Source organism: Heloderma suspectum, chromosome 13 (assembly GCF_057233095.1).
Source record: "Heloderma suspectum isolate Gila_16-S chromosome 13, 16-S_ref, whole genome shotgun sequence".
Taxonomy (NCBI): Eukaryota; Metazoa; Chordata; class Lepidosauria; order Squamata; family Helodermatidae; genus Heloderma; species Heloderma suspectum.
The window spans coordinates 16,204,178-16,346,147 of NC_139470.1; the positions used below are offsets into that span (position 1 = coordinate 16,204,178).

Sequence of the window (141,970 nt, forward strand, 5' to 3'; positions counted from 1 at the left end):
ATAGCAGCTCTTTATAAATATTTACTGGGATGTAGTAAATTGGAGGCTGAGAATGTTAGGGCTGAATGGAATAAAGAATTAGAATGTCCTATACAGCCTAATAAATGGAAAGCTGCCTTAGCTTCAATATGTGCTACTTCCCTAAACTTAAAATTGAGATTGATTCAGCGAAAACGGATGTTTCGGATATTTCGAGCACTGCAGGATCTTGTGAAGAAATTGGCTAGCTCTGCTAAATGTTGGCGATGTGATGTGAAAAATGCCTTGTTGAGGGGTATGGTGTGGGCGTGTTCTATGGTGGCTTCTTTGTGGTCAGAAGTTAGCGTTTGTATTAATTCTGTCTTAGAAAAAATGTTGACATTTGTGGATCCCCATCCATAACACTGGAGAGGGCCCTTTCAGTGGTGGCTCCCCGATTATGAGCTCCCCACTGAGGCCCGCCTGGCACCAACACTGTCATCTTTTTGGCACGAGGTTCAGACTGTCTTTTACTCCCAGGCATTTGATAGCATATGATGGGGCATTTATGCCAGCTGTTTGAACAGATCTAGTATTTCATTGAAATTGTTTTTAGTTGTTTAAATTGTTTTTAAATTTTGTATATTTAAATTTTTCTGCTGTATTTTTATCTTGTGAATTGTTGTGAACCGCCCAGAGAGCTTCAGCTATTGGGTGGTATAGAAATGAAATTCATCATCATCATCTTTTCAGTTATATTCCAGTGGCATGGGGACTAACAGATGGACAGTGACAATGGATTCTGAGAGGCCTTATAGTTGCTAAGGGACTTATACTACAAGCTTGAAAGGATAAACACCCACCATCAATTATTCAATGGTCCAAGACTCTTCCTGCTCTCTCTCTATTTCAATGTATATTCTGTAGTTGTCAATCTCATTTGGATAACTATTCAGACTTATGGACTACTTATATTAATGTATTTAAGATATGAGTGTTGAATCTTTGTTAATGCCATTGTGGACTGACACTCTTTGTTGCAGGTCCCGCTTGTATGTTAGTAACGCAAGGGGACTTCAGTGATATCAGCTGTTTTGCCAACGGTGTCTATTCACTTGTTGTAAAACAGGCAGCAATTACTCACATGCGATACCAAGCCCTTGATCCATTTGTGTCATAGATCTTCAATTTACTCATGTTCATGCCAGAGGTGCTCATAAAAACGATATCCACGCTTCAAACCACTCAGGGGTGCCTTGCGAAGAGGGAGGGGACCCCCACACTTGCAAACGATATGGGTAGTACTTAGCGGACGCTCATGTTTCCCTTCATGCTTCTTCCAGTGGTTCCTTTATGCGTTCTGGTATGCTGCCAAACACCTGTGCAGTTAAGAGTGCAACGAATATGCTTGCTGTTTAATTTAGCTTTGCACAGAAAAGGCCGCATTAGGCCTGATGTAGGCCTAATCCCAAACCCTCTAAAGAGGTTTAAGGCACTCTAGTTTCACCTAATCCCGAAACCTAAACCAGAATCTTTGAAAACCTTCATGACACCACAGGAATGGGCAAATAAAGGGCCTTCCACTATTAAATTATTAAAAGGACACAGTGTGTCTTTTGGATTTCAGACTTAAAGCTTTCCCGAAAGAGCTTGGCCGTGTCCACAGTAAGAATGTTTATTTTGCAGACAATAGGTTGAAGGTCTCGCTGACGGTTTATTAGGCCGTGTCTGATTGCTGGCTAGGGGTAGAGTGGGGTGGGAGGAAAAGAAGAAAGAAACAGAAGTAATATCCCTCTGTAGAGGTTAAGCATGTAAGAAAAACGACGAAACAAATAACATGTCTAGACACTGCAAGCTTACCAAAAAACAAAACAAAACCCCAAGCTGGTTTCTTATTTTATAGAGTGTTCAAACCATCCACAATGCAACGCTGAAGCCTTTAAGCCTGATTCTTAATAACTCTAAATACCGAGGTTACTCAAGAAAACAGAATGGAACTCCTGGCAATGTGCCCTAAAACCAGAAGCACAATTAGGTTGGTAATTAGTTATATGCCGGCATTTTGCAGAATTACGAACTCTGTTGACAGGCAATTTAATGTGTTAAGCAAAACAAAACAAATATTGGGTTAGAACAGCGGCAGTGGCTGGTAGTCATTTTAATTTCCCAGAATGCCTTTGACATAGCATGGCTCTGGGGTATTGAGGGAAAATAAAATGAAGGGGCCTACTAAGCACTTTGCTGAGGGATCTGTCCCCCCGTCCCCCCCGGCGTTAAACTGGACATGTTTTTGTGCAGTGTGAACTTGCTCCCAGGTAGGTACATATATAGGATTGCAGCCTTAGGAACAGAGAAAGCTGCCTTAAGGCGCAATCCCATGCACGTTTAGACTGAAAAAAGATCTACAATTCCCAGCATTCCCCAGCCAGTTGGGGAACGCAGAACTTTTATTGGTCTAAACATGCATAGGATTGCACTCTTATACCAAGTCAAATTATTGGCTGATCTAGCTCAGTATTGTCTACACTGGGTCTCATGTTTTCAGACAGGACAGGAGTCTTTTCCAGCCCTACTTGGAGATGCCAGGTATCGAACCAAGGATCTTCTGCCCACAAAGCAGGTGCTGTACCCCTGAGCTACACCGCCACCGCATCTTGCCAGCACCTCTGTCAACAACCCTCCTCCTCTTCCAGCCTCACTCCCCCAATTTGCAACATTCCTCTAAGCCTTTCCCAGATGTTGGACTACGACTCCCATCATTCTCCAGAAAGCCTGGCCAGTGGCCAGGGATGATGGGGGTTGTAGTCTGACAACATCCAGCAGCCACGCCCCAGATGTTGTCGGGCTACACCTCCCATCATCCCTGACCACGGCTAGACTACATTGTACTGCTGCCTTCCCCAACGTGGAGTCCTTCGGGTGTTTTGGGCTACAACTCCCAGCATCCCCTGACCACGGGCCACGCTGTCTGTGGGAGATGATGGGAGTCGTAGTCCACGGCGCCTGAAGGGCACCGAGGCGGGGAAGACCGCGCGAGCGCGCTCCGCTCTAGCAAAGCCTGGCTAACAAGCCTGCGCATGCGCCGCTCCTTCGCCGTTCCAAGCGCCCTAGAAAAACAGAGAGAGAAAGTGAAGCCGCGGCTGTCACGTGACCGAACGCTCCCGCTTTCTATCGAGGGTCCTCGGCGCTCTGCGCGCTTGCCTAGTCGCCTGTATAAGTCTATGCTGCCAGACAGGCATCTCCGGTGGATCGCCGATCAATCGATCCAGCCCGTCTTTCCAGCCCCCTCTTCCCAAGGGAGGACTGGTGAGGATCTTACGCTGGCGCGGAGGGAGTCGGGGGCGGGGGAGAGAAGGGGGTTCTCTGTGCTTCATATGTGGGGAGGGGGGAGCTGCTGGGGAGGGGCCTTCAGTGTGTCCCCCCGCCCCATGGCTATGGCTTTTAACAGCTGCAGAGCAGGTAGAAATTCAACAGGAGGAGCCTTTCCTGTAGAGATGGGGGCTTTGCTTTATTATCTCAGCCTCAGCCCCCATCCCCCATTCCCCAGGTCTGGTGCCCTTTTGATGTTTTGGGCTATCATTACTAACATTCCTGACCATTACCCAAGCTGGCTAGGGCTGATGGGAGTTGCAGTCCAACACATCTGGAGGGCACCAGGTTGGTGGGATGGAGCTGAGGGCTTTATGGCGGTGCACATTATGGGTTGTTTACGGCTTTCTTCCACTTCACTCTCCCCCCCCCCGGCCCCCGCTCCTTGCTGTGATTTTAACAGCTGCACAAGAGGTAGAAATTCAACATATAACATTTCCTGTAGAAAAAGGAGGACTTTGTGGTATTCAGGAGGAGGACCTTTTTAGTGGTGGCCCCTTTATCTTGAGCACTTTCCCCGTGGAGGCTCACTTGGTGCCAGCTCTCTCTTTTAAAAACAACAACCCAAAACATTTTTTATTGAAACAAGGATTTCTTCATTTAAGAAAAATAACAAAAGAAGCTTGAAACCAATAAAGAAGTGACAATCTGCAACTGTATGCTTGACATTTTCCTGTCTTTATGGTGCCAAAGTCCTTCTTACTTTTCCCCACCCTGTTATGTAAATGTTGGATTAATAGTGGTTTTTATTTATTAATAGTGGCTGCATTTATTATTTTTCTGCTTTTCTTAAATAAGAAATTAAAGAGCCATCCTTTGACCTCTGACTTTGAGCTGAGCCTCTAACAGGAGCTGGATGGGCAGGAATCCAGCAGGTTTGGTCCTCCCTTGCAGAGACGAGGCCTTTATACCCCATCTAATGAGATAGGATTGTTTATTGTCCTTGCACGCACACATACCTTCTGTGCTTTACCAGCTGCAGGGAGAAATCTGACAGGTTTCCTTGGGGACATGCAGTGATTGGTGGGAGGAAAAGCTTCACATGCTAAACTTCAGTGGTTTAAAAAGGCACAGAAATGCTGCCAGAAAAATAAAATTGGCAGTCTTGTCAGGAGTGGGTCAATAGCTAATGGCTAACTTCCTTTGCTTTTAGATGCTGCATGTCTTTGCTTGTGTGTGTGTGTGTGTGTGTGTGTGTGAGAGAGAGAGAGAGAGAGAGAGAGAGAGAGCGAGAGAGAAAGGAGAATGCCTTTTCTAGAATAGTGTCTGCAACCTGTAGTTTGTGTAAGTATTTGTGTTAATTATTTTAAACAGTTTTTAATAAACCTGCTACTCATTTTATCGAGGAACCTTGTTCAGTTCAAGGGCCAAATTCCAATCTAAGAAAGGTCTTGTGTGTGTGTGTGTGTGTAGGTACATTCCATCTGTGGGTAGGGCTGAGCAGAGATGAGAGGGCCTTTTCCCTAGCAGCCCCACATTTCTGGAATACGTTGTCATCCAGAGTCTGCCAGGTCCTATCACTGCAAGCTTTTAGGAAGGCCGTGAAAATTTACTTTGGCCTTCCCCTGATTATGTTTTTTTTTAAAATCCGACTGGGTTGTTGCTACAGTTGTATGTTTATGCTGGTGTTTGTTGTTTTTAGAATGTTTGCTGCTGTTTTTATTGTTTTTATTACCACATCAGCTTTTATTATGTGAATCCTACTGTTGTATGCCACCTTGGGAGAGTTTCTGTCCTGCAAGGCAGCCAAGAAATATTATAAATAAATACATTTCCCTGCTGGGAGAGGGGCTAGGACCTGGGAAAGAAACTGGCGGGTCGGATGGAGATCCCCCACATGGGCTGGAGGTTCCCCATTGGCATGCTGGCTGGGGATGATAGGAGTTGTAGTCCCACACATGTGAAGGGCGCCTGCTTGGGAAAGGCTAGACTAAGGTGTCTTTAATTGTGTGAAAGGCGAGATATAAATGAAGCCTATCTTCGAAATGGCGTACTTAGAGTTTCCATCCAAGCACTGACCCAGGTTTGCTTAGCTTCAGCAACATTGCTGCATTATGTGCTTTCAGACCATGCCCTGGGACTTTCTGTCCTCACAATGGATGCAAAGTAAGTTCTGAAAAATAACTTTCATGACGCTTGTTTTCAGCCTGGTCGCCTAGAGGTGATTTCTTACTTGCTCCAAGTGAGTGGTTATTTTCAAGTCTACCAGTAGGGACGTGATAATGTTCCTGAGTATTTTCTTGTTCATCAGTTCTTAGAACAGGTGCTTTAAAAAAAAAAAAAAAAGGCAAATTGCCCAGGATTCAAAGCTTTTTTAGGTCAATCAGTTTGTTGAAGTTTAGTCTCCCACTTGTGCAAGTTTAATATCAGTTGGTATATCACTTGGTACATCCCGTTTTTGGCAGCAAGCCATGCTTGTAAGTGCATCCAAATTGTAATTTTGCATGGAGCAGCCTCTGGGGCACTCCGATCCTTTGCAAGTAGAAAGAAGGTTTTTGGAGAGCTGACCATAAAAGTCTGGATACACAAGAGATTAGCCAATTAAATCAGGAGTCTGTACCAAACTACATCAGAATAGGTACACACATATGTGATGAGGATCTTAGCTTCAGGACTGTAATCTTCAGTTGCAATCTTAAACACAGTTACTATGGAGAAAGTCCCACTGAACTCAGTGGGACTCACTTCTGAGTAAACATGCATAGGATTGGGCTGCTTTTAACTTCACTGTTTCCGAAAGTCTTCACAATGGGAAAGTTTGGACAAGCATATCTCGGCATAATAAACTGAGATATGAATGAGTCTTTTGCTCACTCGCATAGACGCTTTGCACCAGCACAATTAAATCAGGAAGCCTTTAATTAACAATAGTTCCCTGTTTTGTCTGAACCAGGAAACTACGGTTACGAGCTTCAGAACAAGCCAGGATATTAAGCCAAATTCAAACCATGGTTTAACATGCTGTTCTGTTCCAAAGCTGGTAGCCACAGTTTCCTGGTTTGGACAAAATGGGAAACGATGGTTAATGGAAGACTTCCTGGTTTATTTGCTTGTGTTGCAAAGGGGCTGCACGTGTGGGCTAAAGGCTGTGATATGATCGTCAGAACAGGACCATTCAGTTACACTGATACAGACTTTTGCCCTAAGGAAAAATAAGTGGGTTGGAGGGAAATAATACAGACAGGTATGACTTTTTTGTTTATATGATCGTGAATCCCAGTATTATGTCCATTTTAGTTGGGGTAGGTCCCACTGGGTTTGATGAGGCATACTCCCTGTAAGGGAACCTGTCAGCATATTTTACAGTTTCACTTTGTTTATGGCAGGGCTGCAGAACCTCTTTCAGCCTAAGGGCCAAATACCATTTTGGGGAACCTCTCGGGGGCTGCATTCCAGGGGTGGGCATGGCCAGCGGGAAAAGGGGCCTGGTCAAAATGCCAAAAAAACCAGCCTATTTTAGCTTCAAACTCTTACTGCCCAGTAACTCAGCCTTCAGAGAGGCGTTTCAACCTTTTAGAATGGAGGGAAAGGGGTTTGGGGGAAAGAGGGTGGGGCCAGGGAAAAAGGGCATGGCCTTCTGGGGACCTGAGGTTCTGCACCTTTGGTTTATGGGGTTTACTTCCTACCACATGTCCTTAGGTATTAGTTTAGCATCTTTGACAACAGGAAGTTTGTACTGAAAGTAGACGAAACGCTGATGGGTATGTAAAATCCATTTTTAATCCTGGTTAAGCAGCTGCTTTGAAACATTAGGAACACATCGTTTGGAGATGACTTGAACTGGCGTCTTTGGAGTGCCAGAGGGCAACTGGTTGTGCCAGCAGCTGGTGGTTGCGATCACTGTACCCCCTGAGATCCCATCAAACCACCTCCCAGATACTTAATCTCAAAGAGCACTAAATACCAAACAGATGACCTACGTCTTCCCAAGTTGAGCGGTTTGAATTCGGTGGCAGCTTTTCGGGTGATCTCTGTGTGTTTGTTTTAGGACTGGTTTTTAAAAGGATTCGTTTGGAAGGCTTTTGCAGTTCAGCTGGAACATGTTGTTGGCATTTCGGGCTTTTGGTTTTTTTCTTTAAGGGAACATTGAATGCAATTCACTGCCCCCCTTGTGCAAGGCCTTTTTGAAAAGGGTGGAGTTGTATGGCAGGGGTACTGGTCATGGAAGAGAAGCACTTTTAAGTCACACTGACTCTGATTTGAAAATTATGCACGGGCTTAAACACCTCCCTTTGAAATCAGTGAGACTTAAATGGGTATGGGCGCAAGACAGAAATAAGTCAGGATGCCGGGAATTGTAGGACTTATTTCTCTCTTAACAGGCATAGGATTACCGCTTAAGCTTGACTTGGTTCTTGCTGTGTGTCTACGTGGCAGATTGGTCAAATTACCACTTGGTCGGGAATGTGGTTAGAAGGAGATTGACCTGGAACGTTGCATCTGCTTACCGGCAGCATCTCCCTGAGGTTTCAGGCAGGGTTCTTTCTTCACCCTACCTGGAGATGCAGGGGATTGGACCTGGGACCTCCTGCATGCAAAGCATGTGCTCTGTCACACTGAGCTATGTCCCCTCCTATGGCTTCTTACTGTGCAACTAATTTGTTTGTGAGTTTGAACAGATTACAGGTTGTTTTCTTTTCCCTCTGCTTCCCTTCTATCAGATTATACCAGGGTGTCTGCCCACAACCACTGATCTACAATTCCTTTGGGTCAGCAGGTCAAAGATGAGTAAACAGACAAGGCTGTTGCATTGCCCAGTCTTCGCCAGCCTGGTGCCCTCCTGATGTGTTGGACTACGACTCCCACCACCCCCAGCCACACGACCAAGGGACACTTGGCTGGGAATGATGGGAGTTGTAGTGTAATACATCTGGAGGCTGTCAGCTTGGGCAAGGCTGGTGTAGCCTGTATTAGAGAACCTACCTCTTGCAGTTTAGAATACATTACTTATTTTAGGGAGTGATGGTATGACCTCTAGACAGCGTCTGAGGGGCCATAGGATAGTTCAGATTCCCAGCTCCGAGGTCGGAGATAGCGCTCCGACCTCAGAGGGGGGGGGATCAGAGAGCCAGCACAGAAAGAACTGCACAGCTGGCCTTTGAGGTGGGGAACTCGACCTCGGAGAGGGGGAAAGTGGGGATTTTGATGGGAGGGGAGGAGACTGGAGAGGCTAGGATGGACAGCTCGATGACAATGTCAACCCAGTGTCCAGCTGGTGTAAAAAAGGCAAACTCCATGTTAGGCATAGTTAGAAAAGGCATTGAGAATAAAACTGCCAATATCATATTGTTGTTGTTGTTCAGTCGTGTCCGACTCTTCGTGACCTCGTGGACCATAGTACGCCAGGCCTTCCTGTCCTGCGCTCTCTCCCGGAGTGTGCTCAAGTCCATATTCATTGCATCGGTGATGCTATCTAGCCATCTCATCCTCTGCTGTCCCCTTCTCCTTTTGCCTTCAATCTTTCCCAGCATCAGGGTCTTTTCCAGTGACTTTTCTCTTCGCATTAGGTGGCCAAAATATTTGAGCTTCAGCTTCAGTATCTGTCCTTCCAATGAGCAATCAGGGTTGATTTCCTTTAGGATTGACCAATTTGACCTCCTTGCAGTCCAGGGGATTCGTAAGAGTCTCCTCCAGCACCACAGTTCGAAAGCATCAATTCTTGCCTTTATACAAATCTATGGTGCAATCATACTTGGAATACTGTGTACAGTTCTACACTTGGAATACTATGTATGGTTCTGGTCACTGCACCTAAAAAAAGATATTGTAGAGCTGAAAAAAGTGCAGAAAAGGGCAACTAAAATGATCAAGGAGCTAGAGCATCTCCCCTATGAGGGAAGGTTACAACAGCTGGGATTGTTTAGCCTGGAAAAAAGGAGGGTAAAGGGGAGACATGATAGGGGTCCACAAAATTATGCATGGTGTGGAGAATGTGGATAGGGAGACATTTTTCTCAATCTCTCAAAATACCAGAACCTGGGGTCACCCCATGAAGCTGATTGGTGGGAGATTCAGGACAGATAAAAGGAAGTCCCCCTTTGCACAGCGCATAGTTAGACTATGGAATTCGCTACCACAGGGTGTATTGATGGCCACCAATTTGGATGGTTTTAAAAGGGAGCTGGATAGATTCCTGGAGGAAAAGGCTATCAATGGCTACTCGTCTTGATGCCTATGTGCCACCTCCAGTAGCAGAGGCAATGAGCCTATGTACACCAGTTGCTGGGGAACATGGGTGGGAGGGTGCTGTTGTGCTCATGCCCTGCTTTTGGGTTCCTGGTCGACAGCTGGTTGGCCACCATGTGAACATGATGCTGGACTTGATGTACCCTTGGTCTGTTCCAGCATGGCTGTTTTTATGTTCTCCTTCCCTCCTCCTCCGAAATGCCTTTGCTAGACAGGCAAAATGGCCTGTCTAGCAAAAAATGCTGTGCGGGAGGATGGGGAGGTGAAGATCAGCTCCACTGCTCCTCCCAGCCTGCATAGGATGACCGTAAGCCTCCGAGTTTGGGGGCTTCTGATCATCGAGGGTGTAATTAATAGGATTGCCCTCTTAAAGGGTTCTAACACAAATTACCCCTATTTTGTAACTTAATCTGGCTGCAGCATGCCTGTGTTTTGAAGAACTTGGAATGTCTGCCATGGAGAGGAATAAGACAGAGTTAGGTAAGCAGCAAGGGTGTACGCACCCAACATTGGGAAGAACATTTATGGAGAGGCATGGAAAAAAACCTCAAATTCATACATGTTGGCATCAAACGATTTCGTAGGGCTGTCTTTAAGTTGAGGGACATTGTACAATGCAATCCTGTGCACGTTCCCTCAGAAGTAAGTTCCATTGCATTTAATGGGGCTTACTCCTTAGTTAGTGTGTGCCCTCCTCTTGGCTGGCTGTAATCCACAGGCCTTGCCAGTCAGTTTTTGAGCTGTCTCATTTTCCATCTTGTTTAACATTTGTGGCTGAATGAAAAATTTGAAACATTTGCTTTCTGAAAATAATGAAAAACCACATAGCTTATTCTTGCTGTTAAATTAGATGAATAGGATGCTGATTAGATAGAGATGCTAGATAGGTTTAGTTGCTGTAAAATTAGTCTGCACAACACATCTGTAATATTTCAGGCCATTTTCTGACCATAGCATTCTCTCTCTCTCTCTCTCTCTCTCTCTGAAAGATAGAAAGACTAACAACAGAGTATTAAAATATATATTTTAAGGACGCAATCTTGTGCATGTTTAGACAGAGAAAAGGCCTACAACTCCCAGCATTCCCTAGCCCGCCTTGCTGGCTAGGGAATGCTGGGAGTTGTAGGCCTTTTCTCTACCTAAACATGAATAGGATTGCACCCTAAGCTAGACATTTTGGCTTCCGCCCTCATCAATAGCTGTGCTGTAAAAGGATATGTTTTTAACAGCACAGCTACCGATGAGGGAAGAAGCTGAAACATTTAGCTTAAAATATGTTTTTAATATTCTGCTGTTAGTCTTTCTTATACATTTTACCTTAAGACTGACGGCATCTGCAGTGGATCCGGAGCATTCTTGTCACTTTGCTATTGTGCCGCTTTACATCAACCTCTCCCTCTCGCTCTAATTTTGATGTAACAGCATTATTCAGTTGCTCTAACATTTTCATTTGCTTCATAACCTTTAATCATTACCCTTTACATGTTGTTAAGATTTCTAGCCAGCTGTTTCCCCAGTCTTTCTGTATAAACCACGAATTGCAGACACTGTTGCATTGGAGTTTTTTTTCGTGTCTTTTATATATTTTTTATTCCTCGGGGGGTACAGATTTTTCCATAAGCTTATCCATAAAAAACATGCAGATCTGTTCCATTGGCAGCATAAAAACTATGAACCAGTCAGCTGTAATGAGTTGGCTTTCGTCAATAAGAAGAAACCAATTCTCAGCATCCCTTGTTCCAAGCTGGATGGACAAGTTCTGTCCATATTCAAGGAGACTTAAGTCTTGAGCACTAAAACAGTCAACACTTAAACTTTTCCCCTTTACCACTTAAAAAAAAAAAATTACACTATCAAGTGGAAATTTGCATACATGTCGAATCTAACCCAAAGGGAGGGATGTTACTTTCATCCAGCAAACCCAGATAGATGGATTTATGGCTTCTTTAATATTAAAATGTTGCTGTACAAAAAATGTGGTTGGCAGGGCAAACCAAGGGTTTCAAATTAACACAGGTCAAAATCCGTGGTTAACTCTTGAGCTGTTTCAAAATTATGGGTCTCTGGAGGGCAGTTAAAGTGATCTCCTCAAAAATAAGAATAAAATGAAATTGTGAAAAAGTTGTTTGGCTGTTATTGCTGAGACTTCAGGACACGCTTCACTTGAGTGTACTCCCATGAAATAAAAAATGGACAAAACTTGTAGGGGCTTTGAATGTACAGAGACACAGATGTAGAAATACACAGAATGTAGAGATACACATTCTGTGCGCTTTGGATGTATGTTGTAGCGCCGCTATCAATGGCTGAATTTTGACACATCCTGGTTCTAATGAATGTACTGCAGCTCTTAGGGCAGACAATGTTGGGGGTAGGCATAGCTCTGCCACGTATCTCATGGTGAAGGGCCATAGCTTAGTGGTAGAGTGCACACTTTGCATGGAATGGTCTTGCGGGCAGGCAAGGCTGGGGCAGCCATAGCTCCACCATGTATCTCGCGGTGAAGGACCTTAGTGATAGAGTACACACTTTGCCTGCCCCGATAATATTCCATGCAATGTTGGGGCAGCCATATCTCCGCCATATACCTTATGGGGAAGGAGCATAGCTTAGTGGTGGAGTGCATGCTTCACATGAAACTGTCTTGGGGACAGGCAGGTTCAGGCAGCCATAGCTCCGCCGGATGGGGAAGCCTCATAGCTCTGTGGTAGAGCATACACTTTGCATGGAAAGGTCCCAGATCCAATCTTCAGGTAAAAGGATCCAGGTAGTAAAGCTGGGAAGACCCTTGCCAGAGATCCTAGAGAGGAGCTGTTGGTCAGAGTAGACAGGGGGCTAGATGGACACATTGGTCTGTCCTGGCAGTTCCATGTCTTCATGCACGTAACATGAATTGGATAAAATGATCTCAGACTAGATGCTGTTGATGGACTGTCAGTTGGTCCTCTCTCTCTCTCTCTCTCTCTCTCTCTCCTTCCTAAAGGAGGACAAATTACCCCAGCCCCTGCCGACACCTTTCCAGATGTTCCTGTCTGTGTTGTATGGAGGCCATATAGGCTGGAATCAGAAGAACAGCACAGCTAAAAGTGCTTTGGGCAGGTTCTTTTTGGACAATAGCACTCCCTGTTCCCACGAAGCAAGCTGCTTTGGAAACATACGAGTCTTTGTTCGCCATTTTTGAAGAAAAGGAGCCCAGAATTCCGCAAAAATTACCCAAGTCTAGTGCTGGCTCCAGGTTTTGAGGGCCCTTGGGCAAGACACCCGCAACGGGCTCCCTCCCTGAGCGAGTCCGCCTCCTCCTTGCCATTATCCCCAGCTGCCCTTGCTCCTCATCCTCTTTCTCATCATTGCTACCAGTTGCTTGCTTGACAGCAGAGAGCCAGGGAGCAGGCAGGCCGTGGCATCTCCTCTTCCTCCTTCTCACTACCACCTTTGTCTGGGCTAGAGCGAGAGACAATTGAACAAGTGCATTGCAGTGATTAAGGGAAGGAGCAGCTCAAGTGGGCTCTTGCCAGTGGGACCCTACTGGGGTGTGGACTCTTGGCAGGTGCCCAATCATGCCTACCCTTGATGTCAGCCCTTCCTGAGCCCTTAGAATAGAATGTGCCTTTCTCGTAAACAGGACACTCCCATTGGAACATCAACGTGTTCTCCAGTTAGTTGAAACACTTTCTTAGGCAAGAACCAACCCACCATTGATTTAATTGCTTAATGTGGCCCAGAATTGTTGGTGTTGGCACCAAGGACCTGTTTTACAGGCCGGTGTTATGCACTGGAAGTTTCCTCGCTTAGGTTTGTTTGTCTTGGGTTAGCTGAAGAAGATGGTGTCTCTCAGTCTTCACTCAGTACTGAGTCACATGCATTTTGCTTCAGGGGCCAGTTCAGCCTTCTCCTGCCTGGCGCCCACCAGGTGTTGTGGACTTCAACTCCCATGACATCAGGAATCCTGTGAGTTGTAGTCCCAAACATCTGGAGGGCACCAGGCGGGGGAAAGCTGAGCTAGTGATTTCCTATAGGAGTGCTCCCGGTTGTTTCCGACGTATATATGTATATTAAAAAGTAACATTGCTTCTAGCCTTGATGGCTGTACGCTACCTCCAATACCAGAGGTGGTATGCCTATGTACACCCGTTGATGGGGAACATGGGCAGGAGGGTGCTGTTGCACTCATGCCCTGCTCGTGGGCTTCCCGTGGGCAGCTGGTTGGCCACTGTGTGAACAGAATGCTGGACTAGATGGACCCCTAGTCTGATCCAGCAGGGCTCTTCTGATCTTCTTAACTTGAAAACACCCTTTAGATCAGGGGTGGGAAACTTGTGGCCCTCCAGATGTTTTGGCCTACAACTCCCATGATTCCTCCCTTGTTGGCTGTGCTGGCTATGGCTGATGGGAGTTGTAGGCCAAAAACATCTGGAAGACCACAGGTAGCCCATCCCTGCTTTAGATACAAGGGTGAGCAACCTGGTACCCTCTAGATGTTTTGGACTACCACTTCCACCAGGCCCAACCAACATGGTCAGAGATTATGGGAATTGTTAGCCAAAACATCTGGAGGACACCAGGTTGCCTACCCCTTTAAGAGAAAGTGATTGCCTCTGAAGATTAGGGCAGGCTTTCCAGACACAGACAGCTGGTGCAGTTTCCCCAGTGAAACAATCTGTTGGTAGAGGCTGATGGTAGAAAGACTGACTGGAGTATTAAGTGGAAGGCCAAACTTTGGTTCCGCGTTGATTAGAAAGCAAATCCTGGTTGTAAAAATAAATGAACTTGGTCCACTCTTTTCCTCATTCATTTTTTTGTTTCCTCCCCAGGAGAAAACACAGAACATAACCTGGGTCATAAATCTGCTTTATGGTTCACATGAGAAAGGGTGGAGAAACTCTTTTTATGTAATCTTCCCAGAAATGGAAAGGCGCATGAACCGGGATGCTCATCCAAAAATGCACAGGACAGATTAGGCCTTTCATTATGTCTTAGGCCAACAATATTTCACTTCATGTAGCCACTGGCTGACAAAGCCTTAGCTTCCTCCATCTCTTTCTCATCTCTCTCTCTGCCATCTTTGCAAGCCCCCCCCAAAGCTTGCAAAGATGGCAGCGACGATTGAGGGAGGAGAGAAGGGGAGAAAGACTGCAGAGCATGTGTTTCTTTAAGAGTAATTGACTTGCAACTACAGGCTGCTTCCTAAAGTTAGTTTTCACTCTCAGTTATCTACTACATTTCAGTAAAAGTGATTAGAACTACTTTTGTAATTACTTTTGAAGTAGTTAGGTAGTTTCAACTACATGGATGTCATACATTAAATTAAATGCCCGTTATGAGGCAGACACGGGTGGTGGGATTCAGGCTGCGTTAGTTGAACCTGGGTCCCGCTGAAATCAATGGAACATAAGTCCTGACTCTCTTGTCCCATTGATTTTTGATGGGACCTTTGTTCAACTAACTTAGGGAGCAATGTGGCCCCTAGACGGAGTCTGGGGGGCCATAGGATAGTTCAGATTTCTGGATCCGAGGTCGGAGTCAGCACTCCGACCTCAGAGCCAGTAATCCGAGCTCCCCTCCCCCTTGCAGCTGGCGCAGAGAGAATGATGTCAGCTGCTTCGCCAAGATCGCAAAGGCCACCTCGGAGAGGAGGGAAAGAAGGAGTGCCAGTGGGCAGGGAGGGGACTGAGGACGCCAGCTTACGCTGTATCTAGGGATGTACGAAACCCCCCTTACCTGGCTCCACCGGGTTCCGCTGGGGGGAGGAGGTCCTCCATCCCTCCCCCCGGAATCCTGGCCGGCCGGCTCCGCTCTACGGGGATTCCGCGGAGCCACTGGCCGGCTCTGCCAGCAGCCGGACATCCAGCCGCTGGCTAGCAGGGATGCAAATCATGTCTGGGTTAAAAACAAAAATGTGTACGCAAATGGCGGCGGCTACGGCTGCCGCCATTTGCATTCCCTATTTTTGGTTGTCTTAGTCTACATAAATATTTACGTAGACCAAGATGGCAAAACTAAGGGGGAATGCAAATAGCGTAGCGGACGCTATTTGCGTTCCCCCTTATTTTCACCGTCTTAGTCTACATAAATATATTGGAGTCCAGGTGATTATTATGATGGTCCCTATAGCCACACCCGCAAGGAGAGTCCAAAACTGCAGGCAGCTGTGCCGATCCATCTTTCTGTGAGTGTGTATTATATCTCTTGCAGGGCTTTCGTGAAACGAATCGGTCTCAATTACCCATTCATGTCCAGGCTGCCCCAAAATGCTTTGCATTGCAACAGGAGCAGCTCACAACAATGTGTCATTGCTGGGAAAATCCATTTCCCTCCCGCTGCTGTGGGGGTTGCAGGTAAATTCAAGGGGAAGATGGGGTGGTGGCGGCAGATGACATTCCCACCCCCGTTAATGAAAAAGCCCTGGTGCTTTGACCCTGTGAGCCCTGCCTGGTTTCACTACAACGTCGTAAGTCTGTTTCCAACTCAGGATTCCCAGTGTGGAGGACCAGGCCATCTGCAAGGGGGAATCGGTGAGCAGGAAGAGGGGTGACCTCTTGGATTTCCTTCGGGCCCATTTGAATCCTTTCTTTCTCCAGCTGGCTTGGAGAGCAGAAATAAGCTGGCTGGGGGGGGAAATCTTTCGAGGCTGGGGAGTATGCCTAGATGAGGTCTGAGAGGTACGGAAGTGCCCCCCACCTGCTAATTCTCCCCGACAAATACTCCACCGCCCGCAGGCGTGCTACCTTGGCAGAAGCAGGTTTCGGAACATATGTTGTCCCACCCTTGGAGCTTACAGCCAAAGGCTTATTATTATGTGCATATTTCTCAAGATCGTCCTTTAAGATACTTGAAGCAATTTATTTTTTTTATGAGTCAGAGGCGTGATGAAGAGGGATCCATCCGGTCTCTGTAATGTCGACCCTGTGCATAGAACAAATCTTCAGCCTTTTATATATCCTCCAAACTGTGGCAAATGCTGGATGCATTTTTTAAGCTGTTGGCTCTTCCTTTGAATTGTACGTTTTTCTGCCTAGGGAATTGAATAAAGGAAGGAAAATTGAAAACCCAGAAATGAAATTTTCAACCAAATGCAAATATTGATACTTTAGATAAGCACGTTGGAAATCTTAACCACCTTCCCGCTCTACACACCCAAGATATATGTTGGCTTTTGATGCTGTTCCATAGCGGGTGGAGGAATTAATTGTTCTTTAATTGCAGTGGTGTGATAGGGCTTGGCTGTTTATGAGTACACTGCCATATTATCCTACGGCAAGATTCTAAGGTGGTAGATACATTTTTTAATTTGTTATTGGTAAAGGCTGACTCTGTTATAAAGCCTCCTCCACAAACCAGTTAAGCTGGAGTGTTTGGATTTCTGACGAGAGACAGGGCTTTCTCGGTGGTAGCCCCACGCTTATGGAACCCGCTTTTGATTAACGTTCCCTTGGCCCCCTTCCGCACAGGCACTGAAGAGGCCCTTGAAAATGTATCTTTTTACTGCGGCATTTCCTTAAAGAGAATTGATGGCTGTGCAGACTAAAGCAGTTTTCTGAGACATACATCTTTGCTCTTGTCTGACATACGCTTACATGATCTGCTCAACATGCCATTGCTTCATTTATGTTGTGTATGCTGCTTTGTGAGGGCTCAGCCCTACGAAGCGGCTTATAAATACTTGGAATCAATAAACACAAGCTGATTCAGTCCGGCTGTCTCTAGTGGAGCTACGTCTACCTTGTGGGGTGGGGGGTGGAGAGCTATTTTAGCTTCAAGCTCTTTACTGTAACTAAGCCTCAGGAGAGGCATTGCAGCCTTTTAGAATGGGGAAAAACCTGCATAAAAGCCAGGAAACCACGAAATGAGTGTTGGATGGAGGAAAGGCAGTGGAGGCTGGTGGCTCCTATTTCAGTGGGGCTGTGATTCCATTCTGGGTTTCCTCCAGAACCATTTTGGGGATAGGGTTCAGCACCTTGGATAGCCCCTTTAGAGTTCTGGCTGGTTCTGATTAAAACCTGGAATGGAATCGCAGCCCCACCGAAATTGGAGGCACCGGTTTCCACTGCGGAAAGGGGTGGGGCCGTAGAAAGGGGTGTGGCCATTTGGAGAACCTCAGAAGGCCATATATGGCCCCCAAGCATGAGGTTAAATTCCCCTAGTGTAGGGCCAAATTTGTACTAGGCTCACTGAGTTTGTATTCTGTGCAGTCTGTTTTCAGGACCGGCACTCAAAACAAATAGGAACAGCCAAAGTTCCCATATACCGAATCGGGCTGTCCCTCTAGCCCAATGTTTTCTTCTCTCCCGGGTAGCGGCTTTCCAGGGTCTCGGGCGGAGAAGCGTCTTTTGCAACAACTGCTACCTGATCCTGTTTTTAACTGGAGATGCCAAGAACCAAACCTGGGATTTCCTGCACACACACCACACAGAGCAGCTGTGCACCGAGCCAAGAGTTCCCAGTTCTAGATCCGTGGGCTCCTGGCAGAAGTACACAAGCCTCTCCCATGTTTGTTCCCACCCGTGGAACCTTGATGGGTGTTACGGAGGCATCTCCTGCAAACCCAGGTGGATCTTGAGCACGTTTTGTCTTGCCATGGCCATACACCAACAGTAGGCAACCTGAGGCCTTCCATATGCTTGGGACTGCAACTCCCATCAGCCTCAGTCAGCATTTGGGGATGATCGGAGTTGTAGTCCCAAACATCTGGAAGGTCCCAGGTTGCCTACTGCTGCCATGTAACACACCTCCCAGGCTAACAAGTGTGGTGTAGTGGTTAGAGTGGGTCTCGGGAGATCTGAGTTCTAGTCCCCATTCAGGTCATGAAGGTCAGTTGGTGCTTTTGGGCCAGTCAGTGACTCTCGGCTTAATCTACCTCACAGGATTGTTGTTGTGAGGATAAAATGGAGAGGAGGAGGAGGACTATATAAGTTTCCTAGGGTTTCTTGCAAGAGGAAAAAAGACAGGATATAAATGTAATAATAATAATAAATAATTTATTTAACTCAGGGATAGGCAATGTGGTGCCCGCAGACTCCAACCTGCCCTGGGTCACCTGCCTTGGCCCTGCCAAGGTTTTCTAACTCTTCCACTTTTTTTTTTTTAAATTAACACATTTTCCTACGGCGGCTGGGATTGCTGTGAAATAGGTTTCTGTAGGTGCTGAAAACTGTGGGTTCAAGGGAGTTGTTAATGTGTTGGGCCTCAGACCTCACCTCTGCCTCATCCTCAGACTTTTGGGCAGGTTACTGGTCTTTTGCCATGCCTCCCATGGCAACCATTTTGTGGTGGCACCCATGACAGTTTCTCAAATTGCCAAATGTGCCCTTGGCTCAAAAAGGTTGCCTACCCCTGATTTAAATGATTGAAAGTCACTCTCTCTCTCTCTCTCTCTCTCTCTTTCTCTGTGTGTGTGTGTGTTTGTGTGTCTGCGCGTGCGCGCACGTGGAGAGAGAGAGAGAGACAGAGAATTGGAGGATTAGCATGTATAAGAAATGTGCAGATGAGTTTTTTCAAGGTCCTAGATTAACCGGATAACCAGAAGTGGCTAGTGGGGTCGGGATGTTATCTTGGTTTGCCTTCATCCTTCTGATATTCTCCCCCCGCTGCCCTGCTTTGCTTCTCATTTGTGGGTAGTATCCAATGATAGTCCTACTTAGAGTAGACCCATTGAAATGAATGGGACTTGAGCTAGTCAGAACTAAGTTTAGTCACATTCATTTCAATGGGTCTGCTTTAAGTAGAATACTGTCCTGGGACCCCTCCTCTCAGGTTCTCCTACTTGGCAGTGATTTCATGGATCTGGGCTCTCAAACTGCAAATGTCACGGGAGGCATTGTGGAATGCTTCAGGCCGACGGTGTGTTTCTTTTGTGTGTGTTTGTGGTGGTGGTGTGTGGGGGGTTTTAGCTGAAAGTGGACGAGCCGTGTCTCATTTTAACAATTGAAGGAGCTGGTGGCTTCCTTTTCCATTTACGTAAACAAACCTTCTTATAGTAAGCTTTTCCATCCCTTAAGCGGCTTCCTTGGGAGCAGCGCTCCGTCCTCTGCAAAAAGAAAGATCGGAATACATCTCCCACGTTTGCAATGGTTATGTTTACATATGTTTAGGTTATGTAATGGCTCTGTTTCTAGCTTGAAGATGTATCTGGTACCCTCCAGATGTGTTCGTGGATGCTGGGACTTGTCGTCCAACACATTTGGAGGGCACAGGTTGAGGAAGGCCGCTCATTGGGGACGGCTATTGCTTATTTCCCAGGAGTCTATATTTTTTTAAAATGAAAGAATTCGTCAAGATTTAATGAGGTTACATGTCGGAATGGGTAGACTTGTATAAACCCATGTGTTGTTTGGTTGATCTTTGAAAATCTGAGACTTATTAGAAGGGCGGATGTGGGTGAAAATGGATTTGGGTTTGTTTTTTTTTCCTTTTGTGTTACATCAGCCCTTTAAATTCACTGTAATTATCAATGATTAAAATTAGTTGATAATTTAATTAGGATTCTCCCCGTAGGGATGAACAGCTAGGAAGATCGTCTTGACACTTATGTGTGGGTTCAGCTAAAAGGCAGCATTTGAATGGTATAGATTGGAGGTTCTTCTCTTAGGTGTGACCCAGGGAAGCTCCAAGCGCTGTAAGGCAGAGGTGAGCAGATTTCAGACTTGCGGGATCTATTTTGCATTTTTTTACTAGAACACTGAGGCCTACCAACCAAAGCCAGACAGAAAATGGTTGCTTAGGGGAGCAGAACCCGTTACTTACTGCACCCCACAAACCATCTGCTGCCATATATATAAATCGACATGTGACTTAGCACAGATCAGGGATCCTAACCCGTCAGTCTAAAAGTGGCCCCCAGAGCTGAACAAAGACCTGGTCAAATGCAAGGGATGAGTACTTCCATTTCACAGATGGAGAACACTGGGGCTGAGAGATCAGCAATCATTACAAGGCCAACCATGCAGAGGTGGTGTTTTATCCCAGTCTTGCCCAATCCGGTGCCCTCCAGATGTGTTGGAGGGCTGGCTGAGGGATGCTGGGAGTTCTAGTCCACGATATCCGGAGGGCATCAGGTTGGGTAAGACTGCTTTATCCCTTTGCTCTCGTTTAAAGTCAGAAACCCTTGGAGATCTAGTTCAAGCCACCCAGAGATTGACCAGCAGATCCCAGTCTATTTTCTCCCTGTCCTTGACATGAATGCATGACACTGAGGAGTTGTGGTTTTCTTGGACCAGCTCTACACATGCAGCAGAATGAGGGGATATTATGGACTGTACCCTTGCAGTTGGGAGACAAAAGAAACAAGCCTGAAAGCTGGCATTCTCACAGCCTGGTGTTGATAGGATACCTGGATTTATGCACCATGGACATGACACAGAACTGGAGCGATATGCTCCGAAAAGCAGATGCTGGATAGCACTCTGGCGGCTGCATTTTGCGACGCTTCTGCACAGGGCCGGCCCAAGGCATTTTGCTGCCTCAGGCGAAGAACAAGATGGCACCCTTTCCCATTGCATGTCCAAAAGCTGGCTAGACTGTTTCTTCCATGCTAGAGATGGAAGAGCATCCTCCATTGAACCTGAAGACAGCAGGCTAGCTTAGGGAGCATAGGGCAGGCCGTGAGGCACAGAGCTCTTTCCTCCAACACTTTGCTCTCACTTCCCAGCATCCCACCTGAGGCGACTGCTTCAGCCTGCCTGATGGTAGGGCCAGCCTTACTTCTGCATGTGTATGCGCACTAAGGAAATTCTTTAAAAGACATCACCAACAGTAACACAGGAACAGGGATTTGCCATGGACGCCTGTGTATGTGTGTATTATATGTACTTGTGTGTTATATTTGTGTGGTGTTTTGTTTGTTTGTGTGTGTGTGTGTGTGTGTGTGTGTGTAATATATAGTCTCTTTCTCTCTCTCTCTCTATATATATATACACACACACACAGTGTAGTGTAGTGGTTACAGTTTTGGACTAGGACTCGGGAGATCCGGGTTCTAGTCCCCACTTGAAGCTCACTGGGTGACTCTGGGCCAGCCACTGACTCTCAGCCCAGCCCACCTCACAGGGTTGTCGTTGTGAGGATAAAATGGAGAGGAGGAGGATCATGTATACCAGCTTGGGCTCCTTGGAGGAAAAATGGAATATATATGTAACAAATAAAATCAGTAATAAAGTCTGACACTGGTAAATACGAAGGACGCACATGCATTGCTCTGCTTGCATAATGGAGACATCCCCATTCATTGCTGTATACCGCTGTCGGGAAGATCATTTAGGTAACATCCTGAATTGCAAATAGGAAAAAAAAGTGCGATGGAATCTTTCAATCTATCATTATAATTTAAGAATCCTTCCTCTCACTCCAGGTCTTGATCAGGATGTCAGATGTTTATGTCTTCACCTGTCAGCCAGGTGTTGAGTTGTTGCGCCATGTTGCTTTGAAGTGTAGATACCTCTGAAGGGGCGTTTCTCCTTGGCTAACGCTAGCGCTGGCATTGGTGTGGTCCCCCTTTCTCTCCACATGTGGCATTGTCATGTAGAGCTAGGCGCGGTGCCTTAACAATGTTGTTGGAGTGCAGTTTTCGGAAAGCGGAAGTAATCAGCCTAATCTCTGCTGTGCTGCAGCGCCACCCCTATAATGGTCAGAAACGGTACTGCCCAGCCGAATCAGGTGATTTGAGGGACCAATAGGGGCCTGGCTGGCTCTATATAACTGCTGCTCTGGGCTTAGTTCCTCAGTGTGAGCAACACACCTCACTGAATAGCCACACAGATGTGACTCATCCACTTTTTGTCTGTTAGATCACCAGCCTGCCTTTGATTACTTCATCGCTTTTGAGACCACTGGGTCCTCACTCTTGGGTCTGCATGGCCAGATATTTCCCCCCTCCTAGCCTTAAAAAAATAGGAGCAATTGCTTACCTCCTCTTTATAAATTGGCTAATCAAGCGAAAAGCATGTGCTTTTTCTCAGAACAAGACGGCGGCCGCATTCACAGAAAACACTAAGCCAGAATTCTTCGGAATACTGCGGTCGTCATCTGAGGCCCTCCTCACGTTTGGAGGATGGCAACAACAGAGACGGGCCTTTTTGGTGGCGGCCCCTCAATTGTGGAACACTCTCCCCAGTAAGGTCCGCCTGGTGCCAGTGTTGTCATCCTTTTGCACAGGTTAAAACTTTCCTCTACTCCCAGGCATTTGAGAGCATACAATAAGGTTTTAACTAGTCCTGGGATTTTGATTGTTTTTGTATATAGTGGTTTTTATATTGAGTTTTATATTGTATTTTTAGGGTTTCAATCTTCTGTAAACCACCCAAAGAGCTTGGCTATTGGGTGGTATAGAAATGTAAATAATAATAATAATAATTACCATTCATGAGCAAGTGTGCTACTGCACGCTGCCCAACCGCTTCTCCTTGGCTCTTCCCACTCTGGCGGCAGCTAACTTAATCAGGAACTTGCCTGTGTGGAAAATATTGTTATCTCCAAATCAGGACTCCTGATGTTGCTCCTGTAACACGCTAGAGTTTGAAGACAGGGATTGAGGTTGGCTTCAGGATCCTGGCTTGTGGGCGGAGCCACAGACCATAGTCGGGACATAACACAAAGCTTTCTCGCCTCAGTAAGTTCCTGGTTAGTTTAGCCACTCCCTCCTGCAGGAGGAGCCAAGCAGGAACCATCAAGCAGTGTGCCCTAGTATGCCTGCTCATAAACAATAAGCAAGATTCTGATGAATTCTGGCTTACCATTTTTCTGCGAATGTGGCCAAGATCAAGGCACACTTTTTAGCTTCCATGGTTAGAACTTTTCAGAGCGCTGTGCAGCCGCATGGCGCTCCAGTGCCGGTCTAGGCCCACAAAATATTTGATCTGGTTGTCACCAGCTGCTCTTGCTCCTCATCTGTCAGGAGCGCCCTAGCGGCCTCTTTCAGTACACTCCGATAGCCAACTCAAGACACAGACAAAAGGATTCTTTTCAAGGCTTTAATCCTTTTACAACTTAATGACTCTTTCAGATGCTAATCACCAGCGACTAAGCAATGAACAGCAGAGTAGCCTATGCTCCGGGTAGGCAGTTGGTCCCCATTTGAAGGAGAATTACTTGCAGACCCTGAACTTATGGGCTAGGGAGAGATCCTCCCTCTTTCCCTTGGGTCCACGGGAGGCGGCCGTTGCTTGCGCACCAAATGGGTGCTACGCCTCCTTCCTGCGCCCTCCATCGCTTATCGCTCCCTGCGTCTGCGTCAAGCATCTAGCAAGCCCCCCTCCCACACTCTCTCACTGCCAGGATCACTATCTCAGGAATGCCGGCAGGAGGAATCTCTGCCAGCTGCTGTGCCTGTGAGGGATGAGCTGGCTCCTCTCCCACGGATTGCTGATCCTCCTCAGAATCAGAACTGCTCTGGGGTTCTATCGGCTCAGTTTCCACCCTGACATCGTCCTCTTTCTCATCATTGCTACCTCTCACTTGCTTGACACTCAGTGAGCAAGTAGCCAGCGGCATCTCCTGCTCCTCCTCACTACCACCGTTGTCTGGGCCAGAGCAAGAGGCTGGTTAACAAGCAGGCTGCAATGGTAAAAAAGAAGAGCAACTCCAGGGGGCTCTTGTCAGTGGGCGCCGGCTGGAGTGTGGGCCCTTGGCAGGCGCCCGATCATGCCTACCCTTGACGCCGGCCCCGTTTTAGAGAGAATCTTGCTTCTCTTCGCTTTTAATGTGTCATCCAGTTGATCTTGCAGTTTTTTATGCTTTGGGGCCCTTTCTCTCCCTTACCACTTGTAGCACTTTGGGGAAGCGGTATTCTTTCCAAGAGGCTGCTGCTGATTATGCAAAGGAGTTGGCAGACAAGACACTTGATGTTGTGTGCCTGTTGCTGAAAAGGTTCTGGGTACCGTGCCTTACTGAATTACAGGGAACGTTTCATTTTTATGGTGTTTTTCTGTGCCAAAAGCCCTAACAAATCCAAAAGCCCTGAACACATCTAGGAGCAATAGCTCAGGCTTGGGGTTCAAGGAAGTCTTCAACGCTACTCAGTGGATATTTGTAATAAGATCATACAGTCGCATTCCATACCAGGGCCCTCCAGGGAATTGCAAATGTAGCAGAGCTAGCAAAATACCTAAAGAAAGAGTTCAGCCCGCAAAACCAAGCCAAGTTTCATAAAGGTGGTGGGTTGTTTTTTTTTACAATAGTGGTTTCTGTGAAGGCAATTAACTATAAACTATACATTTAATGTACAAAATATCCAATTTACTTTTAAAGAAAGGAGTTGCTTTGCCAAATCATAAATGCCTATACCGATAAGCAAACGGAGAGTCACATTTAGCCTTCCATAACCTATTGCCCTTCTGATGTGTTGGATTACAGTTCCCATCAGCCAGATTGGGGAGGACTGCTCTAAAACACAGAGGCCTATAGAAGAAGCTATAGGGCAGAAGTCCCTAACACAGGGACCTCCAAAGGTGCTAACAAAGTTCTCCCCTCCCTGCCCCCTTAAAACATTGTTTTAAGAAAAACCTTGGAAAATGATAGGGCAGCCTTCTTTCTCTCCCTTTTTAGCCTAGCTCTTTCTCTCCCCTCTACCCCTTTGCCTTGCTTTTTCTCCCTCCCAGCCTCTTAGCACTGCTGTTCCCCCCTCCTCTTTAGCTCACTGTTTCTCTCCCTCCTAGCCACAGGCCTTGCTCTTTCTCTGCCCCTTTGTCTTTTTGTTTCTCATCCCTACCAGCTTCTATCATCACTACCTTTCTCCCCACCCCTTTACCTTACAGTTTCTCCCTACTCCCAGGCTCTAGCCCTGCTGTTTCTCTGTCCTCTACCCCTTCGCCTTGCTATTTCCCCCTCCCTCCCAGCCTCTAGCCTCACTATTTCTCCCCCCCCCCAACACACCTTTTTAACTCACTTTTGTCTAGCCAGGCCCCCATGGCAGCCATTATGTGACTAGTCACATCCACTGCGGTAGCCATTTTGTGGTAATGCCACAACAGTTTCTCAAATTCCCAAATGTGCCCGCAGGTCCAAAAAGTCTGGGGACCCTGGCTTCAGGATAATTAGCACAAATGGTAGAGTGCTCAATTTGCATGTGTGAAGTAGTGGGATTGCTGCCTGCTGTCTCCAGTTCATGCTGGTCTTTGTGAGTTTTAGTAGAGAGAATATTCAAAAGGATGATTTTGAGAGCCAGCATGGTGTAGACAATGCATTGTAGAGTGTTGGATTAGAACTGGAGAGACCCGGGTTCAAATCCCCACTCCGCCATGAAGCTCGCTGGGTGACCTTGGGCCAGTCACCATCTCTTTTGTTTTTAAATAGTTCAGTTTTCTCTCCTGTAATTTTTGCCTGCACTTTTGTCCCGGAGTGATTAGGGAGAACATATGTAGGGCTGGATCCAGATAGGCAGAGAGAAATCCTAATCCCTCTCAGACAGCTGTCCGAGAGGGGTTAGGATGGGGTGGAGAAGGGGGTGGGGGTCCAGCCTGGAGGACCCATTTAGGCCTGCGGAAAGTTCCATGAGTGCAGATCTACCACCAGTGGGCTTCTTGCTGGCGGTTAGCAGCAGAAGCCTCCCAAACAGGGCATTCCAGGGGAGGGGGAAGATGGAATTGACCTTGGATTTGCTGGATCCAAAGCTCCTTGATCTTCTGGGGATACCCCCAGATGAGCCCCAGGAAGGCCCCCTCCCATCATCCTGGAGCTGGCATAACTAAATCAGCCCCCTATTTCAATCATTATGGGGGAAATTTAAAAAGCAACAGCACGGCAGAAAAAAGGGCTTCTCTGGCCAGCCCACCTTCCACCCTGGCCAGCCCAAGCCAAGAGGGCTTTGGAAGTGGCAAAAGATCTTTGCACACACACCCCACCTCATTTAGGATTGTACTGTAAGTTAGTTGGATTTACAGTGCGATCCTAGACAGGTCTACTCAGAAGTAAGCCCCACTGACTTCATTGGGTAAAACCCACCATAAGCCCTAATTAGAGTAGACCGATTGAAATGAATGGGACTTAGAATGGGAATGACTAACTTAAACTCCATTCATTTCAATGGGTCTACTCTAAGCAGGGCTTATGTTGGAGCTTACCCATTGAGTTTTACACTTGGGTGAGCGTAGACTGGACTGCAGCCTCCATTTTCCATTAAAAAAAAATCACTGGGACTTAAAAAGTCATTGCTAACTTTTCCCATTGATTTTCGTGGGTCCTGTGTGCAACCAGCTTGGACTGGATCCAACCCATTATCCAGGAAGAAAGAGCATTTTGCAAACATAAACGTTGTACGTTTATGTGAACAAACCTCCCTAACCTCATCCGCAAAGAATGTATTAAGACCTAATATATTTGGCATACAGTGCTACCATCAACCCTGCACATGAAAAATTTACACGTCCGTAAGATTTTGCAAGAGCCCTGTTACTCAGTATATAAATATCTCTCCAAGATTTTAATATTTTGCGAACACTGAAAAATAAGCAGTTTTTAAATTTTTAAATGGGCCCTTCCTATACAACATGTGAACAATATTATCTCATATGGTTCCATTTTTGCATGAGTAAGAATCCATTTATACACTGTGTTTGCTATACAGAAGTTATCACTGTGCTGAAAAATGCACAGATACCATAATATAGGAAGGGTGATATTGTTATGTGAAAGATCCTTGGGTTCATGGGCTTCTCTCTCCTCTTCTCTGGCTTGACTGCAAGGAAGAGATTGGAAGCTTTCACTTCTTCTTTTTTAACTAACTAGTTTAGTGCAATGTTCGAACCCAGATAAACTGTGGTTAGTCAACTCTTACCTACGGTTTTGGGAGGGGTGGGCAACTTGTGGCTCTCCAGAGGTTTTGGCCTACAACTCCCATGATCCCTCACCATTGGCTATGCTGGCTAGGGCTGATGGGAATTGTGGCGTTCCAGATTATTGGCCTATAAGTTGCCCATCCGTGGTTTATTCAAACTAGACAACTTTCATACCTTGGTTTATGAAGCTGGCTTGTTTCAATAAACTACAGTTACAATTAATCACAGTTTAGGGTTTAGACGTAACCTAACTTACTTTTAATCAGTAACAGGAATAAAAGCTTCCAATCTCCTCGTCACTGTGAGGGGAGGGGGGAGCACAGGAGCCCCCAAACACCCGTAATTTATTGTTACGTTCAAATGCAGCCAGTGTCTGATTAGTCCGTGGACACGCAGCAGAAAGAAAAACACACACAAAGCATTTGCCCATTGGAGCTTCCTAGATAAGAAGGCCTATTAAGGGTCTTCCTATTCGTTGCTCAGGCAAAGGCTCCACTTAATACGTGGTGTTTCTGGCTCTGTTGTGTTTGGGTGTGTTCTTCAGCTGTGACTCCTGGCTCCACCCGTTCTGACTCCTGGTTCCCGATTCCCATGGCACAAGTAGCTCCTGGCGCCCCTCCGGCTGTGATGCCTACAGCTCAGTTTTGGGGATCAAGGTGATGGGCAGGGCCTCCTGCCTAAGACCGGAGTGAGTGGCTGCCCGTCAGAATAGACAATACTGGGCCAGATGGGTAAATGGTCTGACTTTTATTATAAGGCAACTCTCTTGCTTGTTTGGAGCCAGACAGTGCCGCCAGGTTTACTCTGCCTGTTGCTCTTAAGAGGCTTCCTTGCTGGTCTAGCTTGTTCCTCTCCTTTGGCTAGAACTGAGCGGTGGCACACTGGGCATTTTTGCCCGTCTACCTGGGGTGAGGGAAGGAGGATGTGGAGGCCTTGGGATAGCCCTTATGCTGGCCTATCCAGTCCCCTCTCCCTCACCCACTGGAATGCCCCCTTTACCCCCTCTCCAAGGTCGAGTTCCCAGCCTCGGAGAGGCCGCTGGTGTAGTTCTTTCTGCCCCAGATGCAAGAAGGAGGGGTGTCAGAGTGCAGATTCCCCCTTCCGAGCTGTTTCTGATCTTGGATATAGGCATCTGAACTATCCTATCTCCCCCGACCCCAGATGCTGCCTAGGGGCCATAAGATTGTTCCCTCGTTCATGTATTCATTACATTTCTATACCACCTAATAGCCAAAGCTCACTGGGTGGTTTGCAAAGATTAAAAACCTTAAAAATATAATGTTGTACATAATATCACAACTATTTACATACAAATATATGAACAGACAACACACACCGCCGCACGTATATATACACACATACACACACGCGCGTGCGCATGATACAGATATTGATATGGTGGAAGCCAAAATGTTTAGCTCTAAATATATATTTAAATTAATCTGTTGTTAGTCTATCTTTCATTCATATATGTGTGTGTGTGTATATATATACACACACACACACACACACACACACACTTTTAACCATCAGTAAGAAATCCCAGGACCTGATTAAAATCTGTATCATATGCTGCCAAATGCCTGAGAGTAGATAGAAGGTCTTAACCTGGTGCTGAAAAGATAACCATGTTGGCACCAGGCGGCCTCATTGGGGAGATCAATCGGGGGGCCACCACCGAGAAGGCCCTCTCTCTTGTTGCCACCTTCCAAGCCTCCGTTGGAGGAGGGCCTTTTTGCTTTTAGTTTACTGATTTATTTACCCAGAGTTGACAAGGAGTTGTAATTCACTTTATTTTGTAGTACAGTGTTGGCTACAAACCAGCACAGTTAGGCTTAAGCCTACTGAGTTACATTAGTGGAAGCTTACCTAACCCTCTACTGAATTGTGGTCATTAGACTGTACTAATGTTTGGCGACAACATAAACAACCACCACAAACAGGAAGTCTAGAAGATGTTTTGATTAAGCATCCATCTTTCAGTAACAACCGTAAAGCTTCCTCTCAAGCATTTCAAAATATATATTTGCACCTTTGCCAGCTTCTAATCCGGGTTCTGATCATCACTTCCAGCACATCCATGTCTAATTTACAGGAGATGGGGAAATATTAAAGACAAAGCCTCTAAGGCAGACTTCCCCAACCTGGTGCCCTCCAGGTGTTTTGGATGACAAATCCCAGCATTCTTGACTGTAGGCCATGCTCTCTAGGGCTGATGGAAGTTGGAGCCCCAAACATCTTTAATGAGCTTCCTCCACACATTAAAAACGTGGTTGTTCAGGCAGGCATTTGGGATGGGTTAGGGTATTTTTAGAAATATCATGTTTTTAATGCAGAATTTTATTGTTTTAAACTGTTTTATTGTTGTACATCGCCCAGAGTGGCTGGGTGAGTAATAAAATCAATCAATCAAACAAACAAACAAACATCTGGAAGGCACCAAGTTGGAGAAGGCTGCTCTAAGGAGTAAGAACTACAAAGCTTTCTTTATACATGCTAAGCAAACACAACCCCATGCTGGATCAGACCAAAGGCCTATCAAGCCCACCATTCCGTTTCTCCAAATGACCAACCACGTTCCTTTGGGAAGCCCATAAGCAGGACATGAATGCAGTAGCACCCTCTTGCTCGTGTTCCCTGCAATGGAACATTTTTGTTCTGTATGGTTTTTTTAGTTTTTTAAGGGCGCAATCCTATGCATGTTTAGACAGAAAAAAGTCCTACAATGTCCACTGGACTTTCTTCTGTTTATACATGCATAGGATTGCACCCTAAAGGTGCAATTATGGCCACTAGACAGCAGCTAGACAGCCATAGGTTTGTTCATTTTTTGGGAACCAACCTCGGAGCCTACGCTCCGAGGTCGGTTCCTGGAAAACCGCCTCCCCACCCCCACCACCTTGTAGGTGGTGCGGATCATCCCCGGGCTCCGCACTCAGAAGAGCAGCGTGGAGCGGGGCAAAGGGGGACGTTACCGGGGGCGGGGAGCGCAGAAGTGCCGGTACGATGGTTCCTATGCGTTGTCTGGCCTCCCTCACCCCCCGCTCCAAAGTCCTGCGGCTAGACAACCAAAATTGGCTGTCTAACCGTGAATGCAGGGCAGCCGGAGTGCAGAGAAGACCTGCTCCGACCGCCCTGCATTGGATAGGCGGTCACCTCTGAGTTCAGAGGCAGCCGCCTATCCCCATAGAACTGCTCTCTAAATCTCTTAGCTCCACACTGTGGTTTTAAGATTCTCTCCTGCTCTTTGTATCTGCTGTTTGTGCCATTTTAAAGTTGTTCAATTGGTTTGAAAGTTCTAAAACTGGTTTAAAGTGGTTTAAATTTTGTTAAGAGCTTGAATTGTCGCAGGTTTTAACTGCAAGTCACTGGGGGGTGCGATTTGGGGCAAAATTAGTCGTAAATATATCAATATAAATAAATAAATAAATAAATAAATAAATAAATAAATAAATAAATATTGGTCTTCTGTGGCATACTTCCTCTGATCCTGGAGATGTTATATAGCCATCATGACTAGTAACCATTCATAGCCTGGTCCTGCATGAATTTTGCTGAATCCCCTTTTAGAGCCGTTCAAGTTGGTGGCCAGCACCACATCTTGTGGAAGCAAATTCCATAGTTTAACTGTCTGCTGTGTAAAGTAGTATTTCTTTTTAAGTGTCCTGAATCGCTCCCCCTTTCATCTTCATGGGATGACCCTGGAATCTGGTATTACGAGAGAGGGTGGAAAACATCTCCCTATTCACTTTTTGCACAACATGCATAATTTTGTACGCCTTTATCATGTCCTCCCCCCTTACTCAACTTTTTACTAAGCTCTAAGAAGCCCCGAACATTGTCACCTTTATTTATTTATTTATTGCATTTATATCCCGCCTTTTTTCCTCTTGCAAGGAACCCAAGGTGGCTTACATTATCCTCCTCCTCTCCATTTTATCCTCACAACAACAACCCTGTGAGGTAGGTTGGGCTGAGAGTGTGTGACTGGCCCAAAGTCACCCAGTGAGCTTCCATGGCCAAGTGGGGACTAGAACCCAGATCTCCCAGCTCCCACTCCAACACTCTTGCTGTGCCTGATCTAATCTGAGCAGGGTCAGCCCTGGTTAGTATTTGGATTGGAGACCGCTAGGGAATCAGGTTTCCTGCACTGAGCAGGGGGTTGGACTCGATGGTCTTCCAACCCTACGATTCTGTGATCTCTTCATCATTTTGTTTGCCCTTTTCTGAACAGACAGTGGTGCGTGTGTCCATGTGTAAGTGAGAGAGAGAGAGACTGACTTTTGGTAGTATGTGAGTGTACCATCATAAAAGGGTGAAACATTTTCTGGCCTTCAGATGGCTCCTGCCAGAGTTTCCTGCTGTGGGCTACTCCGATACAAGACTTGAAACCCACAAACAATTCTCTTCTGCAGAATAAGGTCTGTGCGTGTGTGTGTGTGCGCGCGCGCCTGTCTGGTCTGTTCCCTGCTAGCCGGAGAACAATGCAAAGGTCAATTGTGTTCCTTTGCTCTCCCGTCACATGGTGTGGGTGTGTACGTGAATGCGTCCCTGGAATTCCACCGTGGGATGTGCATCTTTTGAAGCTGATGCTAAAATTACTGCCTAGGTTCTTCCAAAGGTGGATACTGATAGAAGATTCAATGAAATCGAAGGTCGCCGGCTGGGGAGGCGTTGAAAGATACCTGGCTATGATACTATTTCTGATTTAATAATGCGAATGAGAGGCTAGCCCTTTGTAATAATTAGGACTAATTACAGAAGAGGTGTTGACAGATGGGCTAAGAGGAAACAAACTGCCTTTATCCAGTAGCTTAGAGTCGGATTACTAGGCTTGTGTTATCTGTTTCTCGGAAAGCAGACACTTCAATCATTCACTAAGTCTTCAAAGGCGAAAAGGGATCCTGACAATATACAGGATTCGGGACAAAGCTATGAAATAGGTCTTTGATTGGGGGGGGGGGGATGGCTAAATTAATCCCCTTTCCGTAAATTGTCATAGGTTTTAAAAGTTTGAATTACAGATGGAGAATCTGATTTGGAGGACTTGGAGCGAAATCAGCCGAGTATCAATGACTTGTCTTGGTGGCAGTGATGGCAGCTTGTGGACTGAGCAGTAGCTGTCTCTTTCCTGTCATGGTTACAATAGTCATTCTTTCCCCTTTCTAGTCCTCTTTGCTGTCCTCTTCAGAAAATGGTTTTGGGAACCTTGGGGCTCTTCCATAGCAGTTCTGCAAGTACGACGTGGTGCGCTGATGATGAGCAAAAGACAATAATTTGCATTGAAATAAAAGAAATACATCCCAAAAGAGTTGCCATGAAAGGACATGCTTACGGTGAGTGACTTAGAAGGGGGGAATGATACATATACAGCGAGAAACGCGAAAACAAACTCTAGCAAAATTAGCCAGCCTGGTTTTTCAAATCGAGGAACTTTCTAATTTATGGTGCAATGCTACACATGGTCACTGAGAAGTACATAGGAAGCTGCCTTATACTGAGCCAGACCAAATGAAACAATGCCAAAAAGCATGCAACTGAACAACAAATGAAAGAAATAATAGTAACAACAAAAAGGGGGTAAACAGACCAACACAGTATCCAGACGAATGTAATTAGTGGCGTTCACACTACATTTTAAGATAAACAGACCAAGGGTGAAACATACTGGTTACAAGGGCATAGGACAACACATATGAACGTTAAAGTACAAAACTGAAACTAGGATGTTTATATGATTTTAGGATGTGATTATCTAAGATGTGATTATCGACATTTATAAACATCCTAGTTTCAGTTTTGTGCTTTAGCGTTCATATGTCCTATGTGCTTTGTAACCAGCATGTTTCACTCCTGTCCAGTTTATCTTATGTAATTAGCGTAGTTCACACTACATTCGTTTGGATACTGTGTTGGTCTGTTCACCCTCTTTTTGGTGTTACTAATTATATCATGATTTCTTTCCGTTGTTGTTCAGTTGTATGCTTTTTAGCGTTGCTTCATTTGGTCTGCATTCAACTGCCCTAGGTTGTGGTTTTATATGGAGTCAGTCTGGCCCAGTGTGGTTAACACTGACTGGCAGCAGCTCTCCGGGGTTCCATTTCCGGGCCTACCTGGAGATGCCTGGGATTGAACCTGGGACCTTCTGCCTCCAAGGCGTGTGCGCTACCTCTGAGCCATGGCACCTCCCCACGTCCATCTTTGTTCACTGGGGTTTAACTCCTAGTAAGTGTGTTTTGGATTGTAGCCCACATTATTTCTGAGACATTCCAGTAAGCTACTCTGCCACATCAACTCAGTGCCTATATAACTATGGCCTGATTATGTAGAAAATAACTTGATAAGACACCTACAGGTTACCAAATCGCAGCAGGAATTTTTTAAAAAAATATGGCATGGCTTACTTGTGATGAATGACCTAACAACTAAAACAGCCCTGCAGGATTCAGTGTTGACCCTCTTAACAAATGCTGATTCTTACCCTCTAACCAATCTTGACCTGCAGAGAAATATGGTAGTGTGTTGGGATAACAGAGAAATAGATTTCAATAATTAATACGTTACAACAATGGAGGCATTTTAATTCATGTTTAAACATTTATAACGGTTTCATTGTGCGGTAAACGTGGTCCTACTTTGATCTAGAGTTTCTGGTTTGAGCTAATAGTGCTGGTAAAAGTCCTTAATAAATTTGGTTGGAACACGGACATGATCTGATTATCTGATGAAAGATTGACACTTCAGTTCCTGCCAGCTCGAGTGCAGAGCACAATAAGGAGGCTATTCAGAACGCATTCAAAGGCCGGTGGTTCAAGTTCAGGTACTGTGGGATGGTCTGAAATTCAGGCGATGACAAACCACTTTTAATTTCACTGTGCCTTTTTGTGTCGGGTGTAGACATAACATTTCCCCATCTCTTTACCGTGGTTAAGAAGACTTGGAGCCCTCTTGGGTTTCGGAACGCAGGAAGCTGCCTTATATGGAGTCAAACCATCAGTCCATCTAGCCCAGTATTGTCAACGCTGACTGGCAGCAGCTCTGCAGGGTTTTAGGCAGGAGTTTTACCTGCCCTACCTGCCAGGGATCGAACCTGGGACCTTCTGCATGCAAAGCGGGGGCTCTAACTGTGAGCTACGGTCCCTCCCTTAGTAAAGAACCTGCTTTATACTTAGTCAGACCCTTGGTCCATCGAGCCTAGTGTTGTCGACACTGACTGGCAGTGGCTCTCCAGGGTTTCAGGCAGGAGTTTTCCAGCCCTACCTGGAGAAGCCAGGAATCAAACCTGGGACCTCCTGCATGCAAAGCAAGTGCTGTACCCCTGAGCTATGACCCTTCCACCGAATATAGGAACATACGACGCTGGCTTATACTGAGTCAGACTATCGGTCCATCTAGCCCAGTATTGTCAACACTGACTGGCAGCGGCTGTGCAGGGTTTCAGGCAGGAGTTTTCCAGCCCTACCTGGAGGTGCCTAGGATTGAACCTGGGACCTTCTGCATGGAAGGCAGGTGCTCTACCACTGAGCTACAGTCCCCCCCCCCCCTTGGCACAAATGTTCTCTCTTCCTTTTCAAAATTAACCATGGTGTGGCATCACGTCAGCACTGATGCTAATATGAACCATTGTTAGCTTTAAAGTACAGTTTGAAACTGGGATCTTACCCTCTGTCATTTTCTCAGATGGCAACCAGGGCACTCCTCTAACTTTGTTTTGCCTCTGTCCTCTCATGTTGGTGGTGTTCCCCATATCATCAGATATTGCTGGCTGCTCTCTGCTGTTTTCGTTTACATTACAGTAGTCTATCCTCAGTTGTGCTGGAAGCAAGATGTATTTAGTATCTTCAGAGGGCCTCCTCTGGGTGCCCCCACCAAAGGAAGCTAGGCGGGTGGCTACAAGAGGGCCTTCTCAGTGGTGGCACCCCACTTGTTGAATAAACTCCACAAAGAGGTTTGCCTGGCACCTACGTTGTTATCTTTCTGGCACAGGGCAAAGACCTTTCTTTTCTCCCAGGCATTTAAGAGACCCAGTTCTATGCTGTTTTATTGATTCCTGTGCTGTTTATTGTCATGCATTATGTTGTATGGTATTCTTTTAAATCTCTATTGTATTTTATAGTCTTAATTGTGTTTTAAAAGGACATATTAGTTTTTTAACTGGTTGTAATTTGCCCAGAGAACATTAGTTATTGGATGGATTATAAATGTATCAAATAAATAAAATAGTAAACTAAAAGAAGACAGGACTTTTAAAAATGAGAATGTTTTGGAACAATTCCTACGAAATTCTTACGTTATTAACATTTTTCAAGCAAATATAGCAGCTCAAGATATTCTTTCATAAAACTACACTCTACAGAGCAACCTTCCTCAACCTCCAGATGAGTTGGACTACAATTCCCACAATCCCAGAGGGCTGGGTTCTGGGAGTTGTAGTCACATCTACAAGTCAGACTGGGGAACCCTGCTGTATTGAAACAGACACTACCAAGAGTAATTTGATAAAGAAAAAGAAGCGGGGAAGAGAACCATATCCAATCTCATAGATAACCAACAAAAATACAATGATGATTTACAATAGTTTTTGCCCTTTCTCATAGTCCTCCTATATTAATCTGTGAGTCAGCCACACTGTGTACAGTTCTGTTCACCACACCTAAAGAAGGATATTGTAGAGTTTGAAAAAGTACAAAAAAGGGGCAATTACAATGATCAAGGGCCTGGAGCAATTCCCCTTTGAGGGAAGGTTACAATGGCTGGGTCTGTTTAGCTTAGAAAAAATGGGGAGTAAAGGGAGAGGTGTACAAAGTTATGCATCCGTCGTCCCTCTCTCATAATGCTAAAGCCTGGGGTCCTCCCATGAAGATGATGGGTGGGAGATTCAGGACAGAGAAAAGGAAGGGCTTCTTCACACAGCGCAGAGTTAAACTATGGAATTGGCTACCACAAGACATAGTGATGGCCACCAATTTGGATGGATTTAAAAGGGATGGGGATGGTTATTACTATTACTACTACTACTACTACATTTCTGTACCACCCCATAGCTGAAGCTCTCTGGGCGGTTTACAGAAGTTAAAACATTAAGTACAATATAAAGAGTTTAAAAGCCATTTACATAAGAGCACACAGACAACATATAACTAAAAACAACTTTGAACTGTCAGTCATAATTAAAGACACATCCAGGACTGATTAAAACTCATCATGTGCTGCCAAATGCCTGGGAAAAGAGATTGGTCTTAACCTGGCACCGAAAAGATAATAATGTTGGCGCCAGGTGGACCTCATCAGGGAGCTCATTCCACAGATGGGGGGACACCTCTGAGAAGGCCCTCTCCCTTGTTGCTGCCTTCTGACTTCCCTTGGAGGAGGCACTCGGAAGAGGACCTTAGATGCTGAATGTAGCATATGGGTAGGTTCATTTTGGGAGAGGCGTACCGTCAGGTATTTTGGGAGAGGTGTGCTGTCAGGTATTGCAGTCCCAAGCCGTGTAGGACTTTATAGGCTAAAACCAGCACCTTGAATTGAGCTCGGAAGCATACAGGCAGCCAGTGCAAGCAGGCCAGAGTCAGTCTTATACGTGTTGACCTTCTAGTCCCAGTTATTAATCTGGCTGCTGCATTTTGAATGAGCTGCTGCTTCCAAACTGTCTTCAAAGGCAGCCCCACATAGAGCACATTGCAGTAATCTAACTTGAAGATTACCAGGGCATAGACAACTGAAGCAAGGTTATCCCTGTTCAGATAGGGGTGTATCTGGGCCACTAACCAAAGTTGGTAGAAGGCACTCCGTGTCACTGAGGCCACCTGAGCCTCAAGTGACAAATATGGTTCCAGGAGGACCCCTAAGCTACGGGTTAGACAAATTCCTGGAGTTGAAGGCTATCAGTCGCTCCTAGTCCTGATGGCTGTATGCCATCTCCAGTATCTGGGGAACATGGGCAGGAAGGTGCTGTTGCACTCCTGTCCTGCTTGTGGGTTTTCCGTAGGCAGCTAGTTGGCCACTGTGTGAATAGAATGGTGGATTAGATGGACCTTTGGTCTGATCCAGCCTGGCTCTTCATATGTTCTGATGCCATAATACATTTGTTAGTTTTTAAAGTGTCAGAAGATGCTTAGGGTACAATCCTATGTGTGTTTCAACAGAAAAAAATCCAACAATTCCCAGCATTCCCTAGCCAGCATGGAGATAGGTATAGGACATATGTCAGCCTAAAATCATGCACAGGATTGCGTCCTTAGTTGTTTTGTCAAAACACTGTAATGCAATGGAGCTTTTCGGCTGCAATCCTTTCCCTGCTTAGTTGGGGCTGCATCCCGCTGAACTCAGTGGGGCTTGCTTATGGGTAGATATGTATAGGATTGCTGTGGGTGAGAGTGTTAATCAGTGTATTTCAAGAACAATTCCCAACCAAATTTCAACTCAACAGACTTTTTTTCTTCCCGAGCGCATCTGATTTGAGGTTATATTCTTAAATCCATTTTAAGTTGGTTCCAAATTTTATTGTTCCACACAATATTTTATGGGTTCGCTGGCCCTTGAGAATTTTTAGCAGCATGTTTAATTCATCTCACAGTGGGATCTGCTTGTACTTACTTTTAGAATAACTGCAGCTTAAAATGCATTAAGCATTATTTACTGTCTGGATAGTGAAGAGAGGACGGAAGTTTTGGCTACTGGATGGTATAGAAATGAAATGAATGAAATGAAGGGGAAAGTATGCACTTGGGCACTCCCTAAAATACTTGTTGCCCCCTTGAAGGCAAAATAAGGGAACAATGGAATAGTTATTTCACCAGGGACAGATACCAGGAAACAAGGATTACCCCCAGCGCATGAAAGCAAAGTATATGCAATGGATTTGAAGCAACAAGTTTAAATTTCAGGTGGGCAATTTAAGGTTACATGTGTACCACAACATTAAATTGGCTTAAAACCAGATCAAGAATCACGACTTCCTTGAACAAAGCAAAACCCCCCAACACATTACAATTTTAAGGTGTGTGTGTATATGTTTATATGCATACACAGGTGAGTTCCATGTAAAATAGACATCCAACTATCTGAAAACTACAAAAAGCCAAAAAAAAACCCATTAGAATTTTAAGGTGTGTGTGGTTGTGTGTGTTTATATACACACACAGTTGAGTTCCATGTAAGATAGACATCCAACTATCCTAACACTACAAAAATATCTCTGCTCTTTTCCATTGGGTAGGGAGTTGGGTAACCGTAGACTCCCGACTTCGTGGCCTTACACACACGAAGGCCTTACACAGCTGCCCTTTAGATGGTAATGTGTATTACTTCACTTCAAAATGCGGTAAGCCAGTCCTGCTGCATTTTGGGAGGCCGCACTGCTCATTTCGATGAGCGCAGCTCTAGACGTCTCCCTAAAGTCCTGCCCTGACAGCACCATTGGTGTTCTTTAAACCTCCCTCCGTGGTTCTTTAAAATAGGGGTGGGCAATTATGGGGAGTTACTTTCCACTCCCCAGAACCCCCCCCCAGGCCCCCCTGCTGCCACTGTGTTGTGGTGCAGCAGCTGCAAAAACCTGGTGGTTTCCCCACCAAATTTCAGCGGCAACCCACGATGGAGGCTTAAAAGGGATAAATCTAACTGGTTAAATGTGTCCCTTTTAAGCCTTTGTTGTAGTTTGCCACTGAAATTTGGCAGTGCACTGTTGATTTTTCTGCTGCTGTCGGTGGTGGCAGTGGCTGGACTAGAGGCTAGGGGGGCCATTTGTGGCCCAAGGCTCACGTCTTGCCCACCCCTGCTTTAAAACATAGGTAGGGAAATATAATACCCAAGAGATTCCTGAATCCAGCTTGTCATGAAACATTGCGGGCCTGGTGATCTATGAATTTCAAATACATAACAGCATTTTAATTTTGCTTGACGGTTTGGAGAAAGGCTGCAGCTCACTGGCAGGGTGGTTGCTTTGCATGCAAAAGGTCCACAGGAAAGTTAGATTGGGTTAAAATGTACATGATAGTAGAGGAAGCCTTCCAGAATAAATGAGAGGAGTTTCCCTTTGTTTTCAAAAAATATTGCCCAGATCTTTACTTGAGCCAAAGCTGGAAGTAGTCAAGCTAGCTACCAGCTTCCGATACAAACTAGTTTGTATGGGAAGGAGTTTTGACTCCTTGGGTTGCCTCTTTGCACCATTTGTAACAGCACCCTTCAAGAGTTACCTTTTTTTGGTGCAGTATGCATGGTTCCCATTTGAAGTTTTAAAAATGCCTTTTACGACATGCTTCGCCTTTTAGAAGAAGGGAATGATACAAGATGTCCATCAAGTATCATGTTCGTATGCCCCGTGGGTGGCAAAGGAAAGTAACAGAACAGACAAATAAATAAATGGGGTGTTGAAAGTGGCATTCTGTGAGCCGAGCCATTGCGCAACTGCATTGCAATCGGCTTACCGTCTTCCACTGATTGGGTGCCAAAAAATACGATAATGTTATACTGAGGCTAGATTAATTAAAGAGTAATTAGAAGGCAAATAAATCGAGCCATCATAAAAAAAAAGGTTTGTCATGGGAAAGATATTTGTCTAGGATTAATTAAGTTCCAAATGAAGTGTAGCTTTAAATTGCTGAAAATTATGGAGTCCTTAATTGCAGCTTTGGCCCGATTAATTTCAGATATTGTAACAACTTGATCTACTACCACTACTGTCATTTTTCCCTTTTTATTAAAAAGAGAGAGAGGGTGAGAGAACCTCTCAAATGAGATTATTTCAGGAAACGTCTGCTCAAATGTCTGGAAGGTGTTTAATTAAACTTGTGCTGTCTACGGACATTCTTAGATGCATTTCGCTGTTGGGTACATGAGGTTTGTGCATGATGTTGCTGCACCCCTAATTAAGGGGGCCGGGCCGACTGATCTCTAGCTGACAGATGACTCTGGGCGGCTGAACGGGAAAGCCTCTCAAAAAATAACCTTTTCTGTGGTCCCTGGCTTACCAATTTTCTGCTAGATTGCCATGATTTATCAAGTGTGCAGACCCAAATTGACTTCTAAGCCCAGACGTCGTGGGACGGATCCACACACGACCCTTCTCCACTTAACGCTTGTACATTTTTGCATTCTTTAATTTTTCAAGGAGATCGGCCATTCTCCTGTGAACGTCTGCTAGAGCACGTCCACACGGTTCTCATTTGAGGGGTCAGATGTGCTTGTTTCGGTCCATCTGAGCCCTGCAGCGCATACAGCGCATACAAGGCTGGTTCCTTGCCATTTCTGAAAGGGGTCAGGGGGGAGAACATAGGGCACCTTGCATCCTTAGCCATGTCGGATTTATTTATTTTCTACATTTCTTTCCAGCATGATTGCCAAAGCTGCAGGGTGGCTAATGTAAAATATATTAATAAATTAAAAATTAAAAGTTCTTTTACAAAAGAACACACATGCTAAAAGCAGCAGATAAGAACAAGCATAAAAGCTGCTAAGAAGGTAGATGCTCATTTCAGAAGGTAAAGCTGAAACCTTAAAAGCAACTAACAGTGTAATCCTACAAGAACATAAGAATATAAGAGCCATGCTGGAGCAGACCAAGGGCCCATTTAGTCCAGCATTTTGTTCATACAGAGGCCAACTAGCTGCCCACAGAAAACCTACAAGCAGGGCGTAAGTGCAACTGCACATAAGAATATAAGAAGAGCTCCGCTGGATTAGGCCAAGGGTCCATCTAGTCCAGCATTCTGTTTGCACAGTAGCCAACCAGCTGCCCGTGGGAAACCCACAAGCAGGACATGAGTGCAACAGCACTGTCCTTCCCATGTTCCCCAGCAACTGCTGTACATAGGCATGCTACCTCTGCTACTGGAGGTTGCATATAGCCATCAGGTCTAGTAGCCATTGATAGCCTTCTCCTCCAGGAATTTGTCTAACCCCCTTTTAGAGCCATCCAAATTGGTGGCTGTCACTACATGCTGTGGTAGCAAATTCCATAGTTTAATGATATATCAAGGCTGCAGAACCTCCAGGGCTGGGTCTGACCTGTGGGGCACCCTAATCTGACCGGCGGAGCCTCCCAAGCTTCCTCCAGGGGTGGGGCTTAGCCTCCACGCCCTGCCCTCTAGAGGAATCCCTCAGAGGGCATCCGCATTATCTCCAATCTGAGTTTGGAGATAACAGTGGGGATGCCCCTGCTGGCAGACGCAGAGAATTCCATCAATGAAATATCGTAAGAAGAGTCATGCTGGATGAGACCAAAAGCCTATTTAGTTGGACATTCTGTTCACACAGTGGTCAACCAGCTGCTCATGGGAAGCCCACAAGCAGGACATGATTGCATTAGCACCCTCCTGCTGGTGTTCCCCACCAACTGGTATACAGAGGCATATGGTGTCTGATTTTAGAAGCAATATTTACCCCTCGTGACAGGGCTGGCTGTACCATTAGGCAGGGTGAGGCAGTCACCTCAGGCAGCAGGTGATGGGAAGCAGCAGCAAGGTGTTTAAGGAGGGAGCTGTGTGCCTTGTAGCCTGAGCCCCTAAGTTAGCCTGCTGCCTTCAAATTAAGTGGTGAATGTCCCAATGTTAGTGTTGAAGAGAGATTCATCTGCCAGTCCAGTCAGCTTTTGTATATGGAATAGGAAGGGGCGCCATCTTCCATGTGGAATAGGAAGGGGCGCCATCTTCCATGTGGAATAGGAAGGGGTGCCATCTTGTCCTTTGTCTCAGGCAGCAACATGGTTTGGGTCAGCCCAGCCTCATGACTGGTAGCCATTGATAGCCACCTTCTCTGTGAATTTGCTTATTTCCCTTTTAAAGCCATCCAAGTTGGCGGCCCTCATTGCATCTTGTTGTAGCGAATTCCAGTAGTATAGTCCAATAGTTGAACAATGCGTGGTGTGAATAAATCCCTCCTTTTGTCTGCCCTGAATCTCCCACCACCCAGCTTCATGGGATGATCCCATTGGGCTGTAGAATTATATGAGAGGGAGAAAAACGTCCCTCGTCTCCCAATCCATTTTCTCCTCACCATGCATAATTTGATACACTTCTCTCATGCCCCCCTCCTTACTCACCAATTTTTCCTAGCTAAAGAACCCCAAACGTTGTAAACTTTCCTCATAGGGGAGCTGCTCCAGCCCCTTGATAATTTTGGTTGCTCTTTTCTGTTCTTACATGCTGCGTGAAGAACCTTTTGTCTCTCCCGAGTCTCTTGCCAGCTCATTCTATTGGATGATTCCGAGTTCTAGTGTTCGGAGAGATGGAGTACCCCCCCACAATTGACGAACCTTCAGCTGCGTTAGTGGCCAGTGTGGCATTTTGGTCTCTATGTGTCTGAGCCGCTTGGCTGGACCACTTCCCAGCTGTGACTTGCACAGATGTGCTTTACATGCATTACATTCAAATCGAGATTAACCTCAGGGAAAGCAAGCAAGCAAGCCATCCAAACGAGCCCTGTGCCTTTGGAATTAAATTATTGTGGGGTTTGTTTAGGCTTTCTTCAATTTCATCATTGCATTTTATCTGGGGATTTATGGGTTCGTAAAATAGAACAGCTGTATTTTTCTCCCCCCACCCCATAATTGACTGCATTGAACCTGTGTATGAAAAATAAAGTCTGCTCAGCTTCAGCTGTTTCTATGCTGCATTTTGATGTTATGTATGTATTTCAAACCATGCACCAAATGTGGGGTTCAATCCCTCCACTCACAACCCTTTTTGGGGGGATATGTTTATGCTGCCCTGCTATTTTGCTATCTTCGACATCTTTGCTTAGGAGTTTTTCAATGCCCAGAATATTTTAACTGTGTTTGGAAAGGTCAACCAGCTGATAGCTGAAGGCAAATGTGTCAAGAGTGAAAGACTGAAAAAAAATTATCAGTGTGACACACCAGGAGTATTAGAATGATGAATGCTTATGTTAATATATGGGGTGTACGTATTGATTAATAGCTTTTTTTTGTTTCAGTGACTAAAATATATAAATGGCAACGAGATCCATATGCTAGCTTGGTGTCCTAAAAATAATTACCATCACTCTTAGTTTTGCTGCTTCACTGAATATGTGTTTTCATATGGAAAATAGTTATAGTGAACTTCCAGAGAACACAGATGGAAGCATTTGGAAGTGATCCTCTAGGCACCAGCTCAAATTCCAAGTTTTCTGAAAGTCACATTTGATACAGCGTGATCTTACTTATAGGACATAACTTACTCCAAGTAAAATACTCTAAATTTTAGTTTTTTTGCCTGTTTGTGGTTAGTGTGTGTGTGAGAGAGAGAGAGAAGTAGCTGATAACTTGAAATACAACAGTGTCTGTATTTTGTTATTTTTAAATTCATAGTCTGTTTGCTTCTATCAGTTTTCTTAGGGTAATACAAACATTCTTCCAAACCATGGAACATCTTGTAGGCATGTATGCTTCTCCTCTAGCATGTGGATGTCATCATCCATTTCTTGGTTTCCTCCAACCATAGTTGGCTGTGACATCCTAATCAGGCAAACGATGGTTAGCTGTAACCTCCAAACCATGAATCAAAACCATGGTATGAAGTGGGTTGACAAACCATGGTTTGGAAACGATCCTGGTTAGTGTTAACCATAGTTTGCCCAATTTTGCCCTTGTTATGTGGAGTCAGATGTGAACATGTGTCTTTTACTCTGGTCTTAAATGCACAAAAGATACATTGTATGCATGTGTTTAATTGTTTCCTACCCTGAGTCTTCCATCTTAGGTGGAGATTATGATAATTTAATGAGTAGAAGATCTGGTCATTAAAGCTTGTCTAGCGTCTGTCTAAAATGTAGGGTACTGGCAGCATTTATTGTTTCAGTCTGAAAAAAAAAGTCAGTCAAGACAGAAGTGATGACAACTACAGAATAGCAACTACTATCATATAGACTGATGATAAAAATCAGCAATCTTTTGATGACACTCTTAACGTCATATTTAAAACCTCCAAGGGCAACAGTGTTGCGTCATTTCGTGAGTCTCTTGAACCAAGACTAGTAATGTTTAAAACAAATTAATCCTTATGACTACATGTGTTCCAACCAGATTACTGTTGTTGGGGATTTTTAAAATTTTTATTTTAAGCGGGTTACGCTACAACATGAAGCTTAGATGTACTGCTAGTCAGGACACTTACCTGTCAAGACAACAGGTGATGGGGGAAAAACATAATCTGAAGATACCTGATTCTGCAATCTTGCTGAAGCTAAGCTGGTCTGGACCTGGTCAGGGCCTGGATGGGAGACTGACTTGGAACCCTTATGTATGTCATTTTCATTTCCAAGATGGAAGAAAGGCAGGGCGTTAATTTGTCCAGGGAGGGGTCACAGCTCAGTGTGACAGAGCACATGCTTTGCATGCAGAAGGTCCCAGGTTCGATCCCCAGGTTCGATCCCCAGGTTCTCCAGGTAGGGCAAGGAAAGAATCCTGCCTGAAACCCTCGAGAGCTGCTGCCAGTCAGTGTTGACAATACTGGGCTAGATAAGCCAGTGGTCTGACTCAGTATAAGGCAGCTTCCTTATAAGGTCATAAGTAAAACCACGCCGATTGTCTTTTCTGGTGCAAGGATGAGGAATGTGTGGCCCTCTAGACATTGGACTGCAAGTCCCATCAGGCTTGGCCAGCATAGCCAATCGTGAGGGAAGAAAGGAGTAGCAGTCTGGAAGGCCACACCTGCTGTAGCAGAACACATTCCTCTGGCGCACATCTTCTTGTAATGCAATTCTTAGGAATCAAACCATTCCGATCATGCTGAGCGTTAGAATTTAGTGTATGGGGGCCTTTTTTGGTGCATGTTTCTTTAAAACAGGCTTAAGAATATCTGTTTTCACAGAGAGGCTGAAGCGGCCAGCCTGTTCCTCTTAAGCCAGATGCAGCTCACAAAGGGGTTTGTTTGTTTTTAACATGGTTCTTGACTGTTCCGAAGAAAAGACCAGAAATTGAATGAAAGGATGGAAAGGGGGGTGGGTTCAAAAGAAGGAACAGTTCCTGCATGTCTGTGGTGGGATTTCAGTACATTGTTATCTGCATCGTCATCATCATAACGTATATACATGCAGAATCCATCCTTCTCCTTCTTTAGAAGTATCTGTCTGGCCATTCTTATTTCATCTGTACCCCAGTCATTCTTCCGTCATGGAACACCAGGTATTGCCCATGGGGCTCCCAGGCAGTCACCCATCCAAGCACTGCCCAGTCCCAGACCTGCATTCAGGAATGTACCTCATTTGAAGATGGCGGTGTGTTGAGCCTCTTTCAGCCTGAAGGTCCAATTCAGTTTTGAAGAAGCTCTTGGAGGCCCCATCCTGCACACCAAAAATACCAGCACGTTGTAGCTTAAAGCTCTTAGTGGCAGAAATTAGGCCTTAGGAGAGACATTTCAACCCCTTAGAGTGGGAAGACATTGTGCAAAAGCCTGGAAACAACCAAAGTGATAAGTGGCCGGGGGATGGGGGGGAGTGGAAGCCCCCTGGTGATGTAGGGAAAAGGCAGGGCCAGCTGTGTAATCCCGAGCCAGTTGTACCTAGGGGTTCTTACCGTTCGAATGAAACACGGAGGCCCTCTGACTGGAGTCTCACATTCTAAAAGGCGTAATGCATATAGGGATTTTTGTTAAAGGAGTGATTGGCAGAAATAAGTCTGCTAAACCTTGAGAATAGAGTCCAGAGTCTGAATACCAGGAAAGAAGCTGTAGAACTTTAAACTGCTTAGAGGTACTTTAAAATATGGTCAATGGTATATACATGTATTAAATAAATAGAAAAAAAAACTTATATTGGGAATTCCAAGGATAAGGACTGTTATCAGTGAAAAAGGAGCAGGATGAGGGAAAGCAGAAGTGAGATGTGGTTTAAGAAGGAGACTTCCACCAGAAGAATGGAGCGAACTGGAGGGAAGTTGCTCTTCTCCCTTCTCCATCCTTCTTTGTGGATTAATTGAGGTAATGAATTATGTATTGTTCAAGGAAGGTCCGCGTTGATACACAGATTTATATACCATGTATGTTTATACACAGATAGGGAGACATTTTTTCCCTCTCCCATAATACTAGAACCCAGTGGGGTCATCCCATGAACCTGATTAGCGGGAGATTCAGGACAGAGAAAAGGACATTCGTCTTCACACAGCGCATAGTCAAACTGTGGGATTCGCTACCACAAGATGCAGTGATGGCCACCAATTTGGATGGCTTTAAAAGGGGGATAGAAAAATTCCTGGAGGAAAAGGCTACCAATGGCTACTAGTCCTGATAGCTCTATGCTACCTCCAGTATCAGAGACAGTATGCCTATGTATGCCAGTTGCTGGGGAACATGGGCAGGAGGGTGCTGTTGCACTCATCTCCTGCTTTTGGGTTTCCCATGGGCAGCTGGTCGGCCACTGTGTGAACAGAATGCTGGACTGGATGGACCCTTGTTCTGATCCACCATGGCTCATCTTATGTTCTTATTTAATGCAGACACTGCACAAGACTTTTCTATAGTGGTCCAACTGTAAGAAGTGATTTGGGAACTAAGGCTGCAATCCTAGGTCCACTTACCTGCAAGGGAGCCTCACTGAAATCAGTGGGACTTACTTCTGCGTAGACATGTATCGTTCAGTCGTTCAGTCATGTCCGACTCTTTGTGACCCCATGGACCATAGCATGCCAGGCCTTCCTGTCCTGCGCTCTTTTCCAGAGCGTGCTCAAGTCCATATTCATTGCATCAGTGATGCTATCTAGCCATCTCATCCTCTGCTGTCCCCTTCTCCTTTGGCCTTCAGTCTTTCCCAGCATCAGGGTCTTTTCCAGAGAGTTTTTGCATTAGGTGGTGCTATAAAGAAACCAAACAATTGAAGTAAAGTAAGTGTGTGTGTGTGTGTGTGTGTACGCCAGCACTTTGAAGATCAGCATCTAATTCTTTAATCTTACTTTCCTTTGCAAGGATGGCACCTGGTGGGGTTGGAATTTCCAAAGAATAACAGGGATTTCATATATTTGATCAGTAGCACACCTGGATGTGTCAAATACCTTTGTGGCCATAATTATGGCTGCACACCTGCTGGTTTGTGTCCCCAGTTGGTTTGCCAGATGTACCTAGAGAGATTTATTTCTGGTATACCTGACTCCTTTTTTTTTTTCCTTGGGCACCATCTCAACTACTCAAAAAGTGAGCAGAAATCCATATTTTTGGTCTTAGCTCCCGAAGATGGGATGATCAAGGGGCTGTGGTGGTGGTGGTGGTGGGGATAACAGAGGGGACTGCATGATATTTTACCAGCAATTTTGTTTTTGCTTCAGCATACAATGAAAATGCAAGCGAAAGGAGTGGGAACAAGGGAGTTGCTGAATTCTGCTGGATTTTTTTTCCTTTGAGAATCAATTAACGTTTTAATGCTCTGGGAGTTGTTGTTTTTCTAAAGGTAATCTTTCTGACATTCACATTTTTAAAGGACTGTAATGAACTAGAAAATAAACTTTGTTGGTGATTACGTGGTGAAATTAACAGCTTTGGAATTCTATAAATACAATTATAAAAGGTAGTTCCTGGGTTGGGTCTGAGATACTAAGAACATCCTCATTGTAGGTAAAATGTTTTATGTTTACCTCATCATAGGTAAAGCATTTTATGTTTCTCCGGCCCAACTTGTGTTTGGTGTGGGAATATACAAGCTTTCAAACTTCCAGAGGAACTGATGTTGGCTCCAGGGGTGGCCACCATTTGTGTGTGTGTAGCTTCCGCCATTCCCCCCTTCCCCCAAATGGCCTAGAGGTAGTGTTGTTCCAGGGCATTCTGGGAAAAACAGTGGTGGGCACCATCCGGAAGGAGTGTTGGTTTCCTTGTAAGAGGCCTTTCTTGTATTAAGTGGAAACATTCTATATAACAATGGGGAGAGATTCTAGCTCAGTGGTAGAACATATGCTTTGCCTGCAGAAAGTCCCAGGTTCAATCCCTGGCATCCCCAGTTTCAAAGGGTCAAATGGTGATGGGGAAGACCTCTGCCTAAAACCCTGGATAACTGCTGCCAAGCAGAGTAGACCAGGGACCCCTAACCTTTTTGGACCAATGGGCACATTTGGGAATTTGAGAAACTGCTGTGGGCACCACCACAAAATGGCTCCAATGGAGGATGTGCCTAGTCACATAATGGCTGCTGTAGGAGCCTGGCTAGTCAAAAATGAGCTAAACGGTGGTGTTGGGGGTAGGGATGCTGGAGAAATTCAAGACAGACTAAACTGAGCTTGGAGTTCTAAGAATCCAACCTGCAGAATCCACTGCAGAGCGACCTCCTCAGGCTGCGTGGAGTCTGTGGACTTTGGGGTGTGTTTTTTTACTTTCCCAAAATGTATGCATCTTTATTTGTAGGAAAATATGCACATTTCTGCTGAGGAAAAGTGGAATAGAATGGGGGACAATATGCTAAATGTTACATACTAAGGTAAATTGTTATGAAACTTCTTACGTAATTATTTACATATTTTTCGCATGATGAAAAAATAATCCGCATCCACCTGGGAGTAGATGATGGAACAAAAGGTGCCTGACAATCAGAGAGCCAGTGTGGTGTAGTGGCAAGAGTGTTGGACTGGGAGCTGGGAGATCTGGGTTCTAGTCCCCACTTGGCCATGGAAGCTCACTGGGTGACTGGGCCAGTCACACACTCTCAGCCCAACCTACCTCACAGGGTTGTTGTTGTGAGGATAAAATGGAGAGGAGGTGGATAATGTAAGCTGCCTTGGGTTCCTTGCAAGAGGAAAAAAGGCAGGATATAAATGCAATAATACATAATACATACATAATACAGTGAAACACAGACAGTGGATTTAACACAGTCTGTACATCCCTAGTTGGGGGGAGAGAAACAGTGAGGCTAGAGGCTGGGAGGTAGGGGGAAAGGAGTAAAGCAAATGGGTAGAGAGGAGAGAAAGAGTAAATCTAGAGGCTAGAAAGGGAGAGAAAGTAGACTACCCTAAAATTTTCTGAGGTGGTGGTGGTGGTGGTGGTGGTTATTATTTTTAGAAGGCAGGGAGTGGAGACTTTTGTGGGCACCGTTGGAGGCCCCCCGCAGGCATCATGGTGCCCACGGGCGCCGCATTGGGGACCCCTGGAGTAGACGATATTGGGCTAGATGGACAAATAACTTGACCCAGTGTAGGGCAGCTTGCTATGTTCCTAGCATTCCAGACTAAAAGGGGGACCCAATGAGCGACCTAGCCCTATTGGTCTTCAGCTGATGTCTTGTTTCATTTAGGGGCAGAAGTTGTTTTTCCAACAGCAACAGGAAGAATACAGATCTGAAACAACAAAGGACCCCGCCTCCCCAACATATAGGGTTTCACAATCCACCTTAGTTTTATTGCATTAGTAAGAGCTCTCTGGCAAGAAATGTACTTTCAACTTTACGTACCCATGGATTTGGAGCATGATTACAGCTATTCTCTCTCTCTCTCTCCCCCCCCCCCCCAATGTGCTGGTGCCCTTGTAAAGACATGTATTTGGAGCATCGGTTTCATGCCAGCTAAATAACCCTCCCCACATTCACATACACAGACTCAACTTCTGTCAGCAAAACTCTTGTGTGTCAGTAATTAGGAAGAGAAGGAGGTGGGGGGAAAGCACTATTAAATCCTGCTTCATAATTCCAGATAGCCTCTGGGATGCCTCTGCTCCCTTTTTGGCTCACTCCCTAGCTTGGAATATTTCTTCAGAATTGTTTCTTTGCATAAAGGACAACTCCCTGTGGTGTGTTTTCGCAGCACTCGCCTTTCGAGCCGTGGTACAAAAACAGGAGGAACACATGCCATTCGTTTTTTAAAAAAGATGTTCAGAGGTTCAAGGTTGCAGAGTTAAAAAGGGCTTTTAGAATCACAGCACAATTTTTGGAAAGGCATCATCGGAAAGGATGAGGCCCACTACCGACACTGAGGGGTTGAATATCACCCAAGGGAGCAGCCTTGGAAGAGGGTGCAATCAATCAAGGTTGACGGGTGACATCGTAAAATCTTCCTGGAGACCTCACTCCATGTAAAAGATGCCCATGCCTTAGTGGTGTGCATTCCGGGCAAATAGGACTTGGCAGAGGGACAAACTACATGGCTTAGTAAAGCCACCCTAATGGCTAAGCATATTATTCTACAACACTGGAAAGCCAATAAAACCCCAAATATACAGAATTGGATTCAAAATCAAATTATGGTATGAAAATAGGATAAATATGTGCTATTGTTTTGAAGACGTTTGCAAGGTTATGGAATTAAAAGGACTTTTAGGGCGCAATCCTATCGAGATAGCGGCCACCTCCGAACTTGGAGGCGACTGCCTATCCAAAGCAGGGCGGAAGAAGCACAGAGGGGATTGTCTAGCTTTTTTGGCTAGACAGCCAATCGCGGCTGTCTAGCCGCAGGAGCACTGAGCAGGGAAGGAGGCTGCTGTACGACACATTGGATGTGTCCTACACACAGCTACACCCTCCCCGCCCTGGAACGTCCCCAGCCACGCCCCTTTCCAGCTCCTCCATGCTCACAAGAGGAGCATGGAGGATGGGGCTGTTCCACGCTGCCTCAGAGGCAGCTTGGAAGTGGGGAGAGGTCAGTTTTCCGGGAACTGACCTCGGAGTGCAGACTCCGAGGTTGGTTCCCAGAAAAAGGCATATCCTGTGGCCGTCTAGCCTCTGTCTAGCGGCCATAGGATTGCTCCCTAAAAATCATAGCATGATCTAGGTGTCCATGAAAAGGTATATTACACCAAATTACTAAAAGGAAATACGTTCCAATTAATGCGGGGTAGTTTTCTTGGATCATATGCAAAATAATGTATCTTTGCCAAACCAGTGCAAAGAGCTGTCATGTATGACACTAAATCCTTCAATTGTGTTTATTTAATTTTAATTTTACTATTTATTGATCTAGTTTTGGCTTAGTGATTTTACTGATATACATGAAACCTTTGCTCATTCAATACAGGACAATATGAAGATGATAGGGGGAAACCTAAAGGGGAGGCAGGATGGGGGAAGTGTTTGTTGTTTGTATTGTACTGAAAAATGAAAAAGAAATCTGATTAAACGGTTAATAACAACAAAAAAAGAAAAGTCACAAAAATGAACATCAGCTGACAACCAAAGTGGATTACATCAAAGACTGTTGGATCTGTCATCTTAAATTGTTGCATGTGAACAGCAGGGTAGCTTGTAAAATTTGTTCCACAACCAGCATCCTGTTGGAATTTGGAGATTCTATACATTATAAATCCCAAGAACTCAGTGTGGCTATGAAACAGAGAAAAACTGGAAGAAAAATCCCCCTCTAAATGAGGATTTGGGATGAAAATTGTCTTAACTTCCCATGACACATTGCTGTTGTGATCCTAAGCATAATTATTTCAAATATATCCTGGAGGAATCAATGGGGATTACATGGAGATGGATGGATCTAACAGTTTCACTTTCCCCCAGATTCATTTTTTAAAAAACAAATCTCTAGTTCTTTCTCTTTTATGAAAAAATATATGAATTTTGGCAGGTTCTTTTCAAAGAATGAAGGAAAATCTCACCCAACTGCAGTGACCACATTCAATAGGTGCAGCTATTCCCAGCATGGAAATGATCGTGATGTACCTGCCTGCCACATGGCTGTTAAAGATGGAGAGCCTGTCAGGAAAAAAAGGGAGAAATCCTAATTAAGTATTAATACTTAATTTATTTATTTATTAATTTAAAATTTTTCTTGGCCGCCTTGCAAGGCAGAAGCCCTCCCAAGGCGTCTCATAGCAATGAAATACATAAAAACAGTTAAAATATTAAAAGTGGTAAAAAACAAAACACAATAAAATAGCGATAAAAGCAGCAATAAAAGCCGACAATAAAACCAAAAACAGCAGCAACAGCAATCACGTTAAGAGAAGGCCACGGTAAAATAATACGTTTTCAAGGCCTTCTTAAAAGCCTGCAATGGCAGAGCATGGCGAACCTCCGAAGGCAACTTGTTCCAAAGGTGTGGGGCCACTGCAGAGAAGGCCCTGTCATGTGTGGTCACCCACCTGACTGCTCTCATGGATGGGCAAATGAGAAGGGCCTCTCTTTCTTATCTTAAAGTGCGGGCAGGGTGATATGAGTGAAGGCAGTCCTTCAAGTAACTTGGTTCCCAACCGTTTAAGGCTTTAAAGGTCAAAACCAGCACTTTAAATTGGACTCAGAAACACACCGGTAACCAGCTGGCACAGTATAGGCATTATGTGAACATTTATTTATTTATTTAGTACCTTTCTAATCTGCCCAATAACTAATGTTTCTGGGCAGATTGCAACCAGTTAAAAAGCTAAAATGCCATTTTAAAACACAGTTTAAAATATAAAATACTATACAAATATTTAAAAGAATAAAATAGAATATAATGCAAAACAATAAACAGCACAGGAATCGATAAGACAGCCATAATAACCTAGAACTGGGTCTCTCAAATGCCTGGGAGAAAAGAAAGGTCTTTGCCTGGCACTGAAAAGATAGCAACATAGGTGTCAGGCGAACGTATTTGAGGAGTTTATTCCATAAGTCGGGTGCCACCGCTGAGAAGGCTCTCTCTCTTGTAGCCACCTGCCTAGGCTGTAGCCACCCACCTTAACATGGTTGTATATACAGGTTCACTCCCCCACACACACATTTGAGTGAGCGTGCATAGCTCAGTGGTAGAGCCCCTGGTTTGCATGCAGAACGTCCCAGTTTTGATCCCTGACATCTCCAGGTTGGGCTGGAAAACCCCTGCCCGAAACCCTGGAGAGCCACTGTCGGTCAGTGTCAACAATATTGAGCTAGATGGTCTGACTTAGTTTAAGGTAGCTTCCTATGTTCCCATGAGTATTTTCATTTGAAGGTTCTTTCCATCCCGTTTTTGAAAAAAAATGTGGATTTTGACAAGTTCTTGTGAAAGAAGGAAGGAAGGAAGGAAGGAAGGAAAGAAAGAATACTTATGATACTAGAACCTGGGGCCATCATGAAGCTGACTGGTGGGAGATTCAGGACAGATAAAAAGGAAGGTCTTCTTCACACAGCACAGAGTTAAAATATGGAATTCGCCACCACGAGATGTGGTGATGGGCACCAATTTGGATAGCTATTGTGCTATCTCCAGTATCAGAGGCAGTATACCTTTGTACTCCTGTTGCTGGGGAACATGGGCAGGAGGGTGCTGTTGCATTCATGTCCTGCTTGTGGGCTTCCCATAGGCAGCTGTTTGGCTGCTGTGTGAATAGAATGGTGGACCAGATGGACTTGGTCTGATCCAACAGGGCTCTTATGTTCTTTGTTGTTGTTGTTGTTCAGTCGTTCAGTCGTGTCCGACTCTTCGTGACCCCATGGACCATAGCACGCCAGGCCTTCCTGTCCTGCGCTCTCTCCCGGAGCGTGCTCAAGTTCATATTCATTGCATCCGTGATGCTATCTAGCCATCTCATCCTCTGCTGTCCCCTTCTCCTTTTGCCTTCAGTCTTTCCCAGCATCAGGGTCTTTTCCAGGGAGTTTTCTCTTCGCATTAGGTGGCCAAAATATTGGAGCTTCAGCTTCATTATCTGTCCTTCCAATGAGCACTCAGGGTTGATTTCCTTTAGGATGGACTGATTTGACCTCCTTGCAGTCCAGGGGACTCGTAAGAGTCTTCTCCAGCACCACACTTCGAAAGCATCAATTCTTCGGCGCTCAGCCTTCCTTATAGTCCAGCTCTCACAGCCATACATTACTACTGGAAAAACCATAGCTTTGATTAGACGGACCTTTGTCGGCAAGGTGATGTCTCTGCTTCTTACTATGCTGTCTAGGTTTGCCATAGCTTTCCTCCCAAGGAGCAAGCGTCTTTTAATTTCATGGCTACAGTCACCGTCTGCGGTGATCTTGGAGCCCAAGAAAGTAAAATCTGTCACTGCTTCCATTTCTTCCCCTTCTGTATGCCAGGAAGTGATGGGGCCAGATGCCATGATCTTCGTTTTTTTAATGTTGAGTTTCAAACCAGCTTTTGCACTCTCCTCTTTCACCCTCAACAAGAGGCTCTTTAGATCCTCTTCACTTTCTGCCATTAGGGTGGTATCATCTGCATATCGGAGGTTGTTGATAATTCTCCCAGCAATCTTAATTCCGACCTCTGATTCATCCAACCCAGCATTTCTCATGATGTACTCTGCATATAAGTTAAATAAGCAGGGTGACAATATGCAGCCTTGTCGTACTCCTTTCCCAATTTTGAACCAATCGGTTGTTCCATGTCTGGTTCTTACTGTTGCTTCTTGACCCTCGTACAGGTTTCTCAGGAGACAGGTAAGGTGGTCTGGTACTCCCATCACTTTAAGAATTTGCCACAGTTTGTTGTGATCCACACAATCAAAGGCTTTAGCGTAGTCAATGAAGCAGAAATAGACGTTTTTCTGGAATTCTCTTGCTTTCTCCATGATGCAGCGAACGTTGGCGATTTGATCTCTAGTTCCTCTGCCTCTTCTAAACCCAGCTTGTACTTCCGGTAGTTCTCGGTTCGCATACTGCTGAAGCCTAGCTTGTAGGATTTTGAGCATCACCTTGCTGGCATGTGAAATGAGCGCAATGGTACGGTAGTTTGAACACTCTTTGGCGTTGCCCTTCTTTGGAATTGGAATGTAAACTGACCTTTTCCAGTCTTGTGGCCACTGTTGAGTGTTCCAGATTTGTTGGCATATTGAATGCAGCACTTTAACAGCATCATCTTTTAGGATTTTAAATAGCTCGGCTGGAATACTGTCATCTCCGCTAGCTTTGTTGTTACTAATGCTTCCTAAGGCCCACTTGACTTCACTCTCGAGGATGTCCGGCTCAAGTTCAGTGACCGCACTATCATGGCTATCAGGGACATTCAGATCTTTCCTGTATAGTTCTTCTGTGTATTCTTGCCACCTCTTCTTAATCTCATCTGCTTCTGTTAGGTCCCTGCCTTCTTTGTCCTTTATCATGCCCGTGTTTGTACAAAACGTTCCCTTGAGATCTCCAATTTTCTTGAAGAGATCTCTAGTCTTTCCCATTCTGTTGTTTTCCTCGATTTCTTTGCATTGTTCATTTAAGAAGGCCTTCTTGTCTCTCCTTGCTATTCTCTGGAACTCTGCATTCAGTTGGGTATATCTTCCCCTTTCTCCCTTGCTTTTCACTTCCCTTCTTTCGTGAGCTACTTGTAAAGCCTCATCAGACAGCCACTTTGCTTTCTTGCATTTCTTTTTCTTTGGGATGGATTTCGTTGCTGCCTCCTGAACAATGTTACGGACCTCCGTCCATAGTTCCTCAGGCACTCTGTCTATCAGGTCTAATCCCTTAAATCTATTCCTCACCTCCACTGTATATTCATCAGGGATATGATTGAGGTCATACCTGAATGGTTTAGTGGTTTTCCCGACGTTCTTCAATTTAAGCCGAAATTTTGCAAGAAGCAGCTCATGATCTGAGCCACAGTCAGCTCCAGGTCTTGTTTTGACTGACTGTATGGAGCTTCTCCATCTTTGGCTGCAAAGGACATAATCAATCTGATTTCGATATTGACCATCTGGTGATGTCCATGTGTAGAGTCGCCTCTTGTGCTGTTGGAAAAGAGTGTTTGCTATGATCAGCATGTTCTCTTGGCAAAACTCTATTAGCTTTTGTCCTGCTTCATTTTGTACACCAAGGCCATGCCTGCCTGTTATCCTGGTGATTTCTTGACTTCCTACTTTAGCATTCCAATCCCCTATGATGAAAAGGACATCTTTTTTTGGTGTTAGTTCTAGAAGGTGTTGTAGGTCTTCATAGAACCGATCAACCTCAGCTTCTTCGGCCTCAGTGGTTGGGGCATAGACTTGAATTACTGTGATGTTGAATGGTTTGCCTTGGATTCGTACTGAGATCATTCTATCATTTTTAAGATTGTACCCCAGTACTGCTCTTCCCACCCTTTTGTTGACTATGAGTGCTACTCCATTTCTTCTAAGGGATTCTTGCCCACAATAGTAGATATGATAGTCACCTGAATTAAATTCGCCCATGCCTGTCCATTTTAGTTCGCTGATTCCCAAGATGTCGATGTTCAATCTTGCCATCTCATGTTTGACCACCTCCAGCTTACCTTGATTCATTGATCTGACATTCCAGGTTCCTAAACAATATTGTTCTTTACAGCATCGGATTTTCTTTTCACCACCAGACACATCCACAGCTGAGTGTCCTTTCGGGTTTGGCCCAGCCGCTTCACTCTTTCTGGCGCTACTTCGAAATACCCTCTGCTCTTCCCCAGTAGCATATTGGACACCTTCCGACCTGAGGGGCTCATCTTCCGGCGTCATATCTTTTAGCCTTGTGATACGTTCCATGGGGTTTTCTTGGCAAGAATACTGGAGTGGGTTGCCATTTCCTTCTCCAGTGGACCACATTTCGTCAGAACTCTCTGCCATGACCTGTCCGTCTTGGGTGGCCCTGCACGGCATAGCTTATGGCTTCACTGAGTTACGCAAGCCCCTTCGCCACAACAAGGCAGTGATCCATGAAGGGGTCTTATGTTCTTAAGAAGAACCAAACATAATTCTCATCCATTCCAAGACTTGCATCTTTGTAGACCTGTTGCGGTTGGGTTGAGAGCTTCTTCGACTTGCTAGTCTTCTTTTTCGATTGCTTGACTGAAACCAGCAGGGAGAAATGGATCCTTTGGCTTTACTTCTTAAAATGCTTGCATCTCCCGCAACATGAGAAACAAACTCTTTAGACAGAGTCGTAGTGGTTGGCATCCATCATGATGATATCTCTTGCCTCTTTAGGAAAGTGGTGTTACGAACACAGGAAATAAAATGCACAATACTGGAGGACAAGCACTTATTTCATATGGAAAACAAAATCTGTGAAAGCCCTTGAGAATGCTCAATAAATATAAGCCTAAGCGCTTGGAAAAACCATTCCAGATCAAATCATGGCATGCGTAGACATCTGGATAAAAGCTGTGCTTTGAGGACATACTGAAATGTTTTTGTACAAAGCGATCTATGTGTGACTTAATGATTCTCATAATGATCTAGTTGACCAGCGTTTTAAATATGTGGCAGCTCATGTGCTAGAGCATGAGTGGGAACCACATGGCTCGTGGCCCCCAAATTAAAAATAATTAAAAACAAAATGATGCTCTGTAGTGGCTACAGAGCACTAACATGGACACATTTCACTTATTTGCAAGCAAAATCTGACCCTTTTAGTATTCCATAGCTGCTACAGAACGCTAAAAGGGTCAAATTTAAGTAGCTACAGCTAAGCCTTTTAGTGCTGAATTTCAGCAGCAAACCAGTGATTTTTCCTGTATTTATTTTTCCTGCCATGTGGCCTGTGGGAGTGTGTGCGCCCAGGAACAAAAATGGCCCTGAGACCTCCTTCAGTTGTGCACCCCTGTGACAGAGTTTGACCTTTTGTCATCTGATGGTGGTATACCAACAGCGTGCCCCGGAAGGTTTTGACAACAGTGTGTTAACCGTAGGTTCTGACACAATTCAGCTAGGCCTATTCATTTCCCCACCATGACCCACACAAATTATTTTGTATTAAATTTATCATTTTCGTTGTTTGAAATGTATTAACCTCAGGGATAATTTCTTCTCATATGAACCTACCTGCACTCTTGGGTCCTCCTCGGAGACCCAGTTTCATGTTTCTCCTATCAGAGCTGTGGAGGGTGGTGACATGAGACAAGGCCTTTTTAGTAGTGGCACCGAAGTTGTAGAATTTGCTCCCTAGGAATCATCACATCCCTCCTCTATCAGTTTTTAGGCATCGTGTGAATATGGTATCATTTCAGAGAGTGTCTGAGAACTATTGAGCATTGTTTCTGCTGTAACATCTGTTGATTTTTTAAAAAGTAATCTGTTTTTATCATTTGATGATATTGCTGTGAATGGCTTTGGAGAGCCATATGGATCAAAGAGCATGATATACATATCCAAAATATTGTTTTTAAATTATGGGCTGTATAATTGTATTGATGTAAGGGAGGGTGAAAAAAATCAATAGATCTCAGGTATTAGTTCTTTCAATTTTGTACTCTGCCAATTACCCAAAATGTTGCTAAAAAAGGAAGGTAATAGTCCATACTCACCAGTCTTGCAAGCTATTAAGGGATAATTTACATGACCGTTTGGAGCTTATCTAAGACTATATATGCCAGTAGCTACTTATTTCTCCATTCAGGACCTAAGGGTGTGTGCTTTGTGCTTCCCTCTGACTTTATTTTCTCTTATAGGAGCTTCAACTATATTATTGTCACGATGGCTCTCCCTCCTCCAGATCCACAGTACATTCTACGGGGAGCAAATGATGCAGTCAACACTCTGTGCTTTCACTGTACGGACCCCGAACTGGAATTTCCCATTCTTTTCTCTGGGTGAGTTTGGGAAGGCCAGTGAGTATTTCACACACCTGCAGGCTGTCCATGCAGGTGTGCAAACTGATCTAGGGTTTTACGTGATGGGTTTTGTTCCCAATGTCAGTCTAACTTAAGCCCCATTCCTTTCAGTGAGTCTGCTCTAAGTAGGACCATCATTAGATACAACCCGTACAATATTCTACTCAGAACCTTTTGTTGTTTATTTGGTCAGTTGCTTCCGACTCTTCGTGACTTCATGGACCAGCCCACGCCAGAGCTTCCTGTCAGCCATAGCCACCCCCAGCTCCCCCAAGGTCGAGTCCGACACCTCCAGAATATCATCCATCCACCTTGCCCTTGGTCGCCCCCTCTTCCTTTTGCCTTCCACTTTCCCTAGCATCAGCATCTTCTCCAGGGTATCCTGTCTTCTCATGATGTGGCCAAAGTACTTCAGTTTTGCCTTTAGTATCCTTCCCTCAAGTGAGCAGTCTGGCTTGATTTCCTGGAGGATGGACTGGTTTGATCTTCTTGCAGTCCAAGGCACTCTCAGAATTTTCCTCCAGCACCACAGTTCAAAAGCAGAACCTTGCCTTCCATTTAAAAGAGTGTCCAATTATTTTTAATAATTAATAATAATGATGATAATAATAACCCCCTTTAACGATCTTTTAAATTAAAATCAGAATAATGCAAAACATGGGACCTGTAACTGTAGCGTGAAGTGCTCTTGTTCAGGATTCCAGATACTCTTCTTTCCTTTTCCCCGCTCTGCACCACAGAGCATGCATGTTTTCACGTGTGGGGCTTTGACTCTTGGGGGGGGGGGTGTTCCTAAAGGTTTTTTAGTACTTCTGCAAGCCTTGCGTTTTCCCTGATAATGCTACTACCACCTTTGGCTCCATAATGACCAGCAATCGGAGAATTTATATATATAACAACTATATCCTGTCTTTCTTCCTCTTGCAAGGAACCCAAGGAGGCTTACATGGTCCTGCTCTCCATGTTATCCTCACCGCAACCCTGTGAGGTAGGTTAGGCTGAGTGGCAGTGACCGGCCCAAAATCACCCAGTAGGCTTTATGGCCAAGATTTTATTTTAATCCTTTGTATGCACTTTTTAAAGCCCTAATGATCTGGATCAAGGATACCTCAAGAACTCGCTTCTCTCACACTAATCTACCCAAAGAGTACGATCTTCCTTGGTGGCCCTGCTTCATGCCCCCCCTCCCAAGTAGTAAGATGGACAGGGCCTTCTCCACAGTGACACCAAGATTATGGAACTCACTCCACCCCTCCTGTCTTGTAGGAGCTAAGCAAAGGTGGTTGTCCTGTTCTGTGGTCCCCTGAGACTCTCAGAGGAAGCTGGGAGCATCCAATGGCAGTTAAAACAAGGCAAGAATAACACAGGACTGTGGATAGCTTCAAGTGGGTCCAGCTGGCTGTAACTGTCTACTACTACAACAATAGGAGGATGTTGTCTCAGCAGGGAGCTGAAGCCACCTGATGCCTTCTGTAGGCTGACAAGACCTGTAGTATGGCCAGCTCCACACCTGGAGTAGCTGACTGGATTGTTAAAAAGCCCTTGCCTGATTTTGTAGCTTGAGACTTACACAAGGCTAGGGAAATGGCAGTTCTGCCTGGGACTCATCCTTTGAGCAAGAGGGCAATGGTAGGGCTGCGTCCTCTGGCCAAGAGTGCCCTGAATAAGGCACTGACTATCCTACCCCCAAGGAAGTAGCCTGTGCCTCGTCCTCATCAGAATCCTCCACCCCACACTGGAAGGTCCAAGAACTGGGGGAAATTTGTCTTTCAATTCGCAAGATGTTTCTTGATGCTGATAGCTTCTATTGCTGTCCTAGCAGGGTTCCGCTGGATTTTACTGTCATTTTCTTTGTTACTGTTGGTTGCTTTCCTGATATTTGTTCATAATTTGGGGCTGTGGTTTTAGGGAAATCCTTAGTGACTTTGTGGGTTTGCAAATCAAAAGGTGGGGTATAAATACATTTGTGATAAATATATGCCTTCCCAGTTTGTTTAAGAATCAAAACAAAGCAAAGCAAATGTATTGAGGTCTTCATTTTTATGACTTTTTTGTTTTGGAAGTGCAGCTATTTGGGTTTCCCTGGCATAGAACATAACTTTCAAGGAACATCTTGGGATTTTACCATCACTTTTTCCAAAAAGGGAAAGAGCCTCTCTCCGCTGAGCAAATCACCAACCCAGTACTGATCAATAGGTTTCTGCAGGCACGATGTCTGCAGCCAGCTTCAGGGTCTGATACCTTTTGAAAGTACAGAAGAATTTGTCACGATTTAACCCAGTTGCTGAAGAAATGACTATTTGCTTCCCTCTGCCCTCCCACCACTTTTCATTTAGATCTTCTAATGGGCTGATCCATATCTGGAATATGAAGACACGCAGAGTGGATAGAACGCTAGATGGCCATGATGGGAAATCCGTGTACTGGGTGAAAACTTTCCCCAACAGAAGAAAGACACTTCTTAGGTGACTGACACAAGCAGAATTAGCATTTCTTGGGATTATTAATGTCTCTGTAAGGAACTTCATGTTGAGGTTCTGGAAATCCATATACTTGTAGAACAGAAACTGAAAACAGGACTGCTGTTGGCATGAAGCAGGAATGTTGTACCTCCTTTTGCCCGATGGCCAACTTCCATTTTAGAAAAGCTCTTGGGAGCCACATTCCAGTCTGTCCATCAGAGTAGGGAATATCGGACTGGATCAGGGTGGGCAATGTGGCTCGTGTGCCCCGCCCCAAGTTGTGGGGTGCCTCCCAAGGTTTTTTTTGTTTTTTTTTTTAAAGAAAAAATGGCATCTGTAGCACTTTTGTTGTTCAGTCGTTCAGTCGTGTCCGACTCTTCGTGACTCCATGGACCATAGCACGCCAGGCCTTCCTGTCCTGCACTCTCCCGGAGCGTGCTCAAGTCCATATTCATTGCATCGGTGATGCTATCTAGCCATCTCATCCTCTGCCCTCCCCTTCTCCTTTTGCCTTCAGTCTTTCCCAGCATCAGGGTCTTTTCCAGTGTCTTTTCTCTTCGCATTAGGTGGCCAAAATATTTCAGCTTCAGCTTCAATATCTGTCCTTCCAATGAGCACTCAGGGTTGATTTCCTTTAGGATGGACTGGTTTGACCTCCTTGCAGTCCAGGGGACTCGTAAGAGTCTTCTCCAGCACCACAGTTCGAAGGCATCAATTCTTCGGCACTCAGCCTTCCTGATAGTCCAGCTCTCACACAGCCATACATTACTACTGGGGAAACCATAGCTTTGATTATGCGGATCTTTGTCAGCAAGGTGATGTCTCTGCTTCTGACTTTGCTGTCTAGGTTTGCCATAGCTTTCCTCCCAAGGAGCAAGCCAGAAAGTAGGGGTCTGTAGCACTAAAGAATGCTAAAAGAGTCACGTTTAGTTTGCAAGTAAGCTAAATTTGACTGTTTTGGTGCTGTGTAGTGCTACAGGTATTTTTGGGTCACCCCATGGACTGCTGCCTCAAAGGGGATTCTGAGGGGCAAAGATGGCCCCCCAGACCTCTCAAAGTTGCCTTCCTTTGGGCTAGGTGGACAAATAGATTAACCGGGTATAAGGCAGTTTCCTATGTTTCAGGGAAATGCACAGACCTACTTCTGCACCTTGCATTTCAGGGCCTTTTGGCCTCACGGGGGCTGTTCACATAACATGCTAAGCCACGCTCAGTGGTTGAGTGTGGGTTGTTTGTTGAACTGTGGGTTGTTTGTTGAGCCATAGGTTAGCACGTTGTCTGAGCCCAGACATCTTCTGCAGGATGGCTTATCAACCAGGCGGCGTGGCTTGTTAACCATCCTGAACAACCCAACAACAAAACATGCGTTCTCAAGGTGGCTTGTTGAAGTATAATAAGCCGCACTACATGGCTTATTTATTTATTTATTCATTCATTCATTCATTACATTTATATCCCGCCTTTTTTCCTCTTGCAAGGAACCCAAGGCGGCTTACATTACCTCCTCCTCCTCTCCATTTTATCCTCACAAGAACCACCCTGTGAGATGGGTTGGGCTGAGCGTTTGTGACTATCACCCAGTGAGCTTCCATGGCCGAGTGGGGACTAGAACCCAGATCTCCCGGCTCCCAGTCGAAAACTCTCAGCACTACACCACACTGGCTCCCACTCTGGCTCCCATGGTTAACAAGCCACCCTGCGGAAAATATCCTGGGTTCAGACAACACGCAAACCCACAGTTCAACAACGGCCCACACTCAACCACGGAGTGTGGGTTAGCGTTTTGTGTGAACCTAGTCAGTGTTTGCTCTGTGTAATGGCCATGCAAGCCCCCCACATACACAACACCCCACACACACACACACAGCCCCCCTTCCCCCCCACACAGCCACACACACTGAGGGTAACGTTACATGGAGCAGACCAAGCGGGCTCTAGTCTGCAAAAGCTTCTGCTGCAATAAATCTGTTAGCCTTCTCGGTGTCCCAAGGCTCTCTGTTGTTTTCACAGACTAAATGCTCTGCCTTCTGCTGCAGTGGGTTGCCAAAGTGTCGGTATGACTTGGAGATGTTTTGACATGTTTATCAAGGAAAGACATCTTCTGTAGCAGACCTTATTAGCATTTATATTTGTTGTCGTCTGCATAACCACAATTCACACCCCAGAAGACTCGAATTAAATTTGAGTTGTTAACGTAATTACATGGTTTTCACCTTACATATGCTGTGAAGTAAGTATCTACACAGAAATAGTTCAGGACTACAGTTATCTCCATATCGTATTCCTGAACTTTCTGTCGCACACCATCATTTTTTAACCACCTTTTCTCTTCACGTGTGCAAAACATATATCTGAGAGAGAAAGTGTGTATGTGAAAGAAGAATCTTTAAATGAGAACAGAGGAAGCTGCCATATCAGGGCATGCTATTCGTCCTCTCCGAGACCTTGGAAAGCCACTGTCAGTCAGACTAAACTAGACAATCATTGTCTTAAACAGACAAATAGGGTGCATTTGAACATCACGGTAAACCATGGTTTAGCATGACATGCAAATGCACCTATTTGTCCTTTTAGGACAGTGATGGTTTAACCAAGGTTTAGCGTGACATGTACAAGCCTCAGCCTTGGGTCCTCCCCTTCCTTCTCCACTGCAGCTGGGAGGAGGTCATTGGAAGCTTTTACTTGCAGTTTGAGTTAACTGAACTTGAGCACACTCCGGGAGAGAGTGGAGGACAGAAAGGCCTGGCATGCTATGGTCCATGTGGTCATGGACACGACTTAACAACTGAACAACAACAACAACAGTGTTACTTAGCACGCCAAATTCTGGGTTTCATTTTTTGTTCTTTGGTTTTGCTTTTCGTTCTGTTTTTATTTAAGTGCGTTTGTGTTTCTTAGATCTGCATACTGCTGGTGACTTTTACACGGCTTTTGACATTGCTTTTATTCTTTTACATTTTTAAAGGTTTTATATTATGTTTGATCATGTTGTATTTTATGCTTTTAATTTTTGTGAGCCACCCAGAAAACATAGAAATATAATGCATAAATAAGAAAGACGGACAGACAGACAGACAGATGCTAATGATGGTCAGTTTCAAACAAGCCAACTTCAAACCATGGATTATGAAGCTGGCTTGTTTGAATTAACCATGCCTCTGAATCCCAGTGGCTAGTGAATATGAGTGAGAGGGTGCTGTTGCGCTCATGTCCTGCTTGTGTGGCTGGTTGGCATCTGAGTGGCCACTGTGTGAATGGAGTGCTGGATTTAGCATGGCTTTTGGTGATCCACCATGGCCCTTCTGATGTTCTTACCTTTAACCTAGTTAACATTAACCACAATTCTGGGCTCAGACGGCATGGAAAACTGTGTGTAACCAGAAGCAGAAGCTTCTGAAGGCATCATCATGGCCTCACAGGAAGGTGTTTTGGACTAGAACTCCCATCATCCTTAACCATTGGCTATGCTGGCTAGGGATGATTCAGGGAGTTAGAGCTGACAATATCTAGAGGGCAGCAGATTGGGAAAGGTAGTGCTAAACTATGGTTTAGAGTACCGTGCCAATGCAGCCATAGTCTTACCTGGTATAGGATGGTTTCGTGTGTTGATTCAAGACCTTAGGACAAGACCTTCCCTAGCTTGGTGCCATCCAGACATATTAGACTACAACCCCCATCATCCCTAGTCAATATGCAGGGGACGATGGGGTTTGCAATCCAGTACATCTGGTGGCTGCCTTAGGGAATCAGTTTATATATGTATGCTGGCTACTTTTTCTTCTCTGTTGGACCCCTCCTGACCACCCCAGTTTGGGTATCCCATGGAGAACCATTCCATTACAAGGCATGGTTCAGAAGTTGGAAATACCTGGGGGCAAAACCCCAGAAGGACATCAGAAAATCACAATCATGAACTCCCACAGCCTGAGATAAGTAACGTTTGTAGCTATCCCATCAAGCTGGGAGATTCAGGACATATAAAAGGAAGGACTTGTTCACACAACGCATAGTTAAAACAATGGAATTCGCTACCACAAGACCTAGTGATGGCCACCAATTTGGAGGGCTTTAGAAGGGGATTAGACAAATTCAGGGAGGAGGATAAGGTGCTCAGTGGCTACTAGTCCTGATGGCTATGTGCTATCTCCAGTATCAGAGGCAGTATGCCTTTGTACACCTGTTGCTGGGGAACATGGGCAGGAGGGTGCTGTTGCACTCCTGTTCTGCTTTGGGTTCCCCATGGGCAGCTGGTTGGCCACTGCATGAACAGAATGGTGGTCTGGATGGACCTTGGTCTGATCCAGCAGGGCTCTTCTGATGTTTTCATTTATTGGGGGATCAGGTAGCATCTGTGCCTAACTTGGGATTTATTCAAGAAGCCTTTTTTTCAGAATATGAAGCAAGACCTAGTCTGCATTGATGGATATTTTAGTCCATATCCACACCTGCGTTGGCTTGCACAATTTGATCTTTCTACTACTGTGCTGCATGTATTTTCTTGTTTATATTTTCAGTATCTCATCTCGTCTTTTGTAATGTTAATTGTAATCCAGATGATTATTGCTGTTTATTTTTCTAACTGCTTTGTGTTGGTACAATGTCAATGTTTTTGTTGTCACAGTTTGTGTTGTCTGTACTCCTTGGTGTGTAATTATTTTGGGGGGAGGGTGGGGTGCATTTTCGGTGCTTCTAGCTTTCATCCAGAAAGCTGTCTGGTGACCTCATGCTTTTGGCTGGGCTGGGGAAAGGCCATCCTGAATTCCTACAGACGGTTTCCTCTGTGTCTTAATATGGAGAGGCCAATTGGTCTACTGCAGGTTTGTGTCATTTTTGCACTTATTTGCCCCCAAGGCAGTTCCATTCCCTTTCCGCATTAATCTACAATGTGGTGTACTAGTTTGAGTGTTGGACCGGGACTCAGGAGACCTGGGTTCTGTTCCCCACTCAGCCATGAAGCTCACCGACTCTCAGGCTAACCTACCTCACTGGGTTGTTGTGAGGATAAAATGGAGAGGAGGAGGGCCATGTAAGCCACCTTGGGTTCCTTGGAAGAGGAAGAAAGGCGGAATATAAATGCAATAAAAAAATAAAATAAATCCGTAATATAAAAAACAATCTGCACACATTGAAATATGCATTTTTAAACTCTCTCAAAACATGCATTTTAAATTACTTTGATTTTTTTAAAGAACTGAGTTAGAAAACTCAGGAAGTGTAAAAGCTGGCTGATACCTAAGTTCTGATCTGCACATTAGTCCAGGGTTACGGATCAGGCCACTTTGTATTGGAATTCATCAAGATCAAATTCCTCAAGCCCCCTAGTTTCACACAGCATTTCAGTGGAAAGCTCCCCCCCCACACACACACACCAGCTTTTACTCTGCTCCTGAATTGGAGATGGGTAGGGCGCCCAGTTCTCCCATAAATAGCTGGCGCTACTCGAGAATTTTATTGCTCGTCTATGAATCGGAAGTGAACCATTTCCAGGCAGATACGATCTGTGGTTTCCACCGCAGCGGCACTTTCCTTTTTCGCAGAGCAGATCTGTGTGATGATGATTTGCTGTGGGCCCATGCCTTCAGAACAGGGGAAGAGCTGTGCCGGATCAGACCAAAGGGCTGTCTAGTCCAGCATTCTCTCCCCACAGTAGCCAACCTGATGCCAATGGGAAGCCCATTGGACGACATGAAGGCAATGGCACCCTCACGCTCAGGTCCCCCAGCACTGGGTAGGCATGCTGCCTCCCATGCTGTAGGTAGCACAGAAGAGTCATGAAGAGGAGCCCTTGATAACTTCATCCTCCGTGAATTTGCCGAGCTCGCTTTTAAACCCTTCCAAGTTGGAAGGGTTTAAAAGCGTCTCGTGGTAGTGAATGTCAGAGTTTTACTATGCCGGCCTTTCCCAGCCTTCCAGATGTGTTGGACTACATTTCCCACAATCCTCAACCAGCACGACCACCAGGATGGGGAGGGCTGTTCTATGCACTGGGCGAAGAATTACTTCCTTTTATCTGTCCCCGACATTTTATCTGTCCCCGGCCGTGGGAGGGTCTGTAGCTCAGTGGTGGAGCCCCTGCTGTGGATGAGGAAGGTCCCCAGTTCAATCCCTGGCGTCTCCAGGTAGGGCAGGAAAAGACCCTGGAGAGCCACTGCCAGTCAGTGTCGACAATCCTGGGCTAGATGGACCAAGAGTCTGACTCAGTATAAGGCAATGGCCAGGGATAATGGGAGTTGTAGTCCAGAACAGTTGTAGTCCAGAACATCTGCAGTGCACCAAGTTGGGAAGGGCCGTAACTCAGTGATATGGCATCAGGTTTGCATGCAGAAGCTCCCAGGTGTGATCTCCAGCATCTCCAGGTAGGACTAGGAAAGAATCATGCCCGAGACACTGGACAGCTGCTGCCAGTCAGTGTCGACAATACTGGGCTTGATGGACCAAAGGTCTGACCCGGTAGAAGGCAGCTTCCTGTGTTCAGCTGGGTTGCAGGTGTGTACCTGTTCTTTGTCCCTTTTGTTTAAAAAGCTATTTGTCAGGGTTTTGGAAGTTTGAACTAGTCTACCCTGGAAATGTCTTTAATTTTACCTTCTGAATGGAATGGTCAAAAACAACAACCCAACCCCCCTTCAACTGTTTTGCTAAGTCTGCCTTCCCCAGCCTGTGCCCCTCCAGGTGTTTTTGGACTACAGCTCCCATCATTCCCAGCAAGGCCAGGGGCTAGGGATGCTGGGAGCAGTAGTCCAAAACCCCTGGAGGGACTCAGATTGGGGAGGGCTGGGTTTCAGAAGCTTTGTGGGTAGGTTCCTAGCCTTCTCACAGCGGGCACTGTAGGCAATGCAGTCCATGGAGCTAATAAATTAATAAAACAGGCCCCTGTGGCTCTATGGTTAGGGCAGAGGTCACCAACGCAGCCCCCACAGGCACCATGGTGCCTGCAGGGACCTCCAACGGTGCCCACAAAGGTCTCCAGTCCCTGCCCTCTTTAAAAAAAAAATGCTATTGAAACCTCAGAAAATGTTAGGGTAGTGTTCTTTTTCTCCCTTTCTAGCCTCGTCTCGCTCTTTCTCTCCCCTCCTTTGCCTTGCTCTTTCCCCCTCTCCTGGCCTCTAGCTTTGCTATGTCTCTCCCCCAACTCTTTCTCTTGCTGTTTCAAACCTCTCCCAACTTCTAAGTCTTACTCTTTCTCTCCCCTCTACCCCTTTGCCTTGCTATTTCCCCCTGCCTCCCAGCCTCTAGCCTTGCCCTTTCTCTCCCCTCTACCCCTTTGCCTTGCTATTTCCCTCTCTCCCCTGCCTCACTATTTCTCTCCTCACAACCCCTCCTCTTTGGCTCACTTTTGTCTAGCCAGGCCCCACAGCAGCCATTATGTGACTAGCCACATCCTCCATGGGAGCCATTTTGTGGTGGCTGCCACAGCAATTTCTCAGATTTCCAAATGTGCCCATGGGTCCAAAAAGTTTGGAGGCACCTGGGTTAGGGTGTTCCTCCCGCAGAACAGGAGGTCTGGGTTCTTAGTCTCATTGCCTTTCTCTGGGGAGGGGCTGTATCTCAGTGGCAGAGCACCTGCTTTGCATGCAGAAGGTTCCAGGTTCAATCCCTGACATCTCCAGGTAAAAGGATCAGGTCGCAAATGATGGGGATGGGAGGGGAAGACCCTTGTCTGCCTAGGACCCTGGAAGGCTGTTGCCTGTTGGGGCAGAAAACGTTGACCTAGTTGCACCAGTGGTAACTATTCGTGATAGTGCAGCTTCATATTTATTTATTTATTGCATTTATATCCTGACTTTTTTCCTCTTGCAAGGAACCCAAGGCAGTTTACATAATCCTCCCCCTCCCCATTTTATCCTTACACAACAACCTTGTGAGGTAGGTTGGGCTGAGAGTCAGTGACTGGCCCAAAGTCACCCAGTGAGCTTCCACGGTCGAGTGGGGACTAGAACCCAGATCTCCCGGCTCCCAGTCCAACACTCTCACCACTTCACCATACTGCCTATGTTCGTGTTCTCAGTAGGTGCGAATTGACCCCCACCCCACCCCAGATTAGTAACTCACATGTATATAACCCACATGAAGCTCTTTAATGTTCAAAGCACTATCTCGGTAATCCTTTCGATGACTTTTATTAATCTGATGGATTTTTTAAAAAATAACTAAATTCCAGATCCCCTTTTGACATGCGAAGAGGGAAACCGATACCAGCTTCCGTTATCTCATAGAATCATAGAATAGTAGGGTTGGAAGGGGCCTACAAGGCCATCGAGTCCAACCCCCTGCTCAGTGCAGTAATCCAAGTCAAAGCATCCCTGACAACTGGCTGTCCAGCTTCGTCTTGAATGCCTCCAGTGTGGGAGACCCCCCGCCTCCCTAGGTAGTAGGTTCCATTGTCATATTGCTCTAACAGTTAGGAAGTTTCTCCTAATGTTCAACTGGAATCTGGCTTCCTGTAACTTGAGCCCATTATTCCATGTCCTGCTCTCTGGGATGATCGAGAAGAGATCCCGGCCTTCTCTCTCTGTGACAACCTTTCAAGTCCTTGAAGAGTGCTCTCATATCTGCCCTCAGTCTTCTCTTCTCAAGGCTAAACATGCCCAGTTCTTTCAGTCTCTCCTCATAGGGCTTTGTTTCCGGTCCCCTGATCATCTTTGTTGCCCTCCTCTGAACCCTCTCCAGTTTGTCTGCATCCTTCGTAAAGTGTGGCACCCAGAACTGGACACAGTACTCCAGATGAGGCCTAACCAGTGCTGAGTAGAGGGGAACTAGGACGTGACATGATTTGGAAGCTGTACTTCTGTCAATGCAGCCCAAAAGAGCATTGGCCTTTTTTGCAGCCACATCACATTGTTGACTCGTATTCAGCTTGTGATCTACCACAATTCCAAGATCCTTCTAGCTTGTGGTATTGTTGAGTCAAGTATCCCCCATCTTGTAACTATGCATTTGATTTCTTCTTCTTTTTCCTGGTTTCAGAACTTGGCATTTATCCCTGTTGAATTTAAAGAGTCAGGAAGTTGGCAGTTCAGTTTGGATAATCAGATGGCTGGATAGAACGGACTGTTGTTTACATAGGTGTATGCGTGTCATGGGGCTGCATTGGTGATCTACAATGCAACTGGATAATCAAGAGACAGAGAGAGAGAGAGAGAGAGAGAGAGAGAGAGATAACAAACCGATGTTCAGATAGGGAAGTTCTGCTGTATGACAGATTGTGTTTTTAACTTCAAAAGCCAGGGCCGAGACCAAAACGTCTGCCTGTGGGACTTAGCTGAAGGAAGGAGCATTGTCACGGACTCTGTTTTCACCGCGAACGTTGGGTTCTGCAAGTGCTCGCTCCTGGAGGTGGCGGAAGGACGGTGGCTGTTGGCGACAGCATGGAAAGGCCTAGAAGAGGTAGGTGACCTAGTCTGGACTTCGCTGTTTGCAGTCACAGACTTGCCATCTTCCCCGATAAAAACGTTCAAGTCAGAAATTCCATCAAATCCACGAAAGCTTTCATTTCTTTATTTATTAGCCTCAAACAGGTAACGCTTGTGAGCCAAAGTGCTTTTGAGGCTTATGATTAACATGAAGATTTAATACGTGTTTATGCTTGGCTGGTCCCCCAAAGCGTAATTTCGTCTTGCAGCAGATTCAGTCTGTGAATAATAAGATCTAAAAAGGCGTTTATTTGTTCTTGATTGCATTTAAATCACCAATTATGAGTTACATGCGCTTCTCCTGCCAATTTGCCAGAAACATATTAAAAAGCATTATAAATGTGCAAAAGGAGAAGGGCGTGTTTCCTCGTGGCCACCTTTAGCCACCCAGGAACGCTATTAACCCCAGGCAAAGAGAAACGTTTTCTTCTAGTAAGCAAAAAAAAACAAACAAACCCCAGATCCACACAAAATGTCTTCTAGTTTTAAGTTACAGTTGTCAAAGTACAGGAGATACTGAATAGAACAGAGATTAAGAAGCAGAAATATTGCCCTCACTGTCAAAAAATTTTCACCCTTGCAAGTTTAAGGAGAAAGTAGACCTGATGCAGGCAACTCCAATCATGGGGTTTCTCTCTCTCTTTTTGCAAGGTATATGCAGTAGCGAGGGGTGTGTGTGTGTGTGTGTGTGTGTGTGTGTGTGTGTGGTATGGGCTGGAGCATTGTAGGGAGAATTAAACCACCCTCCATGCCTTTCTCATGGTTTAAATTGCCCTTCTGAAGCTGCTGCTTGCCTCATGGGCAACATACTGGCCACATGACTCCCTTATATTCCTGCCTGATTGTTAAGATCATCTTCAAAGGCAGCCCCCTCTGGGTGCCGCCGCCACCGCCCACAATGGAGCGATGGGTGGCTGCCAGGGAAAGAGCCTTCTTTGTAGTGGCCCCTCCATCTGTGGAATGCCCTTCCCAGGAAAATCCACCTGACATCCACACTGTATACATTTAGATACCAAGTTAAGACCTTTCTTTTCCAGCAGGCATTTAATCTTTAATTTCTTGCTCTGACTACTAACTTCATTGCTGGCTCTTTAATTTTTATTTTTTTTTTTACATTTTGCTCTTTTCAGGAGTTGAATTGGTCGTTATTTCACTGTTTTAGTTTTTTTGTGTTTGTAAACTGCCCCGAGGATGTTTGTCCGTTGGGCGGCATATAAATTTAGTAAAATAAAAATAAATAAATACAAGTAACCTATTGGGCAAGCTGGAGATTTGGAGGTGCATGCAATGCTACACATATTTACCCACGAGTGAGCCCCAGTGAACTTGGGGAAGGGCTGTAGCTCAGTTCCAGAGCACATGCTTTGCATGTAAAGGGTCCCAGGTTCGATTCCTGGCATCTCCACGTTGGGCTGAGAATGAGTGTTGTCTCAAACTCTGGGGAGCTGCTGTCAGTCAGTGTAGACCAGAGATGGGGAACCTGTTTTCTGTTGAGGAGGACTATATTCCCTTGGGGGTGATCTGTCAGGAGCTGCATACTGATGGTGGGCAGAGCCAGAGCTCAAAGTGGGTGGGGCCACCCCTATTTATTTCTCTATTACATTTCTATACCACTCCCCTCAGCTGAAGCTCTCTGAGCACTTCTTCTGTTTCTCTCTCTTGTTTCCTGCCACCTCCTTTTCTCTCTCCCTTACCCTCTTCTTCCCTCTTCCCTTCCCTGCCTAGTAGGTTGTCAAGGGAAGGACAGAATTGCCTTTTATTTATTTTTTAATTATTATTACTACATTTCTACCCCTGCTTTTTTCCTCTTTGAAGGCAGCATACACAGCCCTCCTCCTCTCCATTTTATCCTCACAACAACCCTGTGAGGTAGGTTGGGCTGAGAATCAGTGACTGGCCCAAAGTCACGCAGTGAGCTTTGTGGCCGAGTGGGGACTAGAACCAAGATCCCCCAAATTCCAGTCCCAACACTCTAACCACTACACCACCATGGAGTAGTGGAGGCCGGTGGCTTGATTTTGGTGGGGTTGTGAATTTGCAGCCACAACAATGTGATGTGGCTGCAAAAAAGGCAAATGCTCTTTTGGGCTGCATTAATAGAAGCATAGCTTCCAAATCCCAGGAAGTACTAGTTCCCTTCTACTCAGCACCGGTTAGGCCTCATCTGGAGTACTGTGTCCAGTTCTGGGCTCCACATTTTAAGAAGGATGCAGGCAGACTGGAGAGGAGGGCAACAAAGATGATCAAGGGACTGGAAACAAAGCCCTATGAGGAGAGACTGAAAGAAGTGGGCATGTTTAGCCTTGAGAAGAGAACGCTGAGGGGAGATAGGGTAGCGCTCTTCGAGTACTTGAAAGGTTGTCACAGAGAGGAAGGTCAGGATCTCTTCTCGATCATCCCAGATTGCAGGACACAGAATAATGGGCGCAAGTTACAGGAAGCCGGATTCCGGCTGAACATCAGGAGAAACTTCCTGACTGTTAGAGCAATATGACAATGGAACCAACTACCTAGGGAGGTGGTGGGCTCTCCCACACTGGAGGCATTCAAGACAAGGCTGGACAGCCATCTGTCAGGGATGCTCTGACTTGGATTCCTGCATTGAGCAGGGGGTTGGACTTGATGGCCTTGTAGGCCCCTTCCAACCCTACTATTCTGTGATTCTATGAATCTGTTCTGGCTTTTAAGCCAAAACTCCAGAGAAGCTATCCAGGTGCGGAATCTATTTTGGGGTAGGGTTCAGCTCCTCGGATAGCTCCATTAGAGCTCTGGCTGGTTCTGACTAAAACCCAGAATGGATTCACAACCCCACCAAAATCAGAGCTACCAGCCTCCACTGCACTGGAGGCACAATCCAGCAGGAAGCCGTGCTGAGCAAACCCCATTGAAATGGATGAGCCCACTTAGTGGATCCCATTCATTTCAGTGGAGCTTACTCAGCCAAGCTGCCTGTTGGATCGTGACCTTGGTGTTTAAAAATACCTGCCCTGCTTAAGTATAGATGTGGGCATCTCTTCTCCCCGCTCCCCCAGATAATGGAAGAGCTTGCCCAATCCTTTCTGCAAATCACCCGAGAAGACCCACGCTTTGCACCTGGCCCCCAGCCAATGCAGCTTGCTTTCTCACTGTCAGGTTCGGGTTTTGGAGCTACCATCCAAGATGTCAGTCTGTACCTTGAAGCCAGAGGCCGATGCCAAGCTGGGCATGCCCATGTGCCTGAAGATGTGGCAGGTAAGCCAACGGGAGCTTGCTAATTATGAAACGCTTCCCCTCCTGTGATTCATTTGAGAGAGAGAGAGAGAAGGAGCACATGAATCACTCTTCACTCCAAGACTTTTTTGTTTTGTTTTTTGGACTGATTGATTGCTTTTGACAGTCAATCAAATAATTCTGCTATTAAGGGCAGGAGGGAAACGGGAGCATCCTTCACATCACCACCGGAGTGTTCCACCTTTTAGCAGATGATCCAGCAGGGTTGTAGTACCTCCGGGCTGGGGGGCCAAATTCAGCCCACCTGGGGACCAAATCTGGCTCTCCAGGGCTCCCCACAGGGCCCCGCCCCTTCCCCCCAACCACCAATCATTTGGTGGTTTCCTGGCTTTGTGCAGTCCCCCCCACCGCCCCAATTCTAAAAGGTTGCAATGCCTCTCCTACAGCTTCATTACTGTCAGTAAGAGCTTGAAGCTAAAATATGCGGATAATTTTGGCCCCACCCTTTTTGCCTTTGGCCCCGCCCATCACTGAAGTGCACCCCCTGAGAGCTTCTCCAAAATGAAATTGGGCCCTCGGGCTAAAAAGACAGCACCCCCATGACATGGGAAGTTTTCAAGATGCTCCCTTCTAAGCTGAGCACAGATGAGTTTGTGCTCTCAGCAGTATCCCATCTGAAGAAAACCATAATGGAACTCCTTTTTGTCCAGGCATCTGGTCACCTGGGATTAAAACAGTTGAGGTTTATTTGAAATGACTATGTTCAGTCCAGTTTGGAACAAACATATGACCTACAATGTGTCGTCAGCTTGTGCATGTGAGAAATTGTGAATGTGAGATTCCTAGGCCTCTGATGAAGACCAATTTATGGTTGAAATCTGTTCGGTGCCTGTTATATATGACTGTTTTCATATTTATTTACTGTAGAGCTGCATTAAGCTTCTTGCTTTTAATTTTTGTGCGTATAGAAGTTGTTGCATGTATTTCTGGAATGTATTTATTGATTTGATAATATATATCCCAACTTGGTGACTGATTGATTTTTGCTAATTGTTCTTGCTCATCTCCTTGATTCAAGAACATATTTGTTTAATTGATATATTTATTAATCTCTCTCTCTCTCTCTCTCTGTCCACACACACGACTCTGTGTTGTTTTTTTTGCTATTACTTTTGGAGACTTCCAAGGAAGGAAGCAAAGGAAAATCGCTGTTGGCTTGCCAGGAATATGCATTGCTGGAATTTATATGAAGTGCTTACTGCATTTCCAGTTCCTACATGCATTCATGTTTAAAATAAATAAATCACCATTACACAACACGGGCACGTTTCCTGGTGGGAAAATTCAGGGAATGTGTGCAGACAACCCTGCCCAGTTGGCAGTCAAGGTGTGTGACTTGCACAGGACAGTTGGTAGGCCTCAGATTTGTAAAACATCCTCCTTTAAAGGAGGAGAAATATTCCATCCGGCGTCAAGCAAAAACTGCCGGTGCCTTGGAGACAGAGAAACGGCTGTTTGGTGTCATTTATTTATTTAAAATTTAGGCTGCCTTTAAGGCTGGAACCTTCCCAAGGCAGCATACAAGGTAAAAACCAAAGAAAGGGCAGTATCCAAGACAGCCGCTGAGCTTCTGCTCATTTTGTTGCGTCCTCAGAATCAGGAGTTAATGCTTTCTAAAAGCAACCCTGGAAACAAGTGGGAATTATTTCTGGATCAGGACAGGTCAACAGAGCTCCCTTCTGCAAGCTCTGCTGACCTACACCGTTCTGGAAACGAGGGTTTCTGGTCCTCTCCAGTTACTTTAAAAACTGCTGGCTCCCTGTTGTGCTCACAGTAGATCGCACTGGTGCGTGGGCAGCCGTGGTGTGTGGGCAGCCCAAAGCGGATACAATAAAAACCCGTTACATATTCAGTACGGACAAAGATTACCAATAAAAAATCCCTAAAAACAGAACTCGCGAATAAAACAAGCAATGCAGACATTACGGGGAGGCCAGCGAAAGCAGGTGGGTCTTCTGAGATTTCCTGAAGGCCTGCAAAGAAGGAGCCTGACCAACCGCCAATGGAAGCGGACTCTCTGTCACCCCAGAGTTCAACCCCAATGGAAGCGGACTCTCTGTCATCCCAGAGTTCAACCCCAATGGAAGCGGACTCTCTGTCATCCCAGAGTTCAACCCCAATGGAAGCGGACTCTCTGTCATCCCAGAGTTCAACCCCAATGGAAGCGGACTCGCTGTCATCCCAGAGTTCAACCCCAATGGAAGCGGACTCTCTGTCACCCCAGAGTTCAACCCCAATGGAAGCGGACTCGCTGTCACCCCAGAGTTCAACCCCAATGGAAGCGGACTCGCTGTCATCCCAGAGTTCAACCCCAATGGAAGCGGACTCGCTGTCATCCCAGAGTTCAACCCCAATGGAAGCGGACTCGCTGTCATCCCAGAGTTCAACCCCAATGGAAGCGGACTCGCTGTCATCCCAGAGTTCAACCCCAATGGAAGAGGACTCGCTGTCATCCCAGAGTTCAACCCCAATGGAAGAGGACTCGCTGTCATCCCAGAGTTCAACCCCAATGGAAGAGGACTCGCTGTCATCCCAGAGTTCAACCCCAATGGAAGCGGACTCGCTGTCATCCCAGAGTTCAACCCCAATGGAAGCGGACTCGCTGTCATCCCAGAGTTCAACCCCAATGGAAGCGGACTCGCTGTCATCCCAGAGTTCAACCCCAATGGAAGCGGACTCGCTGTCATCCCAGAGTTCAACCGCCAATGGAAGCGGACTCGCTGTCATCCCAGAGTTCAACCGCCAATGGAAGCGGACTCGCTGTCATCCCAGAGTTCAACCCCAATGGAAGCGGACTCGCTGTCATCCCAGAGTTCAACCCCAATGGAAGCGGACTCGCTGTCATCCCAGAGTTCAACCCCAATGGAAGCGGACTCGCTGTCATCCCAGAGTTCAACCCCAATGGAAGCGGACTCGCTGTCATCCCAGAGTTCAACCCCAATGGAAGCGGACTCGCTGTCATCCCAGAGTTCAACCCCAATGGAAGCGGACTCGCTGTCATCCCAGAGTTCAACCCCAATGGAAGCGGACTCGCTGTCATCCCAGAGTTCAACCCCAATGGAAGCGGACTCGCTGTCATCCCAGAGTTCAACCCCAATGGAAGCGGACTCGCTGTCATCCCAGAGTTCAACCCCAATGGAAGCGGACTCGCTGTCATCCCAGAGTTCAACCGCCAATGGAAGCGGACTCGCTGTCATCCCAGAGTTCAACCGCCAATGGAAGCGGACTCGCTGTCATCCCAGAGTTCAACCGCCAATGGAAGCGGACTCGCTGTCATCCCAGAGTTCAACCGCCAATGGAAGCGGACTCGCTGTCATCCCAGAGTTCAACCCCAATGGAAGCGGACTCGCTGTCATCCCAGAGTTCAACCCCAATGGAAGCGGACTCGCTGTCATCCCAGAGTTCAACCCCAATGGAAGCGGACTCGCTGTCATCCCAGAGTTCAACCGCCAATGGAAGCGGACTCTCTGTCATCCCAGAGTTCAACCCCAATGGAAGCGGACTCTCTGTCACCCCAGAGTTCAACCCCCATGGAAGCGGACTCTCTGTCACCCCAGAGTTCAACCCCCATGGAAGCGGACCCTCTGTCACCCCAGAGTTCAACCCCAATGGAAGCGGACTCGCTGTCATCCCAGAGTTCAACCGCCAATGGAAGCGGACTCGCTGTCATCCCAGAGTTCAACCGCCAATGGAAGCGGACTCGCTGTCATCCCAGAGTTCAACCGCCAATGGAAGCGGACTCGCTGTCATCCCAGAGTTCAACCGCCAATGGAAGCGGACTCGCTGTCATCCCAGAGTTCAACCCCAATGGAAGCGGACTCGCTGTCACCCCAGAGTTCAACCCCAATGGAAGCGGACTCGCTGTCATCCCAGAGTTCAACCCCAATGGAAGCGGACTCGCTGTCACCCCAGAGTTCAACCCCAATGGAAGCGGACTCGCTGTCACCCCAGAGTTCAACCCCAATGGAAGCGGACTCGCTGTCACCCCAGAGTTCAACCCCAATGGAAGCGGACTCGCTGTCACCCCAGAGTTCAACCCCAATGGAAGCGGACTCGCTGTCACCCCAGAGTTCAACCCCAATGGAAGCGGACTCTCTGTCACCCCAGAGTTCAACCCCAATGGAAGCGGACTCTCTGTCACCCCAGAGTTCAACCCCAATGGAAGCGGACTCTCTGTCACCCCAGAGTTCAACCCCAATGGAAGCGGACTCGCTGTCACCCCAGAGTTCAACCCCAATGGAAGCGGACTCGCTGTCACCCCAGAGTTCAACCCCAATGGAAGCGGACTCGCTGTCACCCCAGAGTTCAACCCCAATGGAAGCGGACTCGCTGTCACCCCAGAGTTCAACCCCAATGGAAGCGGACTCGCTGTCACCCCAGAGTTCAACCCCAATGGAAGCGGACTCGCTGTCACCCCAGAGTTCAACCCCAATGGAAGCGGACTCGCTGTCACCCCAGAGTTCAACCCCAATGGAAGCGGACTCGCTGTCACCCCAGAGTTCAACCCCAATGGAAGCGGACTCGCTGTCACCCCAGAGTTCAACCCCAATGGAAGCGGACTCGCTGTCACCCCAGAGTTCAACCCCAATGGAAGCGGACTCGCTGTCACCCCAGAGTTCAACCCCAATGGAAGCGGACTCTCTGTCACCCCAGAGTTCAACCCCAATGGAAGCGGACTCTCTGTCACCCCAGAGTTCAACCCCAATGGAAGCGGACTCTCTGTCACCCCAGAGTTCAACCCCAATGGAAGCGGACTCTCTGTCACCCCAGAGTTCAACCCCAATGGAAGCGGACTCTCTGTCACCCCAGAGTTCAACCCCAATGGAAGCGGACTCTCTGTCACCCCAGAGTTCAACCCCAATGGAAGCGGACTCGCTGTCACCCCAGAGTTCAACCCCAATGGAAGCGGACTCGCTGTCATCCCAGAGTTCAACCGCCAATGGAAGCGGACTCGCTGTCATCCCAGAGTTCAACCGCCAATGGAAGCGGACTCGCTGTCATCCCAGAGTTCAACCGCCAATGGAAGCGGACTCGCTGTCATCCCAGAGTTCAACCGCCAATGGAAGCGGACTCGCTGTCATCCCAGAGTTCAACCGCCAATGGAAGCGGACTCGCTGTCATCCCAGAGTTCAACCGCCAATGGAAGCGGACTCGCTGTCATCCCAGAGTTCAACCGCCAATGGAAGCGGACTCGCTGTCATCCCAGAGTTCAACCGCCAATGGAAGCGGACTCGCTGTCATCCCAGAGTTCAACCGCCAATGGAAGCGGACTCGCTGTCATCCCAGAGTTCAACCGCCAATGGAAGCGGACTCGCTGTCATCCCAGAGTTCAACCCCAATGGAAGCGGACTCGCTGTCATCCCAGAGTTCAACCCCAATGGAAGCGGACTCGCTGTCATCCCAGAGTTCAACCCCAATGGAAGCGGACTCGCTGTCATCCCAGAGTTCAACCCCAATGGAAGCGGACTCGCTGTCATCCCAGAGTTCAACCCCAATGGAAGCGGACTCGCTGTCATCCCAGAGTTCAACCCCAATGGAAGCGGACTCGCTGTCATCCCAGAGTTCAACCGCCAATGGAAGCGGACTCGCTGTCATCCCAGAGTTCAACCGCCAATGGAAGCGGACTCGCTGTCATCCCAGAGTTCAACCCCAATGGAAGCGGACTCGCTGTCATCCCAGAGTTCAACCCCAATGGAAGCGGACTCGCTGTCATCCCAGAGTTCAACCCCCATGGAAGCGGACTCGCTGTCATCCCAGAGTTCAACCCCAATGGAAGCGGACTCGCTGTCATCCCAGAGTTCAACCCCAATGGAAGCGGACTCGCTGTCATCCCAGAGTTCAACCCCAATGGAAGCGGACTCGCTGTCATCCCAGAGTTCAACCCCAATGGAAGCGGACTCGCTGTCATCCCAGAGTTCAACCCCAATGGAAGCGGACTCGCTGTCATCCCAGAGTTCAACCCCAATGGAAGCGGACTCGCTGTCATCCCAGAGTTCAACCCCAATGGAAGCGGACTCGCTGTCATCCCAGAGTTCAACCCCAATGGAAGCGGACTCGCTGTCATCCCAGAGTTCAACCCCAATGGAAGCGGACTCGCTGTCATCCCAGAGTTCAACCCCAATGGAAGCGGACTCGCTGTCATCCCAGAGTTCAACCCCAATGGAAGCGGACTCGCTGTCATCCCAGAGTTCAACCCCAATGGAAGCGGACTCGCTGTCATCCCAGAGTTCAACCCCAATGGAAGCGGACTCGCTGTCATCCCAGAGTTCAACCCCAATGGAAGCGGACTCGCTGTCATCCCAGAGTTCAACCCCAATGGAAGCGGACTCGCTGTCATCCCAGAGTTCAACCCCAATGGAAGCGGACTCGCTGTCATCCCAGAGTTCAACCGCCAATGGAAGCGGACTCGCTGTCATCCCAGAGTTCAACCGCCAATGGAAGCGGACTCGCTGTCATCCCAGAGTTCAACCGCCAATGGAAGCGGACTCGCTGTCATCCCAGAGTTCAACCCCAATGGAAGCGGACTCGCTGTCATCCCAGAGTTCAACCCCAATGGAAGCGGACTCGCTGTCATCCCAGAGTTCAACCGCCAATGGAAGCGGACTCGCTGTCATCCCAGAGTTCAACCGCCAATGGAAGCGGACTCGCTGTCATCCCAGAGTTCAACCGCCAATGGAAGCGGACTCGCTGTCATCCCAGAGTTCAACCGCCAATGGAAGCGGACTCGCTGTCATCCCAGAGTTCAACCGCCAATGGAAGCGGACTCGCTGTCATCCCAGAGTTCAACCGCCAATGGAAGCGGACTCGCTGTCATCCCAGAGTTCAACCCCAATGGAAGCGGACTCGCTGTCATCCCAGAGTTCAACCCCAATGGAAGCGGACTCGCTGTCATCCCAGAGTTCAACCGCCAATGGAAGCGGACTCGCTGTCATCCCAGAGTTCAACCCCCATGGAAGCGGACTCTCTGTCACCCCAGAGTTCAACCCCCATGGAAGCGGACCCTCTGTCACCCCAGAGTTCAACCCCAATGGAAGCGGACTCGCTGTCATCCCAGAGTTCAACCGCCAATGGAAGCGGACTCGCTGTCATCCCAGAGTTCAACCCCCATGGAAGCGGACTCTCTGTCACCCCAGAGTTCAACCCCCATGGAAGCGGACCCTCTGTCACCCCAGAGTTCAACCCCAATGGAAGCGGACTCGCTGTCATCCCAGAGTTCAACCGCCAATGGAAGCGGACTCGCTGTCATCCCAGAGTTCAACCGCCAATGGAAGCGGACTCGCTGTCATCCCAGAGTTCAACCGCCAATGGAAGCGGACTCGCTGTCATCCCAGAGTTCAACCGCCAATGGAAGCGGACTCGCTGTCATCCCAGAGTTCAACCGCCAATGGAAGCGGACTCGCTGTCATCCCAGAGTTCAACCGCCAATGGAAGCGGACTCGCTGTCATCCCAGAGTTCAACCGCCAATGGAAGCGGACTCGCTGTCATCCCAGAGTTCAACCGCCAATGGAAGCGGACTCGCTGTCATCCCAGAGTTCAACCCCAATGGAAGCGGACTCGCTGTCACCCCAGAGTTCAACCCCAATGGAAGCGGACTCGCTGTCACCCCAGAGTTCAACCCCAATGGAAGCGGACTCGCTGTCACCCCAGAGTTCAACCCCAATGGAAGCGGACTCGCTGTCACCCCAGAGTTCAACCCCAATGGAAGCGGACTCGCTGTCACCCCAGAGTTCAACCCCAATGGAAGCGGACTCGCTGTCACCCCAGAGTTCAACCCCAATGGAAGCGGACTCGCTGTCACCCCAGAGTTCAACCCCAATGGAAGCGGACTCTCTGTCACCCCAGAGTTCAACCCCAATGGAAGCGGACTCTCTGTCACCCCAGAGTTCAACCCCAATGGAAGCGGACTCGCTGTCACCCCAGAGTTCAACCCCAATGGAAGCGGACTCGCTGTCACCCCAGAGTTCAACCCCAATGGAAGCGGACTCGCTGTCACCCCAGAGTTCAACCCCAATGGAAGCGGACTCGCTGTCACCCCAGAGTTCAACCCCAATGGAAGCGGACTCGCTGTCACCCCAGAGTTCAACCCCAATGGAAGCGGACTCGCTGTCACCCCAGAGTTCAACCCCAATGGAAGCGGACTCGCTGTCACCCCAGAGTTCAACCCCAATGGAAGCGGACTCGCTGTCACCCCAGAGTTCAACCCCAATGGAAGCGGACTCGCTGTCACCCCAGAGTTCAACCCCAATGGAAGCGGACTCGCTGTCACCCCAGAGTTCAACCCCAATGGAAGCGGACTCGCTGTCACCCCAGAGTTCAACCCCAATGGAAGCGGACTCGCTGTCACCCCAGAGTTCAACCCCAATGGAAGCGGACTCGCTGTCACCCCAGAGTTCAACCCCAATGGAAGCGGACTCTCTGTCACCCCAGAGTTCAACCCCAATGGAAGCGGACTCTCTGTCACCCCAGAGTTCAACCGCCAATGGAAGCGGACTCGCTGTCACCCCAGAGTTCAACCCCAATGGAAGCGGACTCGCTGTCATCCCAGAGTTCAACCGCCAATGGAAGCGGACTCGCTGTCATCCCAGAGTTCAACCGCCAATGGAAGCGGACTCGCTGTCATCCCAGAGTTCAACCGCCAATGGAAGCGGACTCGCTGTCATCCCAGAGTTCAACCGCCAATGGAAGCGGACTCGCTGTCATCCCAGAGTTCAACCGCCAATGGAAGCGGACTCGCTGTCATCCCAGAGTTCAACCGCCAATGGAAGCGGACTCGCTGTCATCCCAGAGTTCAACCGCCAATGGAAGCGGACTCGCTGTCATCCCAGAGTTCAACCGCCAATGGAAGCGGACTCGCTGTCATCCCAGAGTTCAACCGCCAATGGAAGCGGACTCGCTGTCATCCCAGAGTTCAACCGCCAATGGAAGCGGACTCGCTGTCATCCCAGAGTTCAACCCCAATGGAAGCGGACTCGCTGTCATCCCAGAGTTCAACCCCAATGGAAGCGGACTCGCTGTCATCCCAGAGTTCAACCCCAATGGAAGCGGACTCGCTGTCATCCCAGAGTTCAACCGCCAATGGAAGCGGACTCGCTGTCATCCCAGAGTTCAACCCCAATGGAAGCGGACTCGCTGTCATCCCAGAGTTCAACCCCAATGGAAGCGGACTCGCTGTCATCCCAGAGTTCAACCCCAATGGAAGCGGACTCGCTGTCATCCCAGAGTTCAACCGCCAATGGAAGCGGACTCGCTGTCATCCCAGAGTTCAACCCCAATGGAAGCGGACTCGCTGTCATCCCAGAGTTCAACCCCAATGGAAGCGGACTCGCTGTCATCCCAGAGTTCAACCCCAATGGAAGCGGACTCGCTGTCATCCCAGAGTTCAACCCCAATGGAAGCGGACTCGCTGTCATCCCAGAGTTCAACCCCAATGGAAGCGGACTCGCTGTCATCCCAGAGTTCAACCCCAATGGAAGCGGACTCGCTGTCATCCCAGAGTTCAACCCCAATGGAAGCGGACTCGCTGTCATCCCAGAGTTCAACCCCAATGGAAGCGGACTCGCTGTCATCCCAGAGTTCAACCCCAATGGAAGCGGACTCGCTGTCATCCCAGAGTTCAACCCCAATGGAAGCGGACTCGCTGTCATCCCAGAGTTCAACCCCAATGGAAGCGGACTCGCTGTCATCCCAGAGTTCAACCCCAATGGAAGCGGACTCGCTGTCATCCCAGAGTTCAACCCCAATGGAAGCGGACTCGCTGTCATCCCAGAGTTCAACCCCAATGGAAGCGGACTCGCTGTCATCCCAGAGTTCAACCCCAATGGAAGCGGACTCGCTGTCATCCCAGAGTTCAACCCCAATGGAAGCGGACTCGCTGTCATCCCAGAGTTCAACCCCAATGGAAGCGGACTCGCTGTCATCCCAGAGTTCAACCGCCAATGGAAGCGGACTCGCTGTCATCCCAGAGTTCAACCGCCAATGGAAGCGGACTCGCTGTCATCCCAGAGTTCAACCCCAATGGAAGCGGACTCGCTGTCATCCCAGAGTTCAACCCCAATGGAAGCGGACTCGCTGTCATCCCAGAGTTCAACCCCAATGGAAGCGGACTCGCTGTCATCCCAGAGTTCAACCGCCAATGGAAGCGGACTCGCTGTCATCCCAGAGTTCAACCGCCAATGGAAGCGGACTCGCTGTCATCCCAGAGTTCAACCGCCAATGGAAGCGGACTCGCTGTCATCCCAGAGTTCAACCGCCAATGGAAGCGGACTCGCTGTCATCCCAGAGTTCAACCGCCAATGGAAGCGGACTCGCTGTCATCCCAGAGTTCAACCCCAATGGAAGCGGACTCGCTGTCATCCCAGAGTTCAACCGCCAATGGAAGCGGACTCGCTGTCATCCCAGAGTTCAACCGCCAATGGAAGCGGACTCGCTGTCATCCCAGAGTTCAACCGCCAATGGAAGCGGACTCGCTGTCATCCCAGAGTTCAACCGCCAATGGAAGCGGACTCGCTGTCATCCCAGAGTTCAACCGCCAATGGAAGCGGACTCGCTGTCATCCCAGAGTTCAACCGCCAATGGAAGCGGACTCGCTGTCATCCCAGAGTTCAACCGCCAATGGAAGCGGACTCGCTGTCATCCCAGAGTTCAACCCCAATGGAAGCGGACTCGCTGTCATCCCAGAGTTCAACCCCAATGGAAGCGGACTCGCTGTCATCCCAGAGTTCAACCCCAATGGAAGCGGACTCGCTGTCATCCCAGAGTTCAACCCCAATGGAAGCGGACTCGCTGTCATCCCAGAGTTCAACCCCAATGGAAGCGGACTCGCTGTCATCCCAGAGTTCAACCGCCAATGGAAGCGGACTCGCTGTCATCCCAGAGTTCAACCCCAATGGAAGCGGACTCGCTGTCATCCCAGAGTTCAACCCCAATGGAAGCGGACTCGCTGTCATCCCAGAGTTCAACCCCAATGGAAGCGGACTCGCTGTCATCCCAGAGTTCAACCCCAATGGAAGCGGACTCGCTGTCATCCCAGAGTTCAACCCCAATGGAAGCGGACTCGCTGTCATCCCAGAGTTCAACCCCAATGGAAGCGGACTCGCTGTCATCCCAGAGTTCAACCCCAATGGAAGCGGACTCGCTGTCATCCCAGAGTTCAACCCCAATGGAAGCGGACTCGCTGTCATCCCAGAGTTCAACCGCCAATGGAAGCGGACTCGCTGTCATCCCAGAGTTCAACCGCCAATGGAAGCGGACTCGCTGTCATCCCAGAGTTCAACCCCAATGGAAGCGGACTCGCTGTCATCCCAGAGTTCAACCCCAATGGAAGCGGACTCGCTGTCATCCCAGAGTTCAACCCCAATGGAAGCGGACTCGCTGTCATCCCAGAGTTCAACCCCAATGGAAGCGGACTCGCTGTCATCCCAGAGTTCAACCCCAATGGAAGCGGACTCTCTGTCATCCCAGAGTTCAATCCCAATGGAAGCGGACTCGCTGTCATCCCAGAGTTCAATCCCAATGGAAGCGGACTCGCTGTCATCCCAGAGTTCAATCCCAATGGAAGCGGACTCGCTGTCATCCCAGAGTTCAATCCCAATGGAAGCGGACTCGCTGTCATCCCAGAGTTCAACCCCAATGGAAGCGGACTCGCTGTCATCCCAGAGTTCAATCCCAATGGAAGCGGACTCGCTGTCATCCCAGAGTTCAATCCCAATGGAAGCGGACTCGCTGTCATCCCAGAGTTCAATCCCAATGGAAGCGGACTCGCTGTCATCCCAGAGTTCAATCCCAATGGAAGCGGACTCTCTGTCATCCCAAAGATACCATCCCTTTTTATTTTTAAAACTACAAGTCACATTCTCTGCCAAAGAATGGCATCCTAGTTGCCATACTGTTCTAAGAATGCAACAGTTACCAACCCCCCCCCACACACACACACAACCTGCTAGGGAGCAGTCATGAGACCAACACCTATGTGGTCCAGTCGGGGCGTGGCATGGAATGGCGTGTCAGTACCAGAGTTCAATCAAACTCAGTGGCCAGGGAATGCCTTCCAAAGCAAACAAGTTGCCATGGCTTTGAAGGCCAGTTGCTGGGGAAAAACAGCTATTGCCTCCATGTCCTGCTTCCCAAGAGGCACCTGGGTGGTCACCATAGGAAGTAGAACGCTAGACTAGATAGGCCTTTGATCCAGCAAAGCTCTTCTTACATTCTTCAAGTCTTCCCGTTACAATGAAGTTGGGCCAGGTAGTATGGAATGCTAGGAACAATGTGCCACAGCATAGACATCACCACCTGAAAGTACCTGTCATGTGCTGTAGCAGATCAAACTTGCACAAACCAAGGAACATGAGAAAAAGCCTTTCCCTCAAACAGGAGGAAGTGGGGCAGCATAATATGGCCAAATATGTCCCCTAGGGTACCCAGGACTACTTTGAGAATTAATAATGGGACAACTTTGGAGAATGTTGTTGTTTATTCGGTCAGTCGCTTCCGACTCTTCGTGACCTCATGGACCAGCCCATGCCAGAGCTTCTTGTCGGCCGTCGCCACCCCCAGCTCCCCCAAGGTTGAGTCCGTCACCTCCAGAATATTATCCGTCCATCTTGCCCTTGGTCGGCCCCTCATCCTTTTGCCTTCCACTTTCCCTAGCATCAGCATCTTCTCCAGGGTATCCTGTCTTCTCATGATGTGGCCATGAGAAGACAGTACTTCAGTTTTGCCTTTAAGATCCTTCCCTCAAGTGAGCAGTCTGGTTTGATTTCCTGAACTGGTTTGATCTTCTTGCAGTCCAAGGCACTCTCAGAATTTTCCTCCAGCACCACAGTTCAAAAGCATCTATCTTCCTTCGCTCAGTCTTCCTTATGGTCCAGCTCTCTCAGCCATAGGTTACTATGGGGAATACCATTGCTTGAACTATGCGGACCTTTGTTGTCAGTGTGATGTCTCTGCTCTTAACTATTTTATCAAGATTTGTCATTGCTCTCCTCCCAAGAAGTAAACGTCTTCTGATTTCCTGGCTGCAGTTAGCATCTGCAGTAATCTTTGCGCCTAGAAACACAAAGTCTGTCACCGCCTCCACATTTTCTCCATTTATTTATTTATTTATTTATTTATTTCATTTCTATACCGCCCAATAGCCGAAGTTCTCTGGGCAGTTCACAAAAATTAAAACCAAATGGCACACAATAAAACAATTTAAAATATACAGAACATTAAAACCACAATATAACAATACAGCCACAATAAAACCTAGCAGCAGTGCAGGAGTTTAAAATACAAATTTAAAACAGCAAAGCTAAAAGTTTAGAAAGCTAAAATGCTAAAATGCCTGGGAAAATAAAAAGGTCTTCACCTGGCGCCGAAAGGAATACAATGTAGGCGCCAGGCGAACCTCACTAGGGAGCTCATTCCAGAGCCGGGGTTCCACAGCAGAAAAAGCCCTCCTCCTAGTAGCCACTCGCCTCACTTCCTTTGGCAGGGGCTCATGGAGAAGGGCTGCTGACAATGATCTTAAGGTCTGGGCAGGCACGTATGGGAGGAGGCAATCTTTCAGGTAACCTGGCCCCAAGCCGTTAAGGGCTTTAAATGTTAATACCAGCACTTTGAATCGGGCCCGGAAATGGACTGGCAGCCAGAGCAGCTGAAAAAGTACTGGCGTAATATGAGCTTGCAGGCCAGTCCCTGTTAACAATCTTGCTGCCCTATTTTGGACCAGCTGAAGTTTCCGGACCGTTTTCAAAGGCAGCCCCACGTATAACGCACTGCAGTAATCCAGACGAGAAGTTATCAGAGCATGGATAACTGTAGCTAGGCTATCTCTGTCCAGATATGGGCGTAGTTGGTATACCAGCCTAAGCTGATAAAAAGTGCTCCGTGCCACTGAGTTCACCTGTGCCTCAAGTGACAATTCTGGATCCAAGAGCACCCCCAAACTACGAACCTGATCCTTTAGGGGGAGTGCAACCCCCTCCAGAACAGGTTGAATATCACCTAGCCGGGCAGACGAACCACCCACTAACAGTACCTCTGTCTTGTCTGGATTGAGTTTCAGTTTATTGGCCCTCATCCAGTCCATTACCGTGCCCAGGCACTGATTCAGAACAGCCACTGCCTCACCTGGTTTTGATGAGAAAGAGAGGTAGAGCTGGGTGTCATCCGCATATTGATGGCACCTCAGCCCACACCTCTGGATAACCTCCCCCAGCAGTTTCATGTAGATGTTAAACAGCATAGGGGATAAAATAGAGCCCTGTGGAACCCCATGGCACAATTGCCATGGCACAGAGCAATAATCCCCCAGCACCACCTTCTGGAATCGGCCATCCAAGTAGGAGCGGAACCACTGTAGTACAGTGCCTCCAACTCCCAACCCAGACAACCTATCCAGAAGGATACCATGGTCGATGGTATCAAAAGCCGCTGAGAGGTCCAGAAGAATCAACAGGGTCGCACTCCCCCTGTCCCTCTCCTGGCAGAGGTCATCCAACAGGGCGACCAAGGCAGTTTCCATTCCAAAACCAGGCCTGAAGCCCGATTGAAATGAATCTAGATAATCTGTTTCATTCAACAGTGCCTGGAGCTGTCCTACAACCACCCGCTCAAGCACCTTGCCCAGGAAGGGGAAGTTGGCCACTGGCCTATAATTATTAACATCCTCTGGGTCCAGTTTAGGCTTTTTCAGGAATGGTCTAATTACCGCCTCTTTTAAAGCAGCAGGCACCACTCCCTCTCTCAAGGAGGAATTTACAACCTCCTGGACCCAGCCAGACATCCCCTCCTTGTTTGATTTAATAAGCCATGAAGGGGAAGGGTCAAGCACACAAGTGGTCGATCGGACTTGGCCAAGCACCTTGTCCGCATCCTCAGGATAATATTTGCCAGTTATCAATCCAGCTGGTTGCCATAATCTTGGTTTTTTTGAGGTTTAACTGCAACCCAGCTTTTGCACTTTCTTCTTTCACCTTCGTCATAAGGTTCCTCAGCTCCTCCTCACTTTCAGCCATCAAAGTGGTATCATCTGCGTATCTGAGATGGTGATTGTTTCTTCCAGCGATTTTAACTCCAGCCTTGGCTTCATCAAGCCCAGCACATCACATGCTGTGTTCCGCAAACAGGTTGAATAGGTAGGGTGAGAGTATACAACCCTGCCATACTCCTCTCCCAATCTTAAACCAGTCCGTTGTTCCATGGTCTGTTCTTAACGTTGCTACTTGGTCGTTATACAGATTCCTCAGGAGGCAGACAAGGTATGGTATCCCCATACCACCAAGAACTTGCCACAATTTGTTATGATCCACACAGTCAAAGGCTTTAGAATAGTCAATAAAACAGAAATAGATGTTTTTCTGAAACTCCCTGGCTTTCTCCATTATCCAGCGGATATTGGCAATTTGGTCTGTAGTTCCTCTGCCTTTTCTAAACCCAGCTTGTACATCTGGCAGTTCTCATTCCATGAATTGCTGGAGTCTACCTTGCAACATCTTGAGCATTACCTTACTGGAATGTGAAATAAGTGCCACTGTTCGATAGTTGGAACATTCTTTGGTGCTTCCCTTTTTTGGTATGGGGATATAAGTTGATTTTTTCCAATCTGTTGGCCATTCTTGTGTTTTCCAGATTTGCTGGCATATGGCATGCATCACCTTGACAGCATCATCTTGCAAGATTTTAAACAGTTCAGCTGGGATACCGTCGTCTCCTGCTGCCTTGTTATTAGCAATGCTTCTTAAGGCCCATTCAACCTCACTCTTCAGGATGTCTGGCTCTAGCTCACTGACCACACCGTCAAATCTATCCCCGATATTATTATCCTTCCTATGCAGATCTTCCATATATTCTTGCCACCTTTTCTTGATTTCTTCTGCTTCTGTTAGGTCCCTGCCATCTTTGTTTTGATCATACCCATTTTTGCCTGGAATTTACCTCCGATGTTTCTAATTTTCTGGAAGAGGTCTCTTGTCCTTCCTATTCTATTATCTTCTTCCGCTTCCGCGCATTGCTTGTTTAAAAATAATTCCTTATCTCTTCTGGCCAACCTCTGGAATTTGCATTTAATTGGGCATATCTCCCCCTATTACTGTTGCCTTTTGCTTTCCTTCTTTCTTGGGCTACTTCCAGTGTCTCAGCAGACAGCCATCTTGCCTTCTTGGTTTTCTTTTGGATGTTTTTTGTTGCCGCCTCCTGAAAAATGTTGCGACCTTCTGTCCATAGTTCTTCCGGGACCCTATCTACTAAATCCCGTCCCTTAAATCTATTCTTCACCTCCACTGCATACTCATTAGGAATATTAGTGAGCTCATATCTAACTGATCTGTGGGTCTTCCCTATTCTCTTTAGTCTGATTCAAAATTGTGCAGTAAGAAGTTCGTGATCTGAACTACAAACAGTTCCAGGTCTTGTTTTCACCGACTGCTAGGGATGGCGGAGAATTTCTCCCCGAAACATCGGGGGGCCGAGCGCCAACGTGTTCGGCCCCCCGAACAAGTTTCGGGGAGAAATCCTCCGAACCCCCCCCCCACCCCCCGCACCCCCCCCCCCGGGACGGGACTTACCTTCACCGAATGTCCCTCCCGGTGGCTGGTCCGGCCGGCGGTTCGGCGGGTGTTCGAGTGGGGCGGGAGCGGCAGCCGGTCTTTCAACCGGCTGCCGCCACCGCCATTGCAATGAAAGAAAAAAAAAAACGCCCCCTGATAGGCTACGTGACGATTCACGTAGCCTATCACGGCTAGATTTGCAAAGTCAGCCGTGATAGGCTACGTCAATCGTCACGTAGCCTATCACGGGTGACTTTAAAAAAAAAAAAAAAAAGCGCGTACGGATAATGGCGGCCCCCATAGGGAGCCGCCATTCCCGTTCCTTATTTGGTCGCTGTAGTCTACGTAAATGTTTACGTGACTACGGCGAAAATAAGGGCAACGCTATTTGCGTTGCCCTTATTTTCGCCGTAGTCTACGTAAACATTTACGTAGACTACAGCGACTAAATAAGGAACGCGAATGGCGGCTCCCTATGGGGGCCGCCATTAGCGTACGCGCTTTTTTTTTTTTAAAGTCACCCGTGATAGGCTACATGACGATTGACGTAGCCTATCACGGCTGACTTTGCAGATCTAGCCGTGATAGGCTACGTGAATCGTCATGTAGCCTATCAGGGGGTGTTTTGTTTTTTTTTTAACTTTTGCATTCGCGGCCGGGCGAGGCGGGAAGCCTCCTCCCCGGCCTGAATTTCGGCCGGGGCGAGGCGGGAAGCCCCCCCCCCGGCCTGAATTTCGGCCGGGGCGAGGCGGGAAGCCTCCCCCCCCCGGCCTGAACTTCGCGGGGGGACCAGCGAAGCGCCTCCCCCCCACCGCGAACGTCCTTCGACGACAGGTAAGGGACTTTCATCCACCCCTACCGACTGCATAGATGTCCGCCACCTTTGGCTACAAAGGATGTAGTCAATCTGATTTCGGTGTCGACCATCTGGTAAAGTCCAGGTATAAAGTCGTCTCTTAGGTTGTTGGAAGAGAGTGTTTGTTATGCACAGTGAGTTGTCTTGGCAAAATTCTATCAGCATATGTCCCACTTCATTTTGTTCTCCCAGACCATACTTGCCTGTAATTCCAGGTGTTAGTGAAAATAACATCTCTTTTTGGCGTATTATCCAGTAGGTGCTGCAGATCCTCATAGAACTGATCTATTTCTGCTTCTTCAGCATCTGTGGTTGGGGCATATATTTGGATCACCGTGATGTTAAATGGCTTACCCTGAATTCAAATTGAGATCATTCTATCATTTTTTGGATTGTATCCAAGCACTGCTTTAACCACTTTATTATTAATTATGAAGGCTACTCCATTTCTTCTGTGGTCCTCTTGTCCACAGTAGTAGATCTGGTGGTCATCTGATGTGAAGTGGCCCATTCCAGCCATTTCAGTTCACTGACACCCAAAATGTCTATATTTAATCTTGACATCTCCCCAATAACCACATCCAATTTGCCCTGGCTCATAGATCTTACATTCCAGGTTCCTATGGTGTGTTGATCTTTAGAACATCGGATTCGTCATTTACCACCAACACCATCAGCCGCTAGCCGTTCTTTTGGCTTTGAGCTGGCTGCGTCATCACATCTGGGGCTAGTTGAACTTATCCTCTGTTCCTCCCCAGTAGCACTTTGACCATCTTCCAACCTGGGAGTCCCATCTTCCGATGGTATACCGACATATCTCTGGTTGTACTGATCCATTTAGTTTTCATGGCAAGAATAATGGGTTGGGTTGTCATTTCCTTCCCCAGGGATCGTATTTAGTCTGACCTCTCTGCCATAACCTTCCCGTCTTGGGTGTCCCTTCACAGTTTAGCTCATGGCGTCATTGAGGTGCTCAAGCTCCAGCACCACGACAAGGTAATGATCTCCTTTGCTGGAGCTTTGGAGAATATCTAAAGCTAATTTCTTAGTGATCATCTATGTAAGACTGATTCATTGAATTCTCCTTAGAAGGACTCCATGTTTTTGATTGAATCCTGCCCTTCCTCAAGGAACTCCCCATTTTATTTTCATAACAAGCTATAACAACATAACAAGAGCCCTGCTGGATCAGACCAAGGGTCCATCTAGTCCAGTATTCTGTTCACACAGTGGACAACCAGCTGCTCACGGGAAATCCACAAGCAGGACATGAGTGCAACAGCACCCTCCCTGTGAAGTAGGTTAGATTACGATCATAAGGTGTGTTCAGATGCATCCCATCAGAGCTTCAGGTGATGATCACAGCAAATGGACAGCTACATGCATGGGGTGTGACCCACCAGGTGCACCAGCTGAAGACCAATGGTGCTAAATGACTCTTTGGGTCCCCTTTGTTATCATGGGAAGTTGCCACACACCAGGCCAGACTAGTTCTCCATCTAGCCTGGTATTGTCTGCTCTGACTGGCAGCCAGTCTCCAGGGTCTCCCAAGGTCTATGACCCAGGATCCTTTGAACTGGAGATGTTGGTGACTGAACACGGAATCCTTCCATGTGCAAAATCTTTTCTGCCAGTTCTCCTGAGGGTCCTTGGGGAAGAACAGTGGACCATTCCTTGTGTTCATTGGGTCCCAAATCAAACACTGCTCTTTGCAGAGCTCCAGAGTAAAATGTTTTGGAACTCCTTGCTCCAGCACAGCGCTTCTGTTCCAGTTCTGTGGCATCACCCACTCGTCATTCATCTGTTGAATGGTTCCTAAGGTTCCTAAACCTTCCACAACCTGGTGACCCCCAGATTTTTTGGACTTCAACTCCCATCAGCCCCAGCCCTCATGGCCAATGGTCAGGAATACTGGAAGTTGTAGTCCAAAACATCTGGAGGACACCAGGCTGGGGGAAGGTTGTTCCTGTAGGCACTTTCCCATGGCTAAGCTATACCCAGGAGACAGAACATGGATCTTGGAGCCATTCGAAGAGGAGCAAGGCTTTAACTGCAAGGACTCCTGCAAGGCTATTTTCTTTCCCTTCCTTTTTTTCCCAAGGAAAATTCTCACCAGCAGGAGGACCACCCATTGTAGTTAGGACAACTATTCCTAGAACGTGTCATATAATAACATGAATGTGATATATTAGTCTGAAAGGGTAATGCCGGGGGGTAGGGGGTGGGGGAAATACAGGATTGTCTTGAACATGCGGCAGTAATTCTCTAAAAACTGCCTCTCTGTGTTTTATCTCCTTGTTTTTAATATATATACTATATTTAAGATTTAGCAAGAGATTGGGTTTGAAAGGGGGGGGGTGAATAGAGCATTGTTCTACTGAAATAAGCCACCTACATGTTCTGTAGGGAGGAGTTTGGGTCCTTTTTTGCTGGACTTGCTTCCTTTTAAAGCCATAACTGGCGTTAACAGGCATTTGTTTTTTAATTTGCTTTGATTAGGGCTTTTGAGTCTTCACTCACATGGCGAATCTTCCGATTTACAGGGTCATTAGTCAGCCGGGCCAAGGCAATGATGAATATTTTCCCTAAGTGTGACATGTAATCCAGTAACGTTCCTTTCTTTGAGTTATTTCAGAGGCTTTAATAAATTGGGTGACTGCCCAGGGTGCCATGCCCTTTGACCTGTGACATCATTAATCAAAATATTTCTCAATTGGTTACAGTGGGACTCAAGTTAACTCTTTGGGCGCTAGCTAGTTCAGAAGCTTTTCAAAGAGTCTTCCATGGTATTTGGAGAAATGTCCCGCTTGTCTTGAGCATGTCATTATCTGGAGGAAGGGGGACCCAGTATTTACTGTGAATGAGTGGAAGATAATTGGGGGGGGGTGCATATGGAATACGAGTGCCATTAGAAAAATTTTCTTCTGATGAAGTGTTGGAAAGATGTTTGACATCACTTTCTGAAAGGAGGACAGGAGGTATTTGGCTCTACCAGTGGCCAAGTTCCAACCAGACTGTTTTATAAAGGCCCAACCCAAGATTAAACTGTGGATAATCATATTAAGATTCTGAAATTATCAGCATGATGAGGTTTTAATGAAGTGTAGGAATAACAATTCCGACCGTCTTTTTCCCTCCATGAAAAATCAGCCTGTGTGTGTCAGAGTATGGTAGTTATTTTGAATGGTCACAATTCACAGATTCATTTTTGTAATGGTACCTTTTGGAGTTCTGTGGACTTTGTACATCTGTTGGCTTGTTTGAATCAGGCAGGAAATATGGAAGGATGATCTTCCATATATACCTGCCTGGACCCTAACATCATCCTCAGAGACCCTTCTCAATGTACCTCCGCTGAATGAGGTGAGGCAGGTAATCTAAGGACAGGACCTTTTCGGTGGTGGCACCCCAGTTCTGGAATTCCCTCCCCAGAGAGACTGTCCTGGCACCTATATTGTGGTCTTTGGGGCACCTGGTGAAAGCCTTTTTATTTTTCCCAGGCTTTAAAAATTGTGTTAGTACGTTTTTAGATGTTTGCATTGCAGCTGCCTTTTACCTTGGTTCTTTCTCTGGTTTTATTCTGTTTTAAATGTGTGGTTTTTATATTACGTTTCACTATGTTATTGTATTTTATGCTTTTAAGTTTTGTTTTGTGAACTGCGCAGAGAACTTCGGCGAATGGGCAGTATAGAAATATAGCTAATTAATTAATGAATGGCGGGGGGGGCGGCCTTGACACCAGCTTCTCCTGATCTTCCGTGCTGTGCTGTGTTTTCCGTCAGCCTGACGTTGGTTCGTCTCCTCTCCTTCTGGCTGGCTACGAGGACGGATCAGTGGTTCTGTGGAATTTGTCAGCGGGGAAAGCGCTGAGTCGGCTTGCATGTCATCAAGAGCCCATCATGGGCCTTGACTTTGACGCGGAGAAGGCCAAAGGGGTCTCGGGCTCGTCTGAGAAGACGCTTTGCGTCTGGAGTCACAATGAGCAGCAGAACCTCAAGGTCAGTGTGTTTGACCTCTCCAGCCCGTAGTTTTTTTTTCTGTTTCGCACTAACAGTTCGAAAAAATATTTAGCCGTGAAGTGGGACTGTTGTAGATGCCTCGCTAATTAATCAAAGGCCGGCTATGATCAAAGACAGTGACCGGCAACTCGGGGCCCTCCAGATATTTTGGCCTACAACATCCATGCTCCCTGATTCTTGGACACGCTGCCTGGGCCAATGGGACTTGTAGTCCAACACATCTGGAGTCCACTATGTGAACTATCCCTGAATCTAAAAGAAGCAGCCTGGAGATGGCTCTTAACCTTTCATAAGTTAACATAAGAACGTAAGAGCCCTGCTGGATCAGACCAAGGGTTCATCTAGTCCAGCTGTTCACACAGTGGCCAACCAGCTGTCAGCCAGGAACCCACAAGCAGGTCATGAGTGCAACAGCACCCTCCCACCCATGTTCCCCAGCAATTGGTATACCTAGGCTCACTTCCTCTGGTACTGGAGGTAGCAAGTTCTTGGTTCTTTTTACTTTTCGACCAACCCAAGGCTTTCTGGAGACCCACAAAGGTCTAATGCAAGGGTGGGGAACGTCTTTTAGCCCGAAGGATGAATTTCATTTTGGAGAGTTTCTCAGGGTGGGTGGGGCCAAAGGCAAAAGGGGCATGGCCAACATGACCTCCAAAATACCAGCATATTGTAGCGGAAAGCTCTTGCTGCCGGTAAATAAGTGGCAAGAGAAACATTTCAACCTTTTAGAATGGGGGGAAATCTGCATAAAAGCTGGGAAAGGGGAGAAAGGGGTGGGGCCAGTAGAAGGGGCGTGTCCATCTCTGGAACTCTGGAGGGCTGGATTTGGCCCCCAGGAGGCCTGCGGTTTCCCCACCTTCTCTAATGTCACTCACAACCTGGTTGACATTTCTAAATATTGTGACCTTGGTATCCATTGCCATCTATCTATTATGTTCCAATAACATCATTGCTGACCATTTGACTTCAAGCCTTATTTTCCCCCAAGGTGTGTACATTTTTAGTTTTCCAGAATCTTATCCGAGGAATAGAGTGCTGGAGGAATCGAATCACTTAGAGGGTAATCCTTTCACCACTAGACGCTGTCTAGACCGCCATAGGATTGTTCGGTTTATTTTTTGCCGTGGCTCTGAGCTCAGTTGCCAGAAACTGCGCTTCCCACCCACTCCCTCGTAGCTGGCGTGGTTCTTCCTCTTCTCCGTGCTCGGAAACAGAGCGAAAACAGGGTGGTCCCAGGGGTGGGGAGGGGAGGGGAGGAGACCATGGAAGCTTCTTCATGAGGCTTCCTGTGTCCTACGCGCCCCGCCCCCGCTCCAAAGTCCCTGGCTAGATGCATGAAATCGCGCGTCTAGCTGAAAATTTAGGGCGGCTGGAGCGTGGAAGACAGGTTCCCCTCCATGCTGCAGCCACCCTGCATCGGACAGTCCCCAGCCTCTGAATTTGGAGGTTATAATCTAAGACAGGGGCAGGCAACTTGGTGCCCTCCAGATGTTTTGGACTACAATGTCCATGATCCCTGACCCTTGGATCTGCTCCGAATTCGGGGGCTGGAGACTGTCTTCATGGGATTGCGCCCTTAATCGGTATACTGCACTGATTCCTGAATGGATTTTAAAAAACAGTTTGGGACTTGAGTAAGGAGGGAGGGTAACTTTATTCATTTCAAAGGGTGACATTAAAAATATATCATAAGCTGAGTCACCTACTTTATAATTAATTATCATTTGCATATCCTCATTTTGGCAAGCCAGACTGATACTTTCTTTTCTTTTAATCCAACTTTCTACTACAACAGCCCTCGAGGCCACCCAAACCAATAAAAGCAATCTAAAATATCACAGTGCCATAGGGGTGGACGAAAGTCCCTTACCTGTCCTCGAACGACGTTCGCGGTGGGGGGGAGGCGCTTCGTTGCTCCCCCCGCGAAGTTCAGGCCGGGGGGGGGAGGCTTCCCGCCTCGCCCCGGCCGAAATTCAGGCCGGGGAGGAGGCTTCCCGCCTCGCCTGGCTGCGAACGCGAAAGTTAAAAAAAAAACAAAAAACCGCCTCCTGATAGGCTACGTGACGATTAACGTAGCCTATCACGGCTAGATCTGCAAATAGCGTTGCCCTTATTTTCGCCGTAGTCTACGTAAATCTTTACGTAGACTACAGCGACCAAATAAGGAACGGGAATGGCGGCTCCCTATGGGGGCTGCCATTATCCGTACGCGCTTTTTTTTTTCAAGTCACCCGTGATAAGGCTACGTGACAATTGACGTAGCCTATCACGGCTGACTTTGCAAATCTAGCCATGATAGGCTACGTTAATCGTCACGTAGCCTATCAGGGGGCGTTTTTTTTTTTTCTTTTATTGCAAATAAAGACCGGCTGCCGCTCCCGCCCCGCTCGAACACCCGCCGAACCGCCGGCCGGACCCGCCGCCGGGAGGGACATTCGGCGAAGGTAAGTCCCGTCCCGGGGGGGGTGCGGGGGGTGCGGAGGATTTCTCCCCGAAACTTGTTCGGGGGGCCGAACACGTTGGCGCTCGGCCCCCCGAAGTTTCGGGGAGAAATTCTCCGCCCTCCCTACAGTGCCATCATTTTAAAAACAAACTAAGCCAGAACAACCAAGACCTGCAACAAGCAGTATAAAATATAAATAAGAAGCAGATTACAGCCGATTTAAACATGAGTTGCTGTTAAAGTCATGGGCAAACAGGACAGGCTTAACCTGGTGCCTGACAGGTAACAAAGGAGTAGAGAGGCAAGTATGTTTTGGGAGGGAGTTCTACAGGTGCGGTGCCACCACAGAAAAGGACCAGATTTTGGTAGGGACCTGCCTCACCTCTGGGTTCAACAGGAGGGGATTCAGACAATGGCCTCAGATGAGGGCTGGATGCACCTGATCTTGTCTGATCTCGGAAGCTAAGCAGGGTCAGCCCTGGTTAGTACTTGGATGGGAGACCGCCTGGGAATCAGGCTTCCTGCATTGAGCAGGGGGTTGGACTCGATGGTCTTGTAGGCCCCTTCCAATCCTATGATTCTATGATATCTCTCCAGTAATGCCGCTTGCCTGATCTTGTCTGATCTTGGAAGCTATGCAGGGTCAGCCCTGGTTAGTACTGGGGTGGGAGACCGCCTGGGAATCAGGCTTCCTGCACTGAGCAGGGGGTTGGACTCGATGGTCTTGTAAGCCCCTTCCAGCCCTTCTAAAGATCTTCCATTGATGGGCAGGTTCATATGGGAGTAAGTGGTCCTTGAGGTACCCCAGTCTTAGACCATTTAGCAGCAAACAGCAGTTGATAGTACTTGTTCCGCAGTATTGTTTTGCTGAAATTGCTGCTTTCAAATGCTGAAAACATTACTGTTCTTGATTATATGACCAAAAGTCCTTACATTTAAAGCATTTTAAATTGGCCCCTTGCTTTTGACCTGATAGAATTTTTGGCATTGCAGATTTTGTAACTTTTAAATACTTGGAAGAAAACAATACACATGTGCCCAGTTCAGTTGAAAGGCCAAACCATGGTTTGGCTAATGGTGAACAGGCTTTGGACTCGCACTTTCCTCCCCCCCCCCCCGCCCCGCCACCCTTTGCACACCCCGATTCTCTAAATCGCTTCCTGGTTCGCAGTGACAGTGGTGTGCCTTGATGTCCGAATCGTGCAAGAAATGGTTTGCACAACCCAAAAAGTTCACCTCCAAGGCAGAGCTGGAAATCCAGGTCAAACTGTAGCTTCTGATTTGGGTTTGGAGGCAAACTATGGTTTATGCAAACCAGAAAAAGAGGGAGGGAATTGGAACATGTGAGGATAGAAAGATGGGAAAGGGGAGACTGAGAGAGAGAGAGAGAGACTGAAGACTCAGTCTCTGATGCGGAGGGACTTGTGTTCTCTCACTACATCACAGAAACTTCAGCTGGTCCAAAACAGGGCAGCCAGATTGTTAACGGGGTCTGGCCAACGTGGTCATATTATGCCAGCACTTTTCCAGCTGCACTGGCTACCAGTCCATGTTCAGGCGCAATTCAAAGTGCTGATATTACCATTCAAAGCCCTAAATGGCTTGGGGCCAGGCTACCTGAAGGATCGCCTCCTCCCATATGTACCTGCCTGGGCCCTAAAATCGTCTTCAGGGGGTCTTTTTCCGGGAGCCCCTGCCAAAGGAGGTAAGGCAGGTGGCTACCATGAAGAGGGCCTTTTCTGCTGTGGCACCCCGGTTGTGGAATGAGCTCCCTAGAGAGGTTTGCCTGGCGCCTATGTTGTGCTCTGGTGCCAGGTGAAGACCTTTTTATTCACCCAGGAATGTTAGCATTTTAGCATTCTAGTCTTTAGCTCTGCTGTTTTAAATTTGTTACTGTATTTTAAACCTCTGCATGGCTCCTAGATTTTATGCTGGTTGTACTTTCATACTGCAGTTTTAACGCTCTTATATTTTCTATTGTTTTTATGCTGTACTTGTGGTTTTAATTTTTGTGAACCGCCCAGAGAGCTTCAGCTATTGGGTAGTATAGGAATGTCATAAAATAAATAAATAAATAAATAAATACATAAATAAATAAATAACATGCACCATAGCCATAATGCATAGATCAGCCTTCCCCAACATTAAAAAAAGGGTGACATTAAAAAAGGGTGCCCTCCAGGTGTGTTAGACTGCAATTCGCATCATTCCCAGACAGCACCAGGTTGGGGAAGGCTGGCATGGGTAATTCGTATGATCTATCCACCCCACACTCATTTTTTGAGGGGTACTGAGGGATAAATGGTCTGCGTGTACTACTGGTACACCCTCCTGACTTCCCCCAGCAGTTCCAGGGGCACCTACCACCGAGAGGGGCCAGCGTCAAGGGCAGGCATGGTTGGGCACCTGCCGAGGGCCCACACTCCAGCAGGGGCCCACTGACAAGAACCCTATGGAGTCGCTCCTCCTCTTCTCCCTCGCAACCTGCTTGTTCACCTGCCTCTCACTCCGGCCCAGACAAGGGTAGTGGTGAGAAGAGGGAGTGGCGGATGCCACTGTCTGCTCCCTGGCTCTCTGCCTCTCCAGCAAGCAAGTGGCAGCAATGATGAGAAAGAGGAGGACGAGCAAGAGCAGCTGATGACAGTGGCAGGGAGAAAGTGGACTCACAGAGGGAAGGAGCCTATTGAGGGTATCTTGCTCAAGGGCCCTCAGAAACCTGGACCTGGCGCTGCCACTGAATATAGTTTTTTTTCATATAAGAGTGCACTGGAGACTTTTGTATCTCGTTATACTTCTTTTATGTACTCATACGAAAGTGTAGCATGAGTGGAGGCAAACGAGCACCTCCTTCAGAGAGTCCTCCAGAGAGCAACGTATGCCCCCCCCCCCAAGCCATGCTAAATTCAGCTGAATTCAGTCACTTCATTCTGGAGAGGTGCTGCCTTCTCCAAGTTCACTGTCTCTGGGTATCACATCCCAGAAACTTGAGAGAGAGTCTCAGCTATCATGAGGCCATCTCTTGTCATTAGCTCTCGCTGACTAAACATCAGCCAGTCGGCTTGGACTATGAGCCAGCAGTCGGCGTGACAAAAAGACGGCCTGTCAGCCGTCGCAACGTTGCATTTCGTCGTAGATATGCTGGGAACATCTGAGCAGGCATCCTAATCGTGTGTTTATAGGGTGGGGTGAGGCTTTTTGACAAATGTATAAACCAACCAGTCCTTGGTAAACTGGTCTATTCTTAGTCCGTCATCCTTCAGGAAAACCCACATCCATCATTGTTTTAGTGTCAGTTTCAAAAGAACGAAGCTGCACCTTTGCCTGGCGGTGATGAATGGCTAATAGTTTATTCTCCCCCCACACGGAGCCATCTGTTCTTGGGGGCACCCCATAATCTAAGAAAAGAACCGAGTGGGATTGCGATCTTTAGTGATCTGAAATTAAGTCCTGGCTAGCCTTCTTTGGACATTCCAGTCTATAATGGGAAAGGGAGTTTATTAATACGAAAGAACAGTGTGTCCAGTGTTCCACTCCCCTGAAACAGCTGCTTCTTTAAGACATCTCCCGAGAAACCAAGGTCGCCTAATGAGAGCAAATGATGATGGCAGTGGCAGAATCTCTGCTTTTGACAAAAACTGTGCCAATGCCAAGAGGTTAAGTAGTTCTTAATTAGGGACACGACTCTCGGGCCCCCTTCTGCTGTAAGGCCAAAGACGACAAGCGCAGATGATTGGAAGGAGAATTTCTAAAACGTGTCCTTTCTGGCTCTTGTGTGGCGCTTAGGCAATCTGCAAAGTCAGTTGCATTTTTAATCCAAATTTCAGTTCTTATCCTATGCACAATCAGGGAGGGAAGCCTTTGTCCCTCCAGATGCTGGGCTCTAAACGCCCATCATGCCTGACTACTGCCCATGCTGTGCTTTTTTGTACAAGGTTGGTCCAGGACCACTCCCCCCCCCCCCGCCGCCCCACCTCTTCTCTGGTTTGCTTGTTGTCAGTCCAGCGAAAGCGTTAAAGACGCACATGGAGTTCTTCCCCTCTCTCTGCCCTCTTTCTCTCCTATTGGATTAATAATACAAACCAGATGGGGCTTTTCCTGGACATTCCACGTTCCTGAGGTAATGATGGTGTTTGAAAAGCCACTCAGTGGCACATTATTTTTACTCCGAAAGGGTTTCGGTGACGCTCGCTCTCTCGCTAAGCCAGCTCTCTGAAGACGTGACGCAACAGTGGCGGGGCAGCCCTGTTTGCAGTGGCGCCGGTCCAGTGTGATGGTGAAGAGGTGGCGACGCGCACCGCTCTCACGCCCTCAAGGCGCGTCAAGGTGGGGAGGCTGCCTGTGTCAGGGAGCGAGGGAACCAGTTACTTATTCTCATGTATTTCCTGTACCTTTAAACCTCCCAGTAACCAAAGTCCTCTGAGCTGTGTACAATACATTAAAAATACACAGTATGAACATTGAAACAAAACAGGGCAGAATAAAACCAATAACGCATAAAATCATACCAACATCATAAAACCAGAGTAAAGCCAGCAGCAGAAGAGAGTACTAAAAGCATGAAAAATGCCATTCTTAAAATGCCTGGGAGAATAAAAAGGTGCCCGAAAGACCACAATGAAGGTGGCAGCTGAGCCTCTCTGGGGAGAGCATTCCACAAAAGGGGTGCCAACACTGAAAAGGCCCTTTCTCCTGTAGCCACCTCATTTGGCGGGGGCACCTGATGATGTCATTGGGGGGTGATTCTATATTTTTTATTGTGGCTAGGCATCTAGGAGGTCTCCTCAGGTGGCCAACCAACATCATAATTCATAAAAAATCAGGGTGGGGTGGGGGGAGTGTGTGTGTGTATGGTGTAACATCACCTTGAAACGCTTCTAAATAAATCACGGCTGGGTGGGTGGGAGTGTGTGTGTGCGTGTGTGTGTGTGCGCGCACGTCTGTGTATGGCTTAACATCACCTTGAAACATTTCCAAGTACAAAAGTTGTTTGTTCCTATATGAACTCGTTTTGTGTCCCTTTATATATTAATTTTGAATTAACAGATCTTTCCCCCCCCCCCCAGTAATGTTTTTAGGTGCTACTGGTAAATTAACAAGTGGAACCTGCAACATTTTGGCACGCCTCCTGTTCAGTGTTTCAGCCAGCCATACCCTTTCAAGATTATTCCATTCCATCCCCCCTTCCCTCCTGGTTTCCTTCACCCCCACCCCACAACAGTCAGAATTCCGTACCCACTGAGCATGCTTAGTCTTCATTGGGCTGCTTTTGGTTTCTGCTTCACCCACCCCCACCCCAGGCAGGTTCTCTTAAGATTCTTTGTACTTTTGCAAAACTTGGAGTTCGGCAAAGTCTGCTGATAACCTCCCTCTTGTGTGTGGATGCTGCCATTTTGGCTACACAAGGATCCCCACTCAGAGAATGAATTTGTGATTGGTATGTAGGATTACCACCTCCTTATGTGCCTCTTCAACCCCTGCACGAATTATTTCATAGCGTATCTATAAGGATCCTCAGCAGTCTTATGACTGAAGGTGTACTCTTATTTTGATTAGGTTGTGTTAAGCTTCGCCTCCACCCCACCGAGGCGCTGGGCAAGTAGCTACTAGAAACAAAAGCTTTTTTAAAAAAAAATATCGCCGCACATGTTAAGACTTAATAGTTCATCCCCTCAAAGGCCAGCCGCATCCTTCATTTTTTGTAATGCTTCGGCCTGTCAGACTGGACGTGACTCTTGCCGTCTGCCGATTAGAATGAGTTTCCCATCTGTGCACAAGTGGAAGCAAAGAGGGTTGCGCGTTCTTCCCTGCCAAGCGTGTTTGCTTGTTTAATTAGCATGCCCCCTTTCTGCCGAGAATGGTGCTCAGGGCGGCTAACCATAAAATCCATATTAAAACAAGTAAAACGGAAACACAATCAAAAAGCCAACAATAAAAGAAATAAATGGCACCGACCAATTAACACCCCCCCCCCCCCAGCAGCACACTGGTTTACAGGCCAAAGGCCTGGCTGAATCAAAACATTGTTTCCTCCCAGCAGGAGGACAAGTCCCCAGGGCATGGCTTGAAGGCACAGGAGGCAGCCCGCTTGCTGAAGCTAAGCAGGTCTGGGTCTGGTCAGTGCTTGGAGGGGAGACCACCTGGGAACCCCATGTAGCCCTGCCTTGAGTTCCATGATGGAAGAAAGGCAGGATATCTATGTAATTTAAAAAAAACACATGGAGCCTGGGAGTGGCCAATGAGAAGACTCTTCTCAGTGGCTCTATAGCTGGTTCAATAGAATATCGGCCACCCAACTGGTGGGTCGGAGCCCACCATTGGGTTGCTGCCTAATGCAGATTGGGTCACAGCAGCACTACCACTGTAGGGAGAATGTGGACAGGAAGACATTTTTCTCCTTCATTATACTAGAACCCAGTGGGGTCATCCCATGAAGCTGACTGGTGGGAGATTCAGGACAGATAAAAGGAAGGACTTCCTCACACAGCACAGAGTTAAACTATGGAATTGGTTATCACAAGATGTGGTGATGGCCACCAACTTGGATGGCTTAAAAGGGGTTAGATAAATTCCTGGAGGAGAAGGCTATCAATGGCTACTAGTCCTGATGGCTAGATGCTCCCTCCAGTATCAGAGGCAGTATATATACACCAGTTGCTGGGGAACATGGGCAGGAGGGTGCTGTTGCATTCGTGCTTGTGGGTTTCCCGTGGGCAGCTGGTTGGCCACTGCGTGAACAGAATGCTGGACTAAACGGACTCTTGGACTGATCCAGCATGGCTCCTCTTATCTTCTTATACATATGTAGTAAACCAGGGTCTCCAACCTCTTTGGGTCAGTGGGCACATTTGACACTTTGAGAGTGTGTCATGGGCATTTTAACAAAATGGCTACCATGGGGGGGGCATTTGCCTATCCATAAACAGGCAGCCATAGTGGGCATGGCCACTCACAAAACACTCATTTCTCAGAAGGCAAACTGGTGAGACTGAAAGAAAAATAACTTGCCCCAGAACCAAGGAAGAACCATTTTTTTTCCAATGGCTTCAAAATTTCCAGAAATTGTACATCTCTAATTTTCCATCAGAACTCAGTCGACCCTCCTGCCCACTCTTTGTCTTGCAACCAGTGTAATCATGGCATCTAAATCAGCCCAATTGTGAGATGGTGGATAGCCCTGTCTCCTAGGTGACAAATTTGGGGCACTGTTTAGAGGCAAGAAATGTTGTCCAAAATACAGACAGCAAGTTTGGGAAATGGTAGCCAACATTAGCAACAGCCACATTTCTAAAAATTGGAAACTTGTAGTATGGAAATTTATCTTTAGGTTGAATCTTCCAGTTTGGGATTTGTTAATCATTTCTTTCTGATCTATGTTTTATTTGTTCAACTTTACTTTGGTAATATATGGGGGGGGGGGCATTCTGTTGAATTCTGATGACCTAGGGTTATGAACAATAAAACGGAACTGAACATTCTCAACCCAACCTATCACCTGCACATAAATCGAGACCCAGTGTCATCGCTTCTCCACCACGTTAAAAATGTACTTTTTTGTTAGGGTGCAACAACCCCTCCTTTGTATATGAAACGCTGCATGGGTTGTATACGCAAAGAATTGGAAATCACAAATGAGACCTAGAAAGACTGAGCTGACTAATAAGATTTGGGAGTTGCTTAGTTTGATGAAGTTAAGGTGCAATCTTATGCATGTTTAGGCAGAGAAAAGGCCTACAGCTCCCAGCATTCCCCAGCCAGCAAAACCTGCATAAGGGTTGCTCCCTTACTGGCTTACCAGAAGTTCAACTCTCAAGGAAAGGGTGAGATATTTGGAAACCTTTTATTCGCAGATGAAGAAGTACTGTGTCAAGTATTGATTTTGTTTATTTAAAATTTATTTGAAAGTCATTCCTTTGTTTTCCTTGTGATATTCTGATCACACGCACGCACGATTTAAAAGAAATATTGTCTGAAGTAAGGCACACTTTGCCCCTGATGCTCACTGGCTCCAGACCTCAACCTGTGAGTGAGCGGGGGCACACTGCGAGGATATTATGTATATATTTATTTATAGAAGCATTTCCAGCTTACCTTTTAAATTCAAAATTGCTGACAAGCTATTAAATTACAGTAATAATATCATGAAACAATTGTAAAGATACTCAAATCAATGAGCAGCCAGGTAGAACTGCAGTAAAATGAATTTTAAAGAAGAATAGAGCAAAGTTAAAACTATGGACAGCAATCCTTTTTTTTTCCCCGAGTGCTCGTCCTTGTGTAGCCAAAACAGCAGCATGCATGCACAAGAAGGTGGTATCGAGAGTTTTGGAGGAACCCCCAGGTTTGCAGAAGTACAAAAGATCTTTACGGGAAAAACCCTAAAAGGCAACAATAACCCCCCCCACACACACACACACACACACTCAAATGCAAAGTAGCTAATGAGGCTTGAGTATGCTGAGTGGCCATGGAATTGCTGGTGGTTGGTTGACCAGGGGGCAGAAAACGTGTGTGTGTGTGTATGTGTGTGTGTGTGTGTGTATAAATGGAATGGAGTTTCCTGGAGGAGGTTATGGCTGGCTGGAACCCTGTACAGGGGCAGTCCACAGTGCAACATTGTGCTGCGGGTTCCACTTGTTTTATTTAGGTTTTGCACAAGAAGCCAGTAATTCCAAACCCCATGACAACTGTTTCTCCCTGCCAACCCCCCTGCCCCATGCACACACCTTGCAACCTTTATTTTCTTCCTACCTGTTAGTTGGAGCTTTTTTATTTTACTGCTGTGTGAAGGAAGAAAAAGAGAGAAGTGGTGGGGGCGGGGGAAGGATGGCAGAGGAGAAGGCATTTCTGGCACTCGCTTTCCTTTGCTTCCATGCATCCGTGCCAAACGGTGTCAGATTTATCCGGAATGTTTGTCTTATTTCTTGCCTTTTCTTTGACCACAAGAATTAATCATTCTCCCATCCTTTGCCAGTGATGTAACGGAGCCAGGGTTCACCAGGTAAAAATACTGGGACTTTTTTATTAGCAGGGACAATGACATCGTCTGAGGGCCCCCCTCCACCGAATTCCCTCTGAGCTTAGCTGGAATCCTCGCAGTAGCTGGGGGGGGGGGGGATGAAGTTTCCTTGCAACAATATATTGCTTCTTGTTGCAGTGCGAAGTATTTTGGGATGGCTTGGTCTTGAATGGTCAATTAAGACCCATTAGATTTACAAAAGCCTGCTTCTGGTAGGGACGAAAATTGCTAGAACTGGTTTGTTGATATGGATAAACACAGCTACATTCAGGGCCAGAAATATTGGAACAAGGATAACTGTTTTGGCAGTTGGCCTCTCTACACCACCACACTGAAGTTGAAAGGAAACTCACCCAGATGGGAGCGAAGTCAGGACTTTCAGCTGTAATTCAAGGGGGTTGACAAAAGTGGGGCACTAACCAGTCAGGAAGTACAGCCAGTGGCATACACACACTCCCATCGTTGGTGGCTTGTAAGCAATGGAACGAATGGCTGACAAGCAGCTATATGGCCAGGTGTGGCCTGTTTCCTGGGTACCCCAACCAATCAAGCAGATCAAAGGCCTGGAGGTGGTTCTGAGTGTTATATTTGCATTTGGTAGCTGTTCACTGGAACTCCCAACATGAGGTCCAAAGAGGTGTCCATGCAAGTGAAGGAGGCCATCATTAGGCTGAGGAAACAAAATAAACCGATCAGAGAGATAGCAAAAACATTGGGAGTGGCCAACACAACAGCTGGGAACATCCTGAAAAAGAAGGAATTAACTGGCAAACTCAGCAACAGCAAAAGGCCTGGAAGACCATGGAAGACAACTCAAGTGGATGACCACAGAATTCTGCTCATGGTGAAGAGGAACCCTTTCACAACATCTGGCCAGGTCAAGAACTCTCTTGCGGTGGTAGCATGTCATTATCAACATCTACAGTCAAGAGATGGCTTTATGAATGTAAATACAGAGGCTTCACAACAAGGTGCAAACCACTGGTAATGCTCAAGAACAGGCAGGTCAAGTTAGCCTTTGCCAGCAAACACCTAAAAATGCCTGCCCGGTTCTGGAATAAGATTCTTTGGACTGATGAAACCAAGATTAACTTGTACCACAATGATGGGAAGAGAAAAGTATGGAGAAGGAATGGAATAGCTCATGATCCAAAGCATACCACATCACCTGTCAAACATGGTGGAGGCAGTGTTATGGCATGGGCATGTATGGCTGCCAATGGAACCAGGTCACTGGTGTTTATTGATGACCTGACTGCTGATCAAAGCAGCAGGATGAATTCTGAAGTGTATAGGGCTATACTTTCTGCTCAGATTCAGCCGAATGCTGCCAAACTGATAGGACATAGCTTCATATTGCAGATGCATAATGACCCAAAACATACAGCAAAAGCTACCCAAGAGTTTCTGAAGGCAAAGAAGTGGGATGTTCTTCAATGGCCAAGTCAATCACCTGATCTCCACCCAGTAGGGCATGCTTTTCACTTACTGAAGACAAGACTGAAGGCAGAAAGACCCACAAACAAGCAGCAGCTGAAGGCAGCTGCAGTGAAGGCCTGGCAAAGCATCTCAAGGGAGGAAACGCAGCATTTGGTCATGTCCATGGGTTCCAGACTTCAGGCAGTCATTGACTGCAAAGGATTTTCATCCAGGTATTAAAGGCGATCCTTAAGTTTGAAATGATGTTGGTTTGTTTCATTACTTACGAGCCACCAACGATGGGTGTGTGTGTATGCCACTGGCTGTCCTTCCTGAATGGTTACTGCCCCACTTTTGTCAAACCCCTTGAATTACAGCTCAAAGTCCTGGCTTTGCTCCCATCTGGGTGTGTTTCCTTTCAACTTCAATGTGGTGATGTACAGAGGCCAACTGCCAAAACAGCTATCCTTGTTCCAATATTTCTGGCCCTGACTGTACATGATTTTTTTTTCTCTCCTTGGGAGTGTGGCCATGGGGACTGTCACGATGAGCGCCTGAACTTCAAAATTTGCCCTGCACTGCACTGGCTGCCTATTTTCTACAGGGCCAGGTTTAAGGTTTTCATACTAGTGTATAAAGCCCTAAACAACCTGGGACCAGGATACCTGAGAGAGCGCCTTCTCCCCTCTCAACCTGCCCGGTCACTGAGGTCATCAGAGGGCACGCTCCTGGTGGTTCCTCACGGACTTATGGCCCAATTGGAGCCCACCCAGAGAAGAGCCTTCAGTGTGGCGGCCCCTTTTCTATGGAACTCCCTGCCTCTGGAGGTCAGGCAGGCACCAACACTGTGTTGTTTCTGGTTCCTTCTGAAAACATCTTTATTCCAGGAAGCCTTCCTTGACTGACCAGCCATGATTTTATCAGAATTCTGATTCTTTAAATAAAAATATAATAATAGTAATAATTATTATTTTTAACATGGAGTTTTATTCTTTTATCTTATCTTGTACCTTTGATTGTTCACCACTCCAGAATCTGTCTAGATGTGGAGCAGTATATACATATTGTAAATAAAATAAAGAAATAAAATTTACTGCTACCGTTCCCCGCTCTGCATACCATCTTACGCTGTTCATTGCTTTTCTTCCTCAGCTTCAACAAACATACCAACTCACCAACCCTGGGATCGCCGAGGTGGTCCTCCGCCAGGACAAGAAGCTCTTGGCCACTGCCGGCTGGGATCACCGCATCCGCCTCTTTGGCTGGAAGAAACTCAAGCCCTTAGCTGTGCTGGACTACCACGCGGCGGCGGTCCATTGCGTTGCCTTCTCAGACCATGCCCAGCCAAGCGAGAGAGTGATGGCAGCTGGCTCCAAAGATCACCGCATCAGTGTCTGGTCTGTATATAGCCCGACGTGAAAGGCAGCTGGAAAGGAAAGTGGCACAAGACAGACCAACGGTTGCAATTCAGGACTGAAAGGCAAGCAAGGCCAAGGTGAGGGGGAACCAGCAGCTCTCATACGAATGCACCTGGCACCTGGAAAATCTTGAACTGGAAAGGGAGGATCAATTCCAAGACAAGCTGCAGCCTAGCTACAGATGGACGAATGTCCATTTTGGTATCTCTCTGTTTCTCATTTTTTTCCAATATTAAGTTCAGTTGGTCTCAAAATTCGCAAATTCCTCCAATCTTAAACTTAGTTCCTGCCGAACATTGAGAAGTTTTTGTTTTGTTTGAAGTTTGCATGAAAGTTCGTAAGCATTTTTGTCCGCATTTCTTCTAATACATGTGTTTTTGCATGCAGTTTTGCCCCCTGAAATTGCACCCCATTTTCCTACTATAATGCATTTTTAGTGTTATTTCCCCTAATATATGCATTTTTGCATGCATTCTTTGGTTGGGGGGCTCCAGTGTCAAATTCGGAGAAGTGCAAATTTTGAAGGATAACAGTTCCGGTTTGTACAGTGGTTCAAAAGTGCAAAATTAAGCAAGTTTGCATTGAAATGTGAACTGAATGACTTTTGCCCCCGTCCCTAGTATCAGCACTAGGTTTTGTGAACCACTGAGCAAGATGCCCGTCATCAGGCCTTCTTTTCCCCCACTGTTGTTCACTAACTCTCCCTCTGCAACCCAGAGGGAAAAGCCAACAAGGAGCTGGTGGCACCCGCCCCCATAATACTTGCCAGTAGTGGGCCCCCTGCCTAGGCCTGGGGCCTCAGCAGCTGCCCAACAATGCTGATCCCTGATGCCAGCCCTGACACATCCCTGGGGGCAAGCCCCATTCAACACAGTGGGACTCCGTCTGAGCAAAGATGTTTAGAATTGTGCTGCAAAAGGAGCATCCATAAAATTGGGCATTTTTCAGGATTTTGCTACAGACCTGCTGTTGCAAGGAGCTGATCTTCCTCACCCATGCCACTATGAAGGAGTGAGGGACTTCAGATTATGGGATGGTTGCAGACTTGGCCATACTTAGAGTGGATCCATTGAAATCAGTGGGACTCGAGTCCATCCTGCCTAACCTGAGTTCCATTATTTCAGTGGGTCTACTCTTAAGTCAACATCCAACTCAATGTGTTGGGATCCAGTCTAAATTAATCACGGTGTAGTCCCATTGAAATCAAGGGGGAGTGCTGACTAACTGAACTTCAGTGGATTTCAGGGGGATTAAAGCATGGCTAACTAACTTTGGATCCAACCTAAAGTCTTGGAGGGTGAGATTGATGAGACCATAACACCATAAGAAGAGCCCTGCTGGATCAAGCCAAGGGTCCGTCTAGCCCAGCATTCTGTTCACACAGAGGCCAACCAGCTGCCCATGGGAAACCCACAAGCAGGACACTAGTACAACAGCACCCTCCTGCCCAAGTTCCCCAGCAACTGTACATAGGCTCATTGCCTATGGTATTGGAGGCAGCACATAGCCATCAGGACTAGTAGCCTTTTCCTCCAGGAATTTGTCTATCCCCCTTTCAAAGCCATCCACATTGGTGGCCATCACTACCACCAATATATTCCAGAAAATATCTACACAAAACATTCCTGGGTAACATTTAACCCCACTTCACCCCTCCCTATACAGTCTTTAATTTGTTCACACTCCCATCAGGTTTTCAGACTTAAAATCAGCAGCCCAGAATGTGGCAAGGCACAGCTGCTGGCATTTGTGAATTTCATTGTCTCTTGTCACCCCGAGCTTTGCAATTAACCAGGAGAAAGGGGCGGGTGGGATAGAAGCCTGTGCCCATGCGACAGCCTCTGCTCATAACGCTGTGTCGGACGGTTTCAGAGCCACCGTTAAACCCCCCTGTAGGCCAACCAGCATGAGGATTTAACTCAATGAAGTTAATGCTTCCTCCTAGGAGACCTTTGAGGATGTTTGTCAGTGTGCTGAATTGGGCGTGGTGCCCATCAGCATCTCCCGCAAGAGGAAGAAAAGATCTATGTGCATCTGAAACAGGGCAGCCCACTGGTTTCGATCTTTTTGTTGTTGCCTTAACGATCTGGCATTTCATCTACTCATGGGTTAAAATTTTCAATAATTTTGCACGCCAACAAAACCTCAATATCAGTGCCTTTTTGAGAGAGCCTGAGATGATTGATTGATTGATTGATTGATTGATTGCATTTCTATCCCGCCTTTTTTCCTCTTGCAAGGAACCCAAGGTGGCTTACATTATCCTCCTCCTCTCCATTTTATCCTCACAACAACAACCCTGTGAGGTAGGTTGGGCTGAGAGTGTGTGACTGGCCCAAAGTCACCCAGTGAGCTTCCATGGCCAAGTGGGGACTAGAACCTGGATCTCCCAGCTCCCAGTCCAACACTCTTGCCACTACACCACACTGGCTCTTGACAATTTAATAAACAAAACTGACTGTTCATTGTTGGAAGGGTCGTCGTTTTAATACTGTTTCCCCCCTGGGTATTAGTCTTCCCCAGCCTGGTGCCTTCCAGATACTCTGCACTTCAACTCCCATCGGCCCCCAGTCAGCATGGCCAATGGTCGGGAACGCTAGAAGTTGTAGTCCAAAGCATCTGGAGGGCGCTAGATTGGGGAAGGCTGCAGTATATCGTCTAACGGTAATAAAAGAAGTGTGCATGTAATTCTCAGAACCACCCATTCAAATTGGCCCTGGCGACTAAAGCTATTGACGAATCTTTTGTTCTTTACTAAAAATATTTTTGTACTGGCTTTCACCTTAGGATACTAGGGGAGTATACAAAACGTATACAATAAACATACATTTCTTCATTTATATATTGTATAAAATCTATACAATACACAACAAACACGCTATCAACCACAGCAATACAAGGCAGAGAATACATAAACTATACAACTCAGGTCAAGACTAGGCAGGAAATACGTGAAATTGACAGCTAACATCAGCTAGCTTAATAGGCGCAATCCTATGCATGTTTAGACAGAGAAAAGGCCTATAATTCCCAGCATGCCCAACCAGCCATGTGCCCTAAGCCAATTTAAAATGCCTGGGGCAAACAAATGGTGCCAGAAAAGCACATTAACACTGGTGCCAGTTGCACCTCCATCTGTGATGCATGAAATGTAACCCAGTTGGGTGGTTACCAGAGCATGAACTACTGTGGCCAAACTATCCCCGTCGCCAAAGGGTCATACCTGGTGAACCAGACATAGCCAGTAAAAGATGGTGCTAGCCCCCAAGCCCACCTGGGCCGCAGGTAGCAAGATTGGATCAAGGAGCACCCCAGTCTGCCATCTCAAAGGGTGTGCAATCCCATCTAGAACAGGCCGTACACCCAGTTCCCAGACATACTGGGCCACAGGAACCAGTCCGTACACCCGGGCCGTACACCCCGTTCCCAGGTATGCGGGGCTACAGGAACCAGTCCGTACACCCAGGCCATACACCCCATTCCCAGGCATGTAGGGCTATAGGAACCAGCCCATACACCCGAGCCGTACACCCAGTTCCCAGGCATGTAGGGCTACAGGAACCAGTCCGTACACCCGGTTCCCAGGCATGTAGGGCTATAGGAACCAGCCCGTACACCCGGGCCGTACACCCCGTTCCCAGGCATGCGGGGCTACAGGAACCAGTCCGTACACCCCGTTCCCAGGCATGCGGGGCTACAGGAACCAGTCCGTACACCCAGGCCGTACACCCCGTTCCCAGGCATGTAGGGCTATAGGAACCAGCCCATACACCCGGGCCGTACACCCCGTTCCCAGGCATGTAGGGCTATAGAAACCAGCCCGTACATCCGGGCCGTACACTCCGTTCCCAGGCATGTAGGGCTACAGGAACCAGGCCGTACACCCGGGCCGTACACCCCGTTCCCAGGCATGTAGGGCTATAGGAACCAGCCCATACACCCGGGCCGTACACCCCGTTCCCAGGCATGCGGGGCTACAGGAACCAGTCCGTACACCTGGGCCGTACACCCCATTCCCAGGCATGCGGGGCTACAGGAACCCGTCCGTACATCCGGGCCGTACACCCCGTTCCCAGGCATGCGGGGCTACAGGAACCAATGGTCCGACTCAATATAAGGTAGTTTCCTATGTTCCTGCCTTCAGGAAAGATATCTGGAATCCAGGCAAGGCCGAGGGATTCAGCATCCGATTATTGGCCCTCATCAGTGAATCCAGCGCTTGCCCAGCCTCACCTGACTGGGATGACATGGAGAAAAAGAGCTGAGCATCCCCAGATGGTCAGGCCCCTTCCCACCAATCAGTTGGTGGCTCTTCCATGCAGTCCCCCCCCCCATTCTAAAAGGTTGAAATGCCTCTCTTCCGGCTCAGGCAGCAGCAGTAGTAAGAGCCTTAAGCTCAAATATGTTGGTCTTTCGGGTATTTTGGCCTCACCGCTTCTGTCTTTTGCCCTTCCCTTTCTGCATCTGGCTCCACCCACCCGCGGGAGCGTCTCTCCAACAGAATTTGGCCCACAGGCTGAAAGTGGTTCTGCACCTCTGCTCTACAGCAGGGCTGGGGAATCCACAGCCCTCCAGCTGTTGTCAGAGTGCAACCCCCATCATTACTGGCCATGGGCCATGCTGGCTGGGGCTAATGGGGGCTGGAGTCCAACGACAGGCAGTGGGCCCCAGATTCCTCAGCCCTGCTCTAAGGGGAAGGAGCCCCCCAAACCAGGGAAGCACAGCTTAGGGGCAGAGCAGCTGCTCTGCATGCAAAAGGTCCCAGGTGCGATCCCTGCCTTCTCCTGTATGCAAATATAGGGAACAGGGGATGGGAAAGACGGCCCTTCTCCGCCTCGGAGCCACTGCCAGTCAGAGGACACAGGGCCAGGCAAGATGAGCAAACAGAGTGACCCGGTGTCAAGTTGATCCCCAGGCGCCTTTCCCAAAGGAGAGATGTGAATTTAACTCGGCGCTAATTTACCACCAATTCCCCATGGACGCAGTTTGCAGGCATGACGTGCAGCGCTCAAAACACTCCCCCATTTTCGCTCTGGCCGAACTGCAGGCATTGCTTGTACCTGAAGCCGAAGACGCTGCAACAGCAGCGATGACAGCTAAATTGCAGCACAGAGGCCGGCCGCCCAACAAGGGGACGGCCGTGATCCTGCGATGAAGGGAAAGGGGCGAACACATTCCTCAACTGATCGATATAAATCTCGAGCACTCGCCTTGGTCCACCAATTACATGGGATATTTATCACAGCCGAAAGGGGCGCTGATCTCTGACCCCCCCGACATTTCCTGCAAATGAATCAATTAGTTCCAAAGCCCGGCGCGATGGCGAGAAGTTCTCGCTTTGAGACATCGAAGGGCTGTGAATTTCACTTGCATGGAGGACTAGTAGCTGCTGTGAAAGGTGTGCCTCTCGAGCAAGCAAAGATGGGAAAGTGCAGGAGGAGCGGGTGACAGTGGTGGTGAGGAAGTAGACTCACGGGGGGAGGGGTTCATGGAGGGTGTCTTGGAGCCAGCCCCTCCAGGGCTTGGCGGGTGGCGAGGGCAGCAGAAGCAGTCTCAGTTTTATTCCTCTGGCCATACTGGTGCTATGATTTCAGTGAGTCTAAAACGCAAATCTGCCCATGGTCAGAGTTTTGTTTTTAATCTCGAAGTGGGTGAACAGCTTTGTTGTTCTAATATGTCAAAAATGCCGAAGCCATTTTAAAGCATGGAATGGCAGCTGGAGGGAGGAAGAGGGATGTGTTCTGTGTGTTTCACAACTGAAGCAATGCCCATGGGCCATCGAAAGGAGAACCCCGTAAGACCATGATGCCTAGGGTCTAAAATTACCTACCTACACCACTGGGAGCTCCAGGGAGCTCTTGTCAGTGGGCCCCTGCTGGGATGTGGGCCCTGGGCAGGTGCCCGGCCATGCCTGTCTTTGATGCTGGCCCTGCTGGAGAACATCCCAGTGCAGGAGCAAACTCGATACCTCCTTCCTCCACCTCCTTCTGAAATTTACAATGCAACCCTACATCCCTTTGGAAGACATCCGTGGGGCTATAGCAGGGGTAGGTGCCCTGGTGCCTTTTTGGACTACCATGCCCATTATCCCTAACTGGATGGGGCTGATCAGAGTTGTAGTCCAAAACATCTGGAGGACACCAGACGGCCCATCCCTGGGCTATTAGAGCTTGCAGATCTTCCTCGAGGAAGGCAGGGCTCTCTGCTGCTGTCACTACCCCACCAATGGTATGGCATTCTGGGGGACGGGGGGATCAGGAGAGACTTTGGATCAGCCAGATCCAAAGCTCCCTCATTCCCCGAACATGCCCCTGGATCAGGAGGGGGGAACTCCACCAGTCCTGGAACTGGCCTGGTGAATTTCCCTCCCATTGTAAAAGATAAACCTTTTAGACTAATCTTTTAAACTCGTATAGTTCAGTTATGTTCCTTCCATGTTAATGCATAGATGTTTTTATTACAGTTTGGGGCATGGGGGCGGGGACAGTGAAAAACTCGCACGGTTTCCAACAAAAACTCCAAATCCACAGTTACCTGATTAGTTACCTAATGTGTGGTCAATCCGAGAACATTTACAACCATTACATCCAACACAGATGCAGAAAAACCTGTTTGGACACCTCCAGACATCTCTGCATTTTGAGATTTGTCGGAAACGCTGGCATCCTGAAGTTGTTTTCCTTTACATTTGGGGTTATTTTGCTTAAAATGCAATATAGTTTTATGCTAGCGATCCGGTTAAAGCATTCCTGCAGTCCAACTTGCCATTGGCACTTGGGTTTTTTCTTTTTCCATGAATACCAATCACAGAAATGGTGCTTTGCTCCAGCTGTTAGAAGTCAGACATGCAGGGTTATTGACCTGTTTCCGGCAGGAGTGTAATGGCCTGCGGTTGAGCACACGAAGCTCTCTTCACTGAACTCAGACCACTGGTCCATCCTGCCTGGCCCTCCTGCAAAGACGATGGGGAACAGCCAACATAAGTCCTATGTAGAGTAGACCCACTGAATTGAATGAGTCTTATGTTAGTCAAGACCAGCTTAAGCCCCATTCATTTCAGTGGGTCAACTCTAAAGACTTAGGTTGGATTTTACCCTAAACCTCTCCATCGGGGAATCAAACCACAGTCTCCCACATGAGAGATGTAGCTACCCCACCCCACACACGGAGGATACCAACAAGGAAGAGCTATTTATAAATGATACCTCCCCACCCCCACGTCCCAGTGCACTCGGCTCTGTCCGCCAAGTCCTTGCCACCACTCCCACTGCCCTCCAGCAACCGCCGCCTGGCCCAGCCACTTCACTCTTCCTCCGGCCCTCTATCCCCCACCTCCAATCTGAAGTGGCGTAGCCTTGTCCACCATCTCAGGATTTGATCATCCCATTTTGCTGGCCAAGGAAACAGGCTGTTGAGGAAGAAAAGGCATTTTCCAGCCCATCTAGCAGAAGCTTTGGGAAGGGGGAGGGAAGATGGCTGGGGATAGCTCATAGCCCCACATCCCTAGCCCCTTCCCCCGGGAATGCCCCCTTTCACCCCCACGAGCTCATGTTTGTGAGCTCATAGCGGCAGCTGTCCCGTGGTTCTCTCCGCACTGGCTGTGAGGGGCTGGGGGAGGACCCGGGGAGCACGGGTTCCTGGCTCCAAGCTCGGAGTCCTGCGTCTGAGCTTGGAGCTGGGAAATGCAGGAAATACCCTACATTCCCCAGACACTGTCTAAGGGCCATAGGATCGCTCTCTACGATTAGAAAAAAAATATTTCCCTTGGTTCCACTGGGAGGTTTTTCTAAGCTGCCATGCAGGGGTTGGATTTCCAGGGGATCACAGTTGGGAAGGGAGGGGTTAACCCTCCCTTGCCTGTGCACCGTCCCCCCAATCCCCCCTCTGCATGGCAATCAAGCTTGGGGGGGGGATCATTGATGCCTTTGGGAAGATCGGGCCCCGAGTCCTTTTAATGCCTAGCAACTCCTTTCTCAATATCCCTTTCCTGGGAAGCTACCGCCTGCTCCAGACCCCATCACCGTATATGTGAAGCCCCACTGTGTGTGTGCAGAGTGGGGTGGGGGGAATATATATGATGATGATAAGTTGTAGACACAAAAGCTCTAATATCTCTGGAGGGGTTCTGTAATTTCTATAAAAGCCGAGAAACCTAGCTGCTCTTCTAGCTCACTCAGATTGTTTGATACCTAATAGATCAGTGCTTTTCCCACAGAGCTGAGCCCTACAGCACAGCTGGGATAAAGCAGCGCGCAGTCGTGCCAGCGAGAACATGGCCAGATATATTTCACGCCATTAATCATGTGGGCAAAACCCTTCACAGCGTTAGAATGAGGTTGCTGCAATCCCAGCTCTGGGCTTTTCGTACATTAATGTACCAAAAGCTCCTTGAGGAATAGCACTGGGAGGGAATAAACCCCCCAATCGCTAAAAGCCAGGAAGGCAGACATGCATGTTTGAAGCACAGGGCTCATTTCTCAGGGGTTGGTTTGCAGAGATTACCGTAAAGAGTAAAATATCCGAGGCGAAGGCAACCGAGGGGGTACGGACAAGCCAGTTCACACATTACAAGCAGACACAGTTGCTGCCTTGCTGCCACATGTCTCCTGTGAACACCGTAGTTTGGAAGAGGGAATGCGTCTAATGTGCAGGAAACATGTGCTGGAAACATGCCGAAGATCCTCGGATGGCTACAGCTCCCTGGGATGAACGTTAGACCCATGCTGGGGTCTAGTCCATCTAGGGATGTCAGAGAATTCCGCGACGGATGCCAGTGCATTCGGCTTCCCGAAATCCATCGTGGAATGGCCTGCCCCCCCGCCCCCCGCAGATCCCCCCTGGGACGAGACTTACCTGGGGCGGATGTTCCGGACAGCGGTGGCTCCAGCGGCGGCTTTGGCAGTGGCGGCGGCAGCGGCTGGTCTTTCAGCCGGCTGCCGCCGCCGCCATTTGCAGTCTGTGTCTTTTTCTTTCTTTTTTTCCCCATAAACGTGATAGGCTACATAAAGACTTATGTAGCCTATCACGACTGGGTAAAAAAAAAAAAAAAATGCGTACGCAAATGGCGGCAGCTATGGCCGCTGCCATTTGCGTTCCTTATTTTTCGCCGTTTTTTATTTTTATGAAGGCAATAGCCCCCTTCTGGTGATGCTCCCCAGCAACCAGTATTCAGGTGCACACTGTAATATTTTCAAGTTTATAAAGTGAACTACAGAGACCGAATGACCAGGAACAAACTTTACTTAGTCGTGAGCTGCTACCAAACTATATACAGTCAGGGCCAGAAATATTGCAACAAGGATAACTGTTTTGGCAGTTGGCCTCTGTACATCACCACACTGAAGTTGAAAGGAAACACACCCAGATGGGAGCGAAGGCAGGACTTTGAGCTGCAATTCAAGGGGTGTGACAAAAGTGGGGCACTAATCATTCAGGAAGGACAGCCAGTGGCATACACCCCCCGCCCCCATCGTTGGTGGCTCGTAAGTAATGGAACAAACCAACATCATTTCAAACTTAAGGATCGCCTTTAATACCTGGATGAAAATCCTCTGCAGTCAATGACTGCCTGAAGTCTGGAACCCATGGACATGACCAAATGCTGCGTTTCCTCCCTCGAGATGCTTTGCCAGGCCTTCACTGCAGCTGCCTTCAGCTGCTGCTTGTTTGTGGGTCTTTCTGCCTTCAGTCTTGTCTTCAGTAAGTGAAAAGCATGCCCTATTGGGTGGAGATCAGGTGATTGACTTGGCCATTGAAGAACATCCCACTTCTTTGCCTTCAGAAACTCTTGGGTAGCTTTTGCTGTATGTTTTGGGTCATTATCCATCTGCAATATGAAGCGGTGTCCTATCAGTTTGGCAGCATTTGGCTGAATCTGAGCAGAAAGTATAGCCCTATACACTTCAGAATTCATCCTGCTGCTTTTATCAGCAGTCAGGTCATCAATAAACACCAGTGACCCGGCTCCATTGGCAGCCATACATGCCCATGCCATAACACTGCCTCCACCATGTTTGACAGGTGATGTGGTATGCTTTGGATCATGAGCTGTTCCTTTCCTTCTCCATACTTTTCTCTTCCCATCATTGTGGTACAAGTTAATCTTGGTTTCATCAGTCCAAAGAATCTTATTCCAGAACTGGGCAGGCTTTTTTAGGTGTTTGCTGGCAAAGGCTAATCTGGCCTGCCTGTTCTTGAGCATTACCAGTGGTTTGCACCTTGTTGTGAAGCCTCTGTATTTACATTCATAAAGCCGTCCCTTGACTGTAGATGTTGACAATGACAAGCCTACATCCTCAAGAGCGTTCTTGACCTGGCCAGATGTTGTGAAAGGGTTCCTCTTCACCATGAGCAGAATTCTGTGGTCATCCACTTTAGTTGTCTTCCGTGGTCTTCCAGGCCTTTTGCTGTTGCTGAGCTTGCCAGTTAATTCCTTCTTTTTCAGGATGTTCCCAACTGTTGTGTTGGCCACTCGCCCTGTTTTTGCTATCTCTCTGATGGGTTTATTTTGTTTCCTCAGCCTAATGATGGCCTCCTTCATTCGCATGGACACCTCTTTGGATCTCATGTTGGGAGTTCCAGTGAACAGCTACCAAATGCAAATGTAACACTCAGAACCACCTCCAGGCCTTTTATCTGCCTGATTGGTCATGGGGTACCCAGGAAACAGGCCACACCTGGCCATGCAGCTGCTTGTCAGCCATTCGTTCCATTACTTATGAGCCATGAATGATGGGAGTGTGTGTATGCCACTGGCTGTCCTTTCTGAATGGTTAGTGCCCCACTTTTGTCAACCCCCTTGAATTACAGCTGAAAGTCCTGACTTCACTCCCATCTGGGTGTGTTTCCTTTCAACTTCAATGTGGTGGTGTATGGAGGTCAACTGCCAAAACAGTTATCCTTGTTCCAATATTTCTGGCCCTGACTGTACATAACTGAAAATAGTCAGGTACCCCTTAGCAACCTTTCCTTGGCAACCTTTCCCTACTGGTGTCACCCAGAACTGATTCCCCCCTTCCAACTCTTTCTAAATCGCTTTAGTTCCTACTCACATTACATCTCCCCCTCCCTTTTTTCTAACTACTCTCTATATCTAATTGGCTTTCTGATCAGCCTGCCTCTTGATGTAGTCACAGGTAACTTCTCTGTCCACAGAGACTTGTCCACAGTCTTCTCTGGTGTTTCAGTGGCACACTGTGCTACAACTGTCCCACTTCTGACACCATGTAATGTTCTCAAGGTTATAAAGTGAACCAGAGAGACTGAATGATCAGGAACAAACTTTACTTAGTTGTGAGCTGCTATCGAACTATATACATAACTGAAAGTAGTCAGATATCCCTTAGCAACCTTTCCCTGCTAGTGTCACCCAGAACTGATTCCCCCCCATACAACCATTTCTAAATCGCCTTAGTTCCTACTCACATTACACACACTGCCTGTGAACACAGAGATTCCTCATTGTTCCAGCTATTTCTGATGTCCAGATGGTGAGCGTCATTACTCATGTAGCCAAAACAGCACCACCCACGTGCAACAGCTTGGTATCTGGAAGACCCAAGGTTCAGCCCCTATGGGGCGGGAGCAGGGGGAAGCTTACAGGAAGATACTGAAGTAGATGGATCATTCATCTGATTCAGCAGGGCTGTTCTTATTTTTATTTTTGCATGCATGCATATACCTCACCTTGTTGGAATACAAAGCAAATCTAAATAGATTAAACACCTGATAAAGTCTCCATAAGTCAGTGAAAAACCAACAAGGAATGTGCGTGGATGGATATCCAGGGGTAGGAGTTCCATAACCTCAAGATGGGCCTCTTTCATGTTCCTACCAAACATATCTCAGATCACGGAAGGATATGCACAGGACAGGGCTGGCCTGGCCAAGGGTGCCAGTCAGGAGCTGAGCTATGTGACAAAACCAGTAGTCAGGACCAAAGAGTAAGTCAAAGGACTGAAAGATAAACCAAGAGGTAGGATTGAGGAGCAATCCAGAAGTTAGGCCCAAAGAACAACCAAAGAGCTCCAGAAGAACATGTTGCTCAAGCAAGGTTCAACTGGAACATGAGGCCCTCATACTCCTTCCAGCCCAGGAGGAGCCAATGGCCAGCCTGGGTGGGCAGAGCCAGTCCAGGGCCTGAGGGTACTTCACTGGGAATCTGTCACCCGCAGTTCAGTGGCAGAGCCAGTCCAGGGCCTGAGGGTGCTTCACTGGGAATCTGTCACCCGCAGTTCCGTGGCTCACCACACGGGGCAGCTGTCCACAGACCCCAGCAGCTCCTGATAGCAAAGAGAGCCTCCTCAGCCCATCTTAAAGGCTGGGCAGCTTCATGCACAAAGAAACGATCCTTTTGACATCTGGGGTAGGCAAACTTCGGCTACTTTGCTTTTACTAGAATCTTGAGATCCACACATACACTCAAATATTATTTATTTGTTTGTTTGTTGTTGTTGTTGTTGTTACCAGTGGAGGCTGATGGCTCTGATTCCGGTGGGGCCGTGAATCCAATCTGGGTTTCAGTCAGAACCAGCCAGAACTCTAAAGGAGCTATTCAAGGTGTTGAACCCTATCCCCCCGATGGTTTCAGCACCTTGGATAACTCCTTTAGAGTTCTGGCTTGTTCTGAATGAAACCAAGATTGGATTCACAGCCCCACCGAAATCAGAGCCACCAGCCTCCACTGATTATTACAGTTATTATTATTATTACATTGATATCCCACTTTTTTTCCTCTTGCAAGGAACCCAAGGTGGCTTACATGGTCCTCCTCCTCTCCATTTGTATCATCACAACAACCCTGTGAGGTAGGTTAGGCTGAGAATTGGTGACTAGACCAGTCAGTCATCCAGTGAGCTTCATGGCCAAGTGGGAACTAGAACCTGGAACTCCTGAGTCCCAATCCAACATTCTGCACCATACTGGAATTAAAGCATTCTGAGCCCAGGAATTTGTTCTGAGTACCCAAATCAACTCCTGGCTCCTCAAGCTTCCTGCTTTTCAGCGATATAATTTAGAGCAGCAGGGAGGACACTTCATTGCTGCTAATATTAAACAGTTGGGAGTCAGGAATCCTTGTCGATCTACAGAAAAACACCTAGAGATCTGCTGGTATATTCAGATCTACCTGCTTCCCACTCTTGCTTTAAAGAGAATAACCAGCACTTACTTTGAATTGAGCCCAGAAACAGACCTTTATAACAATATGGTAGTCACACAAGTTCTGTGCTGGGCATGGATTGCATCACATTGGCATACCATGGTTGGGGCAAAAGAAGTGTTTGCAGAATCAGTGCTGCAGCTGAGCCATGGGGCTGAAATCCAGGGCCCGCACCCCAGCCCCCCCCCCCCCCCGGAACACAGAGAGTGGCAGCTGCAGGGCCGGCCCAAGGCATTTTGCTGCCTCAGGCGAAGAACAAGATGGCACCCTTTCCCATTGCATGTCCAAAAGCTGGCTAGACTGTTTCTTCCATGCTAGTGATGGAAGAGCATCCTCCATTGAACCTGAAGGCAGCAGGCTAGCTTAGGGAGCATAGGGCAGGCCGTGAGGCACAGAGCTCTTTCCTCCAACACCTTGCTGCCACCTCCCAGCATCTGCTGCCTGAGGTGACTGCTTCACTCGGACTAATGGTAGGGCCGGCTCAGGGCAGCCAAAGAGGGCATGGGCAAACAGGTTTGGTGTCAGCACCTCAGCCAGCATAGGTGTGCCAGGGACCACTGCAACTGCCAAAACCAGGGGGGAAATAAAATAAAACAAAACCGCATCTGGAGCTGCTACAGTAACGTCCAAAGGGTCAAAATCAGCTTTTATGCAAGCTAATTTTGGCCCTTTGGGGACTCCATAGCAGCCACAGAACCCCAAAGGGTCAAAATTAGCTTGCAGAAAACCAATTTGACCCTCTGGGGACTCTGTTATAATTCTGGACATAACTTTGTTTGCAAAAACTATTATATTTTAGATTGGGGGGGCTCCCCCCCAATTTTGAGGTGGGGATGGGTCTGCACCGGGGAGGTTGTGGGGGTCGTGTGTTGTCCGCCCCTGCCGCCATATGTCAGGAATGTAGAAGCAGTCGCAAGGCATGGGATGGTGGCAGGGGGAGAAAAGACTGGCTAGTTGCGTACTTCATGACTGAAGCAATATACAGTACGTGGCCATCTAAAGCCAGAGAAGGCATAAGAGCATTAAGTCCAGGTCTAAAATTCTTAGCTGTGCCACTGGCAACACCCACAAGTTGATGGGAAGAAACGTTCCGCTCCCGTGTCCGGAAAACCCTTCTTGCAAGGAACACACACCCATGCCGATGGGGCCGACTGTGGTAAAGCAAAAGTGATCATTAGCGGTGATGAACAGAAACACAATTAGGCTTTGCTGTGATGATGAAGGAGATTGTGGTTAGGAGTTCACAAAAGATTTGTCGAGTCGTTGCAAATGAGAGCAAACGAGAATGCACTGGGCCAAATCAGCTGAACCGCAGATGCCCACGGGAGATCCAAAGTCCCCGTGTGACTGACGAGCCGGTTTTAGACCAGCTGCGGCGCCGTTCCTGAACATGTTTGGATTATCTCCACCCAGAACCCCTGGGGATCTGGGACCACAGCCAGGTCGGGCAACTTGCTAGGCTGTGTGTCTGTTTGAGAATGTACTGCCTCTGCGTCAAATCACTCTTGCAAAGGTGGCAGCCTCTGGGCAAAAAGCCAGAGCCAAGGAGGGGACCCTGCTTGCCCTGTCACCCACTTTGCCAGCATGGAAATGAGAGGGGGGCAGGAATGGCCTCTTACCCACCACCAGAAAAGAGAACCAAAGAGGGCACCCATCTGTATCAAATATGCCTGGGTTCGTTTATATGTACAGATGTGAAATTAGGTATCACGACTTGAATCCAGGATCTGCCTTCTGCAAGAGCGTGGTCTCCACTTGCAGAAGGCCCCTCTGCCTGATTGGGGGGGGGATCCCCTCCCCCCCAGTACAGCTCACCCCCTTCAGCAGATCCTGTGTGGCATTTTCCGGGGGCTGGAAATGAGAAGGAGCGGGTGGGGAAGTCCATCTTCATCAGCACAGTTGATTCAGCATAAATCTGGATCCAACCCAAGGGCTATAATTTAAATGAAAAGACAACACATTTCACCTAGTGTTCTGGTGAGCCACCTGCCTTTTGGCAACCTCTTTGTTCCTTTGGATTTTGAGGATGTCTGAGAAATTTCCCAGGGTGCAGGGCTTCAGTCCTTACCTTACGGTAAGGAGGCAGCTGGGGTGTGTGTGATGGTGTGGGCACTCCTTATTTTACCATTTTTATCCTGTTCTGTCCTTACAGCCACTCCAGCTTTCTGAAGAGCACCCTAAAGAACTTCACCAGGACTTCCTCCCTCAGGATTTCCCAGTGCTGCTGCCTGCTGAGGACCTCGAAAGCCGAGCGAGGCATTTTTGCTTTGGTTTTGTGCTTGCTAAAAGTCCTTTTAACAACAACAACTCAATCAGCTTTTAGGCACTCAGCAGGCAGCAGCACCGCGAAGCCCTAAGGGAGGAAGTCCTGGTGAAATCCTTCAGAAAGCTCAAGCAGCCAGAGGGGCTGCAAGGACAGAAAGGGATAAAAATGGTACGGATGTCAGAGAAATCTGTTGGGAGGTGGAGTTCGGTGAGTTTTCCGAGGTTCAGCCCCTCGGACTTCATTTCAGTTCCTGCTGCAGTGAGTTGGGCCACTTTGGGGGTTTTCTGGGAATTCTGTATGGTTTTTTGGAGGGAAGGAAGGTTCTGCAAGTCACAGGCAAATTTGCTCAAAGTGTAGCTGAATTTGCACAAATTTACAGTCGTCTTTTGTGCAAGTTGCTTAGAAATTTCCATAAATTTGCAGAACCTTCCAACAAGAATGTGCAAAAAGGTTCCTGGACTTCAGGGAACAGCCTGCAGCTCAGCTCGTAGATGCAAAGCCAGTTGTACATGCTGCGGAACTCTGTCAAACCAAAAAAGAACCAGATTTCCCAGTGTTGGACATCCCTAGAAAATGGTAAAACAAAGAGCCACTGCCCACCCCCCCACCCACCTACCTCCCTCCACCCCCAGTCACCTCCTTATAGGAAGGTAAGCATGGATGACACTGAGACATTTCTCCAAAAATTCTCACCCCTTTCCATAATTTTGGGGTGTGATTTCTTTTTGCCCTTCCCTCAACAAATGGTTGAAAATAAATAGATCAAAAAATTTGGCAGAGTGCTAATTTCACCGTAAAGGGAAGACCGTGACCAGGTGACCTGTATGTGGCTGCTGTTCAGCCTGCTGTCCAGGTGTTAACTGTTGATTGGCAACTTCAGGGCCCCTGCCCTCCCTTCTGATGGTTCTTTATCTTTCCATCACACTTGTCTGGGATGGCCCTTCAAACATAGGGTTATCTTCTGTAAAATAGGACACACAACCACCATAGATATAGCTCCCATCCAATCTTGCTTCCTTCTTTTGGACAACCACCTCTCCTAGGGGTGCACATTCATTTCATAACAAATGAAAAAAGGAACCCAATAGCACCCATTCAGTACTACTTCCATTGGTTACGAAACAAGGGCCAAGAGTAACAAATGGGGCCCATTTTCATTATCCTATTCACTCCCTTCATCACTTATTTGGGATTGAGGTGGGGCTTACCTTCTCCTGAAGCAGCGAAGTTCCTCTTGATGGCTGTCTCTTGACAGCTGCCATTTTAATTTTCCCAAAATGCCCTGGGCCACTGCATTTGCTGGAACGAACCAGGGGATTCTGGGTAAATAAAATGGCCACTGGCAAGAGACAGTCCCTGAGAATAGTTCTGCTGCTAGCATTGCCACAGGGAGTGACATGAAATGAGGAAAAGGAAAGGGGGGGGGAAGACACATGAAAACAGATGTCAGCAAAAGAAATGTTAATGAGTGAATAATGGAAAGCCTGTGGTTTCAACAAATGGCTAATGAAACAAAATGGCATTTTTGATAACGAAAACTGGTGGAATAATGAAATGAGAGGTGAGAGGCAGAAGAATCTCTAATATTTCACAGAAGAAAAAGAGGGGATTGCCCGTAACAAGCTCACTTTTCTAACCAAGTCTCACTTTGCAAGCTTCACCCCTTCCATTACCTGTGACTGAAAGTCCTCACCTGTCTCCTTCTACTCTGCAACAGAAGAATACTGAGTCCTTTTCTGATTAAAAAGCTAAGAGAGAGTTTGTTCTTTGAGTTAAGGATATACCAGGATTAATATATCTTTGATCCTCTTGACATTTCGGCTTGTGTATGTTTTTGTTTGTTGAAAATTAAAGATCTGCTTATAATTATCTTTCCTTTGGTGATGATAAATATTTTTAATGATTATGGTCACCTTATATAATATATAAGGATAACATATTTCTAATGGCAGATATGGATGACTTTGGTAATTAGATTTTCCTAACGTTGACCATTTGGTATGTAATGTATTGTATATTTTAATTTAAAACATTTTAATGCATGTTCTAGGGATCGGATATCCACTGAAATAGATGGGACTGATCTTCAACATGGGTAACTTAAGTTCCATTACATTCAATGGGTCTACTCTAAGTATGACTAAATTTGGCTCCAACCTTGGAAAAATAAATACGTTAAAATACTGTGATACGTTAAAAACAGGGTAACACAGACCTCAGCAGATGGAGTGTCAGAAACGGCACACCTGTGTGATGCATGTTGGCTTTAGGGCCAATGCTGGGACCCTCGTTGGGCCATATTGGGCCTATGGTTCTGCACCCCTGTTATAAAGCAGCCTTCCCCGACGTAGTTGCTGTGCATCATGAGGATGGCTGACTACACTTCTGAAAGGTGCACAGGGCTCTAAATCTGATCTCCAGATGTTTGGGACTTCTATTCCCATCATGCCTGTCCATTGGCCAAGCTGACTGGGCCTGATGAGAGTTGCAGTCTAAAACATCCAGAGGGCACCAGGTTGGGAAAAGCCTGGGTTCCATTATTCACGCTGCAGCAGCAGCAACAAAATGTTGTGGCGCGGAGCACTCCTGTTCAAGACTGCAGACGTTCCTTTCCCCGTCCACCACCACCCCAGGTTTCTGTTCCTGCTGCCCTGTCATTGTGCTCAGTGAGCACTCCTGATACCCACTGAGCTGTTTTTGGATTCCCCCCCCTGCAAAGATTCCCCCCACACACACACTTCTGGAAACCCTGGGGTCCCCCTGAGTTTGCTGATACCCCTCTGTAGAGCTGTGGTGGTGCCGTTTTGGCTACATAAGGATCCACACCAAGATCGCTATTGGTGCTTTTAAAAGTGTGCTTCAAGCAGCCTCTTTCATTATTATTTTGGGTCTGGCTGAAAATCCCCCTCCCCGCCACCGCCTGAAAAAAATCTCCATGGGGAAAAACCGCGCAAAAGGCTGGGCAACCACCAATTGCTTGGTGGGGCCAAGGGAAGAGGGTGTGGCCATCTGAAAGGGGTGGGGCCATCTGCAGAATCCCATCAGGCCTGACTGAGAATCCAAGAAGGCTGGATTTGTCCCCCAGGGCTCAGGCGCAACATCCCCAATCGAGACAGAAGAACATCAGAAGAGCCCTGCTGGATCAGACCAAGGGTCCATCTTGTCCAGCATATTTAAGAGAGATTAGTCAATCAATTGCGGGGCCGCAGTGGCTTAGTGGTTAAGACGCTGAACTGCAGACTGGAAGGTTGGCAGGACAGCAGTTCGAGACCCGAGTGCCGCGTGACGGAGCGAGCTCCCGTCTTCAGTCCCAGCTCCTGCCAACCTAGCAGTTCGAAAGCAAGAAATTGCAAGTAGATAAATAGGTACCGCCTCGGCGGGAAAGGTGACAGCGTTCTGTGCACCTCGGTATTCAGTCATGCCGGCCACATGACCACGGAAGCGTCTTCGGACAGCGCTGGCTCTTCGGCTTAGAAACAGGGATGAGCACCGCACCCTAGAGTCGGACACGACTGGTTGGGGACACCTTTCACCTTTTTATTTTAGTCAATCAATCGGAGTTCAACATTCAGTGACCCTACAACATGGCTGGGGAACCTTTGACCTGCCAGATGTTATTGGACTCCCATGAGACTCAGCCAGCCTGGCCAATGTTCAGGGATGATGGGTGTTGTAGCCCTACAACATCTGGAGAGCCACTGGTTCAACAGCCCTGATCGAGGCAATCATAAGACCATAAGAAGAGCCATGCTGGATCAGACCATGGGTCCATCATGTCCAGCATTCTGTCGACACAGTGGCCAACCAGCTGTTGACCGGAAACCCACAAGCAGGACACAGGTGCAACAGCACCCTCCTGCCCATGTTCCCCAGCAACTGGTGTATATAGGCATCCTGCCTCTGATATGGAGGTAGCATATAGCCATCAGGACTAATAACCATTTACAGCCTTCTCCTCCAGGAAATTGTCCAATCCCCTTTTAAAGCCATCCAAGTTTGTGGCCATCGCTATGTCTTGTGGAAGTGAATACCACAGTTGAACTAAGCGCTGTGTGAAACTATAGATGCCTCCAAGAACCCTTCCAGCTCCATCGTTCTATGATTCTATGCTCTCCCACAGTATGTCTTCCCATCTAACCCAAGTTGCTCACCCTTGTCTTCCCTTGCAATCTCCATTCTCCTCTGTCAGTAGTTTTCCCCCCTCCCACCGCCCCCAGAAGGACTTCAAATATTTTGCACCGGCTCCCAGAGACTGGGTAAAGTATGCAAAAATATATGAAAGGTAAGCACATCTAGGAGACTGGGTGTGAACGTGATTTGAATACTGGGCTTCTTATTGCTGGATCCAAGAAGGTAGATAATGTGACCCGCACATCATTCAAAAGCTGGAGCCATGCCCTGGCAGCTTGCAAGACAATGTCTGCTGTTCCTAGTTTCTTTCCAAGATGCTTTTGTGTTCTTTGTTTTGCTTTTGCTTTTGCTTTGCATTTTTGCCAGCATGTAAGGCTTGGCACTCTGCAAAATAGAGACATTGAAATATTTTGAGTTTTGTCTCATCAGTTCATCTGGTTTGAAGTAGCTCCCAAAACACAGGAGAGGGAGTCGAATCAAAGGCAGTTGGCTGTGGTTGCTGAAATAGGAGAAATATGTGAGGTGGTGCTAAAAGGACTCCAAAAAAGGGTCGCTCCCTGCACCCCACCTCAGCTTCTGTTTTCTTCCTTTTCATGTGGCTGGCGGTTATGAAAGAGAGTCTCTGAATGTGAATCTCTGACTTGTCGAAACTGGTGGCCGTGAGCCCTGATTTGGCCACATGCAGAATTGTTGCTAAAGAATTGTTGGTCTTGGGATTCTTCACCCCGAGTTTCAGATTTGAGATTCGCACGGGGATATCCAAAGCGAAAGAGTTCAAAAACTGGCTCACCGTTCAATACTGGCCCACCTTCCACTTTGGACTTTTACATTTAGAGTGAGCAGTCTGGGTATTGGTGGGGATTTCAACTTTAATCACTCAGATTAAAAACAAACAAAGGAGGAAGCATTCAAGTAAGCTCAGTGGCAGAGGTCAGTACTGCTGGGCACTTGCCGATGGAGCGAGCCTTTGGGGGGGTCCACCCCGACCCCGCCACCGACCCCAAATGCCAGCTACAGCCTCCTGGGCCTTGGATGCCTTCTCAGTGCTGGAGGTGGGTGGTGCTGGTTTTTCTTTGCCCAGGGAAACTTGGCACTTGGATTCTGCCACATGCCTTGATGGGGGCCCAGAGGCATTGTGGGAAAATTAACATGGCAGGCACCAGCGGGAGCAACTGCAGGTCAGACCGGCCTTTTTGTGGCTTGCGGCTTCTGCTGCGCTCAGCTGCCACTGCCGAGGTAAGGGGTGGGAGCGGGGCCCACAGCACCAGGAAGGGGGTTCCCCACCCAAGGGGGTTTCAAGGGCCTGGACAAACCTGGCATCAACCCTGTCATCCAGTGTTACCTACACTTGGATGCTTAGTTTAGTCGTTTCCAGGTCAGGTTCCTTCAGAAGTGACAGCATCCTTGAGAAAGAACAAATCTGTGTATTTATTTACTTACTTACTTACAATATTTGTGTGCCACTCCACATCAAAGATCTCAGAGTGGTGAACAGCAGACATGATAAAGGAATAAAAACACCATTTTAAAATAATATATTTTTTTAAAAGAACAGAGTTCTGGCCAACTAAGTTTTGATAAACCACGACTAGTCACTCAAGGAAGGCCTCCTGAAATAACGACGTCTTCAGGAGGCGCTGGAAGCAACACAACGTTGGCGCTTGCCTGGCTTCCAAAGGCAGGGAATTCCACAGGAAGGGGGCCACCACACTGAAGACTCTGTTCCTGGTGGACTCCAGCCAGGCCATGGGTCCATGTGGAACCACCAGGAGCATGCCTTCTGATGACTTCTGTGGCCGGGCAGGTTGGTAAGGGAGAAGGTGCTCTCTCAGGTATCCTGGTCCCAAGTATTTTAGGGCTTTGTACACTAGTGCTAAAACCTTAAAGCTGATCGAATAGTTAGCCAGTGCAGTTCCCTCAGCAAAGGAGTTGCATTACACAGGCTTGCAGTGGTGGAGTTAATTTATGCAAGTGTGTATCTTTGGATGACCACTTTGATCTCTTCAGCGGCAATCCTATGCAAGTTTAGACAGAAAAAACTCCTACAGTTCCCAGCATTCTCCAGCCAGCCATATTGGCTGGGGAATGCTGGGAATTGTAGGAGCTTTTTCTGTCTAAACATGCATAAGATTGCAGCTTTAACGGTTCTCATTTTTGTAAGTTTGTTTCGGTGCATAATGCACCCTGAACCCCCATGGGAGTCAAACGCCAGCTTTGCGGTCTCTCCTCCTCATCACATCTATGGCTGCTTTTTAAAGTATGTCGTTAATGGAAATAAAAGTGAATGATGTCTTGTAATTATTTTAATATAGGCTGTTCTTTATACTTTTTTTCCTTTTACAGAAATCTGGAAACATGTTCCATTTCCCATATGGAAGGGGGAAAGCCCCCATTTATCTTAATTTAGTTGTAGACAGGTCAGCCAAATCTGTTGTCCATATATGCAAAACAGATGTGACATATACAAACTGTTTGAATGTCATAGGCTATGAAAGGGAATATAATAGGTATATTACGCAAACATGTGTGCCTCGTTTGCAAACCTATAACGGGTGGAAGCTGAGCACCGCCAAGGCAAAGCCTGCATTCATTTAGAGCCCAAACGGAGGATTGGGGGGGATGGTGTGGTGTGGTTCTTGCTGGGCTGTACCACTTCAGATCTGGGTGGAGATGGGGGTGGTATTGCACCTTTAAATGCTCCCCTATATTAAAATATAAACAGATAGAAAACGTGTTCCAGCCAGCTATGCTCTGTAGCACACAGGAGAGTGTGTAGTTTTACTGCTAATTAGCATTTATTTATTATTGTGCAGGTTTATTGTTATGTTTTATTGTTGTTTGGGTGGTAATGAGATTGTATGCTCACCAGTTTGTGGGAAAACGGTATATCAACCTGAGTAATAAATAAAAGAAAAATAGTCTAGAAGAATCCTTTTTCTCCAGAATTCTATCGGTCGGTCGGTCGGTCGGTCCGTCCGTCCGTCCATCCATCCATCCATCCATCCATCCATCCAATCGTGTTTGTTTTTGTGTTGCTCTTCAGGGCTACGCCCTCACAAAGCAGCATACAGACAAGAGCACGGTCGGATAAAAGACTCAACAGCTACAGTAGCAAGCATGCAGGACACTTTGCGGAGCTCCTTTGAACATGCAAGCCAGTTAGGAATTCACCTGAAGGCAGCTTTCAAGAGGAAGGTCTTTGCTGCTCACCGAAATGCCTGCGCAGAAGAGGCTAGCCACACAGCAATAGAAAGGGAGTTCCACAACGTGGGGCTACCACAGAGAAGGCTCTGTCTCTTGGACACACCAACATAACAGATCTTAATACAGGGGTGTTGAGCCTCTTACAGCCGATTTTCATTTCGGAGAAGCTTTGAGGGGCCACGTTGCAGTGATGGGTAGGGCTGAAGGCAAAGGGCTGTGGCCAAAGGCAAAAGGGGTGGGGCAAAATACCATCATATTGTAGCTTAAAGTCTTCCTGCCAGTAACTAAGCCCTAGGAGAGGCATTTCAACGTCTTAGAATAGAGAAAAAAACTCCACAAAAGCCAGGAAACCACCAAATGATTGGTAGCTCTTTTATTTTGGGTCATGCATTTCCTCTTTTTTGGCGATGCTGCCTAAGCAGCCAGCCAAGGCCAAGAGCCAAGACCCCAGAGAACTGCTGCCAGTTACAGTAGACAAAACAGGTCTGACCCAATATAAAGCAACTGCCTGTGTTGGCAAAATCCAGCAAAAGCCACAGGGAAGGTGTTAGACTATTCAAATGACCCTTATGTGCTACCTTCAGTGGTAAGGAGCATTTCTCTTTCAGCGCATTAGCAACTTGATCAGAAGAAGCAGCCAACGGGCCTCGTGTGTCTCCTCTGCTCAGCAGTTTTGCAGAAACTCTGCAGCGACCGGACCCCGGACTTCCTGCGATGCGAATGTTGCCCTCTAGAGGGCGTTTGCTCTTCAGTTGCAGGCTAAATTGGGGAGGGCTAATTCTGCCTTCTTTTGCTGGGGTTCAAAGGTCGCTTTGCTTTCCAGTAGGAAAAGCCGAATAAGGGGACCCCTCTAATTTTACCTTTGAATCCATCGGGCAAACAAAGAGAAGAGCAAAAGAGCTTAGTTGATGCCACACTGGAGGCATTCAAGATGAGGCTGGACAGCCGCCTGTCGGGGATGCTCTGACTTGGATTCCTGCACTGAGCAGGGGGTTGGACTCGGTGGTCTTGTAGGCCCCTTCCAGCCCTACTATGCTATGATTCTGTGATTCTCATGTTGCATTATAGTGACACACGTGCTCCCAATCCAACAAGACCAGTCTTCCCCAATCTGGCACCCTCCAGATGTGCCAGACCTAACTGCAGCCGTCTACAGCTGCACTTAGGTTAAACTCAGCGCTTTATGGCCGCAAGTGGCATCTAATACGCCATTTGCGGCTGTGTTCCTCCCAGCAAAATGGTAATGGCAGCTGCCATTACCGTATCACAAAGGTTCCGAAGCTGGAGTGCTGGTCTGCGGGGGATCCTCGGGAGGCAGAGGTGAGTCGTGCCATTCTGCCGCCAATTCTGGAGTTTTTTGGAATCTCGCCTCATTTGAGTCCGCAGTGGAATTCTTCGCCATCCCTATAGAGAATGCAAAACGGGAGCCAGGCTGCCAATGCAGTCTATAATCGTCCTTTTTTTTAGGAAAAAAAAAGGTTGAGTGGCTGTTTTCTTCCCTCAACTCAGGGGTCCCCAACCTTTGGGGCCACATTTGGCATTTTGAGAGTGTGTCATGGACACTCTCACAAAACGGTTGCCCCGGGGTGGGGTGCGGAGCGTGCTCATTCATAAAATGGCTGTCGTGGGCACGGCTGATCACAAAACCCTCATTTCCTCATTTCCCTCAGTGAGACTAAAGAAAAGTCACTTACCCAAGAACCTAGGCACAAGGCAGAAATGGGATCTGAGCTCCAAAACACAAAACCGCTTTATGGAACCCAAATAAAGATGGTGCTGGAGGGAAGCACTTTGCGTCAGAACATGCCAGTGTCCCAGTTTGAAAAATAACATACAATGTAAGAATACAAAAATCAGGAGGGTCAGGGAGACTGGTGGGTCCAGGCGCGGTGTCTCCAGTAACATGAGGCAAGGCACATGGCTATAAGAGAAAGGGCCTTTTCTGCTGTGGCACCCTGTTTGTGGAATGCTCTCCCCAGAGAAGTTCACCTGCTGCCTACACTGTGGTCTTTCCATGGTGCGAGGTGAAGACCTTTTTATTTCCCCAGGCATTTTAGGACACAATCCTATGGCCGCTAGTCAGAGGCTAGACGGCCATAGGATGGGTCAGTTCCTGGGATCCGACCTTGGAGCCCGCACTCTCAGGTTGGTTCCCAGACAACCGACCTCCACCCTCTCCCGTGCCACCTCGTAGGCAGTGCGGATCGACCCCATGCTCCATGCTCAGAAGAGCAGTGTGGAGTGGGGAAAATGGGGCTTTCCTGAGGGCGTTCCTGGGGGCAGGCCAGGTTGGGGATGTTGGAAGTGCTGGTACAACACATCCCATGTGTCATCCAGCCACCCCTTCCCGTGCTCCGAGGTCCCACGGCCAGACAGCCGAAATTGGCTGTCTAGCTGTGAAAGCAGGGTGGCAAGAACAGGGAGATCCACTCCTCACCACTCCTCCTGCCCTGCACTGGAGAGGCTGTCACCCCCAGGCTCGGAGGCAACCCTCAGTCTGCATAGGATTGCTCCCTCCACAGCTGTTTTTTGTACCTTTATTTTGTTGCTGGTTTAAATTTGGTTTTATAATGCTGTATTGGTTTTATTCTTTGCTGCTGGTTTTATCTTGGTTTTATTCTGCACTGGTTTGACTTTGTTTTAATGTTTGTACCTTGTTTTTAATGCATCACCCGGATAACTTCTCTTACTGGGCAGCTTAAAAATACAAATAAAGTACAAACAAATAAACTAACACCTAGTTTTACTGCTGCCGATTTTAATGTGTAACATCATTTGCCCTTGCCACTGTTACATTTTTAGGTTGTTTTTTTTAAGTGTTGATTGTATTATGTTCTTTGTTACTGCTCATAGGAATTGGTTGTTGCGTTTGAACTGTTTTGTTGTTTATATTACGCTTTTATGGTGATGCTGTATGGCACTCGGGTTACTCTGAGTAGAAGAGAAGGATATAAATAAATATTATTATATTATTACAAGTAGGACCTGCAAAAAAATACTGATGTGGAGTGCTCTTATGTATGATTCCAGCCACTCTATTTCTACACCCACCTCCAAGTATTCCATTCCCCCTCCCCAACAGTCAATCAATATTCCATGAGAGCTTCGGCTATTGGGCGGTATAGAAATGAAATGAAATAAATAAATAAATAAAATGGTCACCGAACAAATTCACCAGTCCTCTTCGGGCTGGGATTGGTATCTCTCCCCCTTTTAAGGTTTTCTTTTTCCTAAGGTGTTTTATACTTCTGCAAACCTTGAGGTTTCTCCAAGCCTATTGAGATGCACAAAAGGGGAGGTAAATAGTGCTGTTTTGGCTACATAGCCATTAGCACTTACACCCGGAGTGCTGGAAATAGAGGGAATGATGATGACCGGCCATTGCGATGCTCCAATAGGATGGGATAAGAACCAGGAGAGGCAAGGGTCACTTGCATAGCATCTGATGGGGCTTTTTGGTTCATACGGGGCAGGTTATCTAAGGAACCACTTTGGGATCTGAAAGGTAGGGTAGAAATTTCCAAAAATAAATACATAAATAAGAGAGAGGGGGCCACTTGGCGTGATGAGTGCTGTTTTGATTCCATAAGATGTAAGTGGACCACACAGCACATGGGTAATTCAGGAGGGGCCACAGCTCAGTGTGAAGGTCTCAGGTTCAATCCCTGGCTTCTCCACACACAGTGAAGAAAGAATCCTGCCTGGAACCCCGGAGAGCCACTGCTGTCAGCCACTGGGCTAGATCAGCCAACGGTCTGACTCAGTATAAGGCAGCTTCCCGTGTTCCTATGAACAAGAAAAAAAAGACAAGAGATGGAGAAAGAAATGAGAGGAATACCTTTTATAAACGTTACTGTCTGCCATCTCTCCCCCCTCCCCATGTAACCATGATACATCTATCTACACGTATCTACAAATGTCTACAAATTTATCTACATTCTTTGCAGATATGACTCTTTGGTTGTGTTGAATTTTTCTCTCTCTTTACACTGCAACTATCAAGGGCGGGGGGAGAAACACCATGAATTGCATAACTGATGGGGAGGAAAGAATAATAATAATAATAATAATAATAATAATAATAATAATAATAATAAATATACCAACATCACAATAGGCTTGACCAAAAGCTTTGGCACTAATCCAAGGATGGAGAGGAAAATCCTTTCAGGAATTCAGAGACAACAGTGGCAAAGCAAAAAGGGTGCACAGGAAAGAGCATTTAGCGATGCACATGAGGCAATATTACATCAGTTCTTCTTAAGAATGGGACTCGGCAATCTGGTTAAGTCAAGACTCTTGAAAGAACTCACAATTCCACCGCAAATACCTTTAAGAAAAGAAATATCTTTCTTGCACAACATATTGTCATGGATCCAGATATTTTTTTGCAACAGTCAAATAATAATAATAATTAAAGAACACCTCTGCTTTTGCTTGCACCTCTCCTGAAGGCTGCCAAACCCTGCAGGAAGCCGAGAATTTGCTGCTCAATGTGGGACAGGCATTACCCTGTGGCAGTAACCCTGCATATCTCGGGGCAGAGGTGGATGGGAAGAAGCTAGGGGATGTACTTAGGGATGTTAGAGAATTCTGCCATGGATCTCAGTGAGGCCAAATGCCAGTGCATTCGGCCCCTGAAATCCATGGCGGAACAAAGCCCCCCCACCCTGCAAAATGGGCCCGGAACGGAGCACCTACCTGCTGCTGTCTGCACTGCATTCTGAATGGTGGCCGCATCTGCGGCTGCCATTCGCTTCTTCCATATAGCCGTGATAGGCTACGTAAATACTTACGTAGCCTATCATGGCTAACGCAGGGATGCCATTTGCGTCCCTGTGGAAGCCATGATAGGCTAGGTAAGTATTTACGTAGCCTATCATGGCAGAACTAAGGGAACACAAATGGTGGCAGCTACGGCGGCCGCCATTTGCGTTCCCTGTTTTTCCGCAGTGATAGGCTACGTAAATATCTACATAGCCTATCACAGCGGGGGAAAAAAGGGAACACAAATGGCAGCCGCTGTAGCCGCCGCCATTTGCGTTCGCTGTTTGTTTTTTTGCCGTGATAGGCTACGTAAATATTTACGTAGCCTATCATGGCAAAATACAGGGACGTAAATGGCGGCAGCTACGGTGGCTGCCATTTGTGTCCCTGTGCAGGTTGCCCTGTGGCCGGATGTCCGGCTGCAGGTGGCCCCAGCCAGCGGCTCCGCGGAGTCACCGTGGAGTGGAGCCGCCCGGCTTAGGAATTCAGGGGGAGGTGCGGAGCGCCTCCTCCCCACCATGAATCACCCCGTCGAAAAGGTAAGTGACTTTCGTACATCCCTAGATGTACTTGAAAGCCAGCAATCTGGAGTGTGGAGGAAGAAGAAGGAAGTCACACTCCAACCCTGGGTATGTTTCTGCAAGATGTGGGTCATGATAGTATAAACAGGCTGCCGTTAAGAGGAGCACAATGGGCTGAATCCAGTGTTAGTCCTACTAGACCCATTGAAATGAGCAGCACTTAGGCGAGTCAGGACTCATTTAAGTCCCATTCATTTCAGTGGGTCTACCCTAAGTAGGACTAACATTGGATTTAACCCAAAGCTTTGAGGATAAGCCTCTATCAAAGATGGTTTTCATCTCGGGAAAGGGTAGGGGAACCTGTGACCTCCAGCTGTTGTTGGACTTCAACTCCCATCAGCACCAGCCACCCTGGCCAATGGTCAGGGATGATGGGTGTTGTAGTGCCTGGGTGACCTCAGAAACTCTTTACTGTCCAGACTTGTCTAATTAAAGTCAATGGTGTACGCAGTTTTTAACATGATAACATTATGCGGTTTTTAATGCCAAGAAGAAGACAGAGTCTGTTCAACTGATTTGGAGTAGATGGTGGGCTGGACAGTCCTATCCACTTCTCTCTTAAGCTGGTGTATTTGTAATTAATTAAGAGATATTAGTCAATCAGTGGGACTCAGTAACCATAGAACATGGATGGGGAACCTTTAACCCACCAGATGTTATTGGACTCCAACTTTCATGAGATCCAGCCAGCCTGGCCAATGTTCAAGGATGATGGGTGTTGTAGCCTTACAACATCTGGAGAGCCACTGGTTCTACAGCCCTGATGTAGGCAATCATAAGACCACAAGAAGAGTTCTGCTGGATCAGACCAAGGGCCCATCTAGTCTAGCATTTTGTTGACACAGTGACCAACCAGCTGTCGACCGGAAACCCACAAGCAGGACATGAGTGCGACAGCACCCTCCTGCACATCTTCCCCAGCAACTGGTATATGTAGGCATGCTGCCTCGGATGTTGGAGGTGGCACATAGCCATTAGGACTAGTAGCCATTGATAGAATTCTCCTCCAGGAATTCGTCCAATCCCCTTCTAAAGCCATCCAAATTGGTGGCCATCACTACATCTTGTGGTAGCAAATCCCATAATTTAACTATGCACTGTATGAAGAAGTAAATCAGGCCTAATCACTGGGCTAAATTGGGTTCAAACAAAAATATCAATCCCTCTTTATGCATTTATGGTTTTAGGTGTGTGTGTGTATGCACACACGCGCACACACACACATACACCCCCCTCAAGAAGTAAAAATGTAAGAAGAGCCAAAGCCCAAGTCCATCTAAGTTCAGCCACCTGCTGCCAACAGTGGCTAGAGAGATGCTTCTGGGAAGCCCATAAACTAGGCATTAAAGGAACAGGAGTTTGGAGGTTCAGGGGTGGGACCATCTGGGGAACCCCATAGGGGGTGAGACTCTAGCTGAACCGGATTTTGCCCCCAGCCCTGAGGTTCTGCACCCCTGTTATAAAGCAGCCTTCCCTGACCTGGTGCCCTCCTGAGGTGCTGACTACAACCCCCATCATCCCTGATTATTGGTCACGTTAGCGATAATGGCAGTTGTAGTCTAAAACACCTGGGCAGAGCCAAGTTGGGGAAAGACCCGAAGAGATGCAAATGCAACATGCCTTCCTCTTCTTGATGTTCTTAAGTGGTAAGCAAGCCTGATGTACTTCTGAGTAAAAGGGTTCGGGACTTCTGGGGCAAGGGAGGTATCATGGAGCCTGCTGTCTATAGTCAATTTAAAGGCTGTCACATAGAGGATGGAACCAATTTGTTTTCTGTTGCTCCAGAGGGTAGGACCAATGGGTTCAAATTACAAGCAAAGGGATTTCAACAAAATATTAGGAAGAACTTCCTGATGGTATAAGCTGTTCAACATTGTAGCAGTCTGCCTCGGAAAGTGGTGGAGTCCCCTTTGTTTATAAGCAAAGTCTGGATGGGCACCGACCTGTCAGGGATACTGCAGCAGCAGATTTCCTGCCTTGGCAGATGTTGGAATGGATGACCTTTGAGGCTCCTTCCAATGCTATGATTCTGTATTTTCTTTGCACCCATCCCTTGTAAAATAAAAATAAAATAAAGCATGGCCCAGATTCACATCCCTCTGAACTTCTTAACCCACCCACCCCCATCTACCACATATGACACTCAAGTACGTTCCAATGACAACAGTGGAATTTGCTTCCTTGAAATTCCATCTGGATCATGAAGGTGATCTGACCTTTAGCCTAAGCAATTTTATATTTCTGGAACTCTACTATTCTGAACCTTCGTGTGCATTCAGCAAGATGACGTCTCCCTTGCAAAGCCCTTTTTTACAATAACCAACTGGAAATTGACACGGAATCTTGCAGCACCTTCCAGCTGAGCAGATGTACGTGGCAGACATTTTTGTGGACTACATCACACTTCATCAGATGCCTCTGAACTGAGGCAGGGATCTCTAGCCCACCAAAACGGAGGCCACAATAAACGTGTGCATCTTTCGGGTGTCACAAGCCTCTGTTGTTTTTGCTGCAATAAGCTAACACTTCTGCTCCTCAGGAAAGGGCAGTAGCTAGGTGGTAGAGCACCTGATTTGCATGGGAAAGACTCCTGTCAGAAACCCTGGAGAGCCACTACCATTTAGGATAATCAACAGTGAACTAGATGGACCAATGGTCAGAATTGAGATAAGGCAGCTTCCTATCTAACCCCTCTGAAACAGTATCCTATGCACTGCTGTATTGGCAGCCCAATTTCCATGGTTCAATGAGGCTTTCTCCCAAGTAAGTGTGCATAATGGATGGCAACCTTAATTATTATGCCTGTCTGAATTGTGACAGCAAATGTAAACTACATTTGGGTTATAATCCAGGCTTTGAAAGTGACTATTTGCAGCTGGTCAGCATGCTGGGCGAAATAAGATGCTTCATTTCAGAAACGGAGTTCACCATTTATAAATACACTAAAACACAGTCAATGCGAAAATTAGGCAGTATTTTCACCAAACAACATCATTGTTCAAGGTTAGAGTCAACTCATTTCCCCAGCGAATTTCAATGCACACACAAAAATGCATGCTGGGCTGTTCCAGGTGGGAATCAAGCAAGTCTGCAGTGTGAGGAGAAAAAAAGAAAAGCTCGGGGCAGAAAGCAACAAGCACGGTGTCTGTCGCCATTTCAGACTGCAAGGGGTGGAGTGCTTGTTTCAAACTGAGCTGGTGCCAAGGGTTGGCCTTGTCAGGCATTGAAGCCCACAGCCTAGTTGGGGGCCATGGCAAATCCTTGCTCCTTAACACTGCTTGGTCGCATGATGTCTCTGTGCAAGTGGTCAGGGGGGAAAGTGGGGAGAAGGAACTTCCACACACCATGTCCTCTCTTTCTGAAAGGCAATGTTAAATGGGAACCAGGGGTGGAGGGAGGGAGGGAGGGAGGGAGGGAGGGAGGGAGGGGGGGGAGGGAGAGGGAGAGGGAGAGAGAGAGAGAGAGAGAGAGAGAGAGAGGTGAATGGACAGTGGTAAGGAGGAGGAAGGGGTCCCTTCTGGGAGCATCTTGATCCCCCAAACCTGAAACTAGCATTAGTTGAAGTGCTCCCTCTCATGTTCAAAACAAAACCCCAAACATAGAAAGCCCTCAGGAAGAAGGCTGAACTCGAACCTTTTCCCCAGACATCCTAGTTTTATGGGTGCAAGTATATTTTATATCATATAACGGAAACATTCTGATGTGAGATCCCAGCCCTGCAGCGCAGAAGATGGACCACACGATTGCTTTCCTGATCTGTTTCTGCTCAGTGTCCTCATTGCACCTTCCTTGTTGAAAATGTGCATTTGGGGGGAAGAAGTCTCTCGCTGGGGTTATTCAACGATAACACCCCTTAGGATGCGTTACATGAAGCCTGTGCTCACTCTGCCTTCCAGAAATGGTGGTAGGATCATGGATATTTTATAAACGATGCATACATTTGTAACAAGCAAATGCTCAGCTTACAAGCCACATCGTTCATGATGTGTTCCTGAGGTCCAAAACTCTTTCCACCATGCTAAGGAAGCTCTTATGTCAAGTGGGATTATTTGTCCGTCTAGCTTGGTATTGCCTACTCTGGCTGGCAGCACCTTGCAAGAAGACAGTCTTTCCCTGTCCATTTTCCTTGCAACTGGCCAGTTTTAAATCAGGGGTGTTGAACCTCTTTCAGCCTGAACATTCAACTTCAGAGAATCTCTTGGGGGCCACACATTCCAGTGGTCAGTGGGGCTAAAGGAAAAAGGGATGGGGCCAAAATATTTTTAAAAAACAAGTATATTTTAGCTTAAAGCATTTCCTGCCAGTAACTAAGCCTTAGGAGAGGCATTTCAACCTTTTAGAATGGGGGGGAAAAACTGCACAAAAGCCAAGAAACCACCAA

At 47.2% G+C, this 141,970-nt stretch overlaps 1 protein-coding gene across 8 annotated transcripts; it reads left to right on the forward strand.

The window, feature by feature from the left end:
* Positions 1-3,201: 3,201 nt before the first annotated feature.
* Positions 3,202-113,356, forward strand: GNB1L (G protein subunit beta 1 like). Of its 8 annotated transcripts, XM_084820380.1 has the most exons (9): positions 3,202-3,264; positions 58,477-58,617; positions 59,567-59,626; positions 60,975-61,103; positions 70,322-70,484; positions 73,643-73,741; positions 94,949-95,164; positions 97,550-97,629; positions 109,216-113,356. In XM_084820380.1, the coding sequence occupies exons 2-9, from the start codon at positions 58,502-58,504 to the stop codon at positions 109,346-109,348; spliced, it is 996 nt and encodes a 331-aa protein (XP_084676506.1). In that variant the 5' UTR covers positions 3,202-3,264; positions 58,477-58,501; the 3' UTR covers positions 109,349-113,356. The 8 variants fall into 8 exon arrangements, with proteins under 8 accessions (XP_084676506.1, XP_084676510.1, XP_084676509.1 ...); XM_084820384.1 differs by lacking the exons at positions 59,567-59,626; positions 97,550-97,629 and adding an exon at positions 32,445-32,611; XM_084820383.1 differs by lacking the exons at positions 59,567-59,626; positions 97,550-97,629 and adding an exon at positions 47,530-47,651.
* Positions 113,357-141,970: the final 28,614 nt, after the last annotated feature.

Excerpts from the sequence above, each read along its gene's own strand:
- GNB1L (XM_084820379.1), top strand. The coding sequence starts at position 58,502 with ATGGCTCTCCCTCCTCCAGATCCACAGTACATTCTACGGGGAGCAAAT. Across the intron at positions 58,618-59,566 it reads TTTCCCATTCTTTTCTCTGG|GAACCCAAGGAGGCTTACAT; the intron begins GTGAGTTTGGGA and ends TCCTCTTGCAAG. Across the intron at positions 59,627-60,974 it reads CCTCACCGCAACCCTGTGAG|ATCTTCTAATGGGCTGATCC; the intron begins GTAGGTTAGGCT and ends CTTTTCATTTAG.